Source organism: Populus trichocarpa, chromosome 2 (assembly GCF_000002775.5).
Source record: "Populus trichocarpa isolate Nisqually-1 chromosome 2, P.trichocarpa_v4.1, whole genome shotgun sequence".
NCBI lineage: Eukaryota > Viridiplantae > Streptophyta > Magnoliopsida > Malpighiales > Salicaceae > Populus > Populus trichocarpa.
The window spans coordinates 23,155,408-23,256,569 of record NC_037286.2 but is presented as its reverse complement, the minus strand read 5'-3'; the positions used below and the strand labels follow the sequence as shown (position 1 = coordinate 23,256,569).

At 33.3% G+C, this 101,162-nt stretch overlaps 13 protein-coding genes across 17 annotated transcripts; 9 read left to right on the top strand and 4 right to left on the bottom strand.

The window, feature by feature from the left end:
- The first annotated feature begins 17,587 nt into the window (after positions 1 to 17,587).
- LOC7471130 (formin-like protein 1) lies at positions 17,588 to 24,650 on the top strand. Its single transcript, XM_024594221.2, has 4 exons — positions 17,588 to 19,825; positions 21,968 to 22,161; positions 22,768 to 23,012; positions 23,409 to 24,650. Exons 1-4 carry the CDS (start codon positions 17,784 to 17,786, stop codon positions 24,234 to 24,236), a joined length of 3,309 nt encoding a protein of 1,102 aa, XP_024449989.2. The 5' UTR covers positions 17,588 to 17,783; the 3' UTR covers positions 24,237 to 24,650.
- A 526-nt stretch (positions 24,651 to 25,176) lies between these two features.
- Positions 25,177 to 28,602, bottom strand: LOC7488616 (acyl-coenzyme A thioesterase 2, chloroplastic). The gene is made up of 5 exons (XM_002301734.4): positions 28,089 to 28,602; positions 27,203 to 27,380; positions 26,287 to 26,756; positions 25,756 to 25,884; positions 25,177 to 25,586 (listed from the first exon to the last, which is right to left on the bottom strand). The coding sequence occupies exons 1-5, from the start codon at positions 28,476 to 28,478 to the stop codon at positions 25,419 to 25,421; spliced, it is 1,335 nt and encodes a 444-aa protein (XP_002301770.2). The 5' UTR covers positions 28,479 to 28,602; the 3' UTR covers positions 25,177 to 25,418.
- A 5,151-nt stretch (positions 28,603 to 33,753) lies between these two features.
- On the bottom strand, positions 33,754 to 37,654 carry LOC18096544 (probably inactive leucine-rich repeat receptor-like protein kinase At5g48380). Of its 3 annotated transcripts, none has more exons than XM_052450676.1 (4): positions 37,281 to 37,654; positions 36,092 to 37,073; positions 34,898 to 35,918; positions 33,754 to 33,772 (listed from the first exon to the last, which is right to left on the bottom strand). In XM_052450676.1, exons 2-3 carry the CDS (start codon positions 36,938 to 36,940, stop codon positions 34,902 to 34,904), a joined length of 1,866 nt encoding a protein of 621 aa, XP_052306636.1. In that variant the 5' UTR covers positions 36,941 to 37,073; positions 37,281 to 37,654; the 3' UTR covers positions 33,754 to 33,772; positions 34,898 to 34,901. The 3 variants fall into 3 exon arrangements, with proteins under 3 accessions (XP_052306636.1, XP_024451447.2, XP_006386865.2); XM_024595679.2 differs by lacking the exon at positions 33,754 to 33,772 and adding an exon at positions 34,230 to 34,563; XM_006386803.3 differs by lacking the exon at positions 33,754 to 33,772 and having other exon boundaries at positions 34,764 to 35,918.
- A 3,926-nt stretch (positions 37,655 to 41,580) lies between these two features.
- Positions 41,581 to 46,491, top strand: LOC7471128 (FRIGIDA-like protein 3). The gene is made up of 5 exons (XM_002302990.4): positions 41,581 to 41,781; positions 42,013 to 42,090; positions 43,816 to 44,866; positions 45,308 to 45,483; positions 45,887 to 46,491. The coding sequence occupies exons 3-5, from the start codon at positions 43,825 to 43,827 to the stop codon at positions 46,301 to 46,303; spliced, it is 1,635 nt and encodes a 544-aa protein (XP_002303026.1). The 5' UTR covers positions 41,581 to 41,781; positions 42,013 to 42,090; positions 43,816 to 43,824; the 3' UTR covers positions 46,304 to 46,491.
- A 1,123-nt stretch (positions 46,492 to 47,614) lies between these two features.
- On the top strand, positions 47,615 to 50,922 carry LOC7471127 (rhodanese-like domain-containing protein 4A, chloroplastic). Its single transcript, XM_024594438.2, has 4 exons — positions 47,615 to 48,321; positions 48,568 to 48,670; positions 49,528 to 49,773; positions 50,559 to 50,922. The coding sequence occupies exons 1-4, from the start codon at positions 47,696 to 47,698 to the stop codon at positions 50,604 to 50,606; spliced, it is 1,023 nt and encodes a 340-aa protein (XP_024450206.2). The 5' UTR covers positions 47,615 to 47,695; the 3' UTR covers positions 50,607 to 50,922.
- A 3,142-nt stretch (positions 50,923 to 54,064) lies between these two features.
- On the top strand, positions 54,065 to 55,235 carry LOC7471126 (photosystem I reaction center subunit XI, chloroplastic). Its single transcript, XM_002302988.4, has 3 exons — positions 54,065 to 54,227; positions 54,319 to 54,511; positions 54,634 to 55,235. Exons 1-3 carry the CDS (start codon positions 54,124 to 54,126, stop codon positions 55,123 to 55,125), a joined length of 789 nt encoding a protein of 262 aa, XP_002303024.4. The 5' UTR covers positions 54,065 to 54,123; the 3' UTR covers positions 55,126 to 55,235.
- A 1,135-nt stretch (positions 55,236 to 56,370) lies between these two features.
- LOC7470747 (putative pentatricopeptide repeat-containing protein At5g59200, chloroplastic) lies at positions 56,371 to 58,786 on the top strand. Its single transcript, XM_024594797.2, has one exon. The coding sequence runs from the start codon at positions 56,524 to 56,526 to the stop codon at positions 58,426 to 58,428; it is 1,905 nt and encodes a 634-aa protein (XP_024450565.2). The 5' UTR covers positions 56,371 to 56,523; the 3' UTR covers positions 58,429 to 58,786.
- A 3,658-nt stretch (positions 58,787 to 62,444) lies between these two features.
- LOC7462456 (uncharacterized) lies at positions 62,445 to 65,893 on the top strand. 2 transcript variants are annotated; one of them, XM_052450419.1, is made up of 3 exons: positions 62,445 to 62,751; positions 62,896 to 63,365; positions 63,984 to 65,893. In XM_052450419.1, exons 1-3 carry the CDS (start codon positions 62,744 to 62,746, stop codon positions 64,013 to 64,015), a joined length of 510 nt encoding a protein of 169 aa, XP_052306379.1. In that variant the 5' UTR covers positions 62,445 to 62,743; the 3' UTR covers positions 64,016 to 65,893. The 2 variants fall into 2 exon arrangements, with proteins under 2 accessions (XP_052306379.1, XP_002303022.1); XM_002302986.4 differs by lacking the exon at positions 63,984 to 65,893 and having other exon boundaries at positions 62,453 to 62,751; positions 62,896 to 63,561.
- Positions 65,894 to 70,241: 4,348 nt separating this feature from the next.
- LOC7462455 (protein FAR1-RELATED SEQUENCE 5) lies at positions 70,242 to 72,873 on the top strand. Its single transcript, XM_002302985.4, has 4 exons — positions 70,242 to 70,416; positions 70,588 to 70,970; positions 72,005 to 72,222; positions 72,427 to 72,873. Coding segments are annotated over exons 1-3 (588 nt in total). The 5' UTR covers positions 70,242 to 70,415; the 3' UTR covers positions 72,209 to 72,222; positions 72,427 to 72,873.
- A 147-nt stretch (positions 72,874 to 73,020) lies between these two features.
- Positions 73,021 to 75,222, top strand: LOC7488615 (protein FAR1-RELATED SEQUENCE 8). Its single transcript, XM_002302984.4, has 3 exons — positions 73,021 to 73,324; positions 73,697 to 74,298; positions 74,979 to 75,222. Exons 2-3 carry the CDS (start codon positions 73,744 to 73,746, stop codon positions 75,195 to 75,197), a joined length of 774 nt encoding a protein of 257 aa, XP_002303020.1. The 5' UTR covers positions 73,021 to 73,324; positions 73,697 to 73,743; the 3' UTR covers positions 75,198 to 75,222.
- Positions 75,223 to 78,306: 3,084 nt separating this feature from the next.
- LOC7488613 (calmodulin-like protein 3) lies at positions 78,307 to 79,361 on the bottom strand. The gene has a single exon (XM_024595214.2). The coding sequence runs from the start codon at positions 78,970 to 78,972 to the stop codon at positions 78,514 to 78,516; it is 459 nt and encodes a 152-aa protein (XP_024450982.1). The 5' UTR covers positions 78,973 to 79,361; the 3' UTR covers positions 78,307 to 78,513.
- Positions 79,362 to 86,862: 7,501 nt separating this feature from the next.
- Positions 86,863 to 87,671, bottom strand: LOC7462454 (uncharacterized). The gene has a single exon (XM_002301731.4). It carries the CDS (start codon positions 87,536 to 87,538, stop codon positions 87,062 to 87,064), a length of 477 nt encoding a protein of 158 aa, XP_002301767.1. The 5' UTR covers positions 87,539 to 87,671; the 3' UTR covers positions 86,863 to 87,061.
- A 10,786-nt stretch (positions 87,672 to 98,457) lies between these two features.
- On the top strand, positions 98,458 to 100,432 carry LOC7488612 (uncharacterized). Of its 2 annotated transcripts, XR_002980615.2 has the most exons (3): positions 98,469 to 99,141; positions 99,417 to 99,763; positions 100,157 to 100,432. XR_002980615.2 is itself a non-coding variant. In XM_024596283.2 (2 exons), the coding sequence occupies exons 1-2, from the start codon at positions 98,659 to 98,661 to the stop codon at positions 99,477 to 99,479; spliced, it is 546 nt and encodes a 181-aa protein (XP_024452051.1). In that variant the 5' UTR covers positions 98,458 to 98,658; the 3' UTR covers positions 99,480 to 99,960. The 2 variants fall into 2 exon arrangements, 1 of the variants encoding a protein (XP_024452051.1); XM_024596283.2 differs by lacking the exon at positions 100,157 to 100,432 and having other exon boundaries at positions 98,458 to 99,141; positions 99,417 to 99,960.
- Positions 100,433 to 101,162: the final 730 nt, after the last annotated feature.

The following is a 101,162-nucleotide window of genomic DNA, read 5'->3' as shown; positions in this document are numbered from 1 at the left end:
ACCAGCCCCCCCTCCCCACCAAAAAAAAATCTTCCTCATATCAGCACAACAAGTTATATTTCTTGAAGTTTTGTGGTCACAGCATCCGTGTTCTGATTTACCGACGGATTTTATCAATTTTTGTAAGTAATTCTATCTTTTTAAATTTTAACATTTAATTAAATGTTAATTTTATTGTTTTTTTAGTATATGTATTTTGTTAGTAGATGTACATGTTTTATTGTTATTTCTCAAACAAACTTGTAGTATATGAATGTATAATTTTATATCTGTTATGGTTTGTTTTAGATTTTGTAAGATTGTATTTGTTTGTAAATTGTTAAAACTTTATGGAACTACCGAATTACATATGCTATTTTGAAATAATTAATAGCTTGCTTAATGGGTCCGTTTAAAGTTTTATCAATGGTATTGTTGAGTGGTAATTTCTGTAAATTTATATATTTTAATTCGTATGGACGTTATAAATGATAATGAATATTTAATATTTATAAGAAGTTGTGATTGGTTTGTTGGATAATCTCGAGGTAAAGTAATATTTTTGCAAGTTTATTTACTTAACTTAGTTAATTAATACATGATGTCATCATAATTTTATAGAGGTTCAATATAAGTCATGGATGATCGTTCATGGATGTATCGAGATTCACCCCAAGGATTGCGGAGGATGGATTATTGTAACGGGGTTCAAGGTTTTATTAATTTCACAACATCTATTCCCAGAAATTTTACTGGAGGCGATATTAGGTGTCCATGCAGGAAGTGTGAAAATAAAAAGTATCTGTATCCAGATGTTGTAATGATGCATCTTCTACACAAAAGGTTTATGGAGAATTACCAGTGTTGGTATGCACATGGAGAAGTATTTGGTAGTAAGAGGAGAATGGAAGAAACGGTGGTTGGGTCTACTTCTAGTGCTAGCAACGTGCATGAAGCGGCAAATGACAACACTAATCCTTACAGAAATATGGTTATGGATGCAATGAGAATGAATCAAGGTAATGGCAGTCAATGTCCAATCGTAGAAGAAGAACCTAATACAGATGCAGCTAGGTTTTTTGATTTGTTGAAAGATTCTGACGAACCATTATGGAATGGCTGCACGAACCACAGTAAATTATCGGCCGTAGCACAGGTGTTCACCATCAAGTCAGATCACGGGTTGAGTGAGGACGGGTATGACAAGATTATTGAATGGGCAAGAAGCATTTTACCTGAAGGGAACAGGCTGAAAGAGAACTTCTATGCTGCGAAGTCCATGATGAAACCCCTCGGTTTAGGATACCAAAAAATTGACATGTCCCCTAACTTCTGCATGTTATACTACCTTGAAAATGCTGAGATGACCGAGCGCATGACATGCGGGCATTCCCGTTACAAACCTAGAACTGGCAGGGGAAAGACTCTAGTGGCATATAAAAAACTTAGATACTTCCCGATCACACATGGACTGCAGAGGTTATTCATGTCACCAAGAACTGCTGAGCACATGACATGGCACCAAGCACACCATGTGGTTGATGGAGTGATGGTTCATCCTTCTGACGGCGAAGCGTGGAAACGATTTAACAGTGTTCATCCTCACTTTTCAGCTGAATCAAGGAATGTGCGTCTTGGGTTGTGTACAGACGGATTCAACCCATTTAAGTCATTTGCTGCTCCTTATTCTTGTTGGCCGGTCATACTCACAGTTTATAACTTGCCACCGGGAATGTGTATGAGGCCGGAGTTCATATTTTTATCTACTGTCATACCCGGTCCAAGAAGCCCAGGGCGGAATATAGATGTTTGTCTTCGACCCTTGATTGATGAGTTAGCGCAGTTGTGGTCCTCCGGAACTCTGACTTATGATATATCGAGGAAACAAAATTTTCTTATGAGGGCGGCTTTGATGTGGACTATCAATGATTTTCCAGCTTATGGAATGCTTTCTGGTTGGAGCACGCATGGAAAACTCGCATGTCCATACTGCATGGAAAACAACAAGGCATTCACGTTAGCAAATGGAGGTAAAGCTTCTTTTTTTTACTGTCACCGTCGCTTCTTGCCACTTCATCACAGGTATAGAAAGAACAGAAAAGATTTCTTTGTTGGCAGAGTTGAAAAAGATGTTGCATCCCCGCGTCTTTCTAGTGAAGAATTGCATGATGTTGTCTCAGAGTACGGTGACATTGTGTTTGGCCTTCAATCAGGTAAGAAAAAGTTTCCTGATTTTGGTTTGACCCATAATTGGGTAAAGCGAAGTATCTTTTCGGAGCTTCCTTATTGGAAGACCAATCTGCTCCGCCATAACCTTGACGTCATGCACATCGAAAAGAACATGTTTGAGAATATTTTTAACACCGTCATGGATGTGAAGGGGAAGACAAAGGACAACATCAAGGCTAGATTGGATATAGCTTTATACTGTAACCATAAAAATATGGAGTTGGTTTATGATGAGTCACGAGTCGCAAAACCAAGAGCAAGCTTCGTGTTAGAGAAAAACGCACAACTGCTAGTCTACAAATGGCTTAAGAGTCTGCGTTTTCCGGATGGACATGCATCGAACATATCAAGGCTGGTTAATATAGAGGACTGCAGATTGTATGGAATGAAGAGTCATAACTGCCACGTGTTTATACAAACACTCATCCCATTAGCTTTTCGTGATTTGTTGCCAAAGGGAATATGGGATGCACTCACGGAGATCAGTCATTTCTTCAGAGATATATGCTCCAGCAAGTTGAATGTTGATCACATTGAGAGGCTTCAAACGAATATCGTCGAGACACTATGTAAACTTGAGATGATATTCCTACCATCATTTTTTGACTCAATAGAGCATCTCCCTATACATCTACCGTTCGAGGCAAAAGCTGGAGGTCCGGTCCAATATAGATGGATGTACCCATTCGAACGGTTAGATATTACAGTTGCAATGTAATTCATATATAAAAGTATTTTATATGTTTTTCTTAATTGAAAATACTTGATTAATATTTCAATGCAGGTACTTGTTTAATCTCAAGAAAAAAGTTAAGAACAAGGCGCATGTTGAGGCTTCGATATGTGAGGCCTATATTGTTGAGGAGATCTCAAAATTTATCTCGTACTATTTCGAACCTCATCTGAGAAAGAGAATCAATCGCGTTCCACGGTATGATGATGGCGGTGAAGTGTCTTCCAGTGGGAACTTGTCAATATTCTCCAATACTGGACGACCCACACCTAAAAATGTCGTAAGAGGAAGATATTTGTCGGAAATAGAGTTCAAACAAGCACACAACTATGTTCTATTTAACTGTGATGAGCATGAGACATTTTATTCAGTAAGTTTATACTAATTAAACTTTGTTAGTAATATACTGTTAATTATATATTGTAATATCATACACTCATTATCACTTGCAGGCAACATCGTTAATATTTGCTCTCCAATAACTCACAGCTGACCGAATCCCAGATCTTTCAATTACAAGATGAGCAGTTTGCCACGTGATTCAGAACACATGTAAGCACTATCACAAACTCATTCTAACTTGCAAAATTACTGTACGTATGCATGTCATTACGAGATTCTCGTTCATTTACTGTTTATTGATGTACATTACATACAAGGTTTATCAAATGGGAAGGAGTGCACCTGAGTCATTGTCTTCACTAAGCCTGGGGCCTGAAAGAAATGTAAGTGCTACAACGGGTATTTTGTCAATGGATATGTTTTCCATACTGAAAGAATACGGGCAAGGAAGAAAGACATACAACAGCGGTGTTTGTGTTAAGGGATCCACTAGTAGTGAGTTAGAAGTTGACCACTATGGTAGATTAGAAGAGGTCGTCGAACTGCAATATCATAACGAGCAGAATATAGTATTTTTATTCAAATGCTATTGGTATGACACGACTGACAGAGGAATCAGAGTTGATCCGCACTATGGTCTGGTCGAAATCAACTCAAAAGCTAGACTCCGCAACATAAACGATGTCTTTGTTTTCGCAAAGCAATGTCAACAAGTTTATTACACATACACCCCTTCATTTAGAAAGGATCGATCAAGAGTGGATTGGTTGTCCGTTTTAAAAACGAAACCCCGGGGTCGTGTCGAGGTTGTTCAGGATGAGAACGAAGACACAAGTGTGCGAGATGAAGTCTTTCAAGGTTAGTGAGGTGGTTGAACCATATCGAGTTGCTCCTTCGATTGAATTGGAAGAAAATTCAAATTTTCGTGTTTTCGATGATAGTCTTGTTGATGTTGACGCAGAGGAGTTGAATTTTGTTTTGAGCTCTAGCGGACAAGCAAATGTCGATGAAGAAGATGATATTCATATTGAAGATTGCAATGAAGGTGATGACAATTCAATTGATGACGAAGAAGAAGAAAATTCTGACTAACTACCAAAATGAAGCCCTATGTAAAACCCTTTTTTTCATGTAATTTAGATTATGGATGATATATTTTGAAACACAAAATATTTATTACTTGAAATAATTAGTTGAAATGCCACAATTACTGAAATAATTACTTGAAATAATTATTGATCATGGATGATATATTTTGTGACATGAAATAATTACTTGAAATGCCACCACATCACTGACGACCACACCGACGGACTTAATTCCGTTGGCATTTCACAGAGAGTTCGAAAATAATTACTTGAAATGCCACCACATCACCGACGGCCACACCGACGGACTTAATTCCATCAGCATTTCACAGAGAGTTCAAAAATAATTACTTGAAATGCCACCACATCACCGACGGCCACACCGACGGACTTAATTCCATCGGCATTTCACAGAGAGTTCGAAAATAATTACTTGAAATGCCACCACATCACCGACGGCCACACCGACGTACGTAAGTCCGTCGGCATTTCACAGAGAGTTTGAAAATAATTACTGGTAATGCCACCACATCACCGACGGCCACACCGACGGACGTAAGTCCGTCGGCATTTCACAGAGAGTTTGAAAATAATTACTGGTAATGCCACCACATCACCGACGGCCACACCGACGGACGTAAGTCCGTCGGCATTTCACAGAGAGTTCGAAAATAAGTACTGGTAATGCCACCACATCACCGACGGCCACACCAACGAATATATAGCCGTCGGTACGTTGTCAATTTTACCGACACAATTCCCGACGGACTGCGCGAATATCAAAGGGTTGTGCATTAAATGCATCTCTGACCGCGTCAGATTGCCGACGGATTTACCGACGAACTGCGAAAAATATGGAGGGCCATTAAAAAATTTGGTGCGAAATTCAAAATTTACCGACGGTTTTTAACACCTCACCGACGGAATAAATTAAAATAATAATTAATTTTATAGACGTCGGTGAATCCGTCGGTAAAATTGGCATTTAACCTCCCCCGACCGCCTCTTCAGTTAATTTTCTCTTCTCCTCAGTTTTTCACCATTCTTTTCCTCTCCGTTCTTCAGGCGATCTCAAGCTTTTTTTATCGTGAATCTCCATCAGTTTAAAAGGTTAGTGTTTCCTCTATTTCATTTTACTTTAATGGTTTTTGTTTTGCTATTTTTTTGGTTATTTTTTTTGTTTTGGTGTATTTTTTGTAATGTAGATAAAGTCTATAGTTTTTTTTGCATAATTCATTGCTAAAGTCTATAGTTTTTTTTTTTGAATTTATTGAATATTTTTTATTGTTGTATTGGCATAATTATTATTAGTTAATTTGTTGAATATTTATTGTTAATGTTGAATTTACCATAGAATTAGTAATTGAATATGTTGGAATAATTATTAATTTTACTTTATTATTGCATGATTTGTGTTTAATTGTTTCCATTTATTTTGATTGTTATTCTAGAGTTTTTTTTTTAATTTATTGTTTTGTTGTATTGGCATAATTATTGAATAATTTGTTGAATTGTAATTCTTAATGTTGAATTTACCTTAGAATTAGTAATTGAATATGTTGGAATAATTATTAGTTTTACTCTATTATTGCATGCTTTGTGTTTAATTTTTTCCATTTATTTTGATTGTTATTCTAGAGTTTTTTTTTTAATTTATTGTTTCGTTGTATTGGCATAATTATTGAATAATTACTTGAATTGTAATTCTTAATGTTGAATTTACCTTAGGATTAATAATTGAATATGTTGGAATAATTAGTATATATTGGGTAAATTGATTGTGGCTATTGTTAATATGTGCAGGTTTGTGGATTTGGGTAGTATCCGGTATAGGGGAGGTGCTGTCGAAATTTTTTTTACATTTGAATTTAATTATATAATTATTTGTATCAAATTGTGTAGATGCGTAGAACGAAAACCAGAGCTGGTCGCTCAAGTACGGTCGCAGCTAGTTCGTCTAGCAGCGAGGATGATATTTCCTTAGGTGCCTCTCAAGAAGAGGCACCTACACCACCTGCGCCGTCAACCGATGTTGCCTCTTCCAGCGGTACTTCACAGCGCAGAGGTGGCGTGCCTTCGCAGCGGAATTATTTACCCGCAAGTACGAGGTACAGTGGAAGGACGACCTTTCAATGTAAGTTTGTTAAGGTTTTAGTTTTTTTTTTTAAATTACAACATAATTTATGAAGTAATCACTATTGAATTTATTTCATTTATTTTCAGGTTCACAAACATTGAAGCCGCCCGAGTAATATCATCGGCGTTTAAATCGTCGATGGAGATTTCATTGTTTCAATGGAGTCAGATATCCAAGCATCCTGAATGGATGCTTCAAATCAATGCATGGTTTAACAGGTTTGAGGTTGGTATTAATTTATAATTTTCAGCTTATTAATATAATTGTAAATAAATTATTATTTTTATTTAAACTTGTTTATTTATACACAGCACAAATTCTGCTGGGACAGTGAGCATAACACTGTTGTGAGGAGGGTGTGGGAAAATCACACGGCAACTAGGTAAGATCGAAAACAATACAAGATTTTTTTTAGACAAAAATTTATGTTTCGAAATGTAATTTTTGGTTGCGTGAAGTAGGTTGTGTGATTTTTGGTATGAAGCACAAAAAAATGCAAAAAAAACCGCGAGGGATAGGGGTTTCCAAGGCTGGAATGATGTTGCGGTTTGGAGGGATTTCAAACCGATATACATCCCGGAAGATATATGGCCGCACTATCTTGAGCACGTGACGTCTGAGCGGTTCACACGACGCTCACAGTCCGGTGCTGGCAACCGGAATCGGCCAATTCATGGCGGGGTGACAACGCACACTGGCGGCTCCGTTCCGTTTGCTGCACATGCGAAACGGATGGTAAGATTAATTTAAATGAAATATATCGTTAAATTTAGTTGTTGTTAATAAGTTAACTCAGTTTAACATGACTAGATCTCTTTTTAGGTCTAAACATATCCCAATAGCTCATAAAAGCATTTGTTATGCCATTCACATAGTCCGTCTGTATCAAATTTTCATTTAGTTATGTTAGATCCTCACTCGAATACTTAAAAGGTTCAATTTTTACAAGCTCGACTACATGAACTATGCATGTAGTTTTTGGTTTTTAATTACTGAAATAAATTTATGTTGTACAGTGAGCTAGTTGCTATTATAAATATAATTTGTGTTAGAAAATGTTAGATGATGCCTTGGCAAATGCTATTATATTTTGAAGAAGTTATTACCATGCTGATAAATTAATGATTAATTTCGGTCTCAACATTTTTAGTAAAATATCTCCATAGTATTTTGCAAGAGCATCACGGCATAATTACACTGCCTGAATGCTCTGTGTGTGTGTGTGTGTGTGTGTGTGAGAGAAATAAACCAAACCAGCATGAATATCGATCATTCTTTCTGGCATAGTTGTAAGATTTAATTCAGAGCAGTTTTTTTTTTAAAAAATAAAAAATATTATTTTAATAAAAATATTTATTAAAAAAAAACTCGAACAAAGTTTACAAATATTCTTTTCAGATAGGGAAAACATGGTTGAAAAGCCATCTTTAGAGCCCGTTTGATTTTACATTTTAAAAATGTTTTAAAAAAGATTAATTTTTTTTTTGTGTTTTCAGAATGTTTTAAAGTATTAATTTAAAAAAATAAAAAAAATATTATTTCAATATATTTTTAATCAAAAAATATTTTTAAAAACACCCGTTATCATAATATCAATCATGCTCGTGAAAGTTGAAAGGAGAAGATTGTCATCTAATGATGCACGTTGGGTAGATGATCGATCCAGTGGAAGTGAATCCTAACATCTTTAATTATGCTAAAATATAGTAGTGGAATCAAATCAAACAAACCCAACATAATTAAGAACTTAAAAAACAAGCATGCCCTCCTCCCTCACTAGTTTTTCCACCCACACCATAAGAAACTCAGAATCCAAAAGAAGCCATTAATTAAAGTGAAATTTATATCAAATTAATTACAGAAGAGTTTTTGTAATTATCCCTTCTTCTTTTTATTGTACTTATGTTTTCCTGCTCAATCTATTTCCCGTATGATCGTGTCGGCTAATTAGTTGGAGCAAGCTTAATTTAATATCAATTTTTTTTATTTTTTATTTTTTATTTACAGATATAGACTGATATATCGGCAATGAAGCAATTAGGAGTGATTATTTTTGGTTCGGTTCGGTTTTTATCAAAAACAAATAACCAAACTAAATTTTTTAAAAAAAATAAACCGAAACCGGTTCAATCCGACCGGTTTCAGTTCGGTTCGGTTTGGTTTTTTGGACAAAAACCAGTTTTTTCCGGTTTGTCTCAGTTTTTTTTCGGTTTTTTTCCAGTTTGGATTCTGTTCGGTTTTTTCAGTTTCAGATTTATAAAACTGAAACCGAACCAACCAGTTTTTTCAAAGTTTTAATCGGTTTAATCGGTTTTTTTCTCGGTTCGGGTTTTTCGGTTATTTTTTTCTGGTTTTCTCGATTTAATCGGTTTTTCGGTTTTTTTGCTCATCCCTATAAACAATAACTAAGAGCTTCCAATAATTGAGAAGGAAAAATTGCAGCATGGTTATGGAGATCAAGCTAGAAAACAAGAACTAAAGATCAACTAACAAGAATGTAAACTTCTTTATTGAATTGAAAACAGGTTCTACAAACAAAATTGAAAAAGAATTGTTCGTTCGTAGAGAAATCCAGGAGGAAAGATTACACAATATGCTAGACAGCCTCCTCTGCTAATTTGTTCCCTTCTTATTCCTTATTCACAAATATCGGCAACTTCATCCCTTTTGGATTGAATTCAATTCAACTGTCTGTACTTACAGAGATCAACTTTCCAATAATTAAGAAAAAAATTATTCAATAATATAGGCTTGAGTTTAATTTCCCAATCAAAATGTGATAAGTTGGATTATTTTTCATCAGTATTCGATCATGTACTTGTGTGAACCGTGTCTTGAATTTGATGTTATTGGTTATATGGCATCAAATACATTGAGTTTGTATTTGATATTATAGTGCAAAGTATTTTTTCTACTTGAAAAATAATCGAAGTTTATATTTGTTAGAGAATAATACAAATCATATTTTAAAACCTTACCTAACAGCTTAAACTATTGAGTTGAGATGGTTCTTTGATATGATATCAGAACCTAGATAACCAAGCAGTCACGAGTTCGAATCACCATCCTCATTTATTTGATAAAAATTAAGCACAAGATAATATGAGTCTGTGCAAGTTTCAAGACCAAAGGGCTTTCACTTGAGAGGGTGTGTTAGAGAATAATACAAATCATATCCTGAGACCTCTCACTTAACAGTTTAAGCTATTGGGTTGAGATGATTCTTTGATAATATTAAAATAATTTTTAATTTTTTTTAATTTTTAACATCAGTGCATCAAAATCATAAAAAAGACACTGAAAAACATTAATTTAATATTTTTTTCATGTCAAACTCAAGTTCAACCATTATGCCAAACAATCTCATTCAAAGTACTATCATTTCTGTTTGTTTCTAGAGTTGAGTAGTGTTTTTTTTTTAAAGATTTTTTTTACTTTGAATTAATTTTTTTTATGTTTTAGAATTGTTTTGATATATAGATATGAAAACTAAAAAAAAATTATTTTAACACATTTATAATCAAAAAAATACTTTAAAAAACAACCACTACCAAATATCATACCCTACCAAAATCATATTAATTTTATATAAGAGATTTAACAAACAAGCATTGACAAATCATGCCTAGCACTCAAGTTAATAATTAAAGATATAGAGTCACAAATCGTACTATTTTTTATAAGATCATCAAAACTCTCATAAAATAATAAATTGAAAAGGCATGCTTATGAAAAAAAATATACATTTACTCCATCAAGCGTGTCTCATCAATAAATTTATATATATATATATATATATTTTGCTTTCAGCGAATATTATTGTACCTTTTGATTTACAAAACCCAAATGATCACGATCACATTTGCTAATTAGTTTGTTATAAAAAATAATCAATTTTTTTATTTTTATTTTTAAAAATTCAATATAATATTTTATTAATCTTGATCACGTACAAGTGATGATATAAAAACATGATACATGTTATGAAAACACATAATTTGTTTTTATAAAAAAAATGAATGGAAGAACAAAAACCTGGATAGAATGGTATATTTTTAATCAAAAAGTAGTCTATGATACTCAAATAAATAAATAAAAGTTTAGAAGTTAAATTCTATTTAATTATTATTTGAAAAATAAAAAATAATAAATTTAATATATATATATATATATATATATATATATATATATATATAATTAAGATAATTATAAAATAGATCTTTTCATGAAAAAAAAAACCTAATTGACTAATATTTTGTCTGTAGTTGCCAGAAACAAGAAGACTAACAGGAGAAAAAGACAATAAACCATCATAAGCTTGATTGGGCAAATGGAAACAAACAAGCAACAGTACATTTGTTTGCCCTAAAAACCAAAAACAGTGCATCTTGTAATAATCATAAGCATCCATGATCCACCTCAATTTGGTCTTAAAATAATTAAGTCTGGTCCACTTCCTTTCTCAGAATTGCAGCCATGATCCTGATCGATTTGGTATTATAATAATTAGGATCCACTCCCTTTCTCAGACGTTCTTACGCATTAATCATCATATGAAGGAACTCATGGAGCCGTCTTGATCATTTTTGCAACAACTCCCTTCGACAATCATTGTTCCTGCAATCCAATCAGGTCTCCTTCTCTTTTTCTTTCCTTCTCGTCGAGAATCTAGCACCAGACACAGAACATTGATCCATGCCACTTTCTGGCTGTGTCAATCCCCCATTACTCAGTAAGATCAACACACAACTCATGACATTGTCTAGGACTCGAATCATCGGTTAACTCGTGAGATACACATGTTTAGTTTTAAAATTTAGCCTAGCTCATAACCCGATCTAAAACTTTGGATTGCGGGTTAACTCACAAGTCATTAGCTTAATATGGGTTAATTTATTTATTTTGTTAAAACAATGTTATTTTCAATAAAAATTAAAAAAAAAACAGAACAATATTGTTTTAAAAAAATAAAAAAATTTAATTAGATTTCACTTTGAGTTTTAATTGGATTATCTGGATAACAAGTTTAACCCGTTTAGTTAATCGAATTTGATTGGATCAACCGGTGGATAATTTTAAAAGAAATTGAGCCCAATCTAGGTTTTCAGTTGGTGGATCAACCCATTAATTAGGGGTTTCATAACTACAGTACCCAAACCTATATACATGTTTTTGTATGTTTATGTATGCGTGGACAGTGACAGACATCTCTAGCAACTTGATTACCGTACTGCTTTAGCAATCGAGCTACCGTTGACTCTTCTTTTCTCTTGTCATGGGCATTCAAAAAAGTTGATTCCTTCAAGATGCTCTTACCAAAAGCGAGGGAGGGAGACAGCCAGTCCACACCAATCACAAGTTCTTATCCAAGCTACAAGCTTCAAGATCATAGCATTTATGTGTAAGTAAAAAAATTTGAAAAATCGATTAAATTAAGAAAATTAAAAAAATAATTGAAAAAATTAAATCATAAAAAAAAATCGATTAAAACGATTAGAATATGTTAAAAAATATTCGATGCGGTTCGGTTTCGGTTTTATAAGCATGTATTAGATAATAATATAAATCATATTCTAGGAACATCACCTAACAGTTTAAGATATTGGGTTGAGATAGTTCTTTGACACGGTATCAGAGCCTTGATGATCAAGTGGTCACGAGTTCGAATCTCACCACCCCTATTTATTTGATAAAAATCAAGCATAAGGTAATATGAGTATGTGCAAGTTTCAAGCCCAAAGGGCTTTCACTTGAGGGGGTGTGTTAGAGAATAATATAAATCATATCCTGGGACCTGACCTAATAGCTTAAGCTATTGGGTTGAAATGGTTCTTGACAGCCTGAAACTGGAAAACCAACGAACCCAACCAAACCGAAAAATAAAAAAACCAAACCGAAACTAAGCCCATTAGAAAGTCCAAAAAACCCAAAAAAAATAATATAGTTTTTGGTTTTTAATATTAATAACCGAACCGAACCGCACTGCACCAAAATTGATCTGAATAGAACCAAAACCGATTAGTTGGATTTTGGTTTTTAATATAAAATAACCAAACCCAAACTGATCGGTTTGAACCGGTTTCGGTTTTATTTTGTGTATTTTATAAAATTTTAATTTGATTTTTTTTACAAGTAAAAACCAAACCAAACTGATAATAATCACATCTCATAGCATCAACAAGGAGTGTTAATGTTAATGTTATGCTGTTTACTTTACAGTAAAAACATCACGTTTGCTTCCCAGAAGCAGAGGGTATCCTATACTGTTCTGTTTTTCCTGCTGGAAATCCCACTTTGAAAGCTTATGGTGCTTTCCAAGTTTTATAAAGTCTACAGTATGAGTGGAAAAGTCTCAAAGATTTGGAAAAAATAATTATCATTGATTGTTCGATAGCTAATCCAAGAGGAAAGGAAGGGTTTTATTTGGAATTAATCAGTGAATGCGTAGAAGAAGCAGACGCAAAAGTCAATCCAGCATGCAGCCTCGCATGATGTGCTGGTAGCAGTGTAGCCATCTCATGTAACAGTTTTGGAGGCTGTTGGATATCGTTTTATTTTTTAAAATTTATTTTTTATATAAACATTTTAAAAATTCAAAAATATAAAAAATAATTAATTTGAAGTTAAGAAAAAAATAAAAAAAATTAATTTCTTTTCAATTTCTTTTCTGAAATACAAAAACAAATGAACTTTTAAATATGAAAATAATAATTAGACCAAGTATTCTTCTTACAGCTAGATCCAATCTCCTGATTCCTATTGAAAAGAAAAAGAATTTCATAGGGTTAGGAAAATTCTATTGATTGTAGCTTTCTCTAGATCTCCAGGGAAAAAATTTGGTTATAATTTTCCTTGCGATGGTCTGTGACGAGGAGATACTTGTGATATTTTGGCTTAGGACGCAAGAAAATACATATGGTACACATTTCTTTTTCGACCTATTCATTTGTTTTATTTTAAATTATTGATGGTTTAATCTGAATATAAGATCTATCTTTTTTATGATGATAAAACGGAGTCCTTGCTATAAACTATAAAACGCTATTCAAATAATGATATCGAGATAAGCTATTTTTTAATTAAATTCTTTAATTTAATGATTTTTTATGAGTCCGTGATGCTAACAAGTCCAAAATAGATATCAAGTATCCATTTTAGATTATGATAATTTTTGTTTTTTACGTTTCAAAAGTGCATTTCATATAAGAAAACATTAAATTAATTTTTTATATATTTTTTTTAATAATTTTTGAAAATCACTTTTAAAAAATACCATACAATACAACACCAAATACAATTTTAATGTTAGACCCATAAATAAATGGACCTCTCTTGGCCAAGTCTGTATCATATACATAATTATGACTGAGTGTCATAATCATGCAGCAGTACTATTTTGTTTGTAAAGGAAATGATGGAGCGTGAAGTTGCAAATATTGAGACAGGGAGGGAACAGAGTGTTTTGTAATTAAAGAAAGAGATAAAATGAAAAAGGTCAATACTGCATGAAACATTATTTATATTAATATATTAAAATCATAAAAAATATTAAAAAGATATTAATTTATACACTTAGATCATGGATTTAAAACAAGATCAATCCTAAAATAAATTGTTTTGTTTTTTTAATTAAAACATTATTATTTTTAATGAATTTGTTTTTAAATTGACCGAATCAGGTATAAGGGTCTCTTTGTTTTTACGTTTTAAAAGTATTTTAAAAAAATAGAATTTTTTTTATTTTTTAGCTTTAAATTAATATTTGTTGGTATCTTCAGATCATTTTGATTATATGCTCATGTCAAAAATAATTTTTTTAAAAATAAAAAAAATATTATTTTGATGCATTACCAAGCGAAAAAAACACTTTAAAAAGTAACCGCTACCACACTCCTAAACACCCCTAATAAAAATTTGAAATAAATGTTAATCTAAATAAGGTTTCAAATTGAAAAATTTCAGAACAATTTATCTGGGCCAGATAGAATTTAAAAATATAATTTATGTGGTGTATCATGGTCTTGATATAAAGTTTGAAATAAAACTCAACCATATTATAAAGTCCACAAATTAATATGTCAATGTACACGCATGTCCCTCCTCTTCTCTACGACATGTACAGCAGAGGCCAGAAAATAAATGTTGCAGGGAATCAGGAATCAAAGCAGAGTCTTTGTGGTGGCAAAGAACCCCAAAAGTCTATGGGTTTTAATGGACACGTATGTTCCTCTTCTCCGTGACACTTCACCTTTTTTAACTTCGTTGTTGCTGCCAGCAAACAGACAATAATGTAACACTGTCAATCAATATCAATATCAATGAACATACAACAATATCCTGCAAAGAGTTATATTATCGTTTTTTTGTGTGCTAGTGGGCTGAGGAGGTAAGTTTGTAACAGTGAGAATGTTTTTTTTTTTTTAAATATATTAAAATAATATTATTTTATTTTTTAAAATTTATTTTAGATATTTTCATATCAAAACCATCAAAAAAACATAAAAAATTCATTTAAAAATTATTTTAAACATCTACCATCATATTTTTATTTTTTTTAGCTGCTTGTAATGGTATATTTAAAGGGATGGAGCCCCCATTTGGGATTGCGGCCGAATAATTGGTTAAAATTTGATTTATTTATTTTTAATTTATTTTTAATATATTTTCGGTTTGTTTTGATGTACTAATATAAAAAAAAATATAAAAAATTTATTTAAATTAAAATTATTTTAAAAAATAACAATTATTATACTCTATAGCACTGATATTTGTATTTGGGTGCGAGATTTGGTGAGTTTCAGTTATTTGGTGATGTTTTTATAGGCTTCGACACTCTTAAAATCACATGTGTTTTGATGTCAGAATGGAACAGAGTAAGCAAATTTTATGGTTAGGTGGGCTGTGACTAGCATTTGGCGAGGATAGTTTCCACCCTTCTAAGGGGCGGTGTATCGAGAGGTTTCCGGTGGATGGAGGAGGAAAATGGTAGCAAAAATGCATGGATGGAATCTATTAATACCATGTATAATTGCATCATTGATTTTTATAGTTGTATAAAAATTATTTTTTTTAGAAAAAAGACTATCTGTAATATCTTAAAAATACAAAACAAATTATTCGAAAGTTTATTTTAAATATGTATATTTATCATGTGATTTTTCTATAAGTTTAAATAAATAAAAAAGTAATAGAAATGTGTCGAGGAGGCACTAAAATGAGACAATTTCATGAAACAAAGCAAAATTTGACCGAATGTATTAATGTACTATATAATAAGCAATTAATGAAGGGGGACTTGCTCTAGGTTGTGTGATGTAGTGAGAAGTGAACACGTGTACTTTTTCATATTTTACTACCGTCGGCTCAATCGTGCCTAGCAAGACAACCTCGTCTCAACAATAAACACATATAATTATATAGTTCTTGTCATCTTGGTTCCACCAATATTTTGAAAAGATGGTTATGTAGATGAGTATCCAATATAAAATTAAGGAATATCATTAGTGACATGCATCGACATGGGCCGTACACACTAATATATAGATTACATATTTCCAAAGTTTGGAAGTTACGATGATTTTTTTAAAAAAAATATATTAAAATAATAATAATATTATTATTATATAAGATTTATTTTTAATATTACTATATTAAAATAATTCAAAAATATTTAAAAAATTCAAAAATTAGCAAGACATAGATTGAACAACTACCTTCATGTCAAAACTCTTACGATGTATTTATTATTAATTAATTTTCCACATTTTTTGAATTATTTCTAACTATAAAAAATCTAATATAATATCCTACCAAGTTATTAAATCCAAACCAGTTCATGACTATTTATTTTTACGTTTTAAAAATATTTTTAAAAAAATTAATATTTTTTTAGTATTTTTAGATTATTTTGATGCGCTGATATCAAAAATATTTTTAAAAAATAAAAAAAAATTATTTTGATACATTTTGGAGTGAAAAAGCAAACTCTCAAATATATATTTAATTCAAAATTTAAATCAGAGTAATTCTTAACTTGATTTAAAATCTGGATAACGAGTTCATCTAAAATAATATTATTCGAAGATATTTTTTAAAAAAAATTAAAAAAACATTGTTACAAAATAACTCACGGAAAGCCAAGCAACGTTTAATATCGCTATTACTAACTCCCACGATACACTTGCTATTCACTAATTTGCAACGTTTTTTGAATTATTTTTCAATGATAAAAAAACGCAATGAAGTGTCGGTGCGTCCAAGGTCCATGCACATGTGCCAAATGGGGAAGGGAGCTGCTGTTTGACTTGTTTAAAAGGTTGTGTACACCTACCAAAAAAATCTATTTATACCATTCACACAGATGAGAGAAAATGGGATCATTATACCTTCCAAAACATATGCTCATCAATTCGAGTTTCTAGTTATTTTTTAAAATGTTTTTTTATTAAAATAATATATTTTTTTTATTTTTTAAAATCAATATATTAAAATAATTCAAAATATTAATTTTTAATAAAAAAATTAAATTTTTATGAAATATACCGCGTTCCTAAAAGGTGTAGCCAAAACTTCGTATATTAAAATGAAGAATTCATGAAAAATATTGCAGCACTCTTCACATAGTGCATAGAAAAATTGAGGTTTATTATTATTTTTTAAAATAAATCTCAAAATAATACAGATCAAAGTTCCAGAAAAAAGAAAATTTAAGACTTTTATTATCTGTGAGACCTGATTTGATAAATTAGGATTTCAAATCATACTCAAATCAAATTTTTATTTAAATTAAACAAGATATTAACCTAATAAAATTTATTCTATTTAGTTAGAGATTTAATGGTTTATTGTACCTAATCAAATTTGATTAGATTAGTGGTAAAAAAAAAATATATATATAAAAATATTATTTTAATAAAAATAATTAATTTAGATTAATCTAATAATTTATAAATTAACCTGAAAATATGATGAAATAATTTTTTTTTAAGGTTAGTATTCAAAAAGCACTAGTGCATGGGAAAGAAACTAAAAACTTACAGTATTTACTTGTAACGTACAAAAAGCACGCAGTCTCATCATTTTGAGGCCATCCTCAAGTGTCGAGGGCCCCTTCGCACTTCACTAATAGCAGGAGCAAACAGAACACAAAACCTTCAACGGCAGAATCATAGCTGGATGCTCCTCCTCCTCCTCCTCCTCCTCCACTTTCCTTCTTTCGACCCTTTCCCTCTCCCTTTCTTCTCTTTCAAAAAGGCAAGCAGAGAGACACCACAAAATGTCAACCTCCACCTCCACCTCCACCTCCATCACAATATTATTATTCTTCCTCTTATCCTACGCACCCGCCCTCCACTTCTCCTCCACCTCTTCTCCTCATAACCGTAGGATCTTGCACCAACCATTCTTCCCTGAAGGCTCCATTCCTCCCACCGAACCTCCATCTTCCTCCCCACCTTCCCCGCCATCTTCAACAACTCCCCAAATCCCATTTTCCACTTCTACCCCTAACCCACCCCCCTTTTTCCCTTCCTACCCTTCTCCTCCACCCCCTCCTTCTCCTACCACATTTGCATCTTTCCCTGCCAACATCTCCTCTCTTATCCTCCCCCAGTCTTCCAAGCCCAAACCCACTTCCCAAAAACCCCTCCTCGTCGCCATCTCTGCAGTCATCTCAGCTCTCATTGTCTTGTCCATTACTATTATCGTTTACTACGCTCGTCGCCGGAGAAACCGCAGTAACTTCTCCGATGACAAGACTTACACTGGATCCAATATCAGCAACAGAAATGCAGATACGAGAGTAATTGGGACTAGTAATAACAGCTATAAACTATCAATTACTTCAACTAGTTCCAACTTTCTCTACATGGACACTTTAGTAAATTCAACGAGGCTAGACGAAAGCTCCGATGGGTCGGACCGTCGGAAACTGGAGTCTCCGGAGCTCCGGCCGCTTCCACCACTCAACAAGGAGAATTCCACGCTGAAGTATGGAAATGGAGAAGTTGGGTATATTAGTAGTACTACTACTAATAGTAGGGATGGGCGTGAGGAGGAGGAGGAGGAGGAGTTTTACTCACCGCGAGGATCTTTAGGCGGTAGAGACAGCCCCAGCGGGACAGGATCCGGGTCTAGAAGAGTGTTTGCTGCTGGTGTAGGTTTTGATGAAAAAAGTAGTGATTCTTCGAGCTCGTATTCGTCTTCCACTTCAGCTTCTCCTTCTCGGTCCCAGTCTCTCAGTATATCACCGCCACTAAGTTTGAGTTCCACACCAAAATCACATACTCTACTTGCTGCTCAATCACAGCCGCCGCCACCACCAATGATGGATGTTGATAATGAGAGGAAATCTCCTTCTTCGGCTTCATCTCCAGATGTTTCGCCTAGAAATGTGCTGTCTTCGGCTTCTACTTCTCCTAGAGTATCGCATCGAAACAATGTGCTTATGCGGTCTCCATCTTTATCTCCAGCTAGAATATTGAATAACAATTTGTCCCAAAATACACCGTCCAGTTCACCATCTTCAGTTTCTTCTTCACCTGGTAGAGCACTGAACGATTCAGCTCCATTTAACGCGCAGTCTCCGTCCTTGTCCTCTGTTTCTACATCACCTGGCAATGGAGTTTTGGAGAAGACCCCGCCCCTCATAATATCATTTGGTTTGGATCAAACTGCTCAGTCTCCTTCACTGTCTATTGCTTCTACTTCACCAGAAAGAGGTCTCGAGAAGAGCCCACCTCCATCTCCAATAGTTTCAAATGTTTTGGGTCGAATTCAGATGATGTTTCCTTCATTGTCAGCATCCAAGAGCTCATTTTCATCTACCAGAATTTCGTATGTTTCGGATCATGATAAGATGTCTCCTACATTATTATCTTCAGCTTCTTCTTCGCCAGATAGAAAGAGCCCAGATGCATCACCAAGAATGACTTCTAGTGTTTTAGGTCTAAATGCAAGAATTAGTAATGTTTTGGAGCAGCCTACGTCAGGTCCACCACCACCACCTCCTCCTCCTCCTCTTCCTCCTCTATCAATACTGCAACCACAAAGACAATGGGAAGCTCCCAGTGTTGATGCATCATCCACACCAACAGACCAACCAATTTCAAAGCCCCCAGCGCTTATACCGCCCTCAAGGCCTTTTGTATTACAAAGCACAACCAATGTGTCGCCAATTGAGTTGCCACCTAGTTCTAAAACAGTTCAGGATGCCGAGGAAACTCCTAAACCAAAGCTAAAGCCCTTGCACTGGGACAAAGTTAGAGCAAGCTCTGATCGCGAAATGGTGTGGGATCATCTCAAGTCTAGCTCTTTTAAGTAAGACGCTTAACCCTCTGTTACTTATTTTCTTGTGTTTTTTTTTTTTTTTTTAAAGTTCTAACTAAATAGATGATCTATCATCGTGGGACTTTTTATCTTAGAAAAAAAATATTACAACAATGTAAATATTTAAAAAATGAAAAAAAAATCTAAGATTACAGTCATAGAGAAAATAAAATTAATAAATTCAGTAAATTTAATAATAAAATTAATAAATAATACATCAACAACAAATATAGCGAAAAAAAATAATTCAATGTAAAAAATAAATGCATATTAATATTATGAAAATATATCTTTATAATTTTCTTAAAATGTCTCAGTCAACTTATTTGTTAAAAAGTAAAAATTAAATTAGAATGAGATTATTACATGGAAAAAAAAATAAATCACAATTCCAACAAACAAAATGATGAATGATAAAATTAAAAAGAAAACAATCTAAAAAACAAAAAGAAATTGGCTCGAGTATGTCTGTGCTATGACATACTTGAATTCTAAAAACTACATCCTTTGAAGGAACCAAACATGAAATTTTTTTATTATCCGGCTTTAGCAAAAATCAAACCAAATCTATAACCTAGTCGTGAGATTGGGATAACTTCGTGGAAAGCAAACTAAATAGAATCATAAAGCTCAATTCTCAAACCAGCCTAACATTGAAGGGCCAAATTAAAAAAAAAAAACTAAAAAGCAATGAAAAAAAACTGAGTCAAACCTGGTGAACCTATTGTCAATGACCCGAGACATAATATCGGGATAACTCTATAAAAAGAAAATGCAAAAAAACAAAGAATATCAATTTTCATCAAACCCAATGATGATGGATGAAATTAAAAATAAAATTAAAAATGATCGAAACCAATCCAGTCCAACCTTCAAAACTTGTGACATGAATCATGCGGTCGGAACACAGCATAAAAAGCAAACAAAAAAAATAACAATGTAAAATTCCTAACCAACCAAAATAGTTAGGGGTAAATTTGAAAAAAACAAATTCAAAAAAGAAAGGATAAAAAAGAAAAAAAAATATAGATTTGAAAAGAATGAGAACCAAGTTTGACATAAAAAAATCATAAGGAATGAAATTGAAAAACAATTTCAATTAAGAAAAGGATAAGAAAAACTAAAAATAACAATAAAAAAATAAGGACTAAATTTGATATAAAAATAAAATGTTAGGGGATAGAATTGAAAAAAATAATTCAATAAAGGACTCAATATCAAATACATTACAATTAAAAGAATGAGGATCGAATTTGATATAAAAATCAAATGTTAATTCAATAAATGACTCAAGACCAAATACTTTGTAATTAAAAGAACAAGGATCTAATTTGAATGAACAAACAAATAACTAGACTTTATTTTTTTGCAATGACTAGCATGTTTTTCTAAGAGGGGGGAGAGGAAAGAGGGAGGGAAGAAAAAACATGTTGATGAAGCTTAATCGCCGATCTTTTTATTGCACGTGTCTCACCACCGTAATGGGGGTGGTGAGGCGCATCGGATGTCGTACCTAGCGGCGGTGTTCAGAGTTGTTTTGGTGCAGCACGCGCCACCCGAAAGGCATGGGCGACGTCCACTTGCTGGAGCGTGCTAGGCACACACCAACCACTTTTTAATTAAAATATTATTTTATATATAAATATTATTAAAAGACCTAATCACCCCTAAACCCCATATAAGAATAACAAAAAAGCCATAACAAAATAACTAAAGTGTTCTTGCATTCAAAGCCAAAAAAGATTATTTTTAGGGACATCTAAGTAATTTTACCCCACAAAAAATTCAAAAAACCCGAAAAGCTCCTTGACCCAAGGAAAAACATTTTTTTTCCTTTTGGGTGATTAAGTAATTATATTGTGGATAAACTATGTTAAAATATTGATTAACCCCCTCTTTTCCTATAATGACTAATAGGTTCAATAAAAAATACCTTCCTACCCCTAAATTCAAGCTTTGTGAGTTTGCCGACTAAGGGTAAACTAGTAATTTTCCTATGTGAATCCACGGTGAAATATGAGTGTGTGCACATTAAATATACGAGCTCTTTTAGTTTTTTTTGTTTTTGTATAACATGTATTATATTCTCTCTTCTCCTGTATGAATTGGTTGGTTGAATTGGGTGTTTTGCAGATTGAACGAAGAAATGATTGAAACACTGTTTGTTGTCAAAACACCAAAACCAAAGGCAACTACTCCTAATTCAGTTAGTCCAACAACTAGCCGAGAGAACAGGGTACTTGATCCCAAAAAGGCACAGAACATTGCAATTTTGCTCAGGGCACTCAATGTGACAATTGAGGAAGTCTGTGAAGGCCTTTTAGAAGGTAAATGTCCATTGATATGGCAGACATGCTCCAACAGTCTGCTTATTGTTGTGCTGCTTATTGGTTTATTTCATTTATCCGGGTTCTATCTGGGAATGGATTCTTGGTTCATCTCCTTTGTTGCAAGAAAATAACCTTTCTAGGCTGTTTTTCATAACATATCTGATAGTTCGGATGAACCAGTATTTTATTGCTGAAGTCTCCTTTGCCTTGCTTAACTTAGTAAAAGATATTCAATTGTTTCTGGCCTCCGGAAGTACAAAGCATTGAATTTTGCTCCTGAAAGTCTATTTACAAATGAAACTCGGGTTAAATTTAGTTGACAATGGTAGATAATAGAGTATTGAGAGCTACAACCTAGAGCCTGGGCATAAATACTGGTGGAGATGCTTATCCCTGCTTATAGATTTTTTCATTTTGTGGTTCTAATTCAGTAAATGCCTCATTTGGTCATTTTGTGCTGGATATGTTTCTTCCATCCTCCACTACTGCTTCTGTTGGAGCTCTTCTTTTTGTCTCTTTTATTTGTATCATGAGCATGCAGTGACATTTCCATTTTCTGAATTACTGTTCCAGCAACTAAAGTAAGTCCCGCTTGTTATGCAGGTAATGTTGATACTCTTGGAACCGAACTTCTAGAAAGTTTATTGAAGATGGCGCCTACCAAAGAAGAGGAGCGCAAACTGAAAGAATACAAAGAGGATTCTCCAACGAAGCTTGGCCATGCTGAGAAATTTCTGAAGGCAGTGCTTGATGTACCCTTTGCATTTAAACGAGTGGATGCAATGCTTTACGTAGCCAATTTTGAGTCCGAGGTTGAGTACCTCAAGAAGTCCTTTGAAACTCTAGAGGTAAATAAAGTAGTCTAATCCTTTTCCTTCGATATTTTTGTTGCTTCTTTTTGCTTGTGGTATAATTGTAGTCATCAAGCCTACAATTTATGCGCTTGGAAATTCATCAGAACTTACAAACATTTAGTATCCATATGGCTCTTCACTTCTCAAGATAGTCTGATTGAACTTATGGTGGATGATTGTCGAATGACCTAAAGTTGCTACCTTGTCAGCTATCCAATAGAAAATTCTGTGCACTCCTTCACAAAGCAACCACCAGTCCCAGTGCTTCTTTCTTTACTCTAAATTATTCCCTGCGATTTCTTGTCATTATTGTTTGGTGAAGCTGGTCGTATGGTGTTGGTGGATCTGAGATGTCACAGGCCGCATCTCATTGATTTTTCCTTTTTACAGGCAGCCTGTGAAGAGCTGAGAAATAGCAGGATGTTTTTTAAACTTTTAGAAGCCGTGCTCAAGACAGGGAACCGCATGAATGTTGGCACTAACCGGGGTGATGCCCATGCCTTCAAGCTTGACACGCTCCTTAAGCTTGTTGATGTCAAGGGTGCAGATGGAAAGACCACACTCTTGCATTTTGTTGTGCAGGAAATTATAAGAACGGAAGGTGCTCGTCTTTCTAGTACCAACCAAACTCCAAACTCCATTTCCAGTGAAGATGCCAAGTGGAGGAGGCTTGGCCTGCAAGTTGTTTCTGGTCTTAGTTTAGAGCTCACCCATGTGAAGAAAGCAGCTGCTATGGATTCTGATGTGCTTAGCAGTGATGTCTCCAAGCTTTCTAGAGGCACTGAGAATATCAGTGAGGTGGTGCGATTAATTGAAAAACTGGGGATGGTGGAAAGCAATCAGAAATTTTCAGAGTCAATGACAATGTTCATGAAAATGGCTGAGGAGGAGATTATAAGGATTCAAGCCCAAGAAAGTGTTGCTTTATCGCTAGTAAAGGAGATCACAGAGTACTTCCATGGTAATTCAGCCAAGGAAGAGGCTCACCCTTTCAGAATCTTCATGGTGGTGAGAGACTTTCTTAGTGTCCTTGATCGTGTCTGCAAAGAAGTTGGCATGATAAATGAGCGAACAATTGTTAGTTCTGCCCTTAAATTTCCAGTTCCAGTAAATCCAATGCTTCCGGTTCCTGTAAATCCAACGCTGCCACAGGTTTTTTCTGGATCCAATGCAAGCAAACAGTATAATTCCTTTGATGACGAGAGTGAATCACCTTAATATTTGTGGCTCCGGTTCTATCAGGGTAAACTTATTGTTGCATTTAGCCAGAAAATGCCTATGGTAGGTGAACTGGGCTGGTTGGGGTCATCATGGACCGGAAGCTGCCTTGCCTGATTTCTGTAATTTATTTCTCTTCTGTGTATAAATCCATGACAAAGATTTTGTAACTTGCTTGTCATATAGATAGTATACGAGGAGGTTTTCTTTGGGTGCAACAAGGCAATATGCTGACTCGCAGTCAACAATGGCAATATCATGTAAGCTTGTTAGAAAACTTCAATTATAGGAAAGCTGCTGAGTTTATACAAGTCATGACCACAAAATATATTCCTGTTACATAGAAGAAGCTCTACTGTACTGTATAACATTGTCTGTTTTAGTAATTTTGACCTCATTATACTTCATGTCAAATGTTCGGCAGAAGCATCATATTTACTTCAAATCTCATGCAAGCATAGTAATGAAACTTGGCCAGGCCAATTACCGGTTGAGTTATAGGTTGGCCGGGTTCCAAATAATATTATTTTTATTTTTTAAAAATGAAATAATGTTATTTTGATTATTTAAAAAAAAATCAATCAAATATTATTAAATTATTTATCAATTCGAATTTGTAATTAAATTATATTGAGTTAATTTCTAAATAATATTTTTTAAGCCCAATCTAGGTCTCGAGTCTACCTCTGGTTAATGACTGTGCATACAGGACTAACTAGGACAACCTCCAAAAAGCTTGAGAATGAATATAGTTAACAGCCTTACCCTCTTATGTAGCTTTTGTACTTAGTTTTTTTTTATAAAAAAAAATCTTAATGGAATTCTAAATTCAGTTGAAAGTAGAAAATGAGCTGCTATGTTTAGAAGTTAGAGCCAGATTTCCATGCAATTACTATCACATTTTCTTTTCCCTTGCAAATAAGTAACAGTTAAAGCAACATTAAATCAGGCAGGGGAAGCATTTCTTATTTTCCAGTAATGTACTGAAATACAGGCGGGTAAATTTCAAACCAGGAGTTCATATCCTCGTGACAGGAATACTATATTTATCAGGAAATCTTTACAAATAGCAAACTTGACTAATCTTTATATCAAGTGAGATTGATTGCCCCTCCAATGCGTGGAACTGGACACCTGCCAAATACTTGGCAATTTATTGTCTTGAATTTGTAATATATATTCCTATTTGCTTTTGCCTTGGTTGGATTCCAAGGACTCCGCATCCATCCGCTTTAAAACACGGCGTGCTTCTTCCTCAGTTGCAGGAACCACTTTCCGGATCCTAAATCCATTATTCATGGCCTTTGCCTCTCGACGCACAGTGAAAGTGAAGTAAAATGTATTGGATACCTGTTTGAAATATGACAAATGCAAATGGAAACATACAAATCAAAAGGATAGGTAATGTGTAAGGAAAGTTTCACGTGTCAATTAAGTATCAAATTCATACTTTAAGAGTTTTAGCCAGGGGCCGTTTTTAAGGAGTAGCAATTACTCTGAAAGGAATATGGACACCTACCTCACTGGACCTCAACTCAGGCCTGGTAACATGGGCAACAACTTCAATGTTGATCAGTGGTTTTTCTGAGTCTTCATGTTCTGTGTAAAGAACACAAGATTTGATACGCAGGAAGTCTCCAACATCAACCTGTTCATCAAACATAATTTCTTGATGTAAACTATGACTTAAAATTGACTGCATGGACTATGGAGATGGCAGTTTGCATATGCAGCTTCTGTAGTTGATATATACCTATGAATTCTCTCTCTCTCTTTGAGACTTACCACACACGCACAAACTCAATCACAACCCATGCAAAGAAATCACCATCTGCATTTTAAATTTCAAATACTGTGTAGAAAATTGGGTGTTTCAAATTCAAGACAAATATATGAACAAATCAGGCCTTAGCTTCACATATAGCAAAAATTGACACTCAGTCAGTAATGTAAGGAAATGATACTGGAGGGGTTTGGAGCAGTTGCTTATATTTCATGAGAGAGAAGCAAAAAGCTTATAACTGGTGAAAGAAAAGATGCTGGCACTCACAGGTCTTAAGAAATCAACATGATCAACTTCAAGAAAGTAAGGAACCAATCCAGCAAAGGCATAAGCAGTTGAGAAAGCCAACTCAAAAGCCCGATGCATCAAGAAACCTCCAAAGATGCGACCATGGATGTTCCTTTGCTGTGGCTGGCAAATCAAAGAGTTTTCAAGGTGTGTATCCCTTAGAAGAATGCTGTCTCTATCTGCTAAGGCTGGCATGTCACAGAATATTCGTCCCTCAGCCAACAATGCTTCAAGTCTATTTACCTCCCCATTCTCAAATTCCTTCTTTTCTTCTACCTTCTTCTTCTTTCTCAGCTTGCTCCTTGCTTCAGCTTCTTCAAAAAGTAACTTTTCTTGTTCAGTTTCAGGTGACAGCCGATTCACTGGAGCAGCTTTCCCAGTCTTAGAGTCACGGGCTACAAATATGAAGTTGGCTGTCAAAGCTACTGAGTCTGAAGTGTCAGAGGTCTCTGCAAAACAACTGAGAAAATATAAAGAGCACAAAAACAAGACGTTTTATTGGATTGTCAAGAACACATTCAATAAGCCAGATTTTAAAACTTCCAGGTAGTTTGAGATAATAAAATGTAATTGGCATCCTGATTGAATTTCTTCCTTCACTTCTTCAAAACATATGCTGAAGTATTCTGATTGAATGATCACACAAAACATATTATCGCTACAAGATTCTTACTAATAGTATAACTAGAGGGCTTAACACTCAACCAACTTGAGAAAACTCCATCAGGATCAATTCTAACTTTACCCCTTTTTTCTCTGCCAGTCAAGGAATACGAGGGCTTGGCACCCACTTGAAAACACTCTATCAGCCTCAGTTCTGCCTATTATTCTCTCTCTCTCTAAAAGTCAAGGAACATTACATCTTCAATCTAAAGCTAGTTCCAGAGTAGATTACCTTTAGTAGACTGAAGGACCTCCAGTTGAATGTCAATTGATGACCGCCCAACCCATATGGCAGAACCAACTATTTTAAGATCGATATCAACACTAATTGGCTTCTTTAGGACAATCTTATCAACAGAAGCAGTGACCAGCAGCAGTGGCCTTGTTGTGTTATCATCATCGCAACAGTGCTAATACACCAATAAACATCCAATCACAAAATGAAATGAAGATTTAGTGCGTGGTTCACTACGATGAAAATTTCATCTAAATTACATGAACTAGCAATACATTTCAAAATATTAAAGCATTGTAGGAAACAAGTTCCTTTTCTTTTCCCATAACTGAAATTATTAGGTTTGAAAGTTTACTCAACTAACAAATGCAATCATCCAAAAATATAATGTACAGATGGGGATTCCACATCAAATTTCTTTGCTCGTCAAAAACTATGATATAGAAGATTAATGCATCTACAGAAAATCAACAAACCAAGCATATGATACAGTCTATTATCCATTTTCCCCGTGTCCTAGCCAAAAACCAATTTACACACAACATTGCTAACTCTAAAATTATCAAAAAGATTATGCATAATTTTGCTTTGCAGACAAATCAAATTATGGTCTATAGGTAGAGAAAAAGGTTGGAACTTTCACTACCGCCTAATCCACCTACAAGACCAACAAAAAGGGATATCTACAAAACGCTCCAAACCCATGATACATTACACCAATGAAACTCAAAATTCATCAAATAACATAGCAAGCAACAATTCAACAGCAGTGCTATTATTCCAGAAAAATTCAGAAAACCCAGTTCAGAAAATTAACTTTGAAGCACAACCCAGATATTATTTTTTATTGTTATTATAAAAAAGAAAGGAAGAATGGGAGTACCTTTACAGAGATGGTACCAGCCAAAGCATCAAGATCCTCAAGCAATTTACCAATCCTGACCTCATTCCAAGGATCCCTATACTGCTCTCTTAGGATATGATCAGCAGAGAAACTATACAAGATACTAGTACGGCTCTGTTTTGGAGTTTTTGTCAACAATTCACTCTGTGGAGGTGCATCTTTAGGAGGGTCGAGAAGTCTTTCAAAGGTCTTGGACCTTGTTTCCCACAGAGCATTGGTTACTGGTGAATGATACATCCCTGGCCATAAAGCTATGGGCTTCCGTGTTTGGCCGTTGACACCAGTAAGGGAATTGGTGTCGTTGTCGAAGGGGTTGGCAAATGTGGAGACTACAGGGATGGTTCTTGGAGAGGAGGAATTGTATTCCATTTCTTCCTTTCTTTCCTTCTAAATTTTGAGAATTGGATTCCTCAAATGGGTTCTTTGATTCATAGATCAAAGATTAAAGACCAAAGGGCTTTGCTTTTGGTGTTAGTTTGGTGAAAAACTACACGGTCTCTTCCTCCACTAATTATGTAACATTTAATCGGTCTAATATTTTTATTTTTCATGAAAATAATTATATATACAGATATTTTTAATGTATTTTTTTAGTTTAAAAAATTTAATTACAAATAAAACAATTTATTAATACATATAATCTAATAAACTGAGAATTATATAGACTAATAAATAAATAATTAATTAATTAATTATTAACGATACCTAAAAATAAAATTTAAAAAACTGATACAAATATAAATTAAAATATTTAATCTCGCAAGACGATACATTTACCCAATCATGTTTGCTAATATTATTTATTAAGATAATTTTTTATTTAATTAAACGATAATAAAAATAGACTAATATATTAAATTGATTGAATAAAAGAAAAGAAAAACAAGAATAATATGCAAAACTATACATATTAGAAATATCACCTGAAAATAAATATTTTTTATTTTAAAAAATATAGTTCATATATACAAAAGATAAAAAAATATATATATCATAAATGAATTAGAAAAATCTCTTCGAAAATTAAATGTATAACAAAAAAATCATCATCATTTAAAAGAGAATTCCTAAACAAAATAAAAGAGAGAATGAGTATTAATGTAAAAATAATAAAGTTTTTAAAATAAAAAAAGCATTAATTGAAATAAAAAAAAATAGGAAAAAAAAGGTCATGCGTTGTTGGGTCTGACCAGCCCATCTAGCCCATTCATTAGGGCCCACATGCGGGCCTACCAGGGCATGCCAACGCGACTGGGGCCCCTTTTTAACTGCACAAGAAACGGATGACATTTCGTCCGCTTTATTTTTTAAAAAAAAATCAAACGACGTGTCGTTTATTTTGCCTAAATTTCAACCACTGTGGTGACCAGAAAATTGGGCTCAAGGTTCTATTGATCTAGACTCAAAACACCTTAGAAATCATAATAAACTTATCCATGGACTTGAAAAAACCACCCCAAAAACCAAACTCAACCCAAAACCAAAAATTTACCCTAACTCATATATGTGTTTTTCATGAACTGTCAAGGAATAAAAACATCTAATATGAACTCCCATCGTCAAATGAATAATTTGACATAAATATCATTTAATTTGATGGTCTAAATTGGTGTTAATGGCATTTCTCTCTCTATCACCAAAATCTGACGATCTTTCTCTCTCCTCTCTAAATCAGGGATAAAAAATAACAAAAATAAATTTTTATATCAAAATAGAATTGGAAAAATGTTGAGGAGCTGCAATTGTATAATTTACTTGATTGTTTAAGTTGGAGGAGTAAAATGCATCTTTTTTAAAACTTATGACTCGCCACTCATGTTTGTTGTATTTTTTATTTCGGTCCCCTATCTTCCAACCTCACTCTTTCATAAGAATTTGAAATCAATTGCTTTTTAATTAAGATTAAATCACCAAAAAAAATTTGAGGATCAAATTAAAAAAAATGAAATTTTACATAGTCCATCCATAATAAAATGTGAAAAGATGAATAGTAGAGGCAATGCACAATGAAAACATCACCCCATTTAAATTATAGTAATAAATGGGGGAATTGAATTTAATAATGGGTTATTTTCATTTTATATTTTATCAATTTCTTTTAAAAAAATATAATTTTTTTATTAAATTTTATTCATTTACAAGTTTTTTTTTTTTTTTTGTCTAGCTTAGCGAATATAAAGAGAAGATTTCTTTATGTTTTACGAATCCAATTCCCTTTAAAAATAAATAGTTTTTCAATTAATTTCTAAAAATACCTTTTTTCACGGTATTTATTTTATATAAAAATTTGATTGGAAGACAAATTTACTTTAAAAAAGAGAACAAAACTATAATAAATATTTTTTTATATATAAAATAATACAAAGCCAAGTTCATCAAAATATTTTACTAAAGATTAAACAAGAGAATTCATTTATGAACAAAGATTCTTCTAAAACAATTTCAACAACAAGATCTTCCAAAAAAAAAAAAAGTTATAGCAATCTCAAATCGATTGGACTATCAATTAAATATCAATTATTAATTGGACTATCAATTATTTTAAATGTTTATTTAAAATATATATTTAAGGAATTAATTTATTAATTAAATGCTTTTTTAAAAAAAATTGTCCTACTACAACATCAATGATTAAGGAATATTTCGAAAGAAAAAAGAGAGCAAATGATAGTGTTGACCTCCAAAATAATAATAATTAATGGACCTAACACAACGATTGAATGGTTGTGTAGCTTATCATGTTGAAGCTCACCGTTTTGTGGATGGTTGAAGGATTGTTATCCGACCAATGTTAACTCGTCGAAGGATGGATTACACAAACATTTGACCAAGTCCTGAACGATCAGATGATTGTTATTTGGTGATCTGTTAACTGGTTTCAAGTTTGGGTTAATTTTTAAATTGAATCAGGTAGAAATTAATTTGATATAATCTGGTTAATTTGACAGGTTAATTCTGATCAAAATCTGATTTGATATAGATTTTTTTTAAAAATAATATTATTTTAAATTCAATCAAATTAATTTATTTAATCCTTGAATTAAGTTATGGATGGTGCTAGATTTAATAGCTTTATTTAAAAGTCCAATAATAGAAAACACACCAATGATCTGGCTTACCGAGTGCATATTAACGAAAAGCTAAGGCTTGTCTTATTTTCACTGTAATTCACTCTCTAATAAATGGATTGAAATATTGAATTTTTTAAAATTTTAAATTTGCTTCTCAAACTTTTTCTATGCACAAATCAGCTTTATTGAGTCCAAAATAGCATCCAATGACATCTTTTTTAAGAGATCATTGAAAGATAAAAAACCAAAGTGGAAAATATAAGAAAAATAAATAGCGACTTTAAATTTTATACAAAAAGTTTTTTGGTTTACAGGTGATTGATTCTTTTAGTTTTTAAAAATTCAATTTCGGTATTAAAATTCATTTTCCTCAATCCTTTTTCATAAGAGGAGAGAGAAGATCGTTGAATTCTGGCGAATATAAAAAAAGTGGTGATTGACGACGATTATAACCACTAAAATAATTGAAATTGATGTTAATGAGTCTCATTTCATAAGAGGAGTTTTACTTAGATGTTTTTTTATCCTTATCCTTGCCTTGCCTGAGGACGCAAATATGACCGCAGGAATGTTTTTGGATTTAGGTTGGTTTTTTATTTTTGAGCTATTTTTTGAAGTCATAGATAAGTCTATAAATGTGTTTAGGGTGTTTTCTAAGTGTTTGGAGTAAAAAGATGAGTTTTTATATAAAAAAATAAACAATTTTTTTTTCCGATGACATCTAGTCGTTGGATTCTACACAAAACAGATGATGCGTCTTCTGCTGTCTTATTTAAAAAAAAAAGTCATTCACCCCACTAAAAAAAAAATTTAGGCTTAGGAGCACGGGCTGGATTGATTTTTTTGGCCTAGTGTGCTTGAGCTTCTTTTTTTTTTTTTTTTTTAAGTTTTGTTGTTTTATATTTGAGTTAAAAAATTTGATAAAAGTAATCGTTGAATAAGTAGAGTATAAGAATCGAGTCGCAAGTTTAATAGGTTTATTCACGACATTCGAGCTGATATTTGTTTTTTTTAATACTTTTTTGTTTCTCAATTTAAAAAAATATAATTTCACCATTTGTTATTAATGGTCTATTTTTTTTTTTTTAATTTAACTCAAAACTAAAAAAAAATTACAATTTAACCTTTTGTTATCAATGATCTACTTTTGTTATCTCAGCTACAAGTGTCTATCATAATTTTTTCCTTTTAAAATAATGTTTAATGCAAAAATATTCTCATGCTTTTTAATCATTGGATAATAAAATGAAAAATAATCTCTACTATAAAAAATTTATTGAATCCGATGACATGCATAACTTGCATCACTAGTTTACTTAGTTGACTTGAGTTCATTTAATATTTTTTAGTCAAATATTATTTTTCATTATTTTTATTCTTTAACATTGAGTTGATTGTGTATTTGAACTTTCAACTTTGTGTTTTTTTTTAAATAATTATCCCCATGCTCTTACATGTCAGCCCAGGTACAATGTATTTAAATTTTAATATTAAATAAAAATATTATTCGATTTAAAATTAAAATCTATAATTTCTTTTAAAACACGTTCAGTGCTTTGATTTTTTCTTGTTGCATTTAAAATATTTTTTTAGAATATTTTTTGCTGCAACTACCAATTGAATGCTAATTGACTAAACGATGATAAACTGAATGCCCGTTATCTTTCCAACCAATCGCCCATGATTTAGCCGACCGAATGCTTAAGGTTGTTTTATTTAACTAACTGTTGGGAGCTCGAACTGATATCTTCGGGGATCACTTCCAACCTCCGCAGCTTTAGGCAATGGGGTGCTGAAGTAGAAGGAGATTCAAGGAGAGGAGCAATGGCAGCGTTTCTGAGCAACAAGTCCTGTCTCGATTTCGTATCCTAATGAAATGCCCTTTCTAAACCTAACTAATTATGACATAGCAATAGCAGATATGTCTGATATAAAGGCTCAGTCATTCTCAAGAGCCCTGAGCCTCGAATTCATAGTTATCTAACTCGGTTAATCAATTCAGTCCGAGGTTAAGTTAACTTAGTAAAACTTGAATGATCAACCTATGTGAAGAAACTTGATCAATGATTTTAAAATTTTTATCTAAAATGATGTTTCAATTCTTTTTTCCCAGCTCAAGACTGGGTCTCTCGAACCAGTTATCATAACCATGCTCGAATCTCTCACACGACACAAGAATTCCACAGCCGGTTTGCGCTAAGGACTTGGTACTGAGAGTTGGCAGTGTACATTTAATAGGGTTTTGCTGTATTGAAGGATATATCAATGAATCGAAGACTCGAAGTCTATATCCATCAGGGGTCGCTATGAGATGAAATACTTCCTTAACACATTGGAAAACGCACCTCAGGTGGTATTTTGCAGCTTAGAACACCTTTTCATCTGTGATTATCAGGAGTTATATCGATCAGTGGTTGCTATGTGATGAAATACTTCCTTAACACGTTGTAAAACGCACCTCAGGTGGCATTTTGCAGTTTAGAACACCTTTTCATCTCTGATCATCTGGAGTTCAGGAATGCATGGTAAAGCAAGGTGAAAATGCTACAGGTTGACAAGTGTTCCAAGCTGTTGAACATGGTGCCATCCCATCTGTTACAGAGTTTATAAAATCTCTGAAAACTTTATTGGCAGCTCATTGTGATTAACTGATTCATTCCTTTGAATTTGAAGAGCTAGATAAAATATTTACTTCCGGGGCGTGAACGTAACTGGCAACATAATACCATGTTTTCCACCAGAGCAAAGTTTCACTTGCACTTCTAACATTCATGATTGAAAAGAGGGATCTAAAGAAGCAGAACGCCAACTGTGAATAGTGAGAATCTAAACAAGGCATGCAGAACTGTGATCCCGGGTTCACTATCGCAACGGGTTTCATATTCTGAGGGAAGGATGAGTTCCTCACAGAGAACTGTTTACCAACTCGGTTACTGCAATTATGCGTGTTTAAGAGTGATTGTCACCATCTAACTAAATGCAGAACTCAACATAATATTTCAAATGCTATGAGCACAGCTAACATGACTCTGAGAAAGAAAAGGACGCATATTTAATACACAAGATAGTAATTCCAAGAACAATTATCGAGTTATTACATCTTCCACGGGCTGTGGAAAAACCTGTGATGAGAAATCCTATACTCAACCCATGAAAGTAAAGGATACTCTTAAAACAAAATTGCGATATTGAGAACTATTTTAATGATACAGCAATGAAATGGAGCTGGATAGATATGTTGATGGCCAGAATGTGACTTCTTAATTGGAAGAGAAAAGGCCATTACTTAGTTAAGATCCCACAAAAGTGGAACACCTCGTGATGATTATGAGATGATCATGTTTTCAGCACTTCTGCACAAAGTGGCCATTCGGAGACTCAAACTGGCAAACCCAAGGTATTACCCATTACTAAGGATGCGATTGGTTGGTATCCCAAGATAAAATAGACAAAAACATATTTAGTTGGAGAGACCAAGATTGTCTCTAACATGGTTTGGGAGTGAATTTTTTCAAAACAAATAGGAAGTACAAGAGACATGTCTCCACTGTATTCATCTATATAACCAAACACTACCACGCAATAGAGTGCAATAATAATAATAATAATAATAATAATAAAGCACATATGTCAATATTAGAATTTATTAAAACAGACAAAACAAAAGATAATTACATATAAAATAATGCAAGAAGTATTACCCTATCTACCTCGTACCTTTCTAATAATTTTCCCTTCCTTCTCGAGAAACAATAAGTTCCTCCATATAATCAGCGCCACTAGCATCTGAAGGCATCAGAATCTCATCCTCAGTGGTAAAATGGTATTGCTCCCCAATTGCCCTTAGAAGCTGATATACTTCGAACATAGTGGGCCTCTCTTTGGGCGTTGGCAATACACAATTGCATGCAACTTTAAGGAACTGGAAAATCTCATTATCAACACCCTTCCCCGCCAAAGATTTGTCTACAGCATCTTTAAGTTGAGAATTGCTTGAAAGCTGTGTGATCCATTCAACCAGACTCCCCTTGAAGCTTTCAGGAGCTTTAGCCACATGGGTAGGTGTCTCCCCTGTCACCAGCTCAAGCAGCACAGTTCCAAAGCTGTAGACATCCCCTTTTGGAGTGGCCACCAAAGTTCTTGCATACTCTGGAGCAACATAACCCAAATCCCCAAATTCTCCGTTCACAAATGTACTCATATGTGTATCAATTGGATTCATTAGCCTGGCCAGTCCAAAATCAGAAATTTTCGGCTCAAAATCAGCGTCCAACAAGATGCACTTGGAACTTATGTTTCGGTGGATGATGCGAGGGTTACAGTAATGATGGAGCCATGCAAATCCTTTTGCTGCCCTTATACCAATTTTGAGTCTCAGAGGCCATTCCATTGGCTTCCTGCTTTCATCTGCAATATGTATGTGATCATAGAGAGTGCCATTTGGCATATGCTTATAAACCAGAAACCGTTCCTTATTAGCCACGCAGTAACCTAAAAGAGGAACCAAATTAGAATGTTTCACACTCCCCAGAGTAGCCATCTCAGATACAAATTCTTTTTCCGAGTGCTCAGAATCCTGCAATCTCTTAACCATAAGAGGAGTCCCATCCTCTAGCACTGCTTTGTACACAGCCCCTGTTCTTCCTGTCCCGATGATATTCTCTTTGTGGAAGTTATTGGTAGCCTTCAAGAGATCACTCAATTTCATTTTAGAAACTGATTTCTCAAACAGGGAAACCTGGAATCACAAAATCTTCTTAATCAACACATAGCAAGTCCACAAGTATGCCAAGAAGGAATATAGGGATGGTCATTGCATTTTTCAAAATAGAACACAGGATCTCAACTGACTTGAAGAAAAATAAAATAAAAATAAAAAGAATGAAAGAAAAGTATGTTAGAACAACTTGCCTTGATGCCTTTTACTCCCTTTAAGCCCTTAGCCCATTTATTCCCCTCGGGATCATCATCCTTCTTCAGCTTCCTCATCATAGACATTCTACGGTAATAAAAGAACATACCGATTGCCACACCTATTGCTGCAATGGTAACCCCGCCAACTGCTGCCCCAGCAATAATTCCAGTGTTGGTTTTCTTTGAAATGGACGGGCAAGAGCTAAAAGGCTTCCCACAGAGTTCTGGATTGTTTGCAAAATTTTCTTCGGTCAAGATATCGGAATTGAAAAAACTTGGGATTGGCCCGGACAAAAGATTATTAGCTACACTAAAAGTTTTCAAGCGCTCTAGAAACCCAATTTGTCCAGGAATCTGGCCTGTCAACTTGTTGTGGTCGAGCTTAAGGATATTCAGAAAGGAACAGTTTGCAAGACCTGATGGAATTTCCCCCGAGAAATTGTTGGAAGAGAGGTCGAGAGACGTGGCAAAACCAACTATTTTAGAGATATTTTGTGGAATTGATCCAAAGAGCTCGTTGCTAGAGAGATCTATGCCCGTCATGGAGGTGCAATTTGTAAGACCAAGAGGGAACCTGCCCTTGAGACCCATATCCGGAAGTCGGATGTTCAAGACCCTATTCTCATTAGGATGCCAACATTCCACCCCCAGAAAGGTACAGATGAATCCTTCGGTAGCGTTCTCAAAGTTCCATGAAGAGTTCAAGTAACTACGAGTGTCTATAAGAGAATCTTTTATGCTCTTCAAGCAAGCAATATCAGTGTCGGTGCCATAGCTCAGACTACAGCTAAGCAATAACCAAAGGCAACTAACAACAACTACCTTAAAAACTCGACTGATCAACATCGTTTCAACGAAGATTTCCTCAAATTCTTGTCAAAAAGAGAATGATAAAAAACCCCAAATAGCTATAAGTTGCATATATCAGAGCTCCAAACTAACTGTATCCACAAAGTCCTAGCTTCCATAACAGTAATACCTAAAACAAAGTCAAGATCAATGCAAGGAAGAAGCAAAAATTCAGAGTCCACCCCACATAAAAAAAATCAGCTTCCATAACAACAGATAGAGATATCAACAGCAGCAGCAGTAGCAACAAGAAGTAAAGCAGAGAAACTGAAAACCAACAGTGACCCAGATGGGTTGACTTGGATATATATGTCGGTAAAAACAATAAAAGACGCACCTGATGATAAAGATATTCACGACCCCTCAACCCCAGAAGAGATCAAAGAAAACACTTCTTCAAGCTTGAGAATTTTTTGCATGGCAGAAATATTGAAGCAGCGGTTTTTCCACGGAGAAAAAGAAGAAAAGGACAGTGACAATCAATCAGGTCTGTAAATATATGACAGGATTATTAGAAGAGAGCAAGCAGGAAATGAATACGGATGGCTAAACGCGAAAGCAATGAATTTTAAGGCGTGTGAAACTGAGAAATGGAGGGGATTGTGAACTCGTTTTCTTGGGTCAACCAAGGACGGCCATTTTTTCCAAGCTTAATCCATGTAATTGCGAGTACAAGGACTCGGCGTTTTCAGTTTCTTTGACTTGATTACTTGATTTCTTTTTCCTCCTATTTAATATTGTATTTTTTATAAGCATTATTTAATGTAATTTCCTTTGCCATTGGATTCCTGCCAGTTTTTTTTTTTCTCCTCTTATTAAATCCGATCCAATTAGGTCGATAAATTTAGTAATTTGTTAACTCAGAATATGGCTTAAATTAAATTTATTTTTGAACTGAGTCCAGGTATTTTTTAAATTATTTAAAATAATATTATTTTAATTTTAAAAAAACATTAATTCATTAAAAAAATCAATAAAACAAGGTCAACTCGTCAACCTAAGTTTTAAGTTGTATGGTATTTTATTACCATGCTAACGAGGCTTTCTGTTTGGTAATATAATGAGATTGTGGTTGAAAATGATTGCTATAACCATGCCATAAAAATTTATTTTCCTAAATTCATCAATATTGCAACCATGCCATTAAAATTATCTTTAAAAAAATAATTTTAATTAATGTTCAAACTTATTTAATAATATCTTTAATCGCTGGTAAAAAAAAATAATTGCTGCAACAGCATCGTGAGACACAAAATTGAAGTTGGAACCATCAACGGTCCGATTTTGGCCACGTGATAAATAATGCCCTGCAATGATCTTATATTTGTTCTTGCCATTTTCAAATTACTCCTCATGAAATAGTATAATTGAACTAGTTGAATAAACCTATTTGTGCTGGTAGAAAGCTCTTTCTTTCACATGGTTGGGTTTGAGGAACTTGTTAGTCATAAAGATATAATTGCATAAAATAAAATAATACAAATAAAAATGTATCTAGTTAAAAGACAAAAACAAATTTATATTTTAAACATTCATGTAGTAAAAATTTGTATTTTCAAAGTATAAAACACAGGGGTGATCGTTTTCGGTTCGGTTCGGTTTTTATATAAAAAAACAACCAAACTGAAATATATTTTTTTTAAAAAAACCGAAACCGGTTCAAACCGACAAGGTTTGTTTTTTTCAGAACAAAAACCAGTTCAAACTGATTTGGCTCGGTTTTTTCCGGTTTGACTCGATTTTTTCGGTTTGGCTCAGTTTTTTCAATTTGGATTCGGTTCGGTTTAGTTTTTCGGTTTCAGGCTTATAAAACCGAACCGGTCGGTTTTTTCAAAATTCTAATCGGTTTAATCGGTTTTTTTCACGGTTTAGTTTTTCGATTATTTTTTTTCTGATTTTTTCTGTTTAATCAATTTTTTAATTTTTTAACTTACCCGTAATAAAACATAAAAAAAACATGACACGTCTTTGTTAGTCGTGGATAATAACTAGATGTTATAAGGTAATCCATTGAAAAAAAGAATAGAGGAAAAATAGAAACAAAAAAGATACACTCCCTTCTTTCCTCCTCCACAAATAAGATGATAAATAAGATGGGACGAATACGTGTGTTTTTGTTGTGTGCGCGTGAAGTTTTCGTAAAAGTTCAATTGGTGTTTGAGAAAATTTTCAATAATTTATTTTAGTGCCTAATTTCTATTTTATGGCATTTATTTATTTATTTATTGTTTCTTATAATATCTTCACTATTAATAAAATATTGGTCTAGCGATTAAGATGCTATATTTCTATAAAAAAAAACACAAGTTAAATCCTTAGGAAATATATTTATTGGGAGGGACATCCACAAACTCTGAACGGAACTAGTCTCACCCTTTAAAAAAATGTGAGGATACCCGGGTAAGAAAAAAAAAATAATATCTTCACTTGAATTTTTTTTTCAATTAAGATCATGCTTTAAGATTTTAATTTTAATGAAAATATAGGTAAACTTGGTCAATTTTTATTCAAATAAATTAAAAAAATAAATGAGTGATAAATAGACAATTGGTAACGTATGATGATTTCACAACTCGTTATTGTTTTGTTTTGTTTAGTTTTATTCGGTGTATAAACACAATCTTAAAGGGATTTGATTAGAGAATTAATTTCACCCATCAACTCCTAAAAAAAAACGCGTATATTTTCTCATATGATTTTTAACTTCTCTATTGAATAATTTTATGTTACTAATTAATTTTTATTCTTTAAAAAAAAGACAATAACTACCCGTAGTTGTGCACGAGCGTGTGGAATAGTGGTTAATTGTGCTTTTAAATTTTTTAGTTTTAAATTATTTTTTGGTGTTTTTTGGATTGTTTTTTTATGTATTGATGTCAAAAATATTTTTTTAAAATAAAAATATATTATTTTAATATATTTTTAAATAAAAAATATTTTTAAAAATAATTTTTATCACATTCATAAAAATAAAATGAAAAGTATGTAAATTGAGAGGTTTAAATTGAACATAATATTCAAGGTTTTTAGATTAAAAAAACTCATAAAACACCGAGGTTTTTCAATGAAAAAAAAAAAAACTAAAAAGATAGGCACTACATTAAAAAGTAAAAAAAAAAAAAATACAAAGAAAAGTAATGGAGAAAGCTAGAGAAAACAATAAAACTATGAAAGAAAATTGCATAAAAAAATACAGCAGAAACATGTAATGAAAGATATAGATTACACGAAACAAAAAGCAATAGGTTGTGAATAAAAATAAATTGTAAAAAATAGAGTTTGATAGAAATAACTTGAAATTTACAGATAATGGCCAAACAAGCTTGGATAAAAAACTAAACTAATTAATAATATGGTTTTTGCTATAATATTATTTTCCTAAATAACGATCTACAATTTAAACCCCAGTAAAAATGCCTAATTCCATGGAATATGATGCCAAAATACTTTCCAAACTGTAAAGTTTGTCATGGCTTTCTACAAATTGGTCCTTGTTGTCCTTCCAAGTGTTGAATTTAGTCCTATCCATCAAGCCTTTTGAAATTTTTTAGACCCTATTTGTTTTTACGTTTCAAAAACGTTTTAGAAAAAAATTAAAATTTTTTTAATTTTTTTATTTTAAATTAATATTTTTTTAACATTTTTAGATTATTTTGATACACAAATTTTAAAAATAATTTTTTTAAAAAAATATTTTTTTAATATATTTTTAAATAAAATTTTTTTAAAAAAATAACTACAACCATAATTTTAAATATACTATAAAGCCCAATCAACCATCAACCATGCTCAATTGAAAAATATTTATTTATTTCGGGCATCAACATTTAATTAGTTTATTTGTGTTGATAACAAAACTTTATTTAACAAAATATCCTCACTCTGTAATGTTGGTCCACGACTTTTTTTTTTAATTAAAAAAATTAAAGAATAGATTATCCAAACGGAGGAGCACTCTCCACTGTACGCTCACAGTAAAAACTTAAAATTAAATAACTAGCACAGTAAAAAAAAGAAAAAGGTGAGAGTATGGTTGGTAAAATTGGCCGGGACAGGTTAATTAAAAAACATACAGTCTAGAATTTAGGCAGTGTTAGATAATAGGGTTGAAATTATATTTTTTTTAACTGTTAATATTAAAAATATTTTTTTTAAAATAAAAAATATTATTTTAATGTATTTCAAAAAAAAAAAATACTTTAAACCATAATCATAAACACTATACTTAATCTACATCCAAAAATATATTAACTAACTATAACCTAGTTGATTAAATTTAATTTTTAGTGATTTATTTTACTTGATTAAATTTGACTATGTGAATAATAAGGAAATTATTTTAATTTACATAAATTAATCCAATAATTTATAAGTTAACTCTATAATCTAGGTTTTTATCCGAGACATGCCATGATATAGTTACTCAACATTGTTTTTGAAAATTTTAATTTTTAATTAATTTTTTAAATATTTTTAAATCATATTAATATATATATTTTTTAAAAAAATTAAAAAAATAATTTTTACCCAACTCTAAATATGTCTTTTTCCCGACATCGAGTTTGACAGCATTGTGTCCACTAGACGTGAAGACAAAGCACACATAGTAGTGCAAATAGCAAAAAAGGGAGTGGACAAGAAAAAGCGAAGGCTGCGACATCACACACTGCCTTTTTCCTGCCCCCTCCTCTCTTAACTTTCCTCTCTTTCATTTCTATTCTAGGGATTGAAGGGTTAGCAGCCAAAGCTAGCCTAGCCGTACCCACACCCAAAACAATCCAATCCAATCCAATCCAATCCGCCATGGATTGATTGCTTCGCTGCTCGATTTCACCCAGGCAAGTAACTCACTATTTCAACTCGTATCTCTCTCATCTCTCTAGATTGTTAGATACAATACTATTTCTAGATCGCCTTTGTTTATTTGCACCAAAATTAGCTCTGGAATTTCTCGAATTTCTACCCTTTCAGGTCAGATGTGCTTATACTTGGAAGACGATTGACTGTTACTCTATCAGGGTTTGAAGTTTCTGTTTGTTTTTCTGATGGTAAAGGCTTTTTTTCTTCAGGTTTCCAGGCGCCTTGTTAGTCTAATTTTGCACCATCTCTTACTTGTGGGTCGATTTCAGTGTGCAGCAGAATCAGCGGTAAGCCCTCTTGCTTGTCTGATATATTTTGAGCTGGCGTTTGCTTTCGCTTACTGTTACTATACTGGGTTTCAAGTCTTAAACATTTCGGAGGTTTAACTTAATGCTGTTTAGAGTTTCGAGATATCTGGTGGTGTGTGTAGACATTTGTGTACTGAATTTAACTTAATCACACGCTAGACTACTGACCGAGGTGTTAAACTTCTGTTGTGGAGTTGTTTGGCATTCAAGCTCATGAAAAATGAAATTGTGGGCAACATTTTCTTACTTCAATTTGATATGTAATTGTAAGACCTTTACAATTTGTGCTAGACCATTAAAGCTCTGAAAAAAGTGATCCAAATATGGATTTTCCCTAATGTTTCAGGGTATGTCCGACCAAAGACTTTACTGGATCTTCGCGTGTACTGTCAATTCTGGTTAGGAAGAGATGTGTCATAGAGATTGTAATGTTATTTTCGTGTGTCATCATTTTAGGTTACACAAATTACTTTATGAACCTGGATTGGCCTGTAATTGTTTATATAATGTGTTAAAAAGTAATATAAAATCTTAGCACGGCATTATATTTCTTTCTAACAAAGCTTTTTGTGGGGTTGTTGTTACTTTCTATTCACTTGGATTTGTAGTCTCTAATGAAATTGACACCGAGTTAGCATGGCGGATCATTCAAAGGATTTTTGGTTTATCTCATTCAATAAATTCCTTGTAGTTCAAAGAGAATAAGAAATGAGGCTTAGCAAAGCGCCTTAGATGGTTCCATCTACTATCGGTGCTTTAATGATTTTAAATTGTTAGTTTCAAATTAGTTTATAATAGTTTTGGAAAGCTATCTGTTTAAGTTTGTGGGCCTGTTCCTGCACAATGCCTCCAACCTCAAATTCAAATCAGCATTTGTTTAAGTTCTTTGATAATGATTTTTGTGCTGCCATCCTTCCGTTCCCTGGTCAAATAAAATGTCTTGAAAAATGATAATAGAAGAAAAAACTCCTTTGACAACAACTATATGCTCTGTTTGAGTCCGGTTCCCCTCTAGTGCATCAGAAGCAATGGTTGGAATGATGTATTCTATCTTATTCTCTGTTTTTACTTCCTCAGATTGTTTGAGTCTGTGGATGGGGGCAGCTTTGTTCCAAATCTGCTGTGTAAGGGGGGCTTACATGTTATGACTATCATACATACACTTACCCAGTGCATAATATAGCAAACCTGAAAGTCAGTGTGTTGGCATTGGTTGTGTATGGAAGGTAGTTCTGATGCCAGTGTCCAGTTTACAGTGATTCATGAATTTAGCCATGGCATTTGTTGTACATGTTGTTTATTTCACATGACCGAGTAGGCATGTAACACCCTAGAGTAGAACTTAATACCCAAAACTTGCAGAATTCTGACATCAAATTTCATAGTTTGGTCTTCAAAGATGTTAGAAAGAAATGTTGCTACTGTTTTAGTATGATGACTGATGAGCAACTTTATGTAAGTGCCTGGCCTGTCATTTCGTGTGACCCTTGATATATGTATTTCTTTTTCTCCAGTTTATTGTTTCCTTGTAGTTTGATTGGTTGTTTCTTCGGGCATTGCATTGATCTGTTCTGTTTATCAGAAAGCCATCTGCATCATCTAATGTGTATGATAGTTGTCAATATACATCCTTTTTCCGAAAAAAATATCATAAATAACCTTTCTTTTGTTTTCTAACATCATTTCTCTCATTTTCCTCCTCAGCTTTCTGCTATGGAAGATACTGAACCAGTTGCAACACTCATGGACTCTACAACGTCTAGGATACAGCAACTTCAGAAAGCATTTGCTGAACTTGAAAGTCACCGGGCTGTAACACTCAACCTGAAATGGAAAGAACTTGAGGAACATTTCCATGGGCTTGAAAGATCTTTGAAGAGGCGGTTTCATGAGTTGGAAGATCAAGAAAAGCAGTATGAAACCAAAACTAGGAGAGCCAGGGAAATATTAGAGAAGCGGGAAGCTGCTGTTATGGCCAAGGAACAAGCTTCATTGGAGAAGCTCCAAGAGAAACAAGATGCTGCTGTCTTTGCCATTGCGAATGCTCTACAGAAGCACAGGAAAGTATCATCTGCAGAACCTGCTGCTGTGCCTTATGATGGCCAATGTGAGTCACCAACTATTGATGACCAACCACCTGATGCCATGACTGCTGAAAGTAACTTAGGAGAAATAATAGATCCTTCTGAAAATGGAAATTTGGAGTATCCACAGTTAGTCAAACTATGTGAACAGATGGACTCAGAAGGACTGCACAAATTTATATCTGATAACCGTAAGAACCTAGCTGTCCTCAAGGAGGAAATCCCACTTGCTTTGAAGGCTGCAGTAAACCCAGCCCAGTTGGTGTTGGACTCTCTCGAAGATTTCTACCCCAAGGAAGTGGCAAATGTTGATGGAAAGAAAGATTCAACCTTATTGGGTCTCCGCCGAACCTGTATCATGTTGATGGAATGCCTTAGCATTTTGCTAATGTATACAGATCTCGTTTCTGTATCTGCCTTAATTTCAGAAGATGTTAAAGATCAGGCAAAGGCAATTGCTGAAGAGTGGAAGCCAAAATTGGACTCTTTGGATGTGGATGCTAACAACGGGAACTCCTTGGAGGCACATGCCTTTTTGCAACTTCTGGCCACATTTGGGATTGCTTCTGATTTTGATGTGGAAGAAATATCCAGGCTAATACCAATGGTTTCTCGTCGTCGCCAAGCAGCAGAACTATGTCGATTTCTTGGGCTATCAGAGAGAATGCCAGGTTTGTTGAAATCCTGCTGCACTTTAATCATTGTAGCAGGAAGCATATCAAGGTTTAAGTTTGAAAATGTAGATGATGCACAGAAATTGTGGCACGTCGTGTTAAAAACCTTATTACTGAAGAGAATATGAGATCTTCCCTTACAGAGAAAATATGAAACTGCCGTGTTAGATTAGAATTGTGATGATTCAATGACTTCACTTTGGTATTATTAACCTAAGCATCTAAATTTTCCTTTTTTGGATTCTTATATAAAGCAACCTTGCATGGATCTTCTTGGCCTTTGCTCAATTGTTAAGCTCATGCCTTGGACAAATAATTTTTTTGCAAACTACAAGGAGTATAGAAGCAATTTGTTTCCTTTGTTTTGTCAATTCTTCTACTTCTTATTGCTCATTGACATCCTGTCATTTTAACTTTTCCTACACATCAATTCTTCAGGTGTAATTGAAGTACTGGTGAATAGTGGAAGGCAAATCGATGCAGTAAACTTGGCTTTTGCTTTTGACTTGATGGAACTGTTCTCACCAGTACCTCTACTGAAATCATACTTGAAGGAGGCGAGAAAAGTGGCTTCATCAGGCAAGCCTGGAAGTGCATCTCCCACCACTGTGCAGGTGCGTGTTCTGTCTCAGCTACATTAATTGAATTGGCCTTTCCTCTCTACAATTATCTCTTGGCAATTTGATGTGTGCTGTTGTGTATTTTAAGTAAATTGTTGTTTCCTTTATAATTTGTTGTCTGATAATTCCAACTTATTGCTATATGATCGGTATAGATTGCTAATGCTAAGGCCTTTCCGCACCCAAATGAATTATAACAAATCTTATGCTTACTATACATGAAAAATGGGCTTTATAGTTGGATGTCAGAAAAGGATAGATGATTTTGTTATGCATACATGTTGAAGAACAATTGCCATTGAAACCTTATCTTGGCTTTTGTTGTAAAACCACATTCATGCAACATCCCTTCTGAGCACTTTGGAGTTTTCTTTTAAGGATTTTTCTATCGCTTCAGAATGATGTCAATGAACGAGAGCTGACTGCCCTCAAGGCTGTGATCAAATGCATTGAAGAGCATAAACTTGAGGAGCAGTATCCCGTGGATCCCCTCCAAAAGCGCCTTCATCAGCTAGAGAAGGCCAAGGCAGACAAGAAGAGGGCAAATGAAGTTGCCAAGCCTCAACCCAAGAGACCTCGTGCCAGCGGTGTCGGATGTGGGCCCCGCGTCACTAACAATGCTCCTGAGAAGATTTTCTATCCTAGAGTACCTGATAGGTACCCACAGTACGTGTATGACAGACCATATATTTACTCTGGACCCGCTGACAACCATGTTCCCCCACTCATGAGTTCTGCGACTTACAACTTCTCTCCCAGTCATGGCAACTACTTTGGAAATGGCTACCAGTATCAGACCCCGTATCTTCACTAGTTAGTAAAGATGGCGAAAAGGTGACCTTGATCCTCATTTTAACTGCTAGCCTTAACCCTTCAGCTCGTTGATGTTGTATGAATGAATTTAGTATCTAAAAAAACCCAAAAAAAAAAACCCCTGCTCTGTTAATTTGCTGTACTAGAGATAATTTGATCCTCTAATATATGCACTCTGTTTTCTGTGTATTTTCTGTTTACAATTTTCTGTCTTGTTTTGTTCTCTCCAGCTCTTTTTTTTTACGAAAAAATTCATTTGAACACTTCAATTTGGGGATGACTAAGGTGTGCATGAAGTGGAGCAATCTGGGAGACAAATGAGTAAAAAAGGGATAGAGCGATGAGCTCCATTGTATAACTTCAATGGAGAAAAAGCAGCGACCAGCTGTTGCTTCTGCTAGCTAATATCGTGAATGACAAGCCCATCTAGATTCCAGCCCCCCGCTTCACTCTTCAACTGGAGGGAAGCTTACTCCCCTCTCTCAGCTCCCTTCTTTCTCTAACTCACCGAGCTCCTGGGATCTAACCCGGATAATAGTTCATGTCACTAAGAAAAGTGTGTTTGTTTTTTATTTAAATAATGTTTTTAAAGATTTTTATTTTATTTTTTGTTTTAAATTATTATTTTTTAATGATTTTATATCAATTTTATACATTGATGTTAAATGAATTTTTAAAAATATAAATATTTTAAAAAACACTTTTCCATAACAATTTAATTGGATCAAAGTCCACTTGAAAAAAAAACTTTGCCCAAACCAATTTTGGATCAACAAATCACTATTAGTTACCAACATGATTAAGGTTGAAAATGTGTTTAGAACATGTTTGGGAAAGTAGTTGTAAACCGCGTTTCTAAAAATTTTAATTTTAATTTTATTTTTGTTAAAATTTAATATGACTTATACGTTTTGGATCGTTTTGATGTGCTGATATCAAAAATAATTTTTTTTAAATAAAAAAAATCATTGACATGCATTTCGGCAAAAAAGATTATTTGAAAAGCAACCGTTACCACACTGCTAAGCACCCTCTAGTATTATGGTAGTTGACTAGTGGTTATGATTTAAAATAATTTTTATTTAAAAATATATTAAAATAATATTTTTTATTTTTAAAAATATTTTTAATATTAATATTAAAATTTTTTAAAATTTAAAAAAACAAATTCTACCGCATTTCCAAAGAAACTCTTATCTCATACAAGGGTACACTATAAAAACCCAATCAAGATTTAAGAACATGGTTCGTTGTGTCGATTTGTTCATTGTCAAGTCCAGCCCATCAACCACAGCCCATTTCAGAATCTCAAGTCGTAGCACCGGTCCTTTATCCTTGTTGGCCCAATCCATTGGCAATCGCCCTTATCTCATCTCTCTTCCTCTGTCCTCTCATGGCGATCATGGAGTCTCTTTCCATTTTACTATCTTCTTCTCCACCCATCCAAAACAACCCTAAAACCCTAAAACCTGCTACCAACTCCAAAGCCAATTCTCATCTAAGCAAATTTACTTTTTCCAAAGAGTCTTCTCTCCAAAATCCTCTCTCACTTGTGTCAAATAAGACCACTTTCTCTTTCACTACCATTCAGCTCTTCACTTCTCTTCCTTGCCTAGCTTCTGAAACTCTAACCTCCCAAACTGAGCAAGTCTCAGACAAAATAAACTTGGAATCAATCTTGGTCTCCATTGATGACTTCTTCAACAAAAACCCATTTTTTGTTGCTGGCTGTACATTCATTTGGCTTGTTGTTATACCTCTTACTGAAGAGTACTTGAGAAAGTACAAGTTTGTCTCTGCCATTGATGCATTTAGGAAACTACGGGATAACCCGGATGCCCAGCTTTTGGATATTCGGGACAGGAGGAGCGTGGTCGCGCTGGGGTCTCCCAATTTGAAGATGTTCGATAAGAGTGTGGTTCAGGTTGAGTTCCCTGAGGGAGATGAAGGCGGGTTTGTGAAGAATGTCTTGAAGAATTTTCAAGACCCAGCAAATACCAGCTTGTGTATTTTGGACAAGTAAGTGCTATAATCAATGCCATGGTAGTTCTTTAACTTGAACTTGAATTTTGCTGCTTTATGTAGATACAATGGCAAGATTGGTGTAGCATTAAATTCTGCTTTGCGTCTTTATTATTCTACTCTTCGGAATGTCGACTGAATTATAGAGCTAAGCACTGGAGTTTCTGATTTAGTCTCTTTTTTCTTTTGCATAAAGCATGTCTTTAATGTGTCATTTGTTTCCGCTTCTTGCGTGTAAGGTAGTTTTGATGGTGATTCAATGAGAGTGGCTGAGTTGCTGTTCAAGAACGGATTCAAAGAGGCTTATGCAATCAGGGGCGGTGTCAGGGGCAAAAAGGGCTGGTTGGTATGGTTCTTTTGTTATTTTTTCCTCTAATGTTTTCTTATATTTTAGCTTTGAATGCTTACATCATAGTTTCTGCTCATAGAGCTCTGTTTTCATTTAGATTTAGATGATTTTATATTTGTTACCTGTTAACCCGTAATTATCGATTTCTTGTAGCCTATGAAACATTACCTAGGATTGACATTGGGGTCACTGTATCTTTATCTCCCTACAATTGGAGAGACTGGCTTGGATTACATGCATCTGCATGGCATTTACAAGCTTTCAGCTCTTCGAGACAGCACTCGGAAAATACCTAAGATACAAGAGTTTTTTGCTTATTGAATTTATTGCATCAATTTCCAGCCAATTCAATAGTAGTCTGTGAGCATGAAAAGGAAACAATTGTTATTTTGCTGAGGATTTATTGTCCGGACAACAATTAGGTGTTTGAATTTTACATATTATTGTTGGAATCCTACTTGGAAAACTTGAGAACCACATAAAAGGTTGCCCCTGTGAGGTGAACAAAAGAGAGTTGACACTTGACAGAGAGCAATTTTATCACTTGGTATATAGGTTTGACAAACCTGTCCTTTGATGACATTTTTCTGGCAAACCTGATACTTGATTCCAGTTTATTGTTTCCCTCAGAGTGAAGCCTTAAAGATTTCTCATTTAATTTAGTGCACAAAGGCATATGGTGCGTGTATTAAGGCCTTCTTTTTCTTTGTATGAGCAGATGTGAATGTTTGTTCTGTGCATGTATTTCTTTAGTAGTCCTTATTTATGTGGAAGAAGATGAAGAGAAGGATGGAGAAATCTGCCTTTGGAAATTGCTTGTTCTTCTATTCATAGATTTGTGTTGGTTTATATAGGAAATACAGGAAACCCTTTTGCCACCTTCTGTACATATGAAGCCTAAGAAGAAGAAAAAGAAGGCTAAAGTTTCACAACTTGGAGTTAATGGAGGAGTTGCTCAGCAAAATGATGGTGAGGATGGCATACCCTCTTCTACTAGTTTCCCTCTGGAAGGAAGCCAAAGTGTGGACAACGGGCATATAAACAAGCCCATGACATCCACACCTCATGTGGAAATCGATTTCAGATCTCCTTACCCTAAGGTAAGACACCCTCCCTCCCTCCCTCCCTCCCTCCCTCACCCACACACACATACACACATGTGCAAACACACGTGGAAATTGATTTCAGGTTATCTAACCCTTATGTACGATTGCATAAGAACATGAGATGAGCATCACAACCCTGTTTAAAGTGAAAAATTAGCATCCGTAAATCATGTTTTGGAGCCAGTGGTTTGTAAGCATAAATGGTGATTTTCTAGCTGGAGTCCTGACTTGATACATTACATGGTATGACTGTAGTTGGAGTGAGAATTGGAGAAAAATAACAAAATTTTATCAGAATTTGGCTTTGAAAATGAAATAAAATAAAAAAGTAAAGGAGGAAGTATCTGATATTCCTGTTGCCAATTTTCACACTAGTTCCAATATCCAAACAGACCTAATACAAATATGATCTTACAAAATAGCAGGGAATTCAAATGTCTAAATAGGGTGTTTCCTTTCTATAGTTTTAAATGAGTAGCACTCAAGGCAAATATAGTATACTAGTAAAACAGCAATTCAGCAACCCATGTCTCACTCCAGTTTGATCACATTTTGAACCTCGTAAAAGTGTATTTAAATCTCATGAATTCTGATGTGGTGCCCATATCCACAGTGACACAGTTGTCAATTGTCCTTTCAAAAAGGGTGAAAGAAACAGGTGGAGAATGCCTGCAAATGTTGCCAAGAAGCAACACAACCATCAGGCAACTTCTTTTGCGTTTAGAAGCAATACTCTTTCTAGTGATCACTAATGTTTCTTTTTAATTTTTTTTATGCAGTACCCAGATTTGAAACCTCCATCTTCCCCAACGCCGTCAAAGCCATGAGATTGATGCAGCAAGTTCGTTGCTTTGAACTGCCTCCTCCTTTTAGGCTGGAACTCATTTTAGATCTATGAGGGCAACTCTTTGTTTCTGGTATTGTTATCAATGCATTTAATTTTTTTTTCTCAATTTTGGCAGCCATTGATTCTGTACTCTGTAAAAGCATGAGGAGACCATTTCCCCCCTCTTCAGTGACAAGTCAACATTTCATTATGCACTCCATCGTCTCGCACCAAGAAATTTTATCACTTTGATAGTGTCATATTGATACAACAATGGGATTTGAATTTTGATTCCAATATCTCCTTTTCTTATGTTATTGTTAATGTGCTATGATCCCTCATGTATTTGATATGATTATAGGACCTCTGTGTTACTGTTTGTCCAATGGCATAGGTTTGAAATATCAGTAGTATGTATTAGAGTGGGAGGTTGAACCACATTCTCCCCCACTGCTTCCTCTGTATACTTCCATGGCAGCTTCAGAAATTGTCTCGAGTCATTACCAATGATATGGGTTGTAAAAAGCATCATATTGCCATTTTTGGTTCTTTCACCGGGTAATATTTCTCGTGCACAACATGCAAACAAAAATGATTGACATTGATTTACCTGTTGATCTAGTGACGTAGGCTTTTTTTTTGAGTTAGTCCTCGGATGAGTATGACAGCTAACCTCTTGATAAAGCTAGGGGATCACAAGTTCTCGATTGTTAGCAGGTGCTAGGATCACTTCACCACCCTTGTTGGTGCAGCCATCGCCGTGGCCACCACCTTCCTTCCCATCATGGTAAAAAAGTAGTTTATGGTTTTTAAATTAAAAAATATTTATTTTAATTTTATAGGTATTTTGTTGAAATGAATGAAATCGAAATGAAAATGAAGAGTGAGAATGTGATCGAAAATTAAACGTTAATTCCATTTCTATAGAGGGATGATAATAAAAATAAAGAAGGTAAATGTTTTTTCTTAAAAAATGATATATTATTTTTATTTATTGTGTATCAAGTATTTCTATCACCATCATCGTCGGTGGCGATGAATTTTTTATTTATTTATTTCATCTATACTTCTTAATTGTAAATTACAATGTCCATTTTATCTATGCTTTTTTTATCCATTATTTTTTATTGGAAAAAACAAGACACATGTGAAAAAATACAAAAATAATTAAGTTCATTTTTTTTTATAAGAATTAATCAATCAGATTCTATTTTTCCATAAAACATTATTTAATTTCCTAAGATCTTTGTTTTGCATCTCATAAAATTGATGTGATAGACCAAACTATATAAAAAAAACATAAAACTGTGAAAAAAATAAAAAATAAAAAAGTTCATTTTTTTATAAGAATTAATCAATTAGATTCTATTTTCCCATAAAACATTGTTTAATTTCCTAAGATCTTTGTTTTGAATCTCATGAACTTGACGTGAGAGACCAAATTATATATATATATATATATATATATATATATATATATAAAACATAAAACCCTCGTGTCTTTATATATATACAGCGTAGATTTTTCACTGCATCTATAGACATAATTTATTGAGCATTGCTATATTGAAATTATTTATTTGCCCTTGAGTGAAGAAAAAAAAAGCTTTGGGGGTGGGGATGCTTTGGTCTATTTCATTAGTTAATTGATTATTAAAAGATTGTTTAAGAATATCTAGGTTCTGTTTTTGTATAGTAAAAATATTTTTTTATTTTCAGAGCTAACAAAATTTAGATCTGCTGACCAAAATGTTTTTTGACTTTTCATAAATTTTTAAACAATAAAAATACTTTTTTATTTTCAGGGTCAAAAAATTATTAGGCTATTGGTCAAGAGTTTTTTTGGTTTTTCCATTATTCATATATAGTTAAAGTATGATTTCGGCATTAGAAAAGATCAAAAATCAAGTTTGTATTTGAGAGTATTTTTGTACTTGTACATGGTTTTTTGGGTAATTATCAAGGTCATGGAGGTGTTTTACTATTTTAACGTTAACTTTTTAATAAAAACAATTGTTGGCGCATGAGTGACGTCCGTGCCATTCAAGCGGCGCGTGTGATACCACTTGGTGGCCAAACTTGACTTTTTGCCATTTTTTTCGATACACCACCATGTCTTCTTCCATATGATATAGCGTAACGACGTTTGATGTCCGGATTGTCATCGGTGGTCATTCATTTTCCCCTCCTTCTTTTCTCTTTCTTGCCAAGTAAAATATATGATTGTCCTTTTTTTTTGGTTTTTTTAATTTCGGTCCTCATTCTTTTAATTTTTTATTTATTTTTATTTTTTATAGAAGTTTTATTTTCAATTTAGTCCTTCAATTACAATTTCTGATATGCTTTATTTTTCATTCCAGTCCTTATTCTTTTGATTTTTTTTCATGGCTCTTTTGTTAAAAGCTTTTTTAGCTTTCAATTTCATCATTCAATCAAAGTTTTTACTGTTTTATTTTTTTCAATTTAACCCTCATTCTTTTGATTTTTTTTTCTTTTGTTAAAACTATTATCAATTAAATTTAACCCTTAATTGAAAATTCTTGTTTGTTCTTTCATTAATTTTCTTAGATCGTTTTGTGTGATTTTTTCCTCGTGGTTTCATCTTTTAATATTTTATTTGTTAGGGATTCGATTTCGTGCGATCTTATCATTTTGCATTAGTTTTTTTTAATATTAGTTTTGTGGTTTTCTTCAATTTTGTTTCTATGAATTTATCTTGGTCTCATGATATAAGTCATGGGTTTTGCATGTCTTTTTAGAATATAAGTGTTTTTCAAAATTGTTTTGTTTGTGTTTGATTTTTCAAGATATTATTCTAAGTCATTTATATTTTTTTTTGTTTTATACAAATGAACTTTGTTTTTCAAAATAAAAAATATTATTTTTTTAAATAATATTTCTGATATGTTTAGCCTTAAGTAATATTTTTTTAGGGTGTGAGTTTATTCATTCAGTTTCATTTGCGTTTATCTTTTAGGTCACAAGTTTTTTACGGTGTGAATTTATCTTTTATTAATTTAAATAAATAAGTTCAGTAAACACATTCCGGTGAATGTTCCATTTTGTGTGATTAAATATCTTGATCTGTATTTATCTCTTAATTTCTCCGATCTCTTTTTTTGTTATTGTTAACGATTTTTTTTGTTTTATTTAAATAGATGGTTATCGATTTATTTAATTAGATGATTGTATAGGCTTTGAATCATTTTCATGTAAAAATACACATCGAAATAGCTTGCATACTAAAAATTTTTTTGGAAAAAAATTTTATAACTTGCAGTAGAGCACGGGTTGAATAGCTAACGAGTGTGTGTGTATTTGAATATCACATTAGTACTTAACAATCTTGTTGATCAAAACTTCCAAAAAAATCTAAATGATAATTCATTAATTTGTTGAAGACCTAATCGAGATTGCCCCAATACATTAGGGACTTTGTTGAGGTGTGCCCAAGATATTTCCTCCATCCAAAAAATAAAAGGAAGAAAAAGAAATTCAGCAATCTCCTTGGCCTTACCATGTCAACAAGTTTTGCAACTGCGGATAGGATAAGGTCACAAACGAAATCCCTTCAATGGAAATCGAACAGGTTTGACGCCTCACCGACAACAACCACAACTTTGTAAGCAATCGACACTCTTTTAGCGTAGTCAGAAAATCAGACTCCTTCCTTCCCTTCGTTACTTACATAACTGTACGCTCTATTCTCCAAGCTCTTTAAACACAGGAAGAAGAAGGGGCCATCAGATGGCTACTGCTGCTTCTCCAATGGCCAGCCAGCTCAAGAGCAGCTTTGCCTCATCTTTAGCAAGGAGGCTTGTCATTCCCACAGCCATATCTGGAGCTCCATTTAGAGTTTCACCCAGCAAGAGAAGCTTCACTGTCAAAGCCATTCAATCAGAAAAGGTGACAAATTCTGTTTTTCTTGCCTGCCTGCCTTTCTTGTTGACCATGTCTAGCGTACCGTTGTTGTTTAGACAAGCTCACAAGAAATCATGATAAATATTTCCCTTGTTCAAATCTTGCAGCCAACATACCAAGTGGTACAACCAATCAATGGCGATCCCTTCATTGGAAGCCTTGAGACTCCCATCACATCAAGCCCACTGATTGCATGGTACTTGTCAAATCTGCCCGCCTACAGGACAGCAGTCAGCCCACTTCTCCGAGGAATCGAGGTTGGACTGGCCCATGGCTTCCTCCTGGTAGGACCATTTGTCAAGGCTGGTCCACTGAGGAACACAGAGTATGCAGGTGCAGCTGGATCTTTGGCTGCAGGTGGTCTAGTTGCGATACTAAGCATTTGCTTGACCATGTATGGAGTCGCATCATTCACTGAAGGAGAGCCATCCACTGCCCCGGGTCTAACCTTGACCGGAAGGAAGAAGGAGCCTGACCAGTTGCAAACTTCGGATGGATGGGCCAAGTTCAGTGGAGGATTCTTCTTTGGTGGAATTTCTGGTGTCATCTGGGCATATTTCCTTCTCTATGTCATTAACCTTCCTTACTATGTTAAGTAGAGAAAAACCGACCTTTTGCTCCGTTTGTTGTTACTTCTCTCTGTCAATGTAAATTTATTTACTCGGGATCTTATTCATTTGCAAAAATATATTCCATATTTGTACGTGAATCTCTGTTTTAAAACCCGGCCTGCCGGTGGGTTGATCGGGACCCCGTAGATCCTGAGCTTTGGCTGCGTTGGTTTCAATAAAAATAAAGAAAAAATTGACTTAATTTTATCCAGTAAAAAATCAGGGTTGATTGATCGATTAGGGAAAAACCTGGTAGGACCATTTTTATTGTTCTTGCCGGCATCTCACTGGGCCTTTATGGGAAGCAAGTGTAGGAACTTCGGCTTACTCAAACTTTACAGAACAGCTCTCTAACAACAATATATTCATGACTGTATATCATATTTCCAATTCCAATTTTATGCCAGGTTTACACCAGAGGCCATAAAATGGCAGTTTGTTAAAGGAATGGTAGGCTGGTTTTCCGAAGTGATGCTGCTGAAAGTTTCAGTTCCCTCGCCGGGAGGTGGGGAGGCACTTCTGCTGGACATGGTAGCATTGCTGTGCCGGGGACGATCACATCGGGCTATGCATACTATTTGATAATTTCGTGGACATGTTTTTGCATGGGTATTTTCTTGGTGAAGACTGTGAAGCGAACTCTGTTGTCTGAGGTTACGAGTTATGGCTCAAGCAAGCATTGCTATATATCTCTTGCGCTGCATTGCTTTGACGCAGTTCTCACTGATGTTTTGCCTCAGCCCCAAGACTGCTTCCATTCTTGCGGTCATTTCCCTTACAAAATTCGAATCATCCAACTGCTCCACCGTTGTGAATGGTGGCGGTTGAAAGTTAAAGCATCTCACCAATCTAGCGAAGCGGATACTGAGCGCAAACAAAACGTATGTTTATTAAACACAACTTGATAGTGCAATTCGGTGATTTGCAGATCTAGAACCCGTTTCAAATTGATTTTCATTTTAAATCGGTTTCGAAGTTGATTTCTTCGAGCAATTAACTATTAATATAAAAATATGTTTAAGAATGTGGTGTGGTCGGACATGATAGTTTTTCTCATGGACAACTTATTTAATGGTAGTGTTTTGTCCATTAAAAACATGATTTATATGTTTTTTCTTATTTATTTTTGTATAAATCCTAAAAAAAATATTATTACACTTCTAAACATATACTAATATGTTGTTTGGAGTCATTTGGAATTAAATTTTAAATAATGTTTGACGAGCATTGCTATATTACCCGAAACCAGCAATACAATTTAGCAGTCCCGAGCCACTGGAGTATTGGAATTTATTACCCAAAACTACAAAAACCTTGTCTCACACTGGCATGGCTGGCTCACCCAGAAAATGAGAAGACGAAACGTCTGATAAGTACTAGGTACCGATGAACCATTCCAGTTCCATGTTATCTCCTGTTGCAGGGTGCTCAGCTTTGCCGCCAAACTCAGGTACAAAGCCCAAAAACACTCCAAACAGAAGAAGACACTTCATCTCTCTTCTACAAAATTGCAAACACAATAGCGAAATCCCACCAATCCATGCTAAAATCATAAGGAACCACCATCACCAAGACCCCTTTGTTGTGTTCGAGCTGCTTCGTGTTTGCTCCAATCTAAACTCCATTGGTTACGCGTCCAAGATCTTCTCTCACACTCAAAACCCAAACGTCTATCTTTACACTGCTTTAATTGATGGGCTGGTGTTATCTTGCTATTACACTGACGGGATTCATTTATATTATCAAATGATCAATTCATCACTTGTGCCCGATAGCTATGCGGTCACTTCGGTTTTAAAAGCTTGTGGGTGCCACTTGGCTTTGAAAGAAGGTAGAGAGGTTCATTCCCAGGTCTTGAAACTGGGTTTAAGTTCAAATAGATCGATAAGAATTAAACTAATTGAACTTTATGGGAAATGCGGAGCTTTTGAAGATGCAAGGCGGGTTTTCGATGAAATGCCTGAAAGAGATGTTGTTGCGTCGACTGTCATGATAAACTATTACTTTGATCATGGGTTGGTTCATGACGCCACTAGTGTGTTTAGTTTGATCAGGATTAAGGATACGGTTTGTTGGACTGCGATGATTGATGGGCTGGTTAGGAATGGAGAGAGCAATAGAGCTCTAGAGGTGTTTAGAAATATGCAAAGGGAGGATGTCATGCCTAATGAAGTTACTATCGTTTGTGTTTTATCTGCTTGTTCGGAATTGGGTGCTTTGCAGCTTGGAAGATGGGTGCGCTCTTATATGGACAAGCATCGCATTGAGCTCAACCATTTTGTTGGGGGTGCTTTAATCAATATGTATTCCAGGTGCGGTGATATAGATGAGGCGCAAAGGGTTTTTGAACAAATGAAGGAGAAAAATGTCATCACTTATAATTCTATGATAATGGGGTTTGCGCTGCACGGGAAGAGCGTTGAAGCCGTTGAGTTGTTTAGGGGATTGATAAAGCAAGGTTTTACCCCAAGTAGTGTCACTTTTGTTGGTGTGTTGAATGCTTGTAGTCATGGGGGTTTGGCTGAGTTGGGATTCGAAATCTTCCACTCTATGGCTAAAGATTATGGGATTGAACCACAAATTGAGCATTATGGGTGTATGGTTGATCTTCTTGGTCGCCTAGGTCGGCTTGAAGAGGCATACAGTTTTATTAGAATGATGAAAGTAGCACCTGATCATGTCATGCTAGGAGCTTTATTAAGTGCTTGTAAGATTCACGGAAACCTGGAATTAGCAGAACGGGTTGCAAAAAGTTTGGTGGCTTGCAAAAATGCAGATTCTGGAACTTATATTTTGCTATCAAATGCGTACTCTTCATCAGGGAAATGGAAAGAGGCTGCTGAAGTAAGAACAAATATGAGGGAGGAGGGAATAGAAAAGGAACCAGGGTGTAGTTCCATTGAAGTGAACAATGAAATTCACGAGTTCCTTCTGGGAGACCTCAGACACCCCCAAAAGGAAAAGATCTACAAAAAGTTGGAGGAGTTGAACCAAATATTAAGATTAGAAGGATATACTCCAGCAACAGAGGTCGTGCTGCATGATATTGAGAAATCAGAAAAAGAATGGGCTTTAGCAATACATAGTGAGAGGCTTGCTATCTGTTATGGACTAATCTCAACCAAACCATTGACTACATTAAGAGTTGTGAAAAATTTGAGGGTATGCAATGACTGTCACTTAACGATCAAGCTCATTTCAAATATTACAAGGAGAAAAATAGTGGTGAGGGATCGCAATAGATTTCACCATTTTGAAAATGGAGTTTGTTCTTGTGGGGACTATTGGTGAGATGAAGATTATAAAGGTCTATAAATGATGTTATTATGCATTGTAACTTTTTCATTCTTCTCCTCCTCCTCCGGAAAGGAAAAAAAAAAGAATTCTTGTCCTAAAATGTTAGTTTATTTGGTTAATGATTACTATAATTCCTGAGAATGAGAAAGGGTGATGCAGGTTCGAGTTTTATTCTGAACTTTCAGCCATGCCTCCTGGTTTCTTGTGTAGGATTGCTCATAACTAGACTTTTTGGATTACCAGAGTTTTCTCCTTATTTGGATGTGCCATTTGTAAAAATATTTGGTTTGTGTTAGTCAAGAACATGTTCGCCGTCGTAATGTTGTTCAATGTAGGATTTGAGTTTGGAAAACGATGAGTACATGTTCCTTTGGAACAGTGAACTTTGAAAATTATAAATGCAAGTGGTGATAATGAAATGATCACAGATTCTACTAATGTGAAGCCTGATTCAGAAATGGACAGCAAAATGATACAAAAAGTTCAATAGGAAGGGAAATATGTATGGCTCAAGGTGGATAGATGACTGATTTATATGATGGAAGAGATTTAATTGAGCATGAGCGAGGTGGAAATGTGGTACCATATACTGGAAGTCTGGAATGGGGTCTGAATCTGAAGAAGCTGCTATGGTATACTATGATGTGCACGCCATTCAGTCAGGCTTAATTATCATCCGTGTGGTAATCTCCATCGTTTAGGTCCTGATGGTTCTGTTATTAGTTGCTGATTTCTTTGTGAGAAGGAAGGTTTTCGTGTAAATAACAAGAAGATAAAAAGGCTCGAGGTAAGGAAGCCAAAGCAATAATTATGGTGACGAAGGGAAGTCTGAGAGGTTATCACGAAACATGAAACATAGCACAGTCATCCTTCGGGGATACCTGCTGCGAGCTTCGCTGAGGTACAGTTCAGACACAACCACAGGTTAGTACACATAATTTTCCCATCTGCAGACGAATGGGTTATGACAAAACTTGAAACACAGCACCGTCATCCTTTGGGGATACCTGCCGGCTTGCTTCGCCGAGGTGTCCAGGCATACTGTAGACTAATTGCATTTCATCCAAATAAATATCATGGTTATTTGCCGTATTTTCCTTGAAAATCAATGTCCTTCTTGATTTATATAAACATTCAATGAATGCCAAACCCTGAAGTGGTTCGCATGATTCAGATTTTCAAATCTTGATTAAAAACCTAAATACAGAGAGGTTTGAAGTGTCGTTTTGTAGCTTGAGAAAGGCTTCATGCTTTCATGGATGAATGAAAGAGAGAACACAGATGAAGCGGCTTTAATTGGGTATCCTATAAGGTAATGTCTCTTGGTGATTAAGAAAAGTACAAGAAAATCTGAGTGCTTATCTGCAGAACTTCACCGTGCGAACCAGCAAATGGCAGAGTGGAAACAGCAGCTAGAATTGGTTTTGAAAGATGTGCTGCGATTGTTGTAGCTTTTGTGTTTCGGTGCAAAAAATATAATAAAATGTTTAATAATATATTAAATTGTGCTTTTTATTATGTTATTCCCTAAAAAAATAAAGTTTGAAACACCGTTTTTAAAAAGTAACTTTTACATGTTTCTGTAAAATTCTATTTGTTTTTTCGTTTTAAAAATATTTTTAAAAATATTTAATTTTTTTTATTTTAAAATAATTTTTTTTGTGTTTTCAGATCATTTTAATGCGTTGATATCAAAAATAATTTTTAAAAAATAAAAAAAATTATTTTGATGCATTTCCAAATAAAAAACACTTTAAAAAGCAACCACAACCACACAACTACTATATATATATATATATATATATATATTTTACTGCACATAAACCTCAGCCATAATTTTTACTAAATACGTATTTAAATCTAACTAATCATATCTAATTATATATTTTTTTTAATTTTTTTTAAATTACAATTATAAAATTATCTAGAAAACAAACAATCGCACCCGTAGAAGGGCACAAAACCTCCTTACGCAAAGTGTCCGAAACATAATTGAGAATGCGAAAGAAGCTGAAGCCGAGTATGGTGAGCAATCACGCTGTTGATCCTAGTGAGCTGTTTCTTCAGTTCTCAGCCAACTTTTCAAATACCTGATCATCTGTCACTAATAAGTCTTCTGAACATCCATAATCAGGAGAAGTGTATATAGTTGTTCTAACTTATTACTACAGTAACTCTAAAGATTGATACGTGCCGAAGCCTGATTGGTGATGAGATCGAAACATTTTCCTTTCCTTTTAGTCAAATACGATCACAACTTTTGGCCCAGTTGGGTTGGCTCCATGTCAGCATTACTGATCGAGACTTTAGGTTGCAAGGTGGGGATTAAAAAGTCAACATTGTGACTGTGATGCCTGTCGTTGTGGATCATCCAAGTCAACCATACAATGATCTTACAAGACTGAGGGAATTACATAAGGACAGGTGTACGAGACCGTTTTACATTAATATTTTTTTATTTTTAATTTTTTTTTTTTATATCTGTATAACAAAACAATTTAACACACACGTAAAAAAAATAATTCAAAAAATAAAATAAAATTTTTTTAAAATATTTTCCAACCACGTGAACAAATAAAGTTAAGTTGATTGTACTGGTCCCACTGCTTTAAATGTAACTTCATGTACCCCAGCTAACTTGTAGGCTCTACTAGTATATACGAGAGATTTTTTTTTTTTTTGTGTTTTAAAAATAATTGAAATTTTTTATTTTTTTATTTTTTATTTTAAATTAATACTTTTTATGTTTTCAATTATTTTAATATACTGATGTTAAAAATATTTTTTTAAAATAAAAAAAAAATTATTTTAATATATTTTCAAGTAACAAATATTTTAAGAAGTAACTATTACCAAATTCTCAAACACCATTTCAAATATTTATATATAAAAAAGTCAACAATATGACTCTTTTATGTAATTTTTCGGTTTGAAAATGTTTATAGATTGTGATGACTATAGTTTTTAGACCCAGCCTGGATTTCGGGTTTTGACCGGGTCGTCGGGTCGTCCAAGTCAATTTTTTTTTTTTAAAAAATCAAAACGATGTTATTTTAGTAAAAAACAAAAAACAAAAGTAAACAGGTTGCAACCGGGTCTTGCCGGGTCAACCCACCGAGTCAGCCGGGTCACACCAAGTTTTTCTTTCTCCAGTTTTTTTTCAACCCAGCCCGATTCCAGTCCTGAGTTGGCCAGGTTCCGGGTTGACCCGCCGGGCCAGACTGGATTTTAAAACTATGGTGATGACTATCATCATTGTGGATCATCCATGTCAATTATTCAATGACGTTACAAGTTGAGGGAATTACAATGAAAAGAGTATTTTTTTATATTATAGTATTAGTGATTATTTTTTTAAAACAAATTTTTTACTTGAAAATATATTGAAATAATAAATTTTTTTATTTTTTAAAATTAATTTTAATATCAGCATAACAAATTAATCTAAAGACACAAAGAACACTAATTCGATGAATATAAACTTAATTTATTTCAAAAACATTTTCCAACCGTAAAAATAAACGAAATGTAAAATCTTGATTCAATTTATTTTGCTTGAGATGACACCAATATTACATCATTATTAAACTTGGTTAGGTCTACCAAATCATCCTAAAACTTGATTTAGGTTGAGTTTCTTTCTAACTAGAGTGTATGTGTTAAATTCAAATGAATATCTATTTAGATTCGAGTGGACCGGTTGAGTTAACTTCAAGAAATTTATATTTAAAATGATGTTTTATTTTATAAAAAAAATTAAAATAATATTATTCAGGGATTTACTTGTACCTTAAATCGCAAGCATGCCCAGTGTTTCGCATTTATTTTCTTTATTAGGTTCTGAAAGGAAGGAATTAGTTCGAATTTTGGCTGCATGCGGAAACAAATCATCCTTCACCCTACCTAACCCACATGACACATGTAACTTGCTAGATCAACAAACAGGCAATCCAGTCATTTTGAATTTACAAACGCCATCATCAATCTCCAGCGCAAGATCAAGACAGATCCTTTTAATTGTTTTGTCGTGTGTGCTTCCAGGCGGACTCCTCGTATCCGTATCCACTTCTCGTACACGTTTAAACCTTTGAAAAAACCTCACATAAAGAAAACTGAAAAGGAAAGAAAAAAGCTGAGAAAAAGCAAGGCATCTCTCCCTCTTTCTCCTCGAAGAAAACAAACTCATACCCCACAAGCAAAGTTCAACACAAGAAAAGGAAAGGAAATTTCATTCTCAACCATAAAGAGCAGTGAAGCAGAGCTCCATTAGGAACATAAAGTTACAAGCTGCATCAAGGATTATTAAGCAATGGATGAGTTACTCATTTCCTTCATGATCATCTCTGTCTTTCTTGCTTTCATATATTAATCTTGAACTCATATTTCTCTTCTCGGTTTTCTAAGCTCTTTCATGATATTAATCTATCTTTCTATAACCCGTTTTTTGTCTTGTTTTGCTAGATGTAGCCCATGTCCAAAAGACTCGTATCACAGCGAAAACACCAGTCCAGGAGTAGCCTCTTCAACAACCAGCGTGCATGTGACGGCCCTTGATGGCATAGTGAACGTCAACTCTCTTTTTACAGTCGCTGTCTTTGTTGGTCTCTCCCTTACAACCCCAAATCAACGCAGCCTCGAAAACCGCATCTCCTGCGATGCAGGCATTGACATGGCCAAGAATCTACTAGTCTTCGAGGTTGTGTCCTTCAGTTTCTTCCTCTTCTCTTCTCTGGTTGCACAAGGCCTGAAACTGGCTATCAATTTGTTGAACAGTAAAGACGTGGATGACGCTTTTAGAGCACGCATTAATTTGAAGGTTTTGAGGTTCGGGATGATGGGATCGGCTATAGGGTCGGTCATGGGTTGTGTGTTTTTGATGCTGTCAATGGTTAATGTGATTCAGATTCGGCTGGGGCTGTTGTCTTGTGGGAGTAAGAGTACTGTCCATGCTGTGACTGCTCTGGTTCTTTTAGTCTCTTCTGCTCTCTTGGTCTATATTTCTACTGCTTTTTATGCTTTTCTCCACTGATAGATTGTTTAGCTTTATGAAAGTCGTATCAAGTTGTCAACTTCTAAGACACAAAGAGTGTATGTTTTTGGTTGATGATAATTTCTCCATTTTTAGCACTTGCTTTGCCATGCTATGGATTCTTTGATGAATAGCTTTTGGGTTAATAATAATTTTTTAACATGATATCGAAGATATAGTGACTGAGTGATTAAGAAAATTAAGTATAAAATAGGATGAATTTGTAAAAGTTTTTAGCTATTAGAAAGTAATATAAAAGTATTATATTTGAGGCTTCATTTGGATTGAGATAGTTATGGTTAACTAGATTTGATAATTTATTTAATCTTTTCGAGAATATGAAATCTAAACCCTATACCATAAGAGAGGTGTGGTACTAGTTAGACTAATGGTTTGCCCACTTTTGAACTGATTTTCGTCTATGTCACAGCTATACTCCCTTCATCTATTCAATCTTTCTATTGCTTTTCAAATGGATAATGTGGAAAATTCAGTGCCTGCTGAATGGCCTGTCTTGTAGTCTCTGCAGGTATGTTGATTTCGCCAGTATGAGGACAGAGAAGCAACCCTTGCTGCCGGCAAGATGAGTTAGATGACAGTTATATTTCTCAAAGATTTGTGTTGATATTGCTTCTGTTGCTTATCTATATATATTCCAAGAACCTTGTTATTGTTTGATTGCGACGATCCTGGCAGCTTCCAGGAACTAGCAAGGCCTTATATATGGGCATGCAATGTCTTCAAATCCTTTTCTTCTCTGTTTATTTCAGAAACAAAATCCAGGGAGTGATCAGGAAAGAATCGCATTGTATGAAAAACCGAGTGTGTGATGGCACCTGCTGCTAAGTCATGTGAGAAACTTCGAGCCCTGACTTGTATGTATTTCTTTCTATAGACTAGCGGTGTTCCAAATTCCCTTGCAAGGGAAGGGATGATTATTTGTCTTACCCTTCGTTTCTGCAACTCAACTCTTCCTTAACTTCGTTGTCTATGATGACTTGCGATGTGGGCTATGAATGCTTATCTAAATTCAGCATCCTAGCTTGTTTCAACCTTAGATATTGAAAGAAAAACAAAATCGTATCTTCTGTTCTTGAACATTGCCATCACCATGTTTCCTTATAGAATCGGGTCTGCAGAATGAGTTTGGAAAAATTTCATTCTGATCGAACAATTAGATTAAGAATTATGTCCGTTTTCTTCAGAAAGCTCCCTTGACATATCCAGATTATTTTTAGACTTAAAACTTGTCTATATACATGCATGTTGGGGTGTTGGAGTTCAATATTAACTAGGATATAGGTTCATAGGAATAAAGAGAAAGTGTTAGCTGCCATGTATTTTTAGAGCAAAACCAATGGGAGTTTTGTTCAACAATTGGTATCAGATCCTATAGTTGAAAAGGAGGACCAATACCAATAGGTTGCGAAGAAGAAAAGACACACGCGAATTAGCAGCAGTGTCTTTGGAAAATCTCCCAAAAAAAACAAATGCAGCTGCAAGAAGAAGAAAAAACGCACGCGAAGCAGCAACGTCTTTGATAGCACAAGTCGTAGCAACATCTACGTTGTGAAGGAAACGATCCAGCAACGATCAGAATTTTTTCAGCTAGCAGGGACAGCATCTCCCTTGGACAAATAAGACCTCAGCAGCTGTTTGAAGAAGAAACACCAATTAGCAGCAGTTGTCCAGCAGCACGTGATTGGAGCAGTACATTAATATTGTTGTAGCTTGAAGATTTCACGCCAGCAGCAGCCCGTAGCAAATCACAATAGCAGACGCAGCGCTAGTGAGTAGATCATAGGCAATTATTTTTTGATTCCAACAACAAATGAAGCAGCTTGTAGCAGTCCTCCCAACAGCATCCAACACCTGTAGTAGCAGCAGATCCTTCACTTAACAGCTGGCTTTCATCACAATAGTAGATCATCAGACAAAGCACTTAATACAGTAGCTTGTTTTTGCAGCAGCAAATATGAGAGATCTTCAAATTGTTGGAGGGATCAAAAAGCTTAACAATCAGAATTACAGCACATGGTCAACATGCATGATGCCAGAAAAGACAACGACAGTGAAGACACACATCCAGCCGAAGAAATGAATGAAGATTTATGCAAGTGGAAGATTAAAACCGGTAAAGCAATGTTTGCCTTGAAAACCATGATCGAAGAGGATATGTTGGAGCACATCTAGAATGCTACTACGCCAAAAGAAGTATGGAACACCCTTGCTTGTCTCTTCTTAAAGAAGAATGATGCCAAATTGCAACTTCTGGAGAGCGACTTGTTCTTGATGACACGAGACATGATGATTCTTCGGTAATTTAATAAGATGAAATCAACATGTTGTGAGATTTTCAAATTAGAACGTGAAACAACTATTGGTGAAACAAGGATAAAAAGAATAACCATCCATGGTTTGAAACCTGAATATCAGAGTTTTGTTATTGTAGTACAAAGATGACCTACTCAACGAGTTTGAAAATTTTCTTGCAAGTCAAGAAAATATGGCAAAGCAAATGGCAGGAGTCTCGTTGAAGAGTGAAGAGGAAACACTCTACACCAACAATGATAGAAGTAAGCAGTAGTGTACTCGCAAAGATATAAACCACAGTTGACACACTAATGGTGAATTTAATAAGGATAGTGATAAGAAGAAGAATTATCAAAAGGAAGCTTTCATTAAGGGGAGCTTCAAAGAATTATGGCAATAACAAAAGATTTGAAGACATATTTTATAGTTGTGGAAAAAGCATAGTTTTAAAATCCAGCTCGGCGGGTCAACCCGGGACCAGGGGCCAGAACCAGGCTGGGTTTATGAAAAAATAAGGGAAGTCAAAAACCTGGCTGACCCGATCAAAAACCCGATTGTAACCCGTTGACTATTTATCTTTTTTTAATCAAAATGATGTCGTTTTGATTTATAAAAAAAAAAAGGGTTGTCCCGGTAAAAACTCGTGACCCAAGCCTTGAGTCAGGTCAACCACCGAGCTGGATTTGAAAACACTGCGAAAAAGTGGTCGCATGAAGAAAAACTATTGGTTTAAGAGAAGCCAACAGAAAACAATGTTGCTATTTCAAGTTCAGAAAAGCTGGTTGAAGATGAATTGGATGCTGAGGCATCATTTGCCATAAAAAAAGGGAAAGAATTAGCATTGATAACGATAGTTGAAGATCAAATCAATTTAAGAGTGATTGATTTTTTACTCTAGGTGTTCTCATCACATGACATGTGATAATTAAAGGCTATAACATCTGACATAGTATAAAGAAAATCGTGTGATGGTGACAGTTAACAACTCAAGATTACCAATAACTCATTTTGATAAGACAACAATCATGCATCATTATAACTCTGATTAGATACATCTTCAAGATGTTAATCATGTCTTAGGTATGAAGGAATGCTTGGTGTCCATAGCACAATTAATATTAACAGACAATTATGTCTTGTTTGGTCCACATAATGTTAAAGTATATTAGAATTGTGATTTTGACCAAGATTGTGACCATAATCTTGATCATGATGAGGAGTCATATCAACAAAAATTCTCTTCTATTAATCTTTGGGAAAAGAAGGTCATATTACAAGTTCAAAGTTTAAAAAGTTGTATGCTTCCATATAAAGAAAAAGATGTGGAAGAAAAGCTTATTGATTTTGATGATTTTGATAAACCTGAAGTAGTTAAAGCATCGATCACAAGGATGTCTGTATGTAATGAAAGTGTCTCATTGGGTTATATAGAAGAAAGTAGTAATGGGTCTGATCCTGATGAAGAAGATAATTCTGAATCTTCAATGTTTTTAAAGAACTTTTCAAACAATATATAAGAATAAAAGTTGGATGCAAAGCTAGAACAATCATCTATAAAGATGAATGTTGTTATTCCAGCTAAATATTTTGTTCAAAAGAGTTATCCTTCTAGGAGAAGAGTTTCAGCAGTTAGAGACTTTACTCCACTTTATGGATCCAATGCTCTATCTCTTAACTAGGAAGAAATCGTTGTGCAGAAGAAGTGTTTTGGTCAAGAGAAAGAAAATTTAATGGCTAATGATGTTAAGGGTAAAAGCTCCAAGAGAAAGATTTTAGATCTTTATGGTGTCACTCTTATTGAAGAGGCAGAACTAAAAGATTCAGCTGATAATATTGGAGGTAAGCTACAAGAAATTAAAGATGTGTAAGCCTAAAAGTCAATCTCAATTGGAAAAGCTACGAATCTAGTTGAAGGATTGGAAACACAAACATTGTTTGGAAAAATCCAATTGATGTTGAGCACAATGGTGAAACTACCTTTGTCAATGTCAAAGAAATCCATGTTTGGTAATGATAGAATACGAAGGACATCAACACTGCTAAGACGTCATGAAGAAAAGAAAAAGATGGAAGAATGATAACAATTGATATTGAGATGGAATGTTAGAGTTCAATATCAACTAGGATTTAGATTCATAGGAATTTAGAGTTTGCAAGAGTTCTAAGATTATTAGAATTCTACAATACTAGATTATTATCTATTATTATAGTTAGGAGTTAGCTAGTTGATTAGTTTCCGTCTTAGTTAGATAAGAATAAAAATCTTAGTCTAAGTAGAACTTGTAAGACTATATATAGATATCTTAAACATTCATATTATGAATATGAATAAGAAAGCATAAGAAAATAATAAAGAAAAAAGTGTTAGTTATTGTGTTTATTCTTTTAAAGCAAAATCAATGTGAGTTTTGTTCGCCACCCTTTTGGTAGCGTGCTATCCTAAAACAACTAGTTAATTTACATATTCTCAGTTCAAAGGATATCTTATTTTGTGATTTTCTTTTCTCTAATTATTTTGATGCACAACATTAATAGTTCATCTTAATTTTACAATCAATAAATACCTCATTAATTTTGTTGGAGAGAAAATTGTGGTACAAAGTTGTTAAAGTGTTTTTAGCGTTTGATTATTGTCCATGTATTTGAATTTATTTTAAGTTCAAGTTTATGTCTTTTCAAACACACAAATTTATGTCTTTTATCTATGTTTTTTTCAAACAAATATTTTTGTTTTTTTTTTATATTTATCTCTTTTATCTTGAAATAATTTTTTATTTATATTTTAAGTTTTCAAATAAATTAACAAGTTTATGTCTTTTTGTGTCCTAAAAAAGACAAACCCATATAATCTTGCGTCTTAAAAAAAAAAAGCTAGCACAAGAAGTTTCTTTCACTTGGAGGTTGTGGCAATGGGTTCTTCCTTTACGCCTATGGCTTGCCCGGTGGTACTCTGCGAGGGCCTGTAGAGGAGGCAGCAAGGTTTTCACAAAATAATTCGTAAAGTTCAAACAATAGAGCAATGGTTTCCTAAAATCCATTTGGATGAGGGAAGAACAGCATAAACTACAAGTGGCATGGTTTAAAGCGATCAGCCTGTCAAGGACTTGCATTGGCAGGGATATGCATGGAGAGATTGCATCAGATTCTCCCTCAGTCTCTTGGCAAGAGTACTGAAAAAAGAATCAAGATCTTTTTCAGGATTTTTGAGTTCACATTTGACTCTGCTCCATAGATGTGTCTCAAATGGTAAAAGTAGGTGGGATATCGGTCTCATGGTGAGAAAAATTAGAAAAGGCCAGACTGATAACAGAGAAAGATCAGAAAGCCGGCCAATTTCATTGATTTTTCATGAAATAGAGGATAATTCAGCTCAACCTACAGGTTCAGGCCACATTGTAGAAGAAAGGTAACAGCATCTCCAAGACATTGTTACAGAGACAAGCCAACTAGAATATCAAACAAGGCCAGCAGAAGCTACCTGATCTTCGATTCGGTTTCTCTTACACCTTGAACAATGTTTCTTGGTAGGTGATGGAGAGCTCCTCCATATCTCTCAAACCCATAACAAGCTGTTCTTGATAAGCTGCAGATCGCTTTCGATCTTGTTGCAGCTCAGCAGTCAATTCTCGAATCTTTACATCTTTCTCCAGGTTTTATATACACAAGAAATGGCCAAAACCCCATGGCCGTAACTTTTTGGCTATGGGAAGAATTGGCCTCTGTGAAGTAATTCAGAAAGACATGCATGCCTGAGTTGAACTTTTGATTCTTTTCGTGCTATCTCGAAATTGTTCATGGCTATGAAATGCATGCTTCAGATTTGAGAGAATAACCATCTCAATCAAATTTTAAATTTCTCGTTAGCTGGTTATTGGAACTAGAAAAGCAAAATGAGGCTTCAACAAAATGACCTAAACAAAGACAACTAATTGCCATAAAAACCACAATTTAGCTCCTCCCTCCTCTACAACACGTAGTTGTAAAATCTTGACTAATAGGATTATCCTTAATCGGTCAAATCTTGAATTAATTTTTTAATAATTATAAGTTTGAATTTTTTAAAAATTTACTAGAAATTTATATAATTATTAATTTTAAAATTTGTAAAATTAGTAAAAAAATAACAAGCTAACCCGAACATCCATATTAATAAAAAAAAATTCTTAACCAACTTGATAGGCTGACTCAAAATCTTAAATAATTAGATTAAAGAAAATAAAAAGAAAAAGAAATCTGACTGATATAATTAAAAACTTAGTTTAATTTATGATCCTATCACGACCATGCTAAAACTAGTCCTTCACTAATTGATTTATTTTAATGAAAAGATATTATTTATTTTAGGATTAAATTTTTTAATTCATGACTCGAAGTTTGGCTAAGGTTCACCTGGGTTTTAAAACCGGGATGTGTTGGTCCGGTTTCTCAATCATACCCTTGGATAGAAAAATTAATGAAGTATAACTTTTCATTTGTTATTATTCTTTAATCTCTCAGTCAATTAATTTTGTTAAAATTAATGGACGCGTGGTAATTTTAATATCAATGGAACACATACACTACTACTGATTTCACAAGAAGATCGCTTGGCTACTCTCAATTTGGATGCCTCAACTCCGCTCTCTCTCTTTCGATTCTCAGTAAGTTGCCTCTCTTTCTCTCCTCTACCCAACTGCCCAATTTCGACCCATCGATCGATGGAGCTTACCATTAATGCCGGATATCAAATGAGTTTTATCTTTTCAAAAGATTTTTAGTCTTTTTTTTTAATAAGAGATTATTGCTGCTGTTTTAATTAATTATCGTTGCAGTGGATGTCGAAGAAGAAGAAGAAGCTGGAATTGTAGAACCTTGTGTTGGTATGGAGTTTGAATCTGAAGATGCTGCCAGGAAGTTCTACTCAGAGTATGCTAGACGGCTAGGATTTGTTGTGCGTGTTATGCAGCGTCGTCGTTCTGGGATTGATGGGAGAACTCTTGCTCGTCGTCTTGGATGTAACAAACAGGGTTTTTCTCCAAATAATAGGACTATAGTTGGTCCTGGTCCGGACAAGAAGCCAAGGCCCAGTGCGCGAGAAGGTTGCAAAGCAACCATCTTGGTTAAAATGGACAAGTCTGGTAAATGGGTCGTTACTAGATTTGAAAAGGATCATAATCATCCTTTGGTTGTTACTGCTTCTGGGTTCTCTTCATCGGTTAGTATCTCTACCATACCTTGTTTGATTGTTCATAATTTGTGTTTTCAACAGTCATTAAGTTTGTTTATATATTAGAAATATGTTCTTGTTTGTATCCCTTGTAGTGTGCTAAATGCGAATACATGAATTACTCTTTATAGCGGTGCTAAATGGGAATACATGAATTGCATATATGTAATTAATAACTCTAGTTGTTTCCGGAATTTTCTTTGAAATCCCAATCGCTGCTAGAGTATGTACATTTCTATTGCTTCAATTACGGATCTCGCTGTGGAGACAGCTCTTGCTTTCTCTATTTAGCTGCTCCTAAGAGTGTTTAGTGGGGAGGGTTAGGTTTTGGCTTACATGTATATAATGATTATCCCCGTCATGTAGTGGTTCCGTGATTTGCATTTTTCTATCGTTCTTAATGCTTAAAGAAACCGGAAAACTACTCGCGTGTGTAAAAAGACTCCTTTTCTTTCTGAATCAAGTACTGTTAAAAGTTTTGACTGGTATATGGTGGCCTTAGGCTTACCATCATCTCAGTATGACAGGATGTTCTATTTGCAGTCCTTGCTCCAAAAGGCCGTGTTGTTGTATTGCATTTTACTCTTAGCCATGCCATTAACTATATCTAAAACTCTTATTTGCTGTTCTTACATCCGTTAATTATCACTCACTTTGTTGGATGCAGCTCTTAATTGTACTACACCCACTGCCTTTATTGAGTGTTTCAGGCTTTCAGCAGCTGTATGCATTAATCTATGCTCTGTGTTTTCGTGAAATTAAATCATTGCATCAGGATAAATGAAAGCTAGACGATTTGCAGAGTTTTTAACCATTTTTGCTTTATGAGTGCGATCATTGCTGGGATGTCTCTAGTTGGCCACCACATTTGTAGTATGGGTGGACAGTCTATTGATCCTTCACTGGTGGCTCCTTGTGTTGGCAGAACTAGCAATCACAAAACATTTATGTAGAGTTTCACATTCTTACTGTGATTTGATTCAGTTTCCTTAGCAAATTGTTTGCTTTTTTCGAGCATGTAGGGTGACAAGGATAAGAAAATTGAAGAGCTTACGAAAGAGTTGGAGCATCAGGACCATTTATGCGCAACTTATCGTGAAAAACTAGTCAGTTTTATGAATAGCATTGAGGAGCAAACAGAAGAACTGGCTTCAAAAATTCAACTTATTGTTGACAACGTCAGGAAAGTTGAATCAGAAGTGCAAAACTTTTCCCGCCGTAGATAGTCCTGGCGTTTAACGTTAGTATTTACTTCTGGTCATGAAAGCTTTTGATCATTCAGAAAATGCCACAGAATCACTTTATTTTGCTCAAGATGTTTTAGGATTCGGCCTTGTAGCATTATTCATTATATGCAATGTAAAGCACACTGTCTAAGGCATATCCACTCACACAATCGCATGTATGCTGGTTATGATATCTAAATTCTCTCTTTCTCTGTCAGCTGGTAGATAACAAAATGAAGCTAGGCCCTCAAGCCATGCTTTGGAATTCGTGGCTATTGCCATTATGCCTGCCCAGAGCTGAAATGTACACTTCTGGACACAGCTCTATGTTGGTGCTCAAAATAACCTTAATTGATGAACCAGCATGAATTGATTGTTGGGATTCTTCCAGTTGTATAGTAATCTTCTCCAGCAAACTCTTAGAGATATGTTGGCTAAGCCGTCTCATGATTTCTGTAATGTTTGTGTGATAACTTAACACTATAGGTGCTTAGGATCAATGCTGGAATAGTGATGAGCCATGTCATGGTTAGCGGCACAGAAGAAACGATCATTATTTTCTACGGTCCTGGAGGCAAAAAAGAATATGTTTTACCTGCTTTTATGGTCAAATAATGTACTTCTTTCGGTTATATACTAGCTGCAATGCATCTCAGGTTCAACCACACAGCAACTTTCTTCAATGCACTGCAGGGGAAGGAATGAGAATATTGTCAGTTATTTTTTATTAGAGTGTTTTTTATTTAAAAATATATTAAAATAATATTTTTTTATTTTTAAAAAATTATTTTTGATATTAATATGTTTTGATATAAAAATATTAAAAAAAATCTAATTTTAATAAAAAAATAAAAAAAATTCAAATAAAAAAAGATTTAATCCATGCCAAATGCACTAGAACTTGGTGGTGATTTTAAAAAGAAACGTTATTTATTTTTTCTGTGAGTTGGGCTAGGGCAAGTGAAATTAAAATTGAAGGTGGCAGTGGCCCTAAGAAGCCCAGCCCGCTAGATAAAAAGACAAAAGGAGGTGATCGATCGCATACACCAGCGGTGCATCATGTTGGAGCTGCCTCTTCAACACTCTGCCATCCTAGGGTTTCTACTGCTTCTGCTGGTAAGCTCATCACCGCCTTCATTTTCATCCCTTTTTTTCTTAAAAAAAAAAGTTATTTACAAACCTTTTCCGTTTGGTTACCGAGAAAAGAAAGAGGGAATTTTCTAGATTAGAAAATTAGCTAGAATGTAACCATAGGTTATTTCACTGTGTTTTCAATATATATATTGACTTAAGACATATATTGTTTAGCCTTTGCCTTTAAAATGAAAGCTGAGTATAGGAGGGATTGTTCTATACTAAGTATTGTGTTTCTTTTACTTCTTTTTTTCTTCTCTTTTTTCAGCTGAAAGGCTGAATTTTATAAATTATTTATCCTCCAAAATAATTTAGTAATTGGAGTGATTTTATTTTGGTTTCATCTGTATGTAGTTGATGGATGGATGGATGGATAGATTTGTCTAAATTTGAAGAGTACAATGGACAGCACTTCTAAGCAAGCATTTGATTTGGACGAAACCGAAAGTTGTTTTGTTGTTGAAAATTATGATGAAAATGAGTTTGTGGACGATGAACTTTCAGAAAATATTGAATTATGCATGGACGAGGTTGACAAGATTATAGAACAGTCTAGTGAAACTTTAGGTTCAATAAATGATGCTATGGAACCCTGCATTGGCATGGAGTTCAAGTCAAGAGATGATGCACGAGAATTTTATATTGCTTATGGAAGGCGGACAGGATTTACTGTGCGTATCCATCATAACCGGCGTTCTCGAATAAATAATATGGTCATTGGTCAGGATTTTGTTTGTTCGAAAGAAGGATTTCGTGAAAAGAAATATGTATACAGGAAAGATAGAGTTCTTCGTCCACCACCTGTAACCCGTGAAGGCTGTCAAGCAATGTTAAGACTTGCTTTAAAAGATGGGATTACGTGGGTTGTTACCAAATTCATTGCAGAGCACAATCATGCATTGATGTCTCCTAGTAAAGTACCATGGCGAGGATCTGCAAAAAGTTTGGTCAGTGAGGTATGTTTTCTCTAAAGGCACTTTCCATACAGCATTCTTCTGCCTGCTTTCGCCTGTGACACCATACCACCATATCTCCAGTTTTTCTTAACCTCAATGTTTGCTTGAATATATTCTGTATTCAACCACAGTATTGAAGACACACCCCTAAGTTAGAACCTCACTAGCTCTGTCATTGCAAGTGCAAAGACCTCATAAGATGTTTAGACTATAGAGTAAAGCTGTATACAACATTTATATGATTGAACTATTTGTTGTAATTTGTCACAAGCAATTCGATTCAGTGCTACAGTCCTAAAATTATGTGCTTCAGTGGTAATTAAGCTTATAAAGTTGATGTCCAGTCTTTCAGCAGACTAACTTAGAGTAGTCTCAGCTTGGTGTTTGAGCTTTTTAGGCACAGTCAATCAGGGGGGCATGTGTTTGATAAGAACTGGATGTTGTAGTGGATGCATACTGTTGTTGTAACTATTGTGTAAATACCTAGGTTAGAAGATGAATTTTGAGCAAAGATTGGTGAACATTCATCGTTCTCCTTTTATCATAACCTTCAGTGCTAGGAAGATGAGTTATTGCCTAAGCATATGAACCACTGAAGGCAAATATTTCCCTTGCTTATTTAGCATTTTTCTCTAGCCTATTTGACTTGTTTCCTGTTTAAAAGATATTTTGTTTCCCAGGATGAAAAGGATCGAAGAATTCGAGAACTGACTATTGAGCTAAACAATGAGAAGCAACGATGTAAACGTAGGTGTGCCGCTTACCAGGAACAATTACGCATGGTGTTGTCATATGTTGAGGAACATACTATTCATTTGTCAAATAAAGTTCAGGATATTGTTAACAATGTGAAAGAACTTGAAAATGATATGGAGGATTCGGATTGCAAATATGTCTAGAATAAACAGTTTGCCCATTCTTTTCCTTGTTGCTTTTTTACCAGTACGTTTACTCAAATTTAACTTGGATCATTAAGAATACCATGCACTTTGATTTTGAACCTTGACAAACCGCTAAACCGAGTCTATTTCGAGAGTAGTTATTATCTTTTGATAATTGACAGTTCCTCTGTGTGGACTGCCATTCCTAGAATATCCAAGGGCCAAGGCTACCACTGGTCCATGCAACTAACAGGCGAAGACTCCCTCTGTTACGGTAGCTAGCACATTTTTTTTTATATAGCAGGACAACAAAATCACTGAATCCATCATGATGTGCAAGTGTAGGTAACTCTGCAAGCCAGACGAGAGTGTTAACCGTTCTGACCAATGCTTCTTGGCTACAAGGTTTTGACATACCGGAGAAGATGCCACGGTGGTGATGGATGCTTTTGGAGGCTCGAAAAGAATTTTGGTTACAGAGGTAATAATTGTAAGAATACTGGAAGATCAGTAAATGCTTTGGAGTAAAACATCCTGAAATCTGTTTCAATCTAACAGCAGGAAATGTGTAAGAGGCAAACATTAGCTCGAAATTGCTGGACTCAAATCATAAAAGCTACAACATAATGTTCGCACAAATTTCTAAACCAGAAAGAAAAAAATGACACCCATCAAATATTGCTAGCTTACTGTTTGTTTTTCCAATATAATTTATTTTTTAAAGTGCATTTTAAATTACTTTTTATTTGAAAAGCTATTAAATAGATTTTTTTTTGTTTTTGAATGATTTTTGTGTGTTTATATTAAAAACGAATCTAAAAAAAACAAATATCAATTTAATATATTTTTAATTAAAAAGTATTTTTGAAAAACGCTATGAACTATAATACTACAAACATGATATTTTTCATGTATGAACTAGAACTAATAATTCTCTCCTTTTATTGTATCTCTCTCTCCTTTTTTTTGGTGTGTTTGGAAGTGCGGTTGAACCGCGTTTCAAAAAAATTTTGAATTTTTTTTGTTTCAAATTATTTATTTGTATTTTTGAATTATTTTGATGTGTTGATGTCAAAAATAAATTTTTTAAAAAAATAATAAAATTATTTTAATATATTTTCAAGTTAAGTTAAGTATCAATAATTGTAATTGCAAGAAAGCATAGTAAACTTATGGTTTGGAATGATGACCACTAGAATAAATCAGTCATCTCTTATCTCTTCTTTTTCTATAAATGAGAAAGATGCATGGGAAACATGCGATGAACCTATGGACTATAATTTTATCAGTATTTTCTAACAATTTTTAGGGTGGGCCGAAGCTCATTTTAATGATGATCCAGACCCTAAAAAATCTTTAAAACCTTTTCCAGCCCAAGCTCATGAGCACCTGCGGGCTCAATCATCAAGTCTGAGCCTAGGCACGCGCCTGGATCTTGTGCGTTCAAGCCCTACACCTAAGCTTAGGGCAGGCTTGCCTATGGCCCATACACCATGCCTAGGCCTAAATACCAGGCTCACACCTAGCATTTCTGGAGTCCAGGCAACGCCCTTATATATTTCACATTAATATTTATATTAGAAATATTTATCCTTGTTAATTACATGTGTAAATAATATTTATCTTATATTAATACTAGAAGGATAAAATAACTCTTCACCCCTTTTTTTCAAGTAAAGAGACAAGATTTATAAGATATAAATAATAAAGGATTCACAATTACTATTCTTAAACAAGAAAAAATAATTTTATTATTAAAATTTAGTGTTTTTTTACATATTTATTATATTTTTTCTATAAAAATAAGTCTTCAAATTTACCAAATAAAACTTTATATATATATATATATAGTTATCAAGATTCTTGCGTTAAAAGATCATCTTTCTTCGCTACACAGAGTAGATTTAATTGACCCATAATTAATATAACAACAACAACAATAAAAAAAAAAACAAAACCTTATTCTGAATTATCTGGATTTTGAAACCCTTACCTTGTCTGATATCTACTGCATCTTCCCCCGATGTCAGTGCCTTTTTCGAGTCTAGAGATATTTGAGGCAGGTGAGCCTCATTCTTCAGGCTCTCCATTAGCTTCAACTGAGAACTTGTCAAACTCTTCCAAATAAGGTGGACGTTTTTCTATCTCATCCGTTTCTGTGTCAGAGACAGTCATAAAAATGTCTGATAGATCTTCAAATCTGATGGTCATCCAGACCACGACAATCTTCAGAGCCTTCCTCTCTTTCCTATCAATGATTTCTTTCAACTTTTCTGAATTCTTCAATAGCTGCTTGGAATGCTCCTAGATTCTGCACCATCAATGCCAGTCTCAGGGGTTTCTTTGGCAGCTCCAGTACTTCTATTTCCAACTTTTCCTTCAGCCCGTGCTTGAAGCAACTCAAGGTCCTGTTGGAGTGCTGGTATGTACCTCTTGACAGCCCTTAGACCATCTCTGCATTTTGACATATCCAAAGCTGCATATAGGGCTCAAGAGGAGAGAAAAAATTAGCATAGGGAAGGCAAGATGTGAGGTCTTTTAAGCTCTGCTGGGGTGTGTGCCTTTGCGTGGTTTCTACATGAAGACCTGATGAAATGACAATGGATATTCATCCAAGCACAGTTTCATAATCTTTCATTAAAGCCTTAGAAAATAAAATGAAAAGGCAAAACAACCTTCTTTATGGAGAGAGTGGCCCTAGGTGACATAATCTCTGCTGGTGCCTGGGAGTAGTTCTTCCCTCTGTACATGATTATTGTGCTCTCTTCATGGATATCTAGCACATTCCCTCTATTAATTCTATCGCGCCATACATTGAAGGCAGATCACAAGAGCTTGCTCTAAACAGACTGTTTTGGTAGCCATCTGAATATTATTACAACTCCCATATTTCTTACTTTTTTCTTAATTTAATTAAGAACAACCACATGAAAAAAAGGCAACAAAATTATTCTAGCAGTATTGTTCATCTATAGCAAGAATTCTTGCTGGTTCTCTTCTTTAGGGTTCATTTTCTTTTTTTAAAATAAAATTCTACTAATTCTATCATGAAATTGAACCTATATTTTCAATCATATTGGAGAGATGAATATAATCTTATTCTGTAAAAAAATTTAATAATTTAACATCAACAAAAGAAAGAACATCACATAAAAACAAACAAAAATAAAAAGGGTATACATACTCCATATGGAAAACCCAATGAAGAGACACATATAGTGTATATTCTTTCAAATAAAATCATACAAGAGGTAACAGTTGTGTCCTGCAAATTAAAGGGTCTCCTATATAATAATAATAATAATGATAATAACACATTCTATGAATATTAATATCAACTTGAACCTAGGGCAGCAAATCCACCTCCTTTCATCATTTGCTTGAACTCCCTGAAGTTAACCATGCCATCTCCATCCACATCCACCTTTTTTATCATTCTCTTGCAATCCTCTAAAGTTCTTCCCTGTTTTAGCCCCAAGGATGACAAAACTGACTTCAACTCCTCCACTGTGATAAAACCATCTCCATTTTGATCGAACACGTTGAATGCTTCTCTCATGTCCTCCTCCTCGTCCCTCTCGTCCATTATCGTTTGATACAATGCCCCGAACTCTTCAATGTCTACGTAACCATCTCCATTGACATCTATCTTCTCAATCATTTGGATCAAATCCTTATCGGGTATATAGATACCCAAGTTTTTTAGCGAGTCACTTAGTTCCTTCTTTGTGATCTGCCCATCTCCATTCTTATCAAACATTTGAAATACCCGACGTAGCTCTGCCGGATCCATATTTTCTCGATACAGACACCTAAAACCTTGAGCAACAACAGATGGGAAATCCCTTTTGTTTTCCAATCCTAGCTAGCTAGCTAGCTAGCTGGAGAGAATTACTTCAAAGAAAAATCAAGAGAAGAGACAAAAAGAAAAAAGACAGGACTAAAAGAGAGGTGATGAGATCTTAAGCAATTGGTGTAGGGTTCATAAATTAAACAAAGGAAAATTTAACGTTAGAGAAATTAAGGAGACAAACAGAAACGTAGAGTGGTTACATAGAATGAATGAGAAAGCAAGAGGGGTCTAAAAAACAGGAGAAACTCTCCTCTACCATCGTTGGATCATTGCTTGTTTGATAAGTTCGAGCTATTTTTGTTGCTTTCTATGATTTTGTATATAGAAGTTGTTGATTACCTTCTAAATAGCAAAGTTGTGTGGTGGCATTACTATTATTGGGGTAGACCTGGTTTCTTGTCTTAGGTTATTAATAGTGTAAAAAACCTAGTCTGTTGTCTTAGGTTATTAATAGTGTAATAAAATTGAGGTTAGGTAATAGCTAGCTTGTTTCTAGAGGTTAGGTAATAGAAAGCTTGTTTTTAGACTATATTCAGCAGGTATTGTAATAATAATTGTTTTTAAAAAATTATTTTTGATATTAATATATTAAAATAATTAGAAATATATATAAAAAATTAATTTTAAATATTTTTTTTTCAAAATTTAACCGGCTTCTATTTGAAAGCAAAACCAATCAATAGCTTAGTATCGTGATCGGGAGTGTAGTTGTACCTGCATTTTTCAAGTAAAAAGCATCATTTTATTTGACAACATGGGTGCACCCGCAGCCATAATTTTGAAATCTAGCCGGCCTGGCGGGTTACCCGGGAATAGAACCGGACCGGATTAAAAAAAATAGGAGAAAAAAAACCCGATATAACCTGGCAGGTTGACTGGCGATCCGGTTGACCCGGTAATACCCGGTCAAAAATCTGGTTACAACCCATTGACTTTTGTTTTTTAACTAAAACGACGTCGTTTTGATTTCAAAAAAAATAATTGACCCGAGCGATCCGGTCAAAACCCGGAACCTGAGCCTTGAACCGGACCGGATCTAAAAACTATGTCCACAGCACTCGCACTAACATATAAGGTTTTTTAGTTTAAGACGGTTGACAGTTTTAGGTTGTGTTTTGTTGGGGTTAAAAATTGAAGATTCAACTTTCAAGTGTTAAGAGAAGAATAAAGTATCGAGTATGTTTGGTAGATATTAAAATATGTGTGTGTGTGTAGCTTAATAAATTTTAAATCAATATTTAAATTAAATATAATAAAAAAATATATAAAATGCTTACATATAGATATGATAGTTAAATATGGCAATGAGTGTCTATGGATAAATTTTTTATTATATATTATCTATTTTGTAAAAACATTATATATTAATGTTTTATCTATTGAGTTTGAGTTTCAGATAATTATTTAGATAAAATATTATTTAATATTTAATATAATATATATGTACACGCCCGTATTATATTAATATTGAAGTATTTATATATTATATTAAATTTAAAAATATAAATTTTTTACAAATATATTTATATGGTACTAATATATACATTGTAGGTAGGATTTAGATTGAATTTTAAATTGTATTTGAAAATATTATATTTTATTCAATAATATAATTGTTAAAAAAAAAATCATATTCAAATTGTTTCGAATAGATAATCATTAACTTGGGTTAAATTGTCTTTGTATATCACAATTGATAGAGAGGAGTCAAGACAAGACTGTCATTAGAGTTGCTAGTGTAGAAAGCATAAGCTATGAGTGCAACAAAGCTTTGAGGATTACAAGTAAACAATGTCCATCTAAGAAAATACCCCCCCGGCGCATAGTTTTGAAATCCGATCCTAGCGAGTCGATCCGTGACCCGGCTGACTCGAGACTGGAACCGGACTGGGTTGAAAAAGATATAGGGAAAGAAAAAACATGGTGTGACCCGGTTAACTCGACAAGATCTGGTCAACGACCCGATTGCAATTCGTTGGCTTTTTTTTTACTACATCGTTTTAATTTTAAAAAAAAATTGACCCGAACAATCTGGTCAAAACCCAGAACCCGGGCCTTGAACCAGGCCGGGTCTGAAAAATATGCCTTAAAGGCCTGCTATTTTATGCCAAAGCCTTACTCTGTTAATGATACCATCAAGAAACAGTTAAACACAATTAGTTTCTAATTAGCCATTGTACTCACGTGATGTTGTGGAGCTTTTTTAAAATCTATTTTTATTTATTTTTGTGATCATTAGAATAGATAATATTAGTAAAAATATAATGATTTGAATTTTGAAGAAAAGTATATTTTTAGTCAAAATCTCATTTTCTCATTCAAGTATGTCTTTTTTATTTTGACAAAAACATATCTTGTGTATAATTAGCAACATGATTTTTTTTAATAAAAAAGAAATTAAAATAAATATTGATAAGAAATTTAATGGTTTAAATTGCGGAGGAAAATATGTATCTTTTTAATCAAAACTCTCATCCTTATTCATGAATTGTATTTTTGACAAAAACATATCTTCTTCTTTGTTAGAAGCTAGTCTTTTGAAAATGAAAACTTATCATAATTTTAATAGCAAGTTTCAATCAAGGAAACAAAAAAACCATGTCTCGATAATTCTTGAATTTCTTATGACAAATAAAATTAATTTGATAAAATTATATATAAAAAATTAAAATAAATATTTAATTCTTATTAAATATTCATGTGTAATTTTTTTAATATGCATATTATGTTCATATATAATTATTAATAAAATAATTATTAATATTATCATAATAAACTTATTTAAAAATCATCTCAATACTTTTATTTGATGGGTCTAAGGAATCAAGTCTAGGTGTACATGAGCTTCAAAGAACAACCTATGAGCGCAGGTTTGCAAGATCATGCTTGCACACCTAATCTTTCAAAAAAGACCATATGATGCTGAGCCTGAAAGCCCAGGCCTCTGGGATTTTTTTTAATAAACAGACAATATATTATCTATTAAAACATAAAAAAATTAAAGTTTACAGCACTTATCTACTAAAACATAAAAAAAATTAAAGTTTATGGCACCCAAAACACAGATTTAGTGTGTGTTTAGTATTGCGGTAACAGTTATGGTTGTGGTTTGAAAAAAAATTGTTTTATAAAAAATACTTTTAATTGAAGTTGGTTTGAAAAAATAGGTGTTTGGTTAAAACTGTGGTTAAAATTGAGATTGAAAAAATTAGTTTAATGTGTTTGGTTAAGAATGCTTTTGAAATTGAGGTTATAAAATAATTTAAAAATATATATTAATATTGATGGTTTTAAATTTAAATATTGTAGAATTAATTACTCCTATTACATCATAAAATAAATAATACTATATATAAAATATTTTTTATTATTCTATTAAACAATTTATAATTTTATTATGTATAAAATTCATCCGATAAGAACTACAGTTTTCATACGTGTAATAAAATTAGATAAAATATTATCAGATATAAAATTAATATTACAGTGCGAGTAAATTTAATTCACTTTACACTAAATTTTCAAAAAAAAATATTGTTAATATCATAGCACGAGTGAATGTAATTTAATCTAAAGTAGTTTTTTTAAAAAAAAATATTAAAAAAATTTACACCTTAAAAAAAAAAAAAAAAAAAACTTGTTCACGTGAACAGTGCAAGAGAATTGCACTGTTTTTTAAGTGAACAGTGCAACTTTCTGCACTGTTCACAGGAACAGTGTAATTAGCATATACTGTTCATGCTAATTGCACTGTTCAGTACAGTGCAATTAGCATGCACAGTAAACACAAAGCAGCAAAATGCTGCTTTTTCTTTTCTGCGTGACAAACGCAAAAAACACGTGGAGCCCATACACAGTAAACTGTGTATTTTTTGTTACCAAACGGCTGCAGACTGCGTTTTAATTAAAACACAGCCGCAGCCGCGTAAACAAACTAACCCTAAACCCATCTTCACCTAAACAATCCAAAAAAAACATAATAAAAACCTCAATATTCCTATTTTCACCATCAAAACATCCTCTATTTAGCTTTAAAAAAAACTAAATCAATTAAATAAAAATTTATTGACCAGAAAAGAATCACCTTTATCAAGCTATCCTGTTCACAACAAATTTATTAATATTAAAATTGATCTTTTTAAGTCCTTTAGCAAATTAGATAAGTTTAAAACATAGTTAAACAAACAAAAAGAAAAGGAAAAGAAAAGCTCTCTTGTATACTTAAGAATCTTATGCAACATTCATTCTATGTATGTGCATGATGCATTGTTTTATATATGTGTGTGTGTGATACTACATCTACATTCTGCACAATTATAGGTAAATCCAATTAAGCATATTTCTACTGGGTAGAGTTTTGAGCCCAAAGTAAAATCTATATTATGGTATGCAAGGTTGTTAAAATCACAAGTTGACTCTTAAAATCTTATGATTTTACGAGTCAACATGTATATAACATGTCAAATCGGGTTAAAACTCGAAATCGGTCAAAATCGGTCAAACTCGGTTAAAATCGATAAAATCGGATCGATTTTACGAGTTTGACCGAGTTTGACCGATTTCGAGTTTTAACCCGTAAAAGTTAAAAAATTTACTGTCTCCCTGTCTGAGTCCCCTAACACTCCACTACATAGTCTCCACTCCTCAGTCTCCCCTTTCCTCGTTGCCCAAGTCTCAAATTTTCAATCCTAGCAGACTGGCACCAGCATTAGAAGATCTTGGGTATGAGAAAGCCTTATACTGTATTTTAGGCCGGGAAGGCATGATCGGAGGATCGAAACCATGGGAAGACAGAGATAGATGATGAGAAATCAAATGAGTAAAATAAAAGATAGGAATACTTATATAGAGAGAAATATTGTGTTTTAGACTAACCATTTGTTAACTACAAAGAGAGACGACAAAGACTCAGAGAGAACTTGAAATACATGTCTTGCTTGGTGGGATATTTGGATATTATTTCTAGGACTTGTTACTAACATAAAAAAGGTGGAAGGTGAGCTGGCATAAGATTAAATTGATGTCATTTTGTACATTTTGTTCTCGTTGTCACGGGTTCACTGTATTGGTCTTTGTTAATTTTTTTTTAAAGTTGGTGATATAACTTAGAATGTTGTATCATCTCACCAGTTGTCTGCAGTGTGTTTCAAGACCTGTTTTCTAGAAAATGTTCTGAAACTCTATCAATAAAACATAGTTGTTCAATCTTATTTTTTTTCTTTTCGCATTTTTAAGTTATTTAAACCATGTATGAATTTTTAGTTGAATTATGTATTTTAAGGTGTTTGGACATTTGTATTGTTTATTTCACTTTTATTTTAATTGTGTTATATTATTATTTACTACTTGACTGAAATTGTCAATATATAATCAGTTAAAATATTTTTCTTGCGATTTTACGATTCGAGTTTACGATCCGAGTTTATATTGTATATTTCGTGTCGTGTCAAAAAAGCGTTTTTAACAACCTTGATGGTATGTGTCATAATTTTAGTGTTTTTCTTCTTCTTTTTATGCTATGATTTTCCTCTCAGATCTAGAACTTAGATTCATCTTATTAAAAGATATTTGAGTTATATAATTTTTATTCCAAAGATCTTACTTAAAATTGTATCTAAATCAAGGTAGCGTTGTTTGAATCTTGAGAATCATATTGCAAATATCCATGTCTGCTATTAATTATGCTTTTACATGCTTATAGATTTAAACTTGTATGAACTCTAGGTTTTACTTGCAAAACATTCTTATGTTTAGCATGTTTGTTATAATAAACTAAATATCATTGTTGAATATATATATATATACCTTTTATTTACAATTTTAAGGTTTTATTCTTCTTATATTAGACTTTGTTTAGTTTAGAAAAATTAATAATATAGATTAATTGTGAAAAAGATTTTTAGCATCTTTAAAATTTAAATTATTATTTAACTTTCTTTTAAGTTAATGTATTCTAGTGTACAAATTTAATTTTAATTATATATGTTTTAATCTATAATCTTTTGGTTTATTATATTTTTTTTTTTGTTTAATTTTAGAAGGTAGCTATATATTTTTATTTTAAAGTTATAGTTTATCTTCTAAAACTATTTTTCATGTTATTTTGATGTTTTAATGTATGTCATATATTTTATTGATTTATATTTTCCAATATGTCAATCATTGATTTGTTTATAAAAGTTTACACTATCTTAATACTCTATAAGATTGACGTCAAACTTACCAGGTCAGTTTTGTTCATGCAAATCCCTGTGTAAATATACGACTGAAACTACTAAAATCCCAACGAGTACCGAAAACCCAAGATAAAAAAGAATATATAATAATAATAATAATAATAAATAAATAGAATGTGTAATAGATGGGATGACCTCCATAGATAAACAAAGAGGACGTTCTTCCTATTCATACCTAAAACATTCTTAATTACCTTTCTTTTCTGTGTGATAAAATTAAGATTTCCAATAAGTAAACTGGCAATTTATGGTTCTTGGACATCCCAAACTGATTCTCACAAAACGATCAACCTTTCCAAAAATCCACACGCAAGTTCATCCAATTTGTACTGCCATAACTTGAAGATATTATTGGCAACTGGGATTTACCATTGTATCTTCACCAACTTAAAAATACAGGCAACCTAGGAACCTGCAACAGCACAAGCAACCAAGATGGAAACTTCCTAGACTGGATTGTGCTAAGTGACTTTGGTGCTCGCCCGAGGTAAGCCTTAATAAGGAGATAATCCCACAAATTTGAAATTTACAATTTTTCTTTTACCCTCAACTGCATAGGAAATATGCTCATGGTTAAACCCATCCAGTGTTCTCTCCAAGAGAAACCCCGGCATGTGCATGCTTGAAGTTACTTGATGTGGATTCCCATGATTTACAACTCCATGTTGTCTAGGACTTCTTTGGCAGCACACACCATAGCATAAAAAACGTTGGCCCATCTTCAAAGAAGTGCACGCAACCAGAATTTCCAATGCTAAACTAAGAATTATGATATCTCAAACTTTTTATGAATCTTGAACTTCTCAGTTAATGTCAAAACACCACTTAGAAGTTAGAATCTCAAGTAATTCCATAACCCTTTCAATGGATAAAAATCATAAAAAATTCTAAAATTTACTTTAGTTGATTAAGATAAACTTTAGAAGCAGCAATCAAGTCTTAAGAAATAATTCAATACATGCTAGTTTCTCTTTGAAAATTTCGGTCATTTAACTCAGTATGGAGCACTTCTCTTGAATACAACCTACTTTACCTTCATTTGCTGACTATTCTAACGGACACCTCATAATCCAACACTACAAGTAAAAGTCTCACTCCAAAGTAGGAATTTCTATCAAGTTGCTCTTTAAAGATATAAAAAACTCAAGAGTCCCAAGCTCTGCAACTGTATAAGATGGAACCTCGTTAGAAAACCATTTCCAGAGCTTCTATGGCATTTCTAAACCAAAATGTCATTTCAAGTTTTAAGGTTATTGTAAAAGAAACCTGATTAAACAGACACACAGGGCCCTTCAATAAATCTACTTCCAACCAATATGCTAAATGAACAAAGTTGAACCAATTTATAATCCAGATGACAGGTGATTCTAAATTTTCCTACCTCTTTCTCTACTTCAAGGTAACTCGGTAAGTTTATAAACCCAACCAGCGTTGCTCATCAACATTTTCGATAAATATCAATGCCTAGAACTTACAACTGAGTTTTTTCATATCCGCAACAACAAATAACATTCACCGGATATCCTTTACTATCCAACAGTTTCTTAGCAATCAAAAGAAAACACAAGCCTTAACTGAATCAGAACAGCAGAAATAAATTCAAAAGACGCCCAATTGAAGGGAAATATTGCAAATATCCAACTGAATCAAAACAAGAATTCATTTCAATTGTGCACATTATTCAACATTTAATCCCAAGCAAGAAGCTGTCAAGCCCCACTAAATTATCATTATTCATCATTTAATCCCAAACAAACAAGCTGTGAAGCCCCACTAAATCAGCATTATTCTAATTATGGAATATCCCAAGGCTTAGGCTCAGGGACAGCAACAACCATACCTTGGAGATCCTTGGTAAGCACAACCTGACAACCCAACCTTGAATGCTTGTTCAAAACCCTAGCTCTCGAATTCCTCTTCAGCACATATTCCTCGTCATAAGATCTCGGGGGCAGCTTCTCGAGCCACTCCTGGGCGATGTTGACCTCGCATTCAGCGGAGCAAGCCTCGATCTCCTCCAGGCGATGCGAGGCTGGGTCGATTAGGCCGTTATTTGTTAGGGCTTTGAGGAGAGTATGACCTGAAAGACCCACGATCTCTCGCTTCTGGCCGTCCGGATCGATCGCTGAGAGCTTCACGATTCTATCGGCGACTTTGGCGGCGGAGGTGGTGGTGGCGGAGGAGCGGGTGAGGATGGATTTGGTGAAGGGAGAGAGAGAAGGAATGCGGTTGATTTGAGAGGAGAGTCTGTGTAGAGATGATGTTGCCATTTCTCTGTGCTATTCTTCTCTTTTAAAAAGTGGGTATACTGTATTTATTATATTGGAGACTCTCCAAACAGCCTCATGCCTTTCACTCCAGTGAATTGCACGGTTGGTTTTTTCGATGCGGATCAAGTCACCAGTCACCTTCCTCACTATCATGCCTTTTGCCTAGCCTTCCGAGTTAACTCGATAAACCATCCACCTTGTTACTCATTTGACTCATTCAAAACCATAATGAAACTCGATTTAACTTTTTTTAAAATAAAAAAATATATATATCACCATTTTAACTTTGGTCGTGTAAACTAAGTATATTGGCTAGTGTTTTATCACCAGTTTGGTCAATTTACACAAAATACAATTATTAAAAAAATATTAAAAATACGAAGAATTGTTTAATAGTATTATTAAATTTAATCGAGTGAATTATTTTTAAAATCTTCCGATTGAACTCTTTATCTTACTCAAGTTTTTAATTAAACCGTGTGAGAGTTAGCTAGACTTAAATTGATCGATTTTATATGTTCAAATACAACCTGATGATCGATAAAATCATGATTTAGTTTTAAAAAAAACTTCAAGATGATAATTTTTTTAAAAAATATTGAGATAATAACAGATTCGATTAACTTCGCCCCTCCACGACCCGGGTCATGGACTCTATTAGTTTAATAACTTTTTTATAATTTTTTTATTTAATTATATGATAAAAATATATGCTCATAAAATTGAGCAACAACCTAAAAATAGACACTTATTTGAGACAATTATCCCTAAAAAGCAAACAAAAATCAATAATGCAGTCTATTTCCCAGCCAATCCAATATTAAATGATGAAATAAAAATGAATAAATTAAAAATAATTAAAAGACCAAAAACAAAAAAAAGCATATCCTATCGGTGGGTAAACTCGTCAAACCTGTGAATCGGATAAACCGGGCTAGTACGTCAAACCATTGAATTGGGTTATGAACTCCATTGGGATTATAATTTTGTTTTTGTTTTTCGAATCTATTTTTTATTTAACTATATGATAACAAAAATAGATGATTGTGAAATCAAACACCAACTCAATACCGAGATGTTTTTTTTAGATCACGATAATCTCATAAAAGGGGCAACAAAACTAATTATGAAACTGAATTCTCAATTAACCCAATATCTAGGGATGAAAAAAAAAACTAATTTAAAAAAGGTAAACTTGTCAAACCCGTAAACCAAGTTAACCAGACAAACATGTATATAGGTCCGTGGACTTTATAAAGTTTAATAATATAACTTTTTTCTGAAATTTTTTTTTTAACTATATGAGAAAAAAAAATAGACGATAAAAAAATCAGGTTCAATTAAAAAAAAAAGACACCACACCATACTCGTAAACCAGGGCAACCTGGGTTATTCTGGCAAACTCACAAACCATGCTAACCTTATATAAAAGGAAAATAAAACAAAATAAATTATGAAGCCAAATTTTCAATCATCTCAATATTAAAAGATGAAATCGACAAAAACAAATTTGAAAAAAAAATCATAACAAAAATTCAAAAACATAAAGAAAAAAGAAAGAAAGCAAAACACTGTGAATTACTATTGTCATTCACGATGCAATATGCGTTGATGAACAATAGTTTCCTCACATCTTTTATTTTTTGTTACTTTATAAAGTTTAATAACATGACTTTTCTCTAAAATTATTTTTTAACTATATGAGAAAAAAATAGACTATAAAAAAAATCAAGTTCAATTAAAAAATATAAAAAAGACAACCCACCAAACTCGTAAACTGGGGCAACCTGGGTTACCTTGATAAACTCGTAAACCATACTAACCTCATATAAAGAAAAAATAAAAATAAGTAAATTACAGAGCTAAATTCCTAACACTCTCAATTTTAAAAGATGAGATCAATAAAAATAGATATGAAAAAAAAAATTATAACAAAAAAACAAAGGAAAACATTGTGGATTATATAATCCACAGTGCAATGGGTGTTGGGTGAACAATGGTTTCCCCCACATTCTTTAATTTTTGTTACATCATAAAGTTTAATAACATGAATTTTCTCTAAACCTATTTTTTTAACAATATGAGAAAAAAATAGACTATAAAAAAGCTAAATTTAATTAAAAAAAAAAACCCATCACATCCATAAACTGAGGTAACCTGGGTTACTTCGACAAACTCGCAAACCACGCTAACTTTATAAAAAGACAAGAAAAAAATTAAAAAGCTAAATTCTCAACCATCTCAATATTAAAAAATAAAATCAACAAAAATAATTTTAAAAAAAATCATAACAAAAAAAAATCATGTGTAAAATGTTTTTCAATAGTGTAATTATTGTCTTACCCCTTGGTCATTTTCTCTTTTATCTTTGTTTCGGGGGTAGGATGGTCTTTTCACAGGACGTGAATATCTTTTGGGAATTGAGTAGGGTTATTTTAGTAATTGTGTTTGTAAATGCACAATAAAATAATGAATTTAACCCTTAATTAAAATAATTCAATGCTTTCTACACGTGAGTGATTTTGTATTTTCATGTTTGGTCAAACAACGTAATTATGACATTACCCATGCCATTTCAAATTTTTAGCCTTGCATTCAAGGGCTTTGTGGTAATTTTTTCATGGTAAAAAACATAACAAAAATTCAAAAACAAGAAAAGGAAAAGGAAAAAAGAAAGCAAAACACTCTGGATTATGAAATCCACAGTGTAATGGGTGTTGGATGAACAATAGTTTCCCCCACATCCTTTAATTTTTGTTACCTCATAAAATTTAATAACATGGTTTTTCTTTAAAACTATTTATTTTAACAATATGAAAAAAATAGACTATAAAAAAACCAAGTTCAGTTAAAAAAAACTCATCACATTCATAAAACTAGGACAACCTGGGTTACTTCGACAAACCTGCAAACCATACTAACCTTATAAAAAGAAAAAAATTACAAAAATAAATTCTCAACTATCTCAATATTAAAAAATAAAATCAACAAAAATAATTTCGAAAAAAATCATAATAAAAAAAACTATATGTAAAATAAATATATAGAAACACTATAGCAATCCACAATGTTTTGTGAGAAAAGTTAATAGTGTTTTCCCCACTTCATTTAGCTTTTCTTATAATTATATTTAGGTACATAATATTTATTTTTTAAGTGTTATTTTATTGTTGCATGTTTTCATCAATTTTTTTCCTCGAATAAAAATTCCAAACCCCAATTTTGTAGGTAAGACACGTTATTCTCCTTTATTTTATTATATATAAAAAACAATAGCGATTATATTTAATTATATATTATAAACTATTTTTAACTAAAATTTAAGATTTCATATTTTTGCTAAAAGATAATATGTTAAAAACTAGCGGTTTGATTTGTTCAATATTCGCCTTCTTCTATTCAATAATTGAGTTTTAGTTTTGATTTAGTCCTTTTTTTAATTTATTTTTAAAAAATAAATTAAAAATAAAAATATTAACTCTAAGAAAAAAAAAAAAAAACCCGAACCCAAATATTTAGGCTTTAAGCCAAGCCCAACAAACTAAAATTGAAGTGAAGAAACCGATTGGACGACCATCCACCTCAACATAAGAATCCATGTCGCACGTATCTTGTGGCCATGTTGTTATCTCAATACTCGATAATATTCACTTCCAAGCAACACATTTGGCCCCATTATTTCCATAGAACTAGCCTTGTACTTATGGCTGCGTACCGCTACTAAAAATATATTTTATTTGAGAAAAATATTAAATTAATATTATTTTTAGTTTTTTTTTTATTTTGATATCACGATGTTAAAAAATAAAAGAAATAATATGAAAAAAAATATTTTAATATTTTTTCAAGTGAAATTTTTTTAAAAAAAACATATTGCACTCCTATATCAAATAATCTACCATTTAAACCACCATTCTTTTTTGTTATATAATTTATTTATCCTTGTTGATTTTTATATTTTTCTGAAGTATATTATAGCAAACATTATACATTAAATATTTTCCAACTTAGCAAGGAAAATTTGAAATTGCAAGGGTTTCATTGGTTTTGTACCAAAAAAAAAATCAGTATATTCTGAAAAATCTTATGGCTAAAAGTAATAATCGATTACTATAGGTCATATGAAATATGTACTAGGTTTAGGTTAGTATATGGTCCACATATCTATAGAAGATTATGGTCAGCATAAACCGGGTTCAAAAAAATCATTAAGAGTGATATAAGGGATTGGTGGGTTTTCGATACATGATTTTGGAAGCAAAAGACTTTATGAAACAAGAAAAAAGAGCCATGATCATGTTAAATAGTTTTTATTACTGAGTTTTTTCATGAATGTAAAGAGGTGATAAATTCAAATTTAAAGGATCAAAAAACCCTTCAAAAAGCTTAAATCCTTTCCTAAAAAAAATCCAAAAACACCCCTATAAGCTCAGACTGTTACACATGAGCCCAACTTTTACCGAGGTGCATAGGCTCAAGAATGATAGCCCACCATCTGGGCATGCACCTGGTATCCCCATGGGCTTGGGCTACCATGCCCGAGCCTAGCATGCTTGGATCCTAGCATCTCGTTTAGATTTATTTTTTATTTTTAATAGGCTCGAGCAAGGCATTCCCTTAAGAGTTTTTTCAGAACCCCACGTGAATCTCTCAATATTTTATAATGATCCAATATATATTGTTTTGAGTAGAATACAATTCAAAATGTCACAAGAATGAAATTACACTTTAACTTCTCTCTTCTATAAAATAACAAAATTCATATGTTATAAATGCACTATGAATATTTCCAACTCAAGGTTCATAATCTCTTCATTCTGAACACTTTTAGCATATATATTTTCAGAGTCTATCTCTCTAAATTATCATTGCACTTTCTCTCTCTACAAAGTAACTGACTTAAACATTTGAAAGTCCTCATATTCATTAAATGAGACTTTTTGCAAGTACCAGTTACCAGTCACCAGTCACCTTGATTTACCAGACACCACTAATTATCAACCACCTAAACTTTTCATATCAAGTCATTAGATACCTCATTAGATACCTTATATAGGAAGAACGAATCAGATTGCTTGAACTAAGATATTAATTGATTACCCAACACGTCAGCCTTATTTCTAACCATCTTGGATTTTGAGATTCATCAATTGGCACCGTTTGTGAGGAACTGATAAAAAAACCATTAGTTTTTAAAGCTTGTTTTTAATATTTTCAAGTCATTTCATGACACACAATCAAGATATACTTGGGTAAAGACGCAAGACAAATCTACATGTTACCACGAACACTTCTACCCAACCGAAACTTAAACAACTCACCAGTCAAGTGCAACTTCTCATTCGGGCTATATTGGCAACTCAAGGGCAAAATCAGACATTGTCATCCTAACAAGTCTTAACACACTCAACAACACATAATGTCTTAGTGTCACGGTCATCGGCTGCACCAGACACCCGTAGATAATTACACTATTCAGAGGAGACTAAACAGAATGACATTCTTGAGAGTCCCGAGTGAAACTCAATTTAACTCTTCTTTTAAGAAATAAAATGTCATCATTTTAACATAATGATTTTAAAATATAGATTAACCCGAGTCAACTCGGATTAATTCATATAACCTATGATCTGAGCCTTGAGTCGGGTCATGAGTTGGGTCAGGTTTCATAGCTATGGTTTTTTTTACCCTATTTTTTTTTATCTTTTTATATTGCAAAGGAAACTTATATTGCCTATTAATAATTAAGTATCAAACCTTTTAATTTTATCAAATTTACCAAAAACACTGAGTATCATACAATGTTACCCCTTAATCTATTTACTGTTAGTGATTGTTAAATATTTTATGTAATTTGCACATGTTTGTTAAGCGTTTTTTTTTTTTAAAAAAAGGTTAAGATAAACTCTAATTTACCATAACAAGTAATTTTAATGTTAGATCACTGTAAATTAATAAAAGTTAATGAGGTGGAGGAGGAGAAAAAAGAAAGAAAACTTTACCATAACACTTGTGCACTTGACGCCACTCCCTCCTTTTATACAAGAAAGTATTATCATTTTAGTTTAAATTATATTCAGGTACATAATATTTATTTATTTATTTAAGTGTTATAGTGTTGTTGCGTGTTTTCATCAATTTTTTTTTTGTTGAATAAAAATTCCAAACCCTAATTTTGTAGGTAAGACACGTCATTCTCTTTTATTTTATTGTATATATAAAACAAGAGCGATTTTATTTAATTATATTACACATCAAAATAATTAGTAAATATTAAAAAAATCAATTTAATATTTTTTTTCTTTCAAATCAAGTATATTTCAATAACTTGAGTATTATGGATCTGTAGGGCCTAGCAATATACATTTCTACAAACAAACGAAGTTGGTAAAGCAAAACATGATACGTTTGTCGAACCAACATGACAAGAATACAATTATTCATGGAGACATGCTTAGGAATAAATCCTCTACCATTAATAGTAACGAAATTATTGTTTATTATTACATGTGAAGACAAAATCATAATCATACTTCATGCCCAACCTTCACATGCCATGTCTCGCCCTTCCTTTCCCTATTCATAGATTACTTTCAACTTGATCAAGTCAAAGGTTATATTATTATTATTATTATTCTTTTTTGTTGTCTTTTTTTTACCGATGGGAGTGAAGTTAATAAATCATTATAAAATAGCATCCAAACAGTGATCCGGCGGCAGAATTTTTTTGTCAAGTTGTTATCTTATTTACTATTATGTTTATCGTATTTTGTTGTAAGTTAGATTATTTTTTTAAATTTAAAAAAAATATTAAAAGTACCAAAAAATTTGACAGTATTATTAAATTCAATCAAATGGTTCGATTTTAAAACTTACCAGCCAGGTTTCATGTCTAACTCGAGTTTCGAATTAAACCGCGTGAGATCTAATTCAAAGTGAATCATTCAATTTAATGAGTTCAAAGAAAACTTGGATGACAAGTAAAAATATGATATAATATTGAAAAAAAATTAAGACGATAATTTTTTTAATATTGAGACGATGCTAGATTTAATCGACCTCGGTCACCCTGTGACCTGGGTAATGGATTTCAATGGTTTTAATAACTTTGTTTTTTTATTAAAAGATATTTTTATTTAATTTTATAGTAAAATTAGATACTTGTAAAATTGAGCATCAACCCTAAAAAAGATGTTTATTTGAGATCTTGATAACCCTATACAAAGTAGAAAAAAATAAACCATGAATTTTATTTTTCAACCAATTCAATATTGAAGAAGAATGAAATAAAAAAACAATTAGAAAAATTAAAGGACCAAAAACTAAAAAACAAACATATCAGGTTTGATGGCTAAACCCGTCAATCGGGTAACTCAGGTCAACACGTTAAACCCGCAAACTGTGTAATGAACTCGATTGGGATTAATAACTTTTTTTTTGTAAACTATTTTTTATTTAACTATATGATAACAAAAATAGACGATTGCAAAATCAAGCATCAAATCAATATTGAAACTTTTTTTAAGACTATGATAATCTTATAGAAAAAAAAAACAAATTATGAAACTCAATTCTCAATCAGTCCAATATTGAATGATAAAATCGAAACAAATATTTTTTTTTAAGCTAAACTCGTCAACAGGCCCTTGAACTTTCAAAATTTTAATAATTTTTTTTTTCTAAAACTATTTTTTTAAATATATGATAAAGAGAAAAATAAACAATTAAATAATCGAGTTCAATTAGTAAAAAGTAAAACCACTACGTACTAAACTCGTGAACCGGAACAACCAATGTTACCTCACCAAACTCGCAAACGAGTCATTGACTCCATAAAGTTTAATAACCCAATTTATTTAAATCATTTTTTATTTAACTAAACTTTTTAAAAAATAGATCATACCGCAATCCTAAGATATTTTTCTGATACCAACCCAACGTTGGGATGTTTTATTGATACCACGACAATTATATAAAAAACAAATTAAAATAATTTATCAACTCTAAATCTCTATAAACACATCATATAAGGACTAAATTAAGAAAAAACAAAGGAAAAAAGGGCTTAAAATGAAAAATATTTGTCAATTGCTGTTATAATCCATAATACTAATGGGTGTGGGAAAACAATATTTTCCTCGTACCTTTTAGTTTTATACTTAATAAAACCTTGTTTATCTTACAAGTTCATCCATGTTTATTGAGTTTGATGTGGAGAACATTTTTTTATTGAACTAATTTTTTTAAAAAATAATCTAAAACAATGTTATTATATTGAAAAAATAAATTGAATTTACTTGTGTAAAATCGAGATTTAAAAAAAAATTATGATGTTTACCCAAAGCAATTTTTTTGAATGAGTTCAAAGAAAACTTAGATGACAAGTAAAAACATGACATAATTTTGAAAAAAACATTAAGACAATATTTTTTTAATATTAAGATGATTCTAGATTTGATCGACCTCGGTCACCCTATGACCTGAGTAATGGATTTTAATGGGTTTAATAACTTTTTTTTTTATTAAAAGATATTTTTATTTAATTTTATGGTAAAATTAGATACTTGCAAAATTGAACATTAACCCTAAAAAAGATGTTTATTTGAGATCTTAATAACCCTATACAAAGTAGAAAAAAATAAACCATGAATTTTATTTTTCAACCAATCCAATATTGAAGAAGAATAAAATAAAAAAACAATTAGAAAAATTAAAGGACCAAAAACTAAAAAACAAACATATCAGATTTGATGGCTAAACCTGTAAATCGGGTAACTTAGGTCAACACGTTAAACCCGCAAACTGTGTAATGGACTTGATTGGGATTAATAACTTTTTTTTTTGTAAACTTTTTTTTATTTAACTATATGATAACAAAAATAGACGATTGCAAAATCAAGCATCAAATCAATATTGAGACTTTTTTTAAGGCTATGATAACCTTATAGAAAAAAAAAACAAATTATGAAACTCAATTCTCAATCAACCCAATATCGAAGGATGAAATGAAAACAAATATTTTTTTTAAAGTTAAACTCGCTGAACTCGTCAATAGGCTCATGAACTTTCAAAATTTTAATAATATTTTTTTTCTAAAACTATTTTTTTAAATATATGATAAAGAGAAAAATAAACAATTAAATAATCGAGTTCAATTAGTAAAAAGTAAAACCACTACTAAACTCGTGAACTAGAACAACCAATGTTACCTCACAAAACTCGCAAACCGAGTCATTGACACCACAAAGTTTAATAACCTAATTTATTTAAATTATTTTTTATTTAACTAAACTTTTAAAAAAATAGGCCATACCGCAATCCTAAGATATTTTTCTGATACCAACCCAATGTTGAGATGTTTTATTGATACCGCGGCAATCATATAAAAAACAAATTAAAATAATTTATCAACTCTAAATCCCTATAAACACATCATATAAGGACTAAATTAAAAAAAAAAACAAAGGAAAAAAGGGCTTAAAATGAAATTGTTTTGTCAATTAATGTTATAATCTATAATACTAATGAGTATAGGGAAACAATATTTTCCTCGTACCTTTTAGTTTTATACTTAATAAAACCTTGTTTGTCTTGCAAGTTCATCCATGCTTATTGAGTTTGATGTGGACAAGATTTTTTAATTGAACTAATTTTTTTTAAAATAATCTAAAACAATGTTATTATATTGAAAAATAAATTGAATTGACTTGTGTAAAACGAGATTTTTTTAAAAAATTATAATGTTTACCCAAAGCAATTTTTTTCACCACTTGTTAAATCATGTTCTCTACATGTACTTAGGGATGATAATTTAATTCAAAATAGATGTGTATCAACCTAATTCGAATGAATGAATATTTTTTATATAATTATTTTACTTGATAGGTAATGGGTAGGGCATGATTATTGTTAAACACAACCCAAAACATACCTGAAATATATATTTATATTATATTGATATATTTGTAAAACATCCAGATTTGTTTTAATACAATATGATATATACATATTTCAATATTAATATAAGATATATATGTATAATTTTTATAATTTTTTCATTTAATATATATATATATATATATATATTATTTTTTAATACAATATTATTATTTTTAGCTTCAAATTAATTTTTTGGGTGTTTTTGGATCATTTTGATGTATTGATGTCAAAAATAATTTTTTAAAAATAATAAACAAATTATTTTGATATATTTTCAAGTAAAAAGTACTTTGAAAAACAATCTTCACCCTACTCCCAAATAGACCCTAAACACCCACTCTTCGATCCACGTCCCAAATGTGTTCCGATGACACATGACAATTTTCTATTGGTTGAGGGGAACAAATAGGAAATTGGTTTATCATGTAAATCTACCAATCTTTTTATCTCGAAACCTAAAATTTAGACCGGCCTGAGATCTGACTGACCTAAAACCTAAATCTATTTGGGCTAAAAAAATAAAAAAAAATATAATTGTTTCGATTAAAAACATAAGTTAACCCAGTTGATTCATGACTTGATCTGGTTAAAACACAACCTTTAATATGTTGGTTTTTATTTTTATTTTTTATTTTATCAAAACAATGCTATTTTGATTTTTAAATTCTTTTTTGGAGTTGACCTCCTAACACTAGTGTTATCCGGAGTCAATTTCTAGGTTAGATTTTACAACCATGGTATAACCTAGACCTTAGGTTGGATTGACTACATCTTGGGTCTTATAAAACAATGTTTATTTTTACAATGATATTGTATTTTTGAAAAAAATATTTTTTATATTGTTAAATTATTTTAATATGCTAATAATAAAAATAAATTTTAAAAAATAAAAATATATATTATTTTAATATATTAAAAAAAACTTTAAAAAAACAATAACTTTCACATTACCAAACAGTACCTAATCAATGCCAATAATTGATCATCCTCCTAATCATTGCTGGATGCAAGCTGGCACCGCTGTCTTGTTCTTCTCCTCCGACTACTTCTCCAAGTTCCTCCATTCCTCCACCATTCTCTCTCCAAAACAAATCCTTAAACCCTAACCCTAATTCACATTCCCCAAACTGTAAATAACCATTAAATTAAATTCATGCTCTAACCACAGGAAGAAAAATAAAATGCTTCGTTTAATTTGTTACCTTTCATTTCTTGTAATATCAATCACAACCGTCTATTCCGATCAGGAAAAATCGATATACGATGTCTTAAAAGCGCACGGGCTCCCCATAGGGTTGCTACCGAAGGGAGTGAAGGAATTCAAGATCGATGAAACGGGGCGTTTCGAGGTACACTTGGATCAGGCTTGCAATGCGAAGTTTGAGAGTGAATTGCATTACGATATGAATGTTACGGGCAGTTTGAGTTACGGGCAGATCGGAGCTTTATCGGGGATTTCGTCGCAGGAGTTGTTTCTGTGGTTTCCTGTTAAAGGGATTCGAGTTGATGTGCCGAGTTCAGGTCTTATTTATTTCGATGTTGGTGTTGTTTTTAAGCAATTTTCACTTTCCTTGTTTGAGATGCCCAGAGATTGTGTTGCTGTTCGTAATGAGGAAATTGTAGCTCTTCGGCATCGAAAGTTTATTGCTGATACTGTTGCCAAGGTTTAGTTTCATTGCTTTTAATTGTTATTAATTTGATTTTCTAAGATTAGCTGAGTTGATTTGGTTACGATAAGATTTAATCAAATTTTTTTGGTGTTTTGAGCTTCATTTTTTCATGGAAATTCAGCAAAGTTGAACGGAATAGTGTGGATTACAAATTCATTTTTTCTTGAATGGAATTATTTTTTAAGGGCTGAGAGGGATCTTTACGTTGATTTGATGTGATGTTTTTGACAATTGTGTTTTTGGTCTAATGTTTTGTAATTTTCATGCAGAGTCAACCTGGGAAGGTAGGATATGAACTTGAACAGGAGAATTTTGGGAGGGATTTCCTGTAGCGTGCGGCTAAGGTTACTTGTGGGTTATCCATTTCATCTTGTAAATTTCATCAGCAGAGAATCTGTTTAGCAGGTCTGATGCTTCCATCCAGTGTGTTTGCTTGGGTTCTTTTATTATGGAGAGTAGTGGAGAGCAGAGAATTTCTCATGTGGCATGGACGCTGTTTGGATTTGATGGAGTCGAAAGGGGAAATTAATTTGAGGAGGCAGCGGTATGATGAAAATTGGCGTCCTGCCTACAGAAGATAAGGGAGACAGGAGTAATTCGGTTGAGGTGATTTCAGGTGATACATTCGATATAAGTTCAATTTATATGTTAATTTGTTGTACTATGAATACAAAATATGTGTGCTATCCATATCGGGTCACTTTTTGTGGTGTAAGTTTCTTAGATTGATGAGAGTTATATACTTTCATGATATTAAAGTTCGGGAATAAAAGGCTTAAGCTTCATCATACGATGAGAGTTATTTCAGCTTCATTATACGTTTCCATTTACAATTGTTATGGAGTTTTTACTACTTCACAGTTCTTCTCAGCTTGGTTTTTTTAAATTTCTCTCTGTATTTTCTTGGGATTCCATCCTACAGTCTTGCCTTTAGCTGATGGTTAATCCATCAATTAACTGGTAATCTCCATTTTCTTTAACTGGCTTGTATTCATGTTGTTATGCTCAGGTGTAAATCTCGAGAGTCACTACTGTCAAAGAATTTGAGCTGAGGATTTGACTCCATTATTTATGAAAATAGAATCCTGCAACAAGATATATCTTCCCTACTCCTAGGCTTTTTTCAGGGTTTGGGTGGTTGGCTAGGCAAAATGAGCTGAGCTTTTAGTTTCGGGTTTTAGAATTTGGTTCAGGAATTATGAATTTATGATATTCAACTGTACTATATTTCCATGTACCGCTAAGTCTAGCGAGACTTGTATGACAGGTAAAGTTTCAGGTGTCACTTCTATACTTACTCATCCTCCATGACCCTTTACTTACCTGTTCCCTGATAATCTGTCCTTCTCTCATCATGAAAGGGCTGACCTCTGACATGATTACAAACTGTTAACCTATCTTCTGTTTAGAAACATTAGCCCTTTTCCTTTCTTTAAGCCAAGAGACTAGTTCGAAATTTAGAATGTTCTGATTCAAGGGTGACTGCTTTTTAGGTTGGAGAATCTAGCCTGTTTTAGAAGCATACAAAAACTTCGGATCATAGAAACAGTCTGATTAGGACCTTGAGTTTCTTGATAATCATATTCAATCAGCATAAGCTGGCCTTACTTACCACACGGGAAGTGATGGTCTGCCCTATGTTGGTTCACGACCCCAAATTGCACAATGCAAATTAGTCTATACCCTTGGTTATCTATGCGTCAAGTAAACGTACAGCCTTATTGCCACGAAATTCTTCTCGGCCGGTGATCTGGCATCAATAACCTAGAGGACCTATGGAGTTGCTGCTATGTTTGCACAGAAGGAGATTTGCGGTTGAGGTAGTAAATAAAACTAGACTGCCTATATTTTTTTTTTCTCTTTACTTATTTAGGTGGATGTTTAATCTTAACATTCTTATATGCTACAATTTTTGTGAAAAAGCGTTGTGTTTGAACCAGATAGACCAGGATCTAGTTTCTCTCAGTTTTGATTGCCTGGCAATTTGTCCGACATGGTTTCTGGACACTGCCTTG

Excerpts from the sequence above, each read along its gene's own strand:
- LOC7471130 (XM_024594221.2), top strand. The coding sequence starts at position 17,784 with ATGTCAACCTCCACCTCCACCTCCACCTCCATCACAATATTATTATTC. Across the intron at positions 19,826-21,967 it reads CTCAAGTCTAGCTCTTTTAA|ATTGAACGAAGAAATGATTG; the intron begins GTAAGACGCTTA and ends GGTGTTTTGCAG. Across the intron at positions 22,162-22,767 it reads CTGTGAAGGCCTTTTAGAAG|GTAATGTTGATACTCTTGGA; the intron begins GTAAATGTCCAT and ends CTTGTTATGCAG.
- LOC7488616 (XM_002301734.4), bottom strand. The coding sequence starts at position 28,478 with ATGGAATACAATTCCTCCTCTCCAAGAACCATCCCTGTAGTCTCCACA. Across the intron at positions 26,757-27,202 it reads GGTCCTTCAGTCTACTAAAG|AGACCTCTGACACTTCAGAC; the intron begins GTAATCTACTCT and ends GTTGTTTTGCAG. Across the intron at positions 25,885-26,286 it reads ATGTTGATTTCTTAAGACCT|GTTGATGTTGGAGACTTCCT; the intron begins GTGAGTGCCAGC and ends TTTGATGAACAG.
- LOC18096544 (XM_052450676.1), bottom strand. The coding sequence starts at position 36,940 with ATGTTGATCAGTCGAGTTTTTAAGGTAGTTGTTGTTAGTTGCCTTTGG. Across the intron at positions 35,919-36,091 it reads AGGGAGTAAAAGGCATCAAG|GTTTCCCTGTTTGAGAAATC; the intron begins GCAAGTTGTTCT and ends TTGTGATTCCAG.
- LOC7471128 (XM_002302990.4), top strand. The coding sequence starts at position 43,825 with ATGGAAGATACTGAACCAGTTGCAACACTCATGGACTCTACAACGTCT. Across the intron at positions 44,867-45,307 it reads GCTATCAGAGAGAATGCCAG|GTGTAATTGAAGTACTGGTG; the intron begins GTTTGTTGAAAT and ends TCAATTCTTCAG. Across the intron at positions 45,484-45,886 it reads CATCTCCCACCACTGTGCAG|AATGATGTCAATGAACGAGA; the intron begins GTGCGTGTTCTG and ends CTATCGCTTCAG.
- LOC7471127 (XM_024594438.2), top strand. The coding sequence starts at position 47,696 with ATGGCGATCATGGAGTCTCTTTCCATTTTACTATCTTCTTCTCCACCC. Across the intron at positions 48,671-49,527 it reads GGGGCAAAAAGGGCTGGTTG|GAAATACAGGAAACCCTTTT; the intron begins GTATGGTTCTTT and ends TGGTTTATATAG. Across the intron at positions 49,774-50,558 it reads TCAGATCTCCTTACCCTAAG|TACCCAGATTTGAAACCTCC; the intron begins GTAAGACACCCT and ends TTTTTTATGCAG.
- LOC7471126 (XM_002302988.4), top strand. The coding sequence starts at position 54,124 with ATGTCAACAAGTTTTGCAACTGCGGATAGGATAAGGTCACAAACGAAA. Across the intron at positions 54,228-54,318 it reads CCGACAACAACCACAACTTT|CTCTTTAAACACAGGAAGAA; the intron begins GTAAGCAATCGA and ends CTATTCTCCAAG. Across the intron at positions 54,512-54,633 it reads AAGCCATTCAATCAGAAAAG|CCAACATACCAAGTGGTACA; the intron begins GTGACAAATTCT and ends CAAATCTTGCAG.
- LOC7470747 (XM_024594797.2), top strand. The coding sequence starts at position 56,524 with ATGAACCATTCCAGTTCCATGTTATCTCCTGTTGCAGGGTGCTCAGCT.
- LOC7462455 (XM_002302985.4), top strand. Across the intron at positions 70,971-72,004 it reads CTTCTGGGTTCTCTTCATCG|GGTGACAAGGATAAGAAAAT; the intron begins GTTAGTATCTCT and ends TCGAGCATGTAG.
- LOC7488615 (XM_002302984.4), top strand. The coding sequence starts at position 73,744 with ATGGACAGCACTTCTAAGCAAGCATTTGATTTGGACGAAACCGAAAGT. Across the intron at positions 74,299-74,978 it reads CAAAAAGTTTGGTCAGTGAG|GATGAAAAGGATCGAAGAAT; the intron begins GTATGTTTTCTC and ends TTTGTTTCCCAG.
- LOC7488613 (XM_024595214.2), bottom strand. The coding sequence starts at position 78,972 with ATGGATCCGGCAGAGCTACGTCGGGTATTTCAAATGTTTGATAAGAAT.
- LOC7462454 (XM_002301731.4), bottom strand. The coding sequence starts at position 87,538 with ATGGCAACATCATCTCTACACAGACTCTCCTCTCAAATCAACCGCATT.
- LOC7488612 (XM_024596283.2), top strand. The coding sequence starts at position 98,659 with ATGCTTCGTTTAATTTGTTACCTTTCATTTCTTGTAATATCAATCACA. Across the intron at positions 99,142-99,416 it reads TTGCTGATACTGTTGCCAAG|AGTCAACCTGGGAAGGTAGG; the intron begins GTTTAGTTTCAT and ends ATTTTCATGCAG.